The 144179-nt window shown below is 42.4% G+C and overlaps 1 protein-coding gene across 1 annotated transcript; it reads left to right on the top strand.

Annotated features, from left to right (window-relative positions):
- The first annotated feature begins 85938 nt into the window (after positions 1-85938).
- Positions 85939-129183, top strand: LOC142139907 (membrane-bound glycerophospholipid O-acyltransferase 1-like). The gene is made up of 10 exons (XM_075197770.1): positions 85939-86061; positions 91717-91862; positions 101201-101278; positions 106488-106677; positions 119358-119532; positions 120778-120881; positions 122318-122382; positions 123414-123546; positions 125083-125234; positions 125817-129183. Exons 1-10 carry the CDS (start codon positions 85984-85986, stop codon positions 125938-125940), a joined length of 1245 nt encoding a protein of 414 aa, XP_075053871.1. The 5' UTR covers positions 85939-85983; the 3' UTR covers positions 125941-129183.
- The last annotated feature ends 14996 nt before the right edge of the window (positions 129184-144179 follow it).

Genomic DNA, 144179 nt, shown 5'->3' with positions numbered 1-144179 from the left:
AGTTCTAACAATGTCCCGAGGAACACGCCAGGGATGTCCCCTTTCCCCTCTACTTTTTAACCTGGTCCTAGATCCTATGCTCAGAGTCTTGCAGAATTGAAGTCTCCTTGAAGGTATCAAGATGGTACTCAAGAGATAAAACTATCGGCCTTTGCTGATGATGTATTGGTCTACATTTCAAATCCCAAAAATTCTCTTCGCCCTCTGATGGCTCGCATTGCTGAGTTTGGTCGAGTCTCTGGTTTTAGGGTCAATTTCGAAAAATCATCAGCCATGTACCTATCTAAGGAAGTTTCCAAACCAAACTGGGCGCATGATATCCCTATTACTTTGATAAAATCCTCTATAACATATCTGGGCATATGTCTCCCGAAAAATATTCACCTACTCTATCGTTCAAATATCACTAAGACAATTTTGGAAACGGAACGAGAAATAAATGGATGGGGTAAATTAAATCTGTCTATGGGAGGCCGGATCAATCTGATAAAAATGATCACTTTTCCGAGACTGCTATATCCTTTACAAATACTCCCTTTACTCTTAACAAAATCAGATTCATCAAAAATCAACTGGATTTTTCGCAAATGTATTTGGAATTCGAAAAAAGCACGAATTAGGCTAATAAAATTGCAACAATCAAGAGAGAGGGGAGGCTTCAACCTGCCAAACGTGGCTCAATACAACCAAGCGGCTCTATTGAGACACTTAAGAGATTGGATTCATAATACATCCACGTATACACATACTACACTTGATCAAAGTTTTCTCCCAGGTATAGACCTCCGTGCATTTATTCATATGCATAAACAAGAACTACCAGACCTGGTTAGTGATAGTTCAAATCTTTTTACTACCTATAATCTATGGCATCAGCTTTGTAGACAGTTCAAATTAAACCCACATGCTTCATTATATCTCCCATTACTTCGTAACCCTGAATTTCAGGACTGCATGGCCTCTTATCCCTTCACAGTGTGGGAAAAAGTGGGAATCTCTACAATTCGCTCACTAACTGACAAAGCCCATGTCTTATGATCAAGCATCTTCTTCTTTCCCCCCTATTTGTACCCATAATTTGGCTTACTTTCAATGTCAACACTATATTAAAACTGTACTAAATAAGTTCTCTTCATTAGACTGGGATAACCCATTAGACCCAATTTTGTCTAAGCCGGTCCCGTTACATCAAGCTATTTCACAACATTATTCTATCCTACGTCAGAGGCTGGATTTCAGTAATTCTAAGACAGGCATCGCCAAATGGCAGAAACGATTCCCTACTATGACTCCAGATTTTCTATTGAAAGCCTTGTCAAAACAGATGCGTTTAATTCCAGCCATGACTTATTTAGAGATGTACATAAAAATCTTTCATAGAGCTTACCTCTCACCATTCAGGCGCTTTCAAATAGGTATGGCAGACAATAACAATTGCCCAAAATGTGGAGCACTCCAGGCAGATCTAACACATTGTTTGTGGGACTGCCCTCACATAAAACGTTTCTGAGTCCAGATCTGGAGATACTCACTTGCTCATTTAGTGAATTATGTCCCACTCTCCCCAGAGTGGGCAATATTCAGAATTTTGCCAACAGAAATTAAGGTGACAAAGGGGTGTAGAAAACTTTTGCTAGCAATATTGGCGGCAGCAAGGAAAAGTGTTCTACAGGTCTGGACGCAGAAAGAACCACCTACACTATCATTATTTCGACAAAAACTTTACCAATGTCTTCCGCATGGATTGGATTGAAACATCTTTACAAAAGGAAAGTAGAGTCAAATTTTTTTTTAATACCTGGGAAAGCCTGATAGGTCTTTTACCGCAAGCTATATGCACACAAGTTTGGAAAAGCTTCCACAACACAGAATGGTATGAGTTGCGTATGTGTGCCGGGGATCCGCCGATTGAACAATTGACCTCTGAATAGTTGGTTTTGATAGGGAGCAGAGGGTGCTGGCCTGCGTCCTTGGGTTCATTGTTATATTTACATGTTCCTCAAACATTTACAACCTATAAAAGTCTCTAATCCTAGTCATTGAAACATAAAGACGGTTGATTAATTATATCATTACATTTCTATGTTTATAAACACTTTGTATTTTTATTGTGTTCATTGTAACTAATGTGCTTATTGTCATTGTCAATCTCATAAATAAAAATGTTAAAAAAAAAAAAGCACTTGTCTTTGTATGGATACTTTTGGTACTCCACTGGTAACCTTTCTATCCTGTGAATGCACTCCATTTACTACAACTCTCTGTTTCCTATCTTGCAGCCAAGATATTATCTATTTAACCATCTTAGAATCCAATCCCAAACTTTAAAGTTTATTTAACAGTTTGCAATGTGGGACAGTGTCAAAAGCCTTACTAAAATCTAGATAAGCTACAACTACGGTCTCCCCTATTGCTTTAGTCACCCTGTCAAAAAAGTAAATAAGATTTGTTTGACATGATCTCCCCCAGTAAATCCATGCTGTTTGCAATCATGTACGTTACTGGATTTGAGATATTCTACAACTTTTTCTTTTAAGAGTGTTTCCATCAATTTCCCTATACTGATGTAAGGCTTACTGGTCTGTAGTTGCTTGCCTCTCTCATGCTTCCACTTTGTGCAGTCGGAATACATTTGCTCTTTTCCAGTCCTCTAGAATTACTCCTGTAGCTAGTGACTGGTTGAATAATTCTGTTAATGGTGTTACCAGCACCCCTTTAAGCTCTTTTAGAATTCTTAGATGTATCCCATCTGGCCCCATTGATTTATCCACTTTCAGTTTTGAGAGTTCTGTTAGGATCTACTTCTCTGTAAATGTACTTGTATCTACCTCATTTTTATGAATATACTTGCGACTGAGAGAACAGCCTCACGGCCTTTTAACTACACCTCACAGGCAGAGCCGGATTTACACCTCATGGGGCCCTAGGCAAGATATTGGTTTGGGCCCCCCCTCCAGCCCCACATATGCGCCCCCCAGCCCCGCACAAGCACCACCCAGTCCCGCACATGCCCCCCCCCCCGCCTCCCTGAAACAATCCATAACACTATATTTTTTTAACACAGCATATACTCCTATAGTTAAGTAGAAGGGTAAGCTATGTGCCGCTGCTCCTCCTGCATCACCATGCGGCCCCTCATTACTGTCAATTCCTTGCATGATGTCTTTAAGATATTATATATAAAAAGTTGTTAAGCAGTTAACATTCCTTGATGTGGAATTGTTTAACCAGCAATGGATGTGTGAAAATCAATCTTGAATTCACTTGCGGCTGACCAGCTGCAGTATGTCAGTCTCTAAGGCAGCAATTTTTTTAATTTGCCTTTGAGCCATGTTATTTCATGTGTGCTGCCATCGTTGGACTTGGACTGTCACTGACAGGGTCCTGTAAGCGGGCAGGAATCCAGTGGTTCAGTTTCTCTCCCTCAGATTGCCAGCACACTGTAGAAATAGTATTTTGAATATTTTATTTACTTTTTAAAAAATAAAAATATGAGTAAAATTTTGGAAAATAGAAAAAAGGTAGGAGAAAGGATTAGATGGGTGAGGGGAGGCAGTAATATACATGTTTCACCTTAGAAATTCAGTTTAGCGCACCAATAAGTTTATCTGTTCGGAAGAAGGAAAGGAATGTTAATGCAAAGAGGCTAGACATGAGTGTATTTACAGAGATAAATCCTCACTTCACATAAGTGGAGAAGAGGTTGTCAAGTTAAGACCAATGTGCCTGACATCACAAATGGGAAGATTGATGGAAACACTGCTGAAAGAGAGAATTGTAGAACATCTCAAATCCAACAACCTACAAGCTCCCAAGCAGCACTTTTTTAACTAGATGACGAAACTGTCCCACATTAAATACTTATAAACATGCTTGGTATTGTATTCAAAGGTGGTTGAGTGGATACAAACTTGATTGAAGAATTTACGACAAATATTGCATTTGAATGCATTCAGATTAGGGAGAAGTTACCGGTGGGGTGCTCTGTGGATCATTATCATGCTTGCTTACTCTCCTGTAATGTCCGGGAGACTCACAAATTTGGGGTAGTTCTCCCGGACCTTGCTGCATCATGGCTTCTTCCTAGTGAGGGGGTCTTGAGGATGCAATTTGCAGCAGATTGCATTATCATAACCTTGCCCCCTCTTGGGGTGGGAAAGTATGGTTAGTATTTGGACCAGCCATCTTTAATATCACTATTGTTGGTATTACTAATGGTATTGAAGGGAAAGTAGGCATTTTTTCCAGATGACACAAAGATATAGCAATACAAAAGTAGTTCGCCAGGCAAAACACAAACAACAGACAGCAGTTATTTCAAAAGCTTAAGAGAGTTAGTTTATTAAATAAAGGAACATCATGTACATCATGATGCATGTTTCTGGGGGGGGGGGGATCCGCCCCTCTTCTTCCGGAGTAGTAATTAAAAATAGTAACATATATGGGTCTATATACCCATCTAAACCAATTAACGTGATGGAGTGACCAGTGAGTATGTCTACATGTTTGCATGACCAGCTCCTTTGTCACATATCCTTTTTGCTCAGGAATATGAAGCTAAAAAATGCCCAAACACTCTATTCCATGAAGCTTCAAAAACATAGTGCTACTCGTTTAAAAGTTCTGAACCTAACCTACACAGAACTGAATCAATTGACAGATTCCTTGGGCACAACATCAGTGTGTACCGGCAATATTACCACCTCCAAGAAGGTATCCTCTAACTAGCCAAGATCAGCAAACTTTTAATTGCTCTCAAGAAGGGAAGACTCGGAATTCAAAGGCAAGAATTTTCTCTCTCAGGATGCCACCAAAACTATCATCCACGCACTCATCATCTCCTGCCTTGATTATTGTAACCTCCTCCTCACTGGCCTCCCCCACTCCCCCCTCCCCCCCTCCGCTCTATACTCAATGCGGCCGCAAGACTCATCTTCCTCTCATGCTGCTCCTCCTCTGCCTCCCCTCTCTGCTTTGCCTTACACTGGCTCCCCTTCCCCTACAGAATCCTTTTCAAACTCCTCACCACCACTTACAAGGCTCTCTCCAACTCTACTGCCCCTTATATCTCTAACCTCCTCTCCATTCACACTCCTGCCCGCTCCCTGCGCTCATCCAACGACCACCGCCTCTCCTCCACCCTTATCACCTCTTCCCACTCCAGAATCCAAGACTTTTCCCGTGAAGCCCCCCTTCTCTGGAACAACCTCCCTCGTTCCATCCGTCTCTCTCCTACTTTGTGCTCCTTCAAACGTGCAATTTAAAACTCACCTCTTCCTTAAAGCCTACCAACCATCTACTTAACCCCCATGTCCTCCCTTTGCTCGTCCTCCCTTCTCTCCTCTTGCCTCAACTGGCTCCTCTTGTGCCTGGTCTGTTTACCCTCCCTTAGGATGTAAGCTCGTATGAGCAGGGCCCCCTCCCCTCCTGTCTCCATACCTGTTCTTCCGCTCCGTCTTTACTGCATATGACTAGCCGGAGTTTCTGAAGTATTGGTACTTTTTGTTCATTGTTCTGTATGGTTTCACCCTGTATAGTCTGTATAGTCTGTATAGTACTGTGTGCGGTGCTGCGGATACCTTGTGGCGCCTAACAAATAAATGATAATAATAATAATAATAAAGAGATGAACATTGATCCAGACAGTAGGTTTGAAATCTCATATCTGATATGTGGATTAGATTTTTACCTTTTAAACCAATTGTTTATGTATACATTTTTCTTTAGAACTGACCCAGCTACAGAATGATGAACCACAGGATGAGCAATCTCCTGAACCAGAGACAAGTGGTCATACATTCCATCAACAAGGGTGACGATGTAAGGATCCAGCAACATGGGATCAGAGCACAACTAAGGTTGGTGTTCCAAAACTTGTGTTACTCAATGCATGTTGCTTTCTCTGTATTTTGCAGATTCATCTGTAATGGTTAATTCTGCTTTCTTTCAGGATGTAAAGAAGTGAGGAAAAACTGGGATGATAGTGTTAGGAACCCCTCCAGTCAGCACGACAAAACCCGGAGTCTGCTCCGAAGTCTGGTGTTCGCTGGAGCCCCTAGTGGTGGGGACAGAGTTGGCTGCAGACGAACGGAGGGTCATGAAATGTGCACTGACTGGGGAGAACCCAGGGGTAGCGTGAAGTAGTACACGGCAACGTGAGATCCAAGCAAAGGTCAAGGGCCGGCAGCAGACAGCGATACCAGATAACGAGCCGAGGTCAGGGGTCACAGGCAATACAACGAGGTCCAGAAACAAGCCAGGGATCATACACGGGAAATCCAAACTAGAATACAGCACAGGAGCAGGGAAACAGGAACAGGAGCCTAGCTACACAGGGAGCTATAACTGGCAATGAGGCCCTGTCCTCATTGCTTTAAATAGTAAGGAGAGCCAATGGGAGTGAGTGCCCCTCCCTACAGCACAATCTTCAGAGAACTAGGTAATACAAACAGAATGATGTTCCAAACAGCGCCAAGAAGAACTGCCTAGCAAAAGATTCTAACACATAGTCTTATATACAAAAAATGAAGCCAACATTACCTTTTTCTGCTCGCATGCGCCCGGGTGTCAGACCACTGGCCGGGCGCTGCGGCAGTGGAGTTACAGCGTCCCGGTTGTTGCCCAGGCAACCGGGACATAGGAGGCGGAAGTGACGTCCCGGTCGTCATGGAGACGGCCAGGACGCCTGGCACTAGCCGATGTGAATCGCGGCGGCCCTTCGGGGAGCCGCGGCTCATAACAGTACCCCCCCCTTGAGGAGGGGTCAAGGCACCTCTACTTCCAGGTTTCCCAGGATACTTTTTGAAGAAGTCCTTAATGAGTTGGTTAGCATGGAGATGCTTCTGTGGCACCCAAGACCGTTCCTCTGGGCCGTAGCCCTTCCAATGGACCAAAAAGTGGATTTGACTTTGCACCTTTTTGGAGTCTAGGATTCTTTCAATGACAAACTCTTGGTGCCCTTTGACTGATACAGGACAAGGTCTGTGCAATTGATGTGGCCTGAACTTATGTGACCATGTGACTGCTTTCAGCAAGGAACAATGGAAGGTATTAGGAATCTTGAGTGAAGGAGGAAGTTTTAACTTAAAAGCCACAGGGTTAATTTGTTTAATGATGGAAAAGGGTCCAATAAACCTGGGACCTAACTTCCTACAAGGTTGCTTGAGTTTAATGTTGCGGGTAGACAGCCACACCTTGTCCCCGACTTTGAAAGGACATGGTCCACGATGCCGATCAGCATAATGCTTAGACTTGAATGAAGCTTATTTGAGGGCAATGTAAACATTTCTCCATATCCGGCACAGATGAGAAATCGAAGAATGAGACTTGATTCAGAACTTCTAGTGAGTTTGACCGAGGATGGAATCCAAGGTTACAGAAAAATGGGGATACCAGAGTAGAAGAATGGCATGAGTTGTAGGCAAACTCTGCCCAGGGAAGCAGAGCAGCCCAGTCACTATGGCATTTGGTCACATATAAACGGAGAAATTGCTCAAGGGATTGGTTGACCCTTTCTGTTTGTCCGTTGGACTGTGGGTGATACCCTGATGACAGACAAAGTTTGATTCCCATTTGGGCGCAGAAAGCTCTCCAGAAGGTAGCTACAAATTGGGAGCCGCGGTCCGAGACAATGTTAACGGGAAGTCAATGGAGCTTGAAAATGTGCTGAATAAATAGAGATGCCATAGTTTTAGCACATGGCAATCCTACAAGAGGGATGAAGTGGGCCATCTTACTAAATCTGTCTACTATCACCCAGATGGTGTTAAAGCAGGATGAGCGGGGTAGTTCCACGATGAAATCCATAGATATGTGTGTTCAGGGTCTTACTGGAACGGACATCGGCATAATAGGACCTGCAGGAAGTCTGCGAGAAGACTTATTCCTGGCACAGGATTCACAGGATAAAACAAACTCTTTGGTATCCGCCGACAAGGAGGGCCACCAGACGGAACGAGACAGAAGTTCCAACGTCTTGGATACTCCAGGGTGACCCGAGGTTTTGTTATCATGGCATTCGGTGAAGACCGTCCTCCTCAGATAATCAGGTACGAATAGTTTACCCCTGGGGGTAGCCGACGATGCCAAATGTTGGAGACCACGGAGGGTCGTGCCAAGATCCTGAGTTAGGCCAAGGACTATTTTGGATGCCGGAATAATAGAGGTAGGTTCTGTGAGGGAAGGATGAGAGGCGATAAAACTGCGAGACAAGGCACCCGCCTTAGTGTTCTTGGATCCGGGGCGGAAGGTAATGGTGAAGTTAAAGCCGAAGAAGAAAAGGACCCACCGGGCTTGTCTGGAATTCACAATTTTGGCAGATTGGATATATTGTAAGTTTTTGTGGTCGGTATACACTGTGATCACATGGTTAGCCCCTTCTAGCCTGTGACGCCACTCTTCAAACGCTCACTTGATTGCTAGCAACTCCCGATTACCAACATCGTAATGGGTTTCTGCGGAGGAAAATTTCCTGGAGAAAAATGCACAGGGGTGCAGACAGTGATCATTGAGATCCTTCTGAGAAAGGATGGCCCCGGCTCCGACGTCAGAGGCGTCTACTTCAATAACAAAAGGTAGTTCCGGATTGGGATGTCAGAGGACAGGTGCGGAGATGAAGGCCTCTTTGAGGGCTTTAAAAGATGTCAAGGCAGTGGAAGACCAATTAACAGTATCGGCCCCTTTTCGGGTAAGGGCAGTAATAGGAGCCACTAATACTGAATATGACCGGATGAATCGCCTGTAATAATTAGCGAATCCTAAAAACCTCTGAATGGCTTTTAGATTGCTTGGCCGGATCCAATCGAGTACTGCCTGGACCTTATTGGGATCCATGGAGAAGCCACAAGGAGAGATTACATATCCGAGGAACATGACCTGGGTCACTTCAAACTCGCATTTCTCAAGTTTGGCAAAGAGGCAGTGCTGATGTAGTTTAAGGAGGACCTTTTTGACATGAACACGGTGCTGCTCCAGGGACTTGGAATAGATCAATATGTCGTTGAGGTATACCACAACAAACTTTCCCAGGAATTCTCGTAAGACATCGTTGATAAAATATTGGAACACTGCGGGGGCATTACATAGGCCGAAGGGCATGAACCGATATTCATATTGGCCTGAATGAGTGTTGAAGGCCGTCTTCCACTCATCCCCTTTCTTGATCCGGACCAAATTATATGCCCCTCTCAGATCAATCTTGGAGAAGATTGTGGCTTGTTTGAGCTGATCAAAGAGCACGGAGATGAACAGCAATGGGTAGGTATTCTTCACGGTAATCCCATTCAGACCCCGATGGTCAATGCACGGACGGAGGCTCCTATCTTTTTTTGACACAAAGAAAAAACCCGCTCCTACGGGTGATTTAGATGGTCGAATGAATCCCTTACGTAGGTTTTTTTCCACATAGTCATCCATAGCCTTAGTCTCAGGATTGGACAGGGCATATAACCTTCCCTTAGGAAGCTTGGCATCCGGAATCAGATCAATGGAGCAGTCGTAGCTATGATGTGGGGGCAGAGTGTCTGCTTCCTTCTTAGAGAACACGTCATGGAACTCATGGTAAGGTAAAGGAAGAGATTCAGGACAAGGCTGAACAACCTGAAGAGGTAGGACAAGACAGGTTGATGAACAAGCCTTACTCCACTGTAGGATCTCCCCCGTGCTCCAATCGATGTGAGGATTGTGGAGTTGGAGCCAAGGATGCCCCAGGATCAATGGTACGGAGGAACAGGGAATCAGGAAAAAAAAGAGTACTTCAGAATGGAGAGCTCCCATGGTAAGGTGCAAAGGAGGGGTTTGAGAGGAGATCCTTCCGTCAGTCAACGGTCTACCGTCCAGTCCACAGACCATGATTTCTTAGTCCAAGTCTACTGAAGGAATACCAAGTGTTTTGGCAAAGTTTACATCCAAAAAATTTCCAGCTGCACCACTGTCTAGAAAAGCAGAGAAGGAAACAGATCTATTACCATACATGATCCGAGCAGGGATTAGGACGGAATTCTTGGAAGAGACCATTTGGAGACCAAGGCGTACCTCTTCCTTTACTCCTAGGCCTGGTCTTTTCCCGCCTTGTTAGGGCAGTTATGCAGGAGATGGCCCTTATTGCCACAGTATAGACATAGCCCCTGTGACCGCCGCCTGGATCTTTCCTCAGGGGACAGACGATAAGCACCTAACTGCATGGGTTCTGGCAAGTCCTGAGGTACCAGATAGACAGCTGAAGAGGACCAGGATGGCAAGGCGGCCTCCCTCTCGGACCTCCTTTCCTTGATCCTGCGGTCAATTTTAATCACTAATTGCATCAAGGCCTCCAGGGAAGGTGATGAAGGATACTGGACTAAGCAGTCCTTTATCTGCTCCGAGAGCCCTAGCCGGAACCGACTCCGTAGTGCGGGGTCATTCCACTGGCTGCCGACCGACCAACATCGGAACTCGGCACAATACTCTTCCGCTGTCCGCCGCCCTTGTCTTAGTGCTCTTAGGTGTGACTCAGCAGAGGCCACCCTGTCTGGATCATCATATAAGACACCAAGGGAGTTGAAGTAGGCGTCTACGGACTGTAGAGCCGGATTAACAGGGGTCAGACTGAACGCCCAGGATTGGGGATCGCCCTGAAGTAAAGAGATGATAATACCGACCCTCTGTTGCTCCGATCCCGAGGAACGGGGCCTGAGGGGGAAATACAGCCGTGTCAGACCACCGGCCGGGCACTGCGGCAGTGGAGTTATAGCGTCCCGGTTGTTGCCGCCCAGGCAACCGGGACATGGGAGGCGGAAGTGACGTCCTGGTCGTCATGGAGCCGGCCGGGACGCCTGGCACTAGCGGATGTGAGTCGCGGCGACCCTTCGGGGAGCCGCGGCTCATAACAGATAGCAGGTCAAAGCTGTGGATAAGAGCATGATGAAGTTTACTCATGCATGCAGAGTGCCAAGAAACATCTGCACTGAAAGATTAAAACTGGTTAGCTGTAAAATTATGCATAAACAACCGGATAACAGCTATAAAGAGAAAAAGAAACAGTTGAATAGATACACAATGGTTGACCATGACTATAACCTGTTTGACTAGCCATGGCTAGGTGTCCCTTTATATGTGTTTATGGATTTCCTCAAATGGCCAGAATACATGAAACTGTCCCCACAAGGCAGTGAAATGTCAATATTTTTGTCTAGGTCAAAATGAAAAATTTCAAATGATAACTGTGGTGACAAACAGCCCATAAACCTATCCATTTGAGTATCCTGTTTATGGTGTGTTAGGAAAGGGTTGTCCCTATGAGGCATGTTCTAGACATGGGTCCTCACGATGTAGTAAAAACATGCATGTATGTGTGTGTGTGTGTGTGTTACATAATTTAGATTGTAAGCTTCAATTGAGGCGGATCCGGGGGAGGGAGGGGGGCGACTGGGGCGATCGACTCCACTAGCACACTGCCGCCGCCAGTGCTTTAACTAAAACTCTGAGCAAAGTTAAAAAAACGGACTAGAACAAACCGGATGTGAAATCATTCTGAAAGCCCTCTATACAACTAGTATTCAAGTTTTTCAGTTTGATATCACTTGTGGGAAGTGTATGACACCAACAGTGATACAGCATACGAGCTCTGTTTGAATTATTCTTATCCAACATACTAGCAAAACAATTTAATTGGCATACTGAAGAGAATCTATTGAGATTCTTTTTGTTACGAGCCGCGGCTATGCTTAGCCGTCGCTACTCTCTCATCTGCGTCCCGGCCATCGCTATGAAGACCGGGACGTCACATCCGGGTCTCGTCCCGACTGTTGCCTAGGCAACGGTCGGGGCGCTGTAGTAGGTGGTGCCACGTCCCAGCATTAGGTGCAGCCAGGCGCATGCGCAATTGTTTTAGGTGTAATCTATAAAGCAGACCCTGTGGCTGATTATATTTCTCCTTGTTCCTTCTCCCATTGGCCAGTATCTGTATATAAGGCAGGGAGTGCTTAGCCTCCCTGCCAATTATAGTTCTCAGTGCTGTGTACTTGCCTGCTCCTGTGCCTTATTGAATCTGTTTCTATTTGGATTTCCTGTGTATGACCCTTGGTTTTTTTTATTGGATTGATTGCTTGCCTATTGCTCTGACCTTTTGCTTCGGTACTGGATTCTCCTTGTCTTCTGCCAGCCCTGACATCTTGCCTGACCCCAACCACGTTAACTGCTTTGGACCCAGACCACGGCTTGTTTCCTGACCACGTTAGACGCTTTTATCCCGCTACTCTGCGCTACGGTGTGTTCATACACCTGTACTACCTTGAGTAGTATAGGTGTATCCTAGTACCTGTGAGCATAACGAGCTCTACGGGAAAGGCGGCTGCTAAAGGTGAAGACCTCTCCATCTGGTTCTACGGGTTTATGATTGGACAGTTGGCCATAACAATTTTGCACATTCTCTAAATCTCAGGACTTCTGTTTATAGTGCTCTGCCCCATGATTAAGAACTATATTAATACAATATATATACCGATTGCATCCTAGATGTATGCTAGACATGGATTCATATAACCCCACAATCCTCGTTAAAGAATTTAAAGGGCACCTACCAATCTAATGCAAACCAATTTATATGTAGAACACTGCACTGACAACTCAGCGAATACATTATTTTGGGTAACTATTTTGAATATTTAGAGGACATTTATTCATAACACCTAGCCCTCTGCTTTTCGTTTATAGTTGAAATATCATAATAGCAGACCTTATATTAAAATTACAAATTCACACTTTGAATATTGATAGTAGCCGCAAAGTAATGCAATTTATTTAGCATTTTTAATCACACAGCACATATGTTTTTATTTATTGTTTTTAATGATTTTGCTCCTTTTCCAACCATCTTTGTTTGATTATCTTATTTTTAATGTATATTTAATAAAATGTATGTTTATATATGGGTTATCCCCGAGTGCTCCTAAATATACACATTGTCTTTCTCTGGCTTTCTAAATTTAATTGTGTCCAGGGTGTATCCTTCTGGATTATATGAATTCTGAATAGACTAAATTTAGACGTATTGAGGGATATTACCTATAAATCACACCTGAGGGTAAATGTATCAAGATCCAATTTTGAAAATCCAGCGATTTTCTCGCGGGTGTTTCATCTCGCAGATGTATTAAAGTGAGATTTGCTGTTAAATAGCCAGAGATGTGTTTCTGTCAAAATCGCTATTTACAAAATCAATAGAGATCAAAGTCCCAACTGTTTGCCACTCTATCTATACAAGTCTCAAATGCATAAAGCTGCAATTAAGCCAACTCTCCTGAGTGTGCTTTAAAAATCACTAAATACAACACGCTGCATTCTAGCAGCGTGATTAATAAACACATCACTGTTACACAGCCCCTGCCTATAGAGCATCCAGCAGTTGTCAAAAGTGTAAAAGTTAGAGATGCTCATGCTCGGTTCCTCGAGAGCCGAACACACCCGAACTTAGGGGATCTGCGTACCGAGCCGAGCCTGCTCGGTATCGACGCACGCCCTCGGAATTGAAAACAAGGCAAAGCATCATTGTGACGTCGTCGGATCTCGGATCTCGCGAGTTTTGAATTCCTTTTAAAGATCCAACATCACGGAGGGTGAAAGGGAGGGTGGACCCCCATTTATCTTGTGTCCTAGATGTGCTAGGAAGTGCCCTGTGTTTGTGTCATTGCTCAGTCGCTTAGCATCCAGCCAGGTCGCTGCAGTCTTTGAAAGTGTATGAAAATAATATTGTGACCTGTGAGGTGGTCACAATTGACTGAAAATGACTTGAAATTAGTGTTATTGAGGTAAGTAATAATGTAGGAACAAAAAAAGAGCAAAATTATGTGATTTTTGCATATTTTAGTTTTTTTTTCTAAAAAATCCAAAACCAAAACCAAAACACACAAGGGTGGTTTTGCCAAAACCAAAACACGAACCTAATCCAGATCCAAAACAAAAACAAAAACCAGTTCACGGGGGTCAGTGAGCATCTCTAGTAAAAATAGATAAAAGTTTTCATTTAAAAAAAGCATGTGGTCCCCCCACCCGGCCACTATTAACCCTAGTGCTGCCAGCCTACTGCTGGTTACATGAAAATCAGGGAAAAATTTGCGTGGGGCTCCCCCGATTTTCATTTAACCAGCACTAGGCAAACCAGTCGGGTGGGTGGCACTATAGCAGGGGGACACGCGGCAGGGGTCCCCCTGCCATAATGACAACCAACCCCAGGCTATTCAGTGCTGGGCTGGAGTCCCTAGGAAGTGGGGTCTGGGTGTTCCTCTAGGGACACCCAGCCCAGTGCTGAAAGCACTAGGGCTCTTTCTACACCCCTGGGCGGTGGGTGTAGGGCAATAACGGCGAATTAGTAGTTAAAATAACAAACACAAAACATTTTGTTTTGTGGAGCTACAAGTCATATCCAACCTAGGCGCCATAAACAGTGTGGACATGCTGATGCTTGTATAACTACAAGCACCAGCATACCCTTGGCAGCCAGGGCATGCTGACACTTGGAGAACCACAAGTGCCAACATGCACTGACACCCACGGCTGGCTGAGACCTGTAGTTCCACAAAACAAAATGTTTACAAAACATTGTTAGGGGGAAAAGGGGGAAAGGGACTAGAAAGGGGGGGGGACTGTCTATATTCGGTGTGTGTCCCTATACATAGGACACTCTTATCCATGTAAAATGAAGAAGAGAGAAGCAGGGGGGAGAGGGGGTGAAAAGAGAGTAGGGAAAGATGAGAGTCTTCTTGACAGAAAGAGAAGAGGCTCACAACCAAATCGGAGACAAAAGGTACAGTCAAAAAAGGAAAAGAGAACATGGAAGGCTAACAGATAGCCTGGTACATTGCTATTGTTAAAACTATACCAAGGGCCCCACACTTTGTGAAAAGCGGGAACTGTATCGTGAAGGAAACTTGTCACATATTCCATAGAGGCAGTATGCCAGATTCTATTTATAACAGCCTCTCTAGAGGGCTGTAGAGCTATATTCCAGTCACTAGCTATCTGTCACTTAGCTGCATTATAAATGTGTTGAACAAATTTGTCCGATAACTTAGAGATCCCCTTATTAGGCTGGTGCAGGAGCGCAGATAACGGGTCCTTAGGCATATTAATAGAAGTAATCTGTTTAACCAATAACAATACATCATCCCAAAATCGTGATATTAGGGGGCAATCCCACCATATATGGAGGAAAGTACCCACTGAACCAAAATTACGCCAACATAAGTCGGAGGTGTGAGGTAGATAGATTGAATTCTCGCAGAAACCATGTGTCATCTAGTATAAATCTTGTAAGTATTTTCTCGAATGGCTGTATTAATGGAAGATCCTGAGATCCTTTGTCGTATGAGCGACCAACCCTCCTCGTCCAGAGTTACTCCAAGATCCTGTTCCCAAGCCTGCTCAAACAGTTCTGTGGAAGGGGATGAGGAAGACATGAGAGAACTGTACAGGATTGATATGTATCTATAAATGTAATAATGTTCAAAAGGCGTTGGTGGAAGGAGCCTAGATGATTGTGACTGAGCTTGTATGAAACCTTTTGTTTGCTTATAATGAAAATACAGATTGTTCGGAAGATCATATCTCTCATTTAAGTCCGTGAAGGAACGTGGTGCATGCTCAGCCACCAGGTGAAAAAAAGGGTCAAGACCCTCTTTCCTCCAAGGGTAAGGAAAAGACTTAATGCACCCCTGTGGGAATCAAGGGTGTCTCCACAGCGGAGTGAGTGGTGATGGATAAGGAGCCAGGGCGAATTGTTTGTTCAGTTTATCCCAAACCTCCAGCGTGAAGCGAATGGAGGGGATAGCAAAGGCTGAGGCTAGTCTGGTACCCTTAGGAATCCAGGGGAAAAAACACACTCTCATATCAGGGGACAACAATTCCTCGATGTCCACCCATTTTTTAAATCCTGCAGGCACGAGCCAAGAGATAAGATGAGTCAATTGTGTGGCTTGGTAATATTTATCAAATAAAGGAAGCCCCAGACCTCCATTACATTTGGATTTGGCTAAACAAAGTCTACTATGTCTGGATCTTTTACCCTGCCACACAAATTTGCCACAGATATATTGATTAGAGCTCAGGAAGGAATCTGGAACTTTGACAGGGAGAGTTTGAAATAGATATAACAGCCTAGGTAAAACATTCATTTTAATGGTGTTAATTCTCCCGAATCATGAGATATAAAAGGGAATTCCAGGTGAGTAAGTCTTGTTTAATTATATTCAGCAATTGGAAGTTGTGAGGGAGATGCCCAGGTAACAAATAGCACGAGAGCGCCACTGGAAATCAAAGTTAAGTTCCAATAACATCTTTGTGTGAGGTGGAAGGTGTAATGCGAGGGCCTCCGATTTAGAATTATTCACTTTATATCCGGAGAGAGAACAAATATTATGCAACTCCACAAATAGATTAGGGAGGGAGGTCTGAGGTGAGGATAGAGGGAGTAGGACGTCATCTGCAAACAGAAATCTTATATTGATTACCACTAACCTGGATTCCCTTCACATTTGGGTTCAGTAGAATCTGAGCAGCCAGTGGTTCAATACATAGTGCACTATTTTTACACTTTTAACAGCCGCTGGACCTCCGGCTGTATGGACAGGGGCAGTGTAACAGTGATGTGTTTACTAATCATGCAGCTAGATGAGGACAACACAGGAGAGTTAGCTAAACATGGGAGTGCTTGACAACGCAGCAAATCACCAGAGATAACCAGTGATTTTTAAGGTCAGAGTAAAAATCGCAGTTTAATACCATACATGCCAACCTTTTCAAGCTAGCTTCCGGGAGCTGGGGGGAAAGAGGTGGGCGTGTGATGCAATTAAGCCCTGCCCCGATATTCAATGCCGTTAATTTCGGCATTTTTTTAGGATCCGGGAGTTGTGCCTACTCTTCCGGGAGTCCCCGAAATTCGGGATCCTCCCGGACATCCCAGGAGAGTAGACAAGTATGTTTAATACATCTGACGACTTGGGGACTAAAACGCTGAAAAAAAATCGGACCTAGATACATTTACCGCCTGGTTTGTATTTCTTTCTCTTAGGCAACACTAACAGGGATGTTGTGATACTAGAAGCAGCAGGCACACAATACAGATGACATACTTTTGTTTAGTTTTATCACCACAAATAGCTTGTATTGCTGGCACATCTGACAATAACTTTGAATAGGTGCAAACATTTTGTATATGGGTAATTGGATTTTTTCCTTTAAGGAAAATTTCCCAGACAAAAATATTGGTATTCATTTTGATTAAAGACATCATAAGCATTTGTCCTGCTATTAGTGTAACGCCCCCTAGTGGCATTTTAGTAAACCCTGCACCCCAATGAACAAAAGAGGGGTCACCTATCGGGCGAGTTAGGTGTTTCTGAAAAGTGATACAAGCTGTTTGCTATGGCGATAACCCAGCCTAGTCTGTGAGAGACTGAGGGGCCTATTTATTATAATTCATTTACGTGTAAGTTCCCCGAAAACAAATTTAAGTATTTTGCTAATCTATCAACACTGCATCGCAGTAGATATCATTGATATCATTGATATCTGCTGCTTTGCATTTTTGTCAAAATACATAGCAGCCCCCATAGATGTTTATGGGGACTGCTATGTACCGCAATTCAAGAAAGTATGAAAAATACTTTTACACATGTGGTAAACCAGCTCAGGTTGGCGTACATGACCGTAATTGAAATTCCAAAGAGCAGAGCTGGATAGCGCATGTGTGGAGGGATCATGTGAATTCTGCCTGTCACATGACAACTGTTCGCTCTTCACACTGCGCAGTAGGGTTCTCTGTGCGCATGCCCAATTTTTCGATCGGCGCATGAGCACAGGGATTCAAAGCAGGAAACCAGATCGCAATCAAAATTCAAGAACTCAAGTGAAGAGCCAGTGTAAAGGTAACTGGTCACTTCACAGGAACAGCCATTTTTCGGAAAGGCTGTTCCTGTGGAAATTTTTTAATAAATAGGAGAAATAGTTCAATCCTTATCAATGCGAGGATGATTGAAAACTATTTTTCATTTGTTGCAGTGCTTGTTAAATATGCCCCTGTGTGAGAAGAAGGTGGGGCTGTCAGCAAGGGGGGAGAGAGACACCCAAGGGAGAGATAGAGCGATAGAGACAGAACCTGCAGAGCTTAGGTGAAAGCTGGGGACCTTGGACAGTGGAGGTGAGTGTTCCAACATCCCCAGGCATTGCCCAGGAGCAGGTGAGTGGGAGCTGCTGCCTAGAGACAATCACCACTGTCCGCTAAGCAAGACGTAGAGGTCCTTCCGGGGAAGGACCCCAAAAGAGAAATGGAGATAAGCTACACTGTGATTCTGGCTGAACTGTGAGTAGCTGTGAAACTACTGTGACCAGGAGAACCTGGTACTGTGATAAAACAGCAGTGTAGCTACATATATAGAGGGAGGAGTCCCTAATCCAAGAGAGGGGGAGAACCCCATATTACTAAAGAGAACCCCAAGAGACAGAGGGGAACATTTAGCATGGAAGAGACCCTGATAGAGAGGGTTGGTGTTACGAGCCTCGGCGGTGCCCAGCCGCCGCGACTCTCTCACAGGCATCCCGGCCGTCGCTATGATGACCGGGACGTCACTTTCGGGACGCTGAAAGAGAGAGCGCCGCGTCCCGGCAAAGGAGAACTGCTGGGCGCGTGCACAACTAGTAACTAGCCTGTGGGCTAATTTTGTATAATTTATCTATTAGGCATAGGCTGGGGGCAGTTTCAGAGCTAGGCTCTGGTTGGTCACTCTGTGTATTTAAGGCAGGGAGGGCTTAGCCTCATTGCCGGTTATAGCTTCCTGCTATCTGTTTGCTGACCTGCTCTGCCCTTTGTCCCTATTCTGTGATTCTCTGCCTGATTACCTGTGTATGACCCCTTGCCTGGATTTGGACCCTGCCTGTGTTTCTTGTGACGCCGACCTCTGGCGTGATTACCGACCTTCCTGTTTGCCCGTGACCCCTGACCTCGGCTTGGTTTATTGGTTTTGCTGTCTGCTGCCAGCCCTTGACCCGTGCCTGGACCTCACTCAACTTTCCTGGGTTCTCCCCAGCCGGTACGCACTTCACGACTCTCTGTCAGTCTGCGGCCAAGTCTGTCCCCACCACTAGGGACTCCAGTGAACACCTGACTGGCAGAGCAGACTACGGGTTGTATAGTATCGGCTAGGGGGGTTCCTAACATTATAACCGGCCTAAAAACTGATGTTCCAGAGACGAAGTTGGGATGGATGAAAGTGGAACCAAATCGTCTCCTTTTCAAGCCCTAGCGGTGTTGAAATATGTACAACAGACTATGGGTTTGTTTATGTGCATGTAGTTACCATGGAGGGTCAGCAGATGGCGCTGTATTCATACAGAGGTGTATTGTTTGTCTGCTGTATATGCATGTACTTGTTTGTATATTTCCTGTCTCAACTCTCTGTGTTCTAGAATATTCTCTCCAGGAAAGGAGATGAGCTGAGCAGCTCATGTTACTGATATGTTATGTTAAGAAGCTATTACTGAAAGCTGTTGTTATACTGATCCTGGTACTTATTACTATATAAAGAAGATATACATCTCAAGACTCGTTCTGTCTGAATATAAGGTAACTCCTGAGGTGATTCTTTATCTATGAGACCTCCTGCTGCACACCTATGGTATCATCCATCGCAGAATTCCAATAGGTTATGGGCCCAGACTGGAGTCTATACAAGATAAAGTTATCAGGAGTGCATCCTAAGCAGCATCCAGATCACGAGCTGCATTGCAAGTCCCAGCAGGCACAGACAGCAGACTGTGTAACGTACACAAGAAACACCCAGGAGAACCTTGGAGAGAAAACTGTGAGTAAAACAAGTTTAATACCACCGAAGAATAGAGAGATTCATACAAGGAAGGGTAATGGCCAATTACACAGATCTCAGAATAGCTGCTAGCAAGCTTTCTAATGAGAACTATCAGACATGGAAGTTTAAAGTAGAAATGCTATTAACCAGAGATGATTTATGGGAAGTCATAAGTGCAGACAGACCTAAAGGAGAGGATCAGCAGTGGATTAAGAAGGACAAACAGGCAAGAGCCACCATAAGTTTACTGGTGGAAGATGATCAGCTTATACACATAAGACAAGAGAGTACAGCTAAAGACATGTGGATTTGTCTTTCTGCCATATCATCTTGGATGTCCTCTCGTCAACTCAAACTTAATCTTTCTAAAACAGAGTTAATAATATTCCCACCCGCCAACAAGAGCATACCTGACATTTCTATCTCTGTTGATAACATGACCATAAATCCCACCCCACAAGCTCGCTGCCTAGGTGTAATCCTTGATTCACGCCTATCCTTTGTTCCCCACATTGACTCTATATCTAAATCATGTTACATACATCTAAAGAACATTTCCAGAATCCGCACATATCTCACACAAGACACTGCTAAAACCTTAATTCATGCACTAATCATCTCCCGCATTGACTATTGCAATTCCCTCCTTACTGGTCTTCCCAAAAACAAACTCAAACCCCTAAAATCTATTTTGCATGCTGCGGCAAGACTGATTTTCCTTGCAAATAGCTATTCCTCTGTTGAATCACTCTGTATGTCTCTACACTGGCTGCCTGTCTTCTACCGAATCCAATATAAAATACTTTTACTAACCTACAAGGCCATCAACAAAGCTGCACCAACATACATCTCCTCTCTTGTCTCAAAATATCTCCCAACTCGGCAACTCCGTTCTGCACAAGATCTCCGTCTCTCATCCACCCTCATTACATTCTCCCATTCCCGGTTACAGGACTTTTTTTCGGGCTGCACCCACTCTATGGAACTCTCTCCCTCGCACAATAAGACTCTCCTCTGGTCTACAAAATTTCAAGCGTTCTCTGAAAACCTACCTATTCAGACAAGCTTATAATATTCCTCAACCACCCTCTTAACCTCACTACCTTTAGCCTGTTACACAATTTCACACAAGACAACTACCCCCTGACCAACATTGTTGTGTGACAGGATCATTTAGCTTATGAGTCACCTTACCTTTGCAGTCTGGCTGGGCCAAGATGCAAAATGTATACTTAACCTCATGTGTCAATCTCCCATTGTCCCATAGATTGTAAGCTTGCGAGCAGGGCCTTCTCACCTCTTTGTCTGTTTTACCCAGTTTGTTTATTAGTTTACTGTGTTTGTCCCCAATTGTAAAGCGCTACGGAATATGTTGGCGCTATATAAATAAATGATGATGATGATGATGATGATGATTGCATTACAGAGGGTGCATGAAGGATCAAGTTTGAACAGCAAACTATTCCTATTAAGAAAGCTACAGCCAGAATAAGAGAACATTTATACTGTCTGGATATCGCAGAACAGCAGGCAAAGCTGAGCGCACAGAAACACGCTGACTGTATTCACAAGTGGCATAGAAGATTAGGACATAGACACCCAGATTGCATAAAGGAAATGCAGAGGAGAGACCTAGCCAGGGATCTCACAGTGTCAGACTGTTCGGAAATGATGAAATGCCAATGCTGCATAAAAGCAAAAGCAACAAAGATGACAATTCCTAAGAAAAGTGAAAACAGAGCTTCCAGACCACTAGACCTGGTACATAGTGATGTATGTGGAGCTATGAAAACGCGAACCGTAGGAGACAAAAGGTATATGCTGACATTCATTGACGACTATTCCAGGTTCACAGTCACTTATCTAATACAAAGTAAAGATGAAGTCTTAGAAAAGCTGCAAGACTATGTGACCATGACCGGAAACAGGCTCAAGAGGAATATGCTAACTCTTCGCAGTGACAATGGAGGCGAGTTCACAGGCCAGAAAATAGAACAGTACTTAAGAGGACTCGGTATTGAGCATCAGAAGACAGTACCATATACACCAGAGCAAAATGGTGTATCTGAGAGGAAAAACAGATCACTAACAGAAATGATAAGGTGCATGCTTACAGATTCAGGACTACCTGACAAGTGTTGGGGTGAAGCAGCAGCGATAGCCACCTATCTTCAAAATAGACTACTTTCCAAGGCAGTAAGGAAGACACCATACGAGCTGTGGCGTGGTAAGAAACCCAGCTTAAAGCACATTAGAGTTTTTGGATGCAGAGCCTTCGCCTACATTCCCGCTGAAAAACAAAGCAAGTTGCAGAACCGAGCAGTAGAGGGCGTTCTAGTTGGCTACAGTGAACATTCAAAAGGCTGCAGAATCTTAAATCCAAAAAACTGGAAAAGTAATTATAAGCAACAGTGTGACATTCATAGAAGAAACACGAAATGATGTCATAATTCCAGTAGACTCTACTGAAGAAGAAAGTACAGAATCCAAAGAAACAGATGAAGTAGAGATCACTCAAGAAGTTGAAGTACAACACAAGACAGATACCAGCGACACTCGGGAGAATACATCCGAGGGGGTGAGACGCTCTTCAAGAGAAAATAAGGGAAAACCACCTGCACGTTTATCTTACAAAGCAAAAGCTATTAACATACAAGAACCTACATCATGGGAAGTAATTGCCAATTTTTCAGAAAGAGAAGCACAGAAATGGTTAAGAGCCGCAAAGGAAGAAATGGAATCAATGGAAGACAACCAGACATGGACATTGACCAGACTACCAGTAGACAAAAAGGCCATAGGATATAAATGGACTTTTAAGGTCAAGTATGATTCTGAAGGAAAAATAGAAAGATACAAGGCAAGACTGGTCGCTAAAGGATATTCACAGAAATTTGGAGAAGATTATGATGAAACGTTTGCTCCAGTTGTGAAGCACACTACCATTAGAACCTTACTCCTAACAGCAGTCATAAAAGGTATGCAAGTGAAACATTTCGATGTAAAGACGGCTTTCCTACATGGTGAACTAAAAGAAGATATATACATGGAACAACCACCAGGCTTTGTGAATTCTCAAAACCCAGATCATGTATGTAAGCTTAACAAGAGTATATATGGTCTTAAACAAGCAGCAAGAGCATGGAATACAAAGATAAATGGAGTTCTGACAGAGAAGGGATTCGTCAGAAGTAAAGCAGAGCCATGTCTCTATACAAAGTTGGCAGAGGAAAGATGGTTCTATGTATTGATCTATGTGGACGATTTGCTAGTTTGTTTCGAACAAGAAGGGGACGAAATTGAATTGCTACAAGAACTAAACCGTCAGTTTGAAACAAAAGACCTCGGCCACATAACACATTACTTGGGAATGCAAATCTCAAGAGAAGATGGTGGAACATTCACACTAAGTCAGAAATACAAGATTCAGGAAACCATTGAGGAATTTGGTATACAGGAAGCAAAGACAGCAAGCACTCCTATGGAGACAAGTTATGTAAAGGAACCAAATGATCAGAGCAACCTGTTACAGGATAACCATCTATACAGAAAGGCCATAGAAAAATTGCTATATATTGCAACCGTCACTAGACCAGATATCTCCACAGCAGTCGGGATTTTAAGCAGAAAAGTTTCTAAACCAACCAAGATGGATTGGAATGCAGTTAAGAGAGTAATTCGTTACTTAAAGAGAACGATTAACAAGAAGCTTAAGCTTTCAGCAAGCACAAGTCACAAGTTAACAGGATATGTTGACGCAGATTGGGCTGGAGACACAAGTGACAGAAAATCCACAAGTGGATATCTATTCTCTATCGGAGAAGGATTAATCAGCTGTACAAGCAAGAAGCAGTCTTCCGTGACACTATCTTTTACAGAGGCTGAATATAATAATAATGCATACTACTATCAGACCTAGGAATGCCTCAAGAAGAACCTATCAAGATATATGAGGATAATCAAGGATGCCTTGCATTAGCGCAAACAGAAAGAGTGAACCCAAGAACCAAGCATATTGATGTCAAGCATCACTTCCTGAGGGATCTACAGGAACAAGGTCTTATAGAGTTGAACTATTGCCCAACAGAAGATATGACAGCTGATATCCTGACTAAGCCTCTTGTCAGAGAGAGACATTGGAGACTTACGTCAAAGATGGGTCTAACTGAAGAAACCCAGTCTGTTGAGAAGGGGTGTTGAAATATGTACAACAGACTATGGGTTTGTTTATATGCATGTAGTTACCATGGAGGGTCAGCAGATGGCGCTGTATTCATACAGAGGTGTATTGTTTGTCTGCTGTATATGCATGTACTTGTTTGTATATTTCCTGTCTCAACTCTCTGTGTTCTAGAAGATTCTCTCCAGGAAAGGAGATGAGCTGAGCAGCTCATGTTACTGATATGTTATGTTAAGAAGCTATTACTGAAAGCTGTTGTTATACTGATCCTGGTACTTAGTACTATATAAAGAAGATATACATCTCAAGACTCGTTCTGTCTGAATATAAGGTAACTCCTGAGGGGATTCTTTATCTATGAGACCTCCTGCTGCACACCTATGGTATCATCCATTGCAGAATTCCAATAAGCGGGTCACGTTGAGACCCTATACCAAAGGGTCCGGGGATTGTCCCAGAGTTTGTCCACTCAAGAGGAGGACTCCCGGACTACATTAGCGAATTCCGGTCCCGTTGATGAACCCAAGTTAACCTTGCCGGACTGGTTCTCCGGAAATAGAGCCCTGTTCCGGAACTTTAAAGAGAGCTGCAAACTCTATTTTCGGCTGAAACCTCGATCTTCTGATTCAGAACAGCAGAGAGTTGGAATTGTCATCTCCCTCCTGCAGGGTGACCCCCAGTGTTGGGCTTTCACCCTGCCGCAGTCTAGTCCTATTCTGCAATCTTTGGAAGCTTTATTTAACGCATTGGGTCTCCTCTACGATGACTCAGATAGAGTTGCCTCTGCTGAGACTCATCTACGGGCCTTGAAGCAAGGACGACATTCTGTAGAAGAATATGCTGCCGTATTCCGGCTCTGGTCCAGTTTCGTTTGGGCTTATCAGAGCAAATAAAGGATTCCCTGGTACAGTACCCTTCACCTACTTCCCTGGAGGGACTTATGAAGCTCGCAATCAAAATTGATAGACGCCTCAAGGAAAGAGAACTGAGAAGGAAGCATCCACTCCCAGTACGTTCCTTTCTGTGCCTCCTTCTAATATGGAAGCTGCGGATCCTATGCAGCTAGGCGCCTATCGCCTCTCCCAGGAAGAGAGAACTAGGACACGCTCCTTAGGCCTCTGCCTATATTGTGGAACCAAATGTCACCTTCTGCGCTCCTATTCCAACAAGTCGGGAAGGTCAGGTCTAGAGAAGGTGAAAGAGATTCATCTAGGTTTGCAGTTCATTTCTTCCAAAAATGCATTAATAGTTCCCGCTCATCTCTCCTGTGGATCACACTCCTCTGTTACTTCAGCATTTATTGATAGCGGTGCCGCAGGCAACTTTCTGGATACCAGTTTTGCCAAGTCCATTAGAATTCCGTTCATAAAAATGAATTCCGCTATCACTGTCTGCGGTCTGGATGGGGGTCCCTTACCTGGAGGCAGGATCTCCTTCACGACTCCGCCCTTACGTCTTACAGTTGGGTCTCTTCATTCCGATACCCTGTCTCTTCTCCTCATTGATTGCCCTTCCGTTCCGCTAATTCTGGGTCGTCTATGGCTTCACCTCCATAATCCTGTGATCGACTGGAGTCTTGGAGAAATTACTCGTTGGAGTACTCACTGCTCTAAAAATTGTTTGGCCATGTCTCTTCGGCTCCTGCAGCCGCTACTGGATCAACTGCCTTCTGCGTATAGTGAATTCCAGGACGTATTTTCCAAGAAGGCGGCTGATTCTCTACCTCCACATAGAGACTTTGATTGTGCCATTGATCTACTTCCAGGATCCAAGTTGCCCAAAGGAAGGTTATACTCCCTTTCTGTCCCTGAGACTAAGGCAATGCAAGATTATGTGGAGGAAAACTTGCAGAAAGTGTTCATTAGACCTTCAGAGTCTCCTGCAGGAGCAGGGTGTTTTTTCGTGTCCAAAAAGGATGGTAGTCTACGCCCATGCATCGACTATAGTGGCCTGAACAAGATCATCATCAAAAACACATATCCGCTTCCGCTCATCTCTGTCCTGTTTGACCAGTTGAGGGATGCTACCCTATACACTAAGATTGATCTCCGTGGCGCCTATAATCTCATACGCATCAGGGAGGGCGATGAGTGGAAGACGGCCTTCAACACTCAATCTGGCCATTATGAGTACTTGATCATGCCCTTCGGCCTGTGTAATGCGCCTGAAGTCTTCCAGGATCTCATTAACGAGGTTCTCCGCGAGTTCCTGGGTCGCTTTGTGGTGGTATATCTGGATAACATCCTGATTTATTCCCAGTCTCTCCCTCAACACTGGGATCATGTCAAACAGGTTCTGCTTAAACTCAGAAAACATCATCTCTTCGCCAAGCTTGAAAAGTGTGAATTTGATGTCAAGAAAGTGTCATTCCTTGGATATGTAATTTCTCCCGATGGATTCTTTATGGATCCTAGTAAAGTCCAAGCCATCCTGGACTGGGTACGTCCCACGAATTTAAAAGCGATCCAAAGATTCCTGGGCTTTGCAAACTACTATCGGAGATTCATTCTGGCTTTTTCTGACCTTGTGGCTCCCATCACTGCCCTTACCCGCAAAGGGACGGATCCCTGTAATTGGTCACCGGAGGCCATTGCATCTTTTGAAACTCTTAAGAAAGCATTCACTACTGCTCCAGTCCTCAAGCATCCTAATCCAAAGTTGCCATTCATCTTGGAGGTGGACACCTCGGAAGTAGGCGCTGGTGCTCTCCTATCTCAGAGGGTGATCATAAAGTGCATCCATGTGCATTCTTTTCACGTAAGTTTTCGGCTGCCGAAGTCAACTACGATGTGGGTAATCGGGAACTCCTGCCAATCAAGTGGGCGTTCGAGGAGTGGCGTCACTGGCTTGAGGGAGCAGTTCATACGATCTCAGTTCTCACTGATCATAAAAAACCTATTATACATTGAGTCTGCCAAATGGTTAAACTCCAGACAAGCTCGATGGGCCCTATTCTTTACCCGTTTCAATTTTGTCCTAACTTACAGACCTGGTTCTAAGAATACTAAGGCGGATGCTTTGTCCAGGAGCTTTCTACCTCATCAATTACCCACGGGTGAACCACCACCTATAATTCCGGCTTCTATCATTCACGCTGGGTTGACCCAGGATTTAGGAAACACCATACGTCAATTTCAGAAGATTGCCCCTGCTGAAACACCTGTGGGGCATCTTTTTGTGCCGGTGCATCTACGTAGAACTGTCCTCTCTGAGGTCCATGAGAACAATTGGCTGGGCACCGGGGTATCTCTAGAACCCTTGAGATCCTTACATGTTCTGTATGGTGGCCTTCACTGTCTCCGAAAGTTGAGAAGCCTGCGCAAGGAACAAAACCTCCAGAATCTCTCCTATAGGTCCGCTTATGCCTTTGTCTACACCTATGAAATCCTGGACACATCTGTCAATGGATTTTATTGTGGATCTGCCATACTCTTCAGGAAACAACACTATATGGGTAATAGTGGACCGTTTCAGTAAAATGTCCCATTTTGTTCCTCTGACCAAACTCCCTAGCGCTCAGGATCTGGCTGTGTTATTTGTACAGCATTTGTTTCGTCTTCATGGTCTACCCATTGACATCGTTTCGGAGCGGGGCTCCCAATTTGTTGCTCAGTTCTGGAGGTCCTTCTGTAGTATCCTTGGGATTAACCTTAGTCTCTCTTCAGCCTATCACCCTCAATCCAATGGACAGACGGAAAGAGTGAACCAATCGTTGGAGCAGTTTCTACGTTTCTACATTACTGAGTTCCAAGACAATTGGTCATCATTGCTTCCGTGGGCTGAGTTTGCATATAATAACGCCTCTCATTCTTCCACTCAAACCTCTCCTTTTTTCTGTAATTTTGGCTTCCATCCGAGATCAAATTCTTTGTCCTTGCTCAATTCTTCTGGCCTTCCGGAGATCCGTTCCACAGCTTCATACCTCAAGTCTGTTTGGAAAAAAGTGCATGATGCATTAGTACGGGCCTCTTTTCAGTCTAAAAAATTTGCAGACCGTCATCGGAAGGACTGCTCATTTAAGGTGGGGCAAAAAGTCTGGTTATCCACCCGCAATATTAAGCTCAACACAGCCCTGCAAAAAACTGGGTCCTAGAATTATTGGCCCATTCCTGATCACCAAATGAGTTAATTCTGTCGCCTTCAGGCTAAGGCTCCCTTACTCTCCTAGGATGCCGAATACTTTTCATTGTCCTCTCCTAAAGTCTGCTATCCCTGCACGTAAGTCTAGGCTCCGTTACTTACTGAAATGACAGACTGCCATTCTGGAAGGTCACAAGAAATTCTTGGTGGAGAAGATTCTGGACTCCAAAAAGGTCCAGGGGCAAATCCATTTCTTAGTTCAGTGGAAAGATTGTGGCCTGGAGGAAAGATCTTGGATTCCATGTAGACGCCTGCACGCCCGCAAACTCATTGAGGAATTCTTCAAGCAATTCCCTGGGAAGCCTGGATGTCGGGGTGCCTTGACCCCTCCTCAAGGGGGGGTACTGTTACGAGCCGCGGCGGTGCCCAGCCGCCGCGGGCACCGCCGCGACTCTCTCACAGGCATCCCAGCCGTCGCTATGACGACCGTGACGTCACTTTCGGGACGCTGAAAGAGAGAATGCCGTGTCCCGGGAAAGGAGAACTGCTAGGCGCGTGCGCAACTAGTAACTAGCCTGTGGGCTAATTTTGTATAATTTATCTATTAGGCATAGGCTGGGGGCAGTTTCAGAGCTAGGCTCTGGTTGGTCACTCTGTGTATTTAAGGCAGGGAGGGCTTAGCCTCCCTGCCGGTTATAGCTTCCTGCTATCTGTTTGCTGACTTGCTCTGCCCTTTGTCCCTATTCTGTGATTCTCTACCTGATTACCTGTGTATGACCCATTGCCTGGATTTGGACCCTGCCTGTGTTTCTTGTGACGCCGACCTCTGGCGTGATTACCGACCTTCCTGTTTGCCCGTGACCCCTGACCTCGGCTTGGTTTATTGGTTTTGCTGTCTGCTGCCAGCCCTTGACCCATGCCTGGACCTCACTCAACTTTCCTGGGTTCTCCCCAGCCGGTACGCACTTCATGACCCTCTGTCAGTCTGCGGCCAAGTCTGTCCCCACCACTAGGTACTCCAGTGAACACCTGACTGGCAGAGCAGACTCCGGGTTGTGTAGTATCGGCTAGGTGGGTTCCTAATAGTTGGTGTCACGGTAAAAATACAAGTGCAGCTCAGGAGCCAGGAATGAGGTGGAAACACATGAAGTTTATTGCTGAATACTAATATACAGGAATATGCAGGAATAAATACCGGGTAGATGGCTGATGAAGGTAAGTGGTAATATGGAGAGATCCAGGCAGCATAAAACCAAAAGCACAGCAGAGGAAAGGAACAACAGGATGGGACAACAATAACCAGCAATGAATGCTGGGAGAGACAAGTATAAGAGTAACACACCCAGGTGCAAGGAATAATTAGTGAACAGGAAGGTTAACTCTTAAAGCACAATAGGCAGGCACAGTTGCAGAACCTCTGGTGATCAGAGGTACTGCTGCTAACACATAAAATTAACACAAATAACAAAGTCTGATAGTCCAGGAGGCAGGAGCTGCCAGGCAAAGCAATATGCTGCAGGCAGATCGTGACAGTACCCCCTCCCTTAAGGGCGGATTCCAGACGCCCAATTACCAAAAATGTCTGAATTCATCAGAATCATAGTCCAGAATTGGGGGCCCGGCAGAAAAGTCCTCATCCATGGGCAGAGAGGCAAAGGAGACCATGCCAGATGGAAGCTGAAGCACTGCAGAACCTCCTTTCTTTTTACGTCCTCCCCTCTTACGGGACTTCCTTGGGATTGGGACCTGAGCCAACTGGGAGGAGCACAATGGTATCTCTTGGCTAGGAGAGATAGGTGATATTGCTGACAATGCAGAGGCCCCGCAAGATGGCATAGTAAGTCTGACAAGATGGGATGATCCGTCTCAATAAATGGGTTTGCCCATTCCAAAGCCTCTCCCCTAAAATGGGATATTAGGAATAGTACCTGTCTCTTAAGGCTACTAACAAGGCTTGGTACGGAGGGAATCTGTGAAGCAAAAAACCTCAGAAGGGCATTAAATTGGGAAGGATGCCCCTCAAAGAAAGGTGACGGTTCAGACTTGGCACCCTTGGTAACAGACGGTTTGGTCTTGGCAGACGACTTGGCAGCAGGCCCAGACTTGGTGGCAGACTTGGCAGCAGGCCCGGACCTGGCGGCAGACTTGGCAGCAGGCCCAGACTGGGCGGCAGACTTGGCAGCAGGCCCGGACTGGGTGGCAGACGACTTGGCAGCAGGCCCGGACTGGGCGGCAGACTTGGCAGCAGGCCCGGACTGGGCGGCAGACTTGGCAGCAGGCCCGGACTGGGCGGCAGACATGGCAGCAGGCCCGGACTGGGCGGCAGACTTGGCAGAAGGCCCGGACTGGGCGGCAGACTTGGAGGGGACAGCGCTATGAGAAGCCTCGGAGGGGACATCGCTGTGAGAAGCCTCGGAGGGGACAGCGCTGTGAGAAGCCACGGAGGGGACAGCGCAGTGAGAAGCCACGGAGCAGACAGCGCTGTGAGAAGCTCAGAGCAGACAGCACCAAGTGGTAACTCGGGCTGAACTGCATAGAGTGGCAACTCGGGCTGAACCGCATGGACAGGCAACTCGGGCTGAACTGCATGGACGGGCAACTCGGGCTGAACCGCATGGACGGGCAACTCGGGCTGAACCGCATGGACGGGCAACTCGGGCTGAACCGCATGGACGGGCAACTCGGGCTGAACCGCATAGACAGGCAACTCTTCTGGAGCAGGCTTTAAGGGCAGCACCCCCTCTGGAGCAGGCTGTAGCTCAGGAAGAGAGACAGCGGCTGAAGACTCGGAACTGGAGACAGCGGCTGAAGACTCGAAACTGGAGACAGCGGCTGAAGACTCGAAACTGGAGACAGCGGCTGAAGACTCGGAACTGGAGACATCGGCTGAAGACTCGGAACTGGACACCGTACAAGCAGACTCAGGACCGGACACAGTGGCAGCAGACTCAGGACCGGACACAGTGACAGCAGACTCAGGACCGGACACAGTGGCAGCAGACTCAGGACCGGACACAGTGGCAGCAGACTCAGGACCGGACACAGTGGCAGCAGACTCAGGACCGGACACAGTGGCAACAGACTCAGGACCGGACACAGTGGCAGCAGACTCCAAGCTAGAGGCAGATGATGACACCTCAGAGCTGGAGGCAGAGGCTGGGACCTCAGGGCTGGAGGCAGAGGCTGGGACCTCAGGGCTGGAAGCAGAGGCTGGGACCTCAGGGCTGGAAGCAGAGGCTGGGACCTCAGGGCTGGAGGCAGAGGCTGGGACCTCAGGACTGGAGGCAGAGGCTGGGACCTCAGGGCTGGAGGCAGAGGAACTGGAGACAGCGGCTGAAGACTCGGAACTGGAGACAGCGGCTGAAGACTCGGAACTGGAGACAGCGGCTGAAGACTCGGAACTGGAGACAGCGGCTGAAGACTCGGAACTGGAGACAGCGGCTGAAGACTCGGAGCAGGAGACAGAGGCTGGCACCTCGGAGCAGGAGACAGAGGCTGGCACCTCGGAACAGGAGACAGAGACTGGCACCTCGGAACAGGAGACAGAGGCTGGCACCTCGGAACAGGAGACAGAGGTTGTTGGTGCCTCAGGGCAGGCGGCTGGAGCTGGCGCCTCAGGGCAGGCAGCTGGAGCTGGCGCCTCAGGGCAGGCGGCTGGAGCTGGCGCCTCAGGGCAGGCGGCTGCATAGGATGTTGTGGTCTACGGATAGGACAGTCCTGTAAGAAGTGTGCATTGCTGGCACAGTAGAGACACAACTTGTTTGTTATTCTGCACCGTTGCTCCTCTTCGGTTAGATGGGGGCGTGGACCACCTGTGAACTGGGAATTAGTTACCCCATAGTTCTTACTAAACAGTAAATTTGTAGAAGCACAATTAGGAGGTGCTGTTTGCACAGGTTCAGCAGCAGTAAAGGTGGATTGAGGCAGACCAGCAGCTTCTGTATTAGAAGAGACATAATCAGACAGTCTCCCGAGAGGGTCCACAAGTAAAGCGGAAAATCTAGAAAGCTGAGAACATAGCAAAATAATGTCCATCTGTAAAGTTTGTAGCAGTGGCAATTCCAAGATTGGTGAAAAAGACATGTTGCAAAAACAAATGAAAAAAGAATTGCAGAAAAAGGTCCAGAAAATATCTTCTACACGACTCCTAAGCTGTTTTTTCTTTGGGCTGGTTATACTGTCACGGTTCAAATACAAGTGCAGCTCAGGAGCCAGGAATGAGGTGGAAACACATGAAGTTTATTGCTGAATACTAATATACAGGAATATGCAGGAATAAATACCGGGTAGATGGCTGATGAAGGTAAGTGGTACTATGGAGAGATCCAGGCAGCATAAAACCAAAAGCACAGCAGAGGAAAGGAATAACCAGCAATGAATGCTGGGAGAGACAAGTATAAGAGGAACACACCCAGGTGCAAGGAACAATTAGTGAACAGGAAGGTTAACTCTTAAAGCACAATAGGTAGGCACAGTTGCAGCACCTCTGGTGATCAGAGGTACTGCTGCTAACACATAAAATGAACACAAATAATAAAGTCTAATAGTCCAGGAGGCAGGAGCTGCCAGGCAAAGCAATATGCTGCAGGCAGATCGTGACAGTTGGTAGCTAAAGTGTCAGAGCCAGGGGCTGTGCGTACACAGAGAGAAGTGTCAGAGCCCAAAGGAGAAAGTATCCCTGCAGAGGAGGAGTGAGCTGTAGTTGAGAGTTACACAGCGTGTCAGAACTGCATTGAAGAGAAGCAGCCTGCCTGTTAGCATCCATGTGAGTGCCCCTGCAGAGAAGGGATGGACTACAGTGAAGTATGGAGTAATGGACTGTAGAAAACGTGTGAACTATGTTATATTACATCTAGATAACATTAAAAAACGTGCAAGAGAAGTAAGATATATTTGCAACCACATTCACATTGCTCAATAAGAACTGTGCTGGAGAGAGTAAGGAGCTGTATATATTGCCGTATTGCTGCAAACATTATGATTATCGTGCTGGAGGAAAAGGAGTGTAAATAAAGAGTGCAGTTTGTCATAAAGATGGTCTGGCGCCCAAATTATTCTGACTTTTATTGCACTGCACCACAAAATGACATCACCTGAGTCCCACTACTTACAAAGAAACACCTGTATGTGCAGAGACCCCCTGATCATTTACACCCATGACCATCAGCTAGCTAGGGCTTGAGAAGGAGGTTGAAAGCACATTATCAGTGCATTCAATGGGATCTGTCAGATCTTGGCTGCTTATCAACAGGGAGAGCATATAGACAGCTCTTGGATTTGACTTGCTTCAATTGCAATATTTAATAGCCAAATAGGCATCAATAATAGTTGTTTTTCATCTGTATATTATTAAAGAAAAGGCATTATTGGGTCCATCCACATGTGCTGCTAAGCCACTTAGAGCTCATTTATGGGTGGTTAAGGACTTGTAATGAAAATTGATGGATTATATCTGGATCATCATCATCTATTTATATAGTGCCACTAATTACGCAGCGCTGTACAGAGAATTCACTCATCAGTCCTTGCCCTATTGTAGCTTACAGTCTAAATTCCCTAACATATACACACACAGACAGAGAGAGAAAGACTATGGTCAAGTTCATAGCAGCCAATTAACCTACTAGTATGTTTTTGGAGTGTGGCAGGAAACAGCAGTGTGATGAAGATGGCGCAGTGTGATGAAGGTGTGATGAAAGGGACAGCAGTGTGATAAAGATGGCGCAGTGTGATGAAGGTGGGATGAAAGGGACAGTAGTGTGATGAAAGGGACAGCAGTGTGATGAAAGAAACAGCAGTGTGATGATGGGGCATACATATCTGTTATTTGTTGCTCTTATTGTTTTAATTTTATAGCTATATAGTGTTTAACTTAAAATAAAGCAAAGAACAAACCTGACCGATTTGTATCCTAAAATACATTAACTTGTGATACACACAGTGTTGTAGGGCACAAGGCCTACAGGAGACGGGACTGGTGAGGGGGAGGGGGGGCTTAACAGGGTGAGGAGTCGGGACTGGAGAGGGGACAGAGTCAGGACTGGAGAGGGGGAGTGGTCAGGATTAATCTATAAACCACACCCCCCCTAAAAGAAAAATCTAGATCCACCCCTCGCTCCAATAGGGCGGGATTGATGTGAATCACATATTCTCTGTACAGAGCTGCGTAATTTGATTGGTGCTATATACATAAAAGATAATCATTTATTTTGGGTATAGTAGACCTTAAGTTTACATGTTCATTACAAGTGTGTCACTCACCGGACTGTGAGTGCTACTTCTAAGGTAGCTAGGAACCGTGTCCGTCCATTATAATGAGGTACTGCGCATGTGCAGTCCCTTTTAACCTTCAGTTCTGTTCATTTAACTTAATTGGCTGATCAGGCAACACTCCCTATATTAAGCACCTGTGGTCAATACCACGTTGCCTGATCTTGGAGTCTCATTCCTCATGAGTCTCTGAAGGTGTTCCAGTGCCTGCTCGTGTGTTCAGCTGATGCTGATTCCTGTTTGCCGTTTGTGGTTTCCAGACCACTTCTATTCCTTGTGTTCCAAGTGTCTTCAGCAGCTGATTCCTATCCGCTGCCTCCGTATATCTACAGTTACAGATTACTGCAAACTCTCCTGTGTTTCATCGTGACTCCAGCAGCTGATTCCTATCCGCTGCCTCCGTGTATCTACAGTTACAGATTACTGCAAACTCTCCTGTGTTTCATCGTGACTCCAGCAGCTGATTCCTATCCGCTGTCTCCGTATATCTACAGTTACAGATTACTTCAAACTCTCCTGTGTTATATCGCTACTGTTCCAACTGATTCCTGTTAGCTACTTCAGCGTGTCTACAGAGTCCTGCTCGTCTCAGCGCTCCAGTCTGCATTCTACCTGCCGTCAGCTGACCCGCTGCCTACTGCTTCTACAGTGTGTCCATTTCTGTCAACTTGCCTGTTAGCATCGAGTCTACGCTCCTCGGCTTCCAGCTCTGCTACATCGCTTCAACTCTCCCGTGGTCTCCTGCTGTTCAATTCGATATACTACTGCTTCCTGAGTATTTGTCGTCCTTGCTGGCCTACCTTCAGTGCGCTGCACCTACCTGCCGCTTCCATTCTGCAAGGACTTCTCATCTCGTCTGTTCCCTGCCGCTCAGGTATCCCTGCAGCTATCTCTAACAGCCTGCTCATCTGAACCACGGTATGCATACTTCTCATTGACTGTGCTGGTGTATTGCATATCCATCTGGACTGAGTTGTTCTCCGGAGTTTCCATCCTCTCAGACTATTGCTATTATTGACTGTGTTTCCTTTTGCTGGACTATTCTAGTGACTTTGCTTATCTGTGCAGTGCTGTTCATTCATTATTATTATTGTGTGCAGTTCAACGTGGGATCAAGTTCAGTGTACCCGTGTAGACTCTGCATTGCATTTATCTCCTCTTGTCCTTCCTCACATATATATTCAGTGGTACAACTTGCTAGAGGCAAACCACTGATTCCTGTTTCCCTGTGTCACCAGTTGCATATATCCTCTCACATAAGCAGTGGTACAACTTGCTACACGCAAACCACTGACTTCCCCGTTACCTTCACCTGGATTCCATTCCTTCACTACAGACAGCGGTACAACTTGCTATATGCAGGCCGCTGACTTCCACCTCCTTATTACTTCTGGACATTCTTCTCACTATAGCAGTGGTACAACTTGCCGTGCGCAGACCACTGACTACCCTCACGTGTCCTTGTCCATCCAGATCCTCGTGTTCAGTTACCTATTGTTTACCAGTGCTGCTAGTCATAGACTTTCTGAGCATTCTCTAACCATCTGCTGTTTCCAGTTCCATTATCACCCTGCCATCAGAGTATCATATACCAACTCAACTGCTCTGATAAGACCATCAGCGGGTGATACTGGGTAAAGACTCCTAGTGCCCGTGACAGTAAGATCAGGCCATGACAGACCCAGATTCGGAACCCACAGCTAAAGAGATGCTGCAGCATCTGGTCACTCGTGTGGAACAACAGGATGTTCGTCAACAACTATTACTACAATGTTACCAGACGTTAGTCTCCCAAAGAACGTCTGGGCAGAATATTACAGTTTCTGTTGATGCTCCTGTGCTTTCCTCCGTTTCCCCAGTGCCATCCCAGGTGTCTACGGCTTCCACGCTTCACCTGCCAACTCCGTCAAAGTATGATGGAGATCCCAAAACATGTAGAGGTTTCCTCAACCAATGCTCAGTACATTTTGAGCTCCAACCTCAAAACTTTTCGACTCATCGTTCCAGAGTGGCCTATCTCATCTCATTATTCTCCGGACAAGCTCTCGCATGGGCTTCCCCTCTGTGGGAAAGAAATGATCCGTTGTTACAGGATAGTGCCAAATTTATTTCCATGTTTCGTAATGTATTCGATGAACCAGGTCGTGTTATTTCCGCTGCCTCCAGCATTCTTCGTTTACGACAGGGTTCTCGTACAGTAGGACAGTACGTCATTCAATTTAGGATCTTAGCCTCTGAGCTTCAGTGGAATATTGAAGCGTTAATTGCCGCCTTCTGGCAGGGGCTCTCGGACAAAATTAAAGATGCACTGACTACTCAAGTACTCCCTACGTCTTTAGAAGATTTGATTTCTCTTTGTCATCGTGTGGATCTCGGATTTCGTGAGAGGGACTCTGAGAGAACTACTTCAGCTAAAACATCTCTTCGGCCCACTTCTCAAATTCGTTCTGCTTCACCTCCGGTAATACCGATGGAGATTGGACGTTCCAAACTAACCTCCGCAGAGAGGAATCGAAGAATTAAGAATAGACTTTGTATCTATTGTGCTGATGCCACACATATGCTCCAGTCATGCCCCAAAAAAATCGGGAAATGCCAGGCCCTAACTAGTTCTGGAGAGGTGAAGTTAGGGTCCCTGGAGTCCTCTCCATCTTCTACGAAATCAAAAATCTGTGCATTTGACGTTACCATTTCATTTGCTACTAAGTCTTTTGAGTCCCAAGCTCTGATTGATTCAGGAGCTGCGGGAAATTTCATTTCTGAATCCCTTGTAAATCAATGGTCCCTACCAGTGATTACCCTGAAGACTCCTATTACGGTGACTGCTATCGATGGATCACGTATTATCAATGGTCTCATTACCCAAAGTACGTCTTCAGTGACCCTTCAGATTGGTGTCCTACACCAAGAAGAAATTTCGTTTTTAATCCTTCCTGTTACTACAAGTCCGATTGTCTTAGGCCTTCCATGGCTTCAATGTCATTCTCCCCAGATTGACTGACGCACTCCTCAAGTTACGTCTTGGGGACCTGAATGTCACCAACATTGTCTTTCTCGTGTTGTTCCTCGTAGAATACAGAAAACCTCCATTTCACCTTCCTCACCGGGACTTCCTCCTCAGTATGCTTCATTTGCCGACGTCTTTGATAAAGCTCAGTCTGAACATCTTCCCCCTCATCGTTCATGGGATTGTCCGATTGACCTGTTACCTGGCAAGACTCCACCTAGGGGTCGTGTTTATCCACTTTCATTACCTGAGATTCAGGCTACTGCTGAATACATCCAAGAGAATCTCCAGCGAGGATTTATTCGACCTTCTACTTCTCCCGCTGGAGCTGGGTTCTTTTTCGTGAAGAAGAAAGATGGATCATTACGCCCCTGCATAGATTTTCGTGGACTTAATGCTATCACTATCAAAAATCGGTATCCCATTCCTCTGATTACTGAGTTGTTTGATCGGATCAAGGGAGCCCGGATTTTTACTAAGTTGGATCTTCGTGGTGCCTATAACTTGATTAGAATCAGGTCCGGTGACGAATGGAAAACAGCTTTTAACACCAGAGATGGGCATTATGAATACTTAGTAATGCCCTTCGGGTTATGTAATGCCCCTGCTGTTTTCCAGGGCTTCAATAATGAGATCTTTCGGGACTTGTTATATGTATGTGTCGTAGTATATCTGGACGACATACTCATCTTTTCCCAAGACCTGCCTTCACATCACCAACAAGTGCCCGAAGTTCTTTCCAGACTCCGGAAAAATTCATTATTCTGTAAATTAGAAAAATGTTCATTTGAGTTGCCCCAGATTCCATTTTTGGGTTATATTGTTTCCGGAGTTGGTCTACAAATGGATCCAGAAAAGGTGAATGCTGTGTTACTTTGGCCTCAGCCAACTACTCTTCGTGCCATTCAGCGTTTTTTAGGCTTCGCCAACTACTATAGACGCTTCATTCAAGACTTCTCTTCAATTGCATCTCCCATTGTGGCTCTAACTCGCAAAGGGGCCAATACTAAGCAATGGTCATCTGAGGCTCTCCAAGCCTTTCAATTTCTTAAAGAGTCCTTCTCCTCTGCTCCCATCCTTCGACAGCCTGATGTGACGCTTCCCTTCTTCCTAGAAGTAGACGCCTCTAATGTTGGTTTAGGAGCCATTCTCTTTTAGAAATCGGAGCAACAAAAATTCCATCCTTGTGCCTTTTACTCTCGGGGTCTTCTGCCTGCGGAGAAGACTTACACCATCGGGGACAAGGAGTTGCTGGCTATTTAAGTAGCATTGGAGGAGTGGAGATATTTGTTAGAGGGAGCTCGTCATCCGGTGACAATTTTTACGGATCATAAAAATTTGTCATACCTACAGTCTGCTCAATGTTTAAATCCTCGTCAGGCAAGATGGTCTCTTTTCTTTTCCCGTTTTGATCTAGTCATAACCTTCAAACCAGCTGCAAAGAATAAAAAAGCAGACGCTCTATCTCGAGCCTTTGTGGCGTCCTCAGACGTTGAAGAGAGTCCTAACCACTTTATATTAGACCCCAAATGTGTTTCTCTGGCTGCTTCTTCCACTAAAGTGCTACCATTTGGGAAGACCCTCGTGCCTCCTGCTCTTAGAAATAAAATCCTTTCATGGTTTCACTTTTCTCGTTTCTCTGGACACGCTGGTGAACGCAAGACCTTTGAAATCCTCTCTCGAAGTTATTGGTGGCCTTCTATGAGGAGAGATGTCAAAGAGTTTATCGCGGCATGCGATTTATGCTCCCAGTTCAAGACCCCCCGCAAAACTCCAGCGGGGTTGCTTCAGCCACTACCCATTCCATCTAAGCCTTGGACCCATATTAGTATGGACTTTGTTACTGAGCTTCCTCCTAGTAAGAATTGCAACACCATTTGGGTAGTGGTGGATAGATTTTCGAAGATGGCGCATTTCGTTCCCTTGTCTGGTTTACCTTCTTCTTCTACCCTGGCTGAACATTTCATTAGAGAAATTTTCCGTATCCATGGATGTCCGTCCGAGATCGTGTCAGATAGAGGAGTACAATTCGTTTCCAGATTCTGGCGGGCCCTTTGCAAGACCTTGGGCATACGATTAGCACTCTCATCCTCCTACCATCCCCAATCGAACGGACAAACTGAAAGAGTCAACCAAGATCTTGAGACTTTCTTAAGGATGTTCTCGTCAGCCAATCAAGACAACTGGGTAGAATTACTTCCTTGGGCTGAATTCGCTCATAACAACATGTACCATGAGTCATCATCTAAAACTCCATTCTTTGTGGTTTACGGTCACCATCCGTCTTTCCCGGAATTTCCTGCCCTCCCGCCCACCCAAGTTACTGCTGTTGAGACTTTGTGTCAAACCTTCAAAAATATTTGGGCTCAGGTAAAAACCTGTTTAAAGAAGACATTTGCCAGATATAAGTCTTTTGCGGACAAAAAGAGACGGGCTATTCCACCATTGAAAGTCGGAGACCGGGTGTGGCTATCTACTAAGAATATTCGTTTGAAGGTTCCATCCATGAAATTTGCTCCCCGTTTTATTGGTCCATATAGGATCATTCAAGTTATAAATCCAGTTTGCTTCAAACTTTTACTTCCCAAGAGTCTTCGTATTTCCAACGCCTTCCATGTTTCCTTGCTCAAACCTCTCATCATCAACCGTTTCTCGGTCCCTCCTTCAGCACCTCGGCCACTTCAAGTTCATCAGGAGGAAGACTTTGAGATTACTCAGGTTTTGGATGCTAAAATTTCGTGAGAAGTTCTCCGTTTCCTCGTGCATTGGAAAGGCTTTGGTCCTGAGGAGCGTTCATGGATCAAAGCTGAAGATCTCAACGCTCCAGCCCTCTTGAAAAAGTTCTATACCAAATTTCCGGACAAACCCGGTTCCAGGTGTTCTGTGCCCACCTTTAAAAGGGGGGTACTGTCACTCACTGGACTGTGAGTGCTACTTCTAAGGTAGCTAGGAACCGTGTCCGTCCATTATAATGAGGTACTGCGCATGTGCAGTCCCTTTTAACCTTCAGTTCTGTTCCTTTAACTTAATTGGCTGATCAGGGAACACTCCCTATATTAAGCACCTGTGGTCAATACCACGTTGCCTGATCTTTGAGTCTCATTCCTCATGAGTCTCTGAAGGTGTTCCAGTGCCTGCTCGTGTGTTCAGCTGATGCTGATTCCTGTTTGCCGTTTGTGGTTTCCAGACCACTTCTATTCCTCGTGTTCCTAGTGTCTTCAGCAGCTGATTCCTATCCGCTGCCTCCGTATATCTACAGTTACAGATTACTGCAAACTCTCCTGTGTTTCATCGTGACTCCAGCAGCTGATTCCTATCCGCTGTCTCCGTATATCTACAGTTACAGATTACTTCAAACTCTCCTGTGTTACATCGCTACTGTTCCAGCTGATTCCTGTTAGCTACTTCAGCGTGTCTACAGAGTCCTGCTCGTCTCAGCGCTCCAGTCTGCATTCTACCTGCCGTCAGCTGACCCGCTGCCTACTGCTTCTAAAGTGTGTCCATTTGTGTCAACTTGCCTGTTAGCATCGAGTCTACGCTCCTCGGCTTCCAGCTCTGCTACATCGCTTCAACTCTCCCGTGGTCTCCTGCTGTTCAGAGACTATTGATATTATTGACTGTGTTTCCTTTTGCTGGACTATTCTAGTGACTTTGCTTATCTGTGCAGTGCTGTTCATTCATTATTATTATTGTGTGCAGTTCAACGTGGGATCAAGTTCAGTGTACCCGTGTAGACTCTGCATTGCATTTATCTCCTCGTGTCCTTCCTCACATATATATTCAGTGGTAAACCTTGCTAGAGGCAAACCACTGATTCCTGTTTCCCTGTGTCACCAGTTGCATATATCCTCTCACATAAGCAGTGGTACAACTTGCTACAAGCAAACCACTGACTTCCCCGTTACCTTCACCTGGATTCCATTCCTTCACTACAGACAGCGGTACAACTTGCTATACGCAGACCGCTGACTTCCACCTCCTTATTACTCCTGGACATTCTTCTCACTATAGCAGTGGTACAACTTGCCGTGCGCAGACCACTGACTACCCTCACGTGCCCTTGTCCATTCAGATCCTCGTGTTCAGTTACCTATTGTTTACCAGTGCTGCTAGTCATAGACTTTCTGAGCATTCTCTAACCATCTGCTGTTTCCAGTTCCATTATCACCCTGCCATCAGAGTATCATATACCAACTCAACTGCTCTGATAAGACCATCAGCGGGTGATACTGGGTAAAGACTCCTAGTGCCCGTGACAAAGTGTATACTCTATATTGACCACTGGGTGGCACCATAACATCATATATAAAATAATACAGTATATTGCATACTGTACTGTTTTTTACCTTTCAAACCTATGAACAAAGTTTATTGACACTGGTCATGAACATACTATGTGTGCATTAGGGGCTGCATCCCAGTTGTTGCCCCGACAGCTGTGACGTCACTTCTGGTTTCTCTTCCCAGCTGTCACCAGGGCAACAGCTGGGCCGCTCTCTGTTTCACTGCTGCGGCCTGGCTAATCTGAGAGCCGGGCATGTGCGTACTGCAATTAAACTAATTATCTGTCTCACAGGGCTAATTACCTCTTCTGTGCCTCTCCAATTATGATTGGTCTATCTAGGTATTTAAGGCAGGGAGGGCCTAGCCTCTATGCTGGTTATAGCATCCGTATACTGCACCATTGCTGACCAGCTCTGCTCCTGACCCAATTCCTGTTGTGACCTTTGGCTATGACTTTGACCCTGCTTGAACACTGATTTCCCCTGACCTCCGCCTGTTTACTGGATTACGCCTGTCTGCAACCTGCCCTGACCTCTGGCCTGTTCCTCAGCTTTCCTACTCGCCACTGACCCACGACCTCTGGGCTGTCCCCGCTACCTGTCTTTATTATTCTTGTTTCCTCCACCCTGCGCTACTGTTATACTGATAAGCTTTTACTACCCTAGAGCGTAAGTCCTGGGTTCATCTGGGTACCTCCGAACAAGATCAGTTCTACGGGAAAGGCACCTGCTAAAAGGGAAGACCTCTATTGGACTGGTTGTAAAAGCTTATCTGATAGCCGTAGTACGAACAATGTCAGATGATAATGCTAACTATCTACATATTTCAGTACGATATTATTTTCATTATTTTGTAATCTGACAAAAGGAATTTAGATTCATCTTTACATATTTTTGCAATTTTTCACATTAATAATGTTTAATACTGTACCGATCTCATGTCCTTTATGTTTGTGTATAAATCACCAGTCGCGATATGAATAGATCATATGGCCATCTGTAAAATATGCCTAGGAATTGTTTGTCAATATATATCGTGTCATCTTTTCTAGCAATAACATTAATAAATAATGTAATTTCTTGGGTGTACCAATATCAGCTTGGTATTGTGTCTTTGGTTGCCATAGAATGGCAACAGCTGAATATTTTTCAATTGGAGTGAGTGCATCAATCATACTCTCCGCTCTTCCCAGCACATAGGATTACACACATATCTGGTAGAAATCCAAACTTTGTGTTCTGATTTTAGTTGAGGAACATATCTATCAGTTGTTACTTTGGACAGATGTTAGGATATTGGGGTAATGTTTAACGCTTTTGCATTGCCAACTGACTGGGTTGCCCAAAAGCAGCATTATATATCAACCTGGCATACCAAGTATGCCTAGGTACAAAGTCACCTAGAAAATGATTGAGTTATGTACAGACTTTATTGTAAAATACAACACATTAGAAAAAACAGTTTTTCAGAGCGAGAACTAATGTGGCAATGCTTTCTTTTATGCCCACTCTGAGTCCCATGGTGGTGTGGCATCAACAGGTAATTCCTTACATAACACCCATGCCCTGGATTGGTGTCTGCTTAGCGGAGGGGCTGATCCTTATCCTCCCCGCAGTTCCTACTAGCGGAGGAAGTCTGATGCGAACATTCAAAAGTGAGATTAGTTATGTTGTCATCAGCTGCTGGCAAGGAAAAAGAGAACGGATACAGTGATTTTAGAAGAGTGCCATAAACCTTGAAGCCTGTTTTATTGCCAGTGGAACCATGGCTGTGATAATTATACATACAGGTAGATCAGAATTATACAGAATTTAAGACATGGACGCATAGCCCATCAGTAAGTAAATGAGACTTTGAGAATATCATCATCATCATTATCATTTATTTATATAGCGCCACAGCAGCGCTGTACAGAGAACTCATTCACATCAGTCCCTGCCCCATTGGAGCTTACAGTCTAAATTCCCTAATATAGACACACACTCACACACAGACACAGACAGACAGAGAGGGAGACAAACAGATAGAGAGGGAGAGACTAGGGTCAATTTTGATAGCAGCCAATTAATCTACCAGTATGTGTTTGGAGTAGAGATGGGCGGGCTCGGTTCCCCGAGATCCGAATCCACCAGAACTTTGCCTATCCGAGTACCAAGCCGAGCAGGTTCAGTACTCTCCCGCCCGTTTGGAATCGAAATCGAGGCAAAACGTCATAGTGACGTCGTCGGATCTCGGGGCTCAGTTATCGTGATATTTGAAATGTATAAATACCCACCTCCACAGCAATCCATCACCATTTGACAGATGGAGAGAGCAGGGTTAGGTCACAGGCTGTATTAGAGCAGGGACAGAGCAATAATTGTACACCTTATTCTTTCTATTATTGTTTCAATTCTATTCTATTCAATTCTATTATTATTACCAATTCTATTAGCAATTGTTAGAGCAGGAAGACAGGAGGATAGAGGAGGCATTTTTTTCAATATTTTGCACTACAAGTGCTTTGGGGTGTCCCATATTCCCCAGTGTGAAACTATAATTTTTCTGGCTGCCAAAAGTCATATTTAGCTGCAGTATCTATCTATACAATATTTTGCACTGCAAGTGCTTTGGGGTGTCCCCAGGGCTGCCAAGAGGAATTCAGGGCCCCGGTACAACAAATTCATGGAGCACCCCTTATAGTCGAGTATGCTAAAAAAAAATCATAGGTTTGGTCATGCATTTGGGGGCGTGGCAAATGCGCCATTGGGGCGTGGCTAATACATCAAAATCACTAGGCTCTCAATTCACCGTAGCGTCACATATGTCCAAGCACTCCTGACTTTTAGGACATCTAGCACCACAGTGTAGTATAGAAAGAATGCAGTGTGTACACAAAGAGTTCAGTCTTGGCCTGCACCTTACATTGGGCACAACACTCACCAAAAATTGCCATTGTCCCTACTAGAATCACAACATTTCACATACTGTCCTGCTCTCTCCTACCTGTTCTTCTCACTTTCACCACCTGTGGCTGCAGGTTTCTTTAGTTGCAGCTTGTCTGGATCCTGGAATGCTGGGGGCCCTATTTGGAAAAAAAATGACTACATTTAGATAATTCCAAACAACCCTGGCGTTAAATCAATACCACCCACGATTAATAATTAGGCCTTCCTCCAGCTCCAACATTACAATAATGTGCCCCTTCATCATCGCCATGCCTTATGATCACACTGCGCCCTCCATGCTGCTTTTGCCCCCTTCACCTGTCTCCCCTTCATCAAACTATACTATGCTGCTCCCCCCCTTTTTCAATCCCACTGTGCCATACCTCCCCCCTTTTTAACCCCACTGTGCCATGCTTCCTTCTGTTTTTAAACCCCACTGTGCCATGCTGCCCCATTTTTTAACCCCACTGTGCCATGCCCCCTGCCCCCCATTTTTTAACCCCTCTGTGACATGCTGCCCCCCTGTTTTTTAACCCCACTGTGCCATGCTGCCCCATTTTTTAACCCCACTGTCATGCTGCCCTCCCCCCGTCTTCTAACCCCTCTGTGCCATGCTGCCCCCATTTTTTAACCCCTCTGTGCCATACCCCCTGACTTTTTTAACCCCTCTGTGCCATGCCCCCCTAATTTTTAACCCCTCTGTGCCATGCCCCCCTCATTTTTAACCCCTCTGTGCCATGCCACCCTCGTTTTTAACCCCTCTGTGCCATGCCCCCCCCCATTTTTTAACCCCTCTGTGTCATGCTGCCCACCGTTCTTTAACCCCTCTGTGCCATGACCCCCCCTTGTTTTTTAACCCCTTTGTGCCATGCCTCCCCCCTGTTTTGTTACCCCCTCTGTGCCATGCCCACCCCCATTTTTTAACCCCTCTGTGCCATTCCCCCCTCGTTTTTTAACCCCTCTGTGCCACTCCCCCTCATTTTTTAACCCCTCTGTGCCACGCCTGCCCCTCATTTTTTAACCCCGTGTGCCACGACCCCCCCCTTTACTTACCTTTTTCTTTTCCTATTCAGTCTGAATGGAGCAGAGAGAAGGGACGCCGGCGCCGCGATCACGTGAGTATGTTTATTTTTTTTTAGCTACCCTGCTCCCCCCACCAACGACTGAGTCCCCCCCGCCGCAAAAAAAACCCAAAACACAACAAAAAAGATTTCGTTTTGAAAAAAAAAAAAAAAGAGTTAAAAAATAAAAATCGTCGGCGCAAGGCCCCTGGCATATCCCTTAGTACCTGCCCCCCCCTCGGCAACCATGGATGTCCCATAATCCCCAGTGTGAAACAATAATTTTTCTGGCTGCCAAAAGTCATATTTAGCAGTAGTATCTATCTATACAATATTTTGCACTACAAGTGGTTTGGGCTCATTAAAATGGATTCAAAGCAATCCACATATAAGCAGAATCAGCAAACAGGTGCTGGCACAAGTGGTGATGGTAGTGTTCCCAGTACGCCATCTGGTAAAGCCTATGTAAAAGTACATAGTCTTTTTAAATCAGGGAAAAAAACACACCCAAAAAAAAATAAGTATACTTATAAGTATAAGTATAACAATAAGTATAAGTATAAGTGTAGGGTGTAATCTACCCCCAAATAGGAAAGGGACTTGGGGCATTTCTTATATCACATACAGTCTTGAAAGGCTGCTGTTTTGGCAATTTCTCAATAAGGGTAGGGTGTCATACACAGACTGACCCCAAACTGGCTTTGTCCATTTCAATTTATATTGTACAGTCTATAACGGCTGAATTTTTTACTATTTTCTACAAGGGGAGGGGGGCCTATAGAGACTGACCCCAAACTGGCTTTGTCCATTTCAATTTATATTGTACAGTGTATAACGGCTGAATTTTTTACTATTTTCTACAAGTGGAGGGGGGCCTATAGAGACTGACCCCAAACTGGCTTTGTCCATTTCAATTTATATTGTACAGTCTATAACGGCTGAATTTTTTACTATTTTCTACAAGTGGAGGGGGGCCTATAGAGACAGAAACCAAACCGCCTTTGTCCATTTCTTTATATATTTAACTATAAGTGTAGGGTGTAATATACACCCAAAGACAATGGCTGCATTGCCAATAGGCATAGATGGCGAGGAAGACAATCTGGTTTGTGTGTAGAATTAATTACGGCCTACCAGGAATTAAACAGTTTTTTTCATAATTTATTAGCTTTTCAATTACCTTACTTATCCAAGAAACAGGTGGAGCACTAAATTCGGTTATTTTAGGCCCAAAAAAATTGATTTTTAAACAAAATTGCAAAAACAAAACCAAACAAAACCAAAAAACGCAAGGGTGGTTTTGCCAAAACCAAAACCAAAACCCGAAGGTAATCCAGATCCAAAACCAAAACCAAAACACGGGGGTCAGTGAGCAGCTCTAGTTTGGAGTGTGGGAGGAAACCGGAGCACCCGGAGGAAACCCACACAAACACGGGGAGAACATACAAACTCCACACAGGTAAGGCCATGGTCAGGAATCAAACTCATGACACCAGTGCTGTGAGGCAGAAGGGCCACTGTGCTGCCCATATATGTATTATGTATTTGTGTATGTGTTTACAATTCATGTTGTATATACTTGGATACAGAAACAAATAGATGACATGTAGAACATGTGAAGAACGTTTATTATTGATCCACTATGAAAAGATCACTGTATTTCCCGGTGCTTACGTTGTAAGTCTAGACAACAGAGCATGTAGGAGACAACGTCATAGATTTAAATATGCACGCATACAAATGTGTTGTTGTTGGAACTAATGACAGATTTGTTGGACAGACAGTCATCAGTACATACTCACTTTCGAATTTGCACAACATCGTTCCATCATTGATCATGATTAAGTTTATAAAACCAAAGCAAACTATATGATAAGCTTTGGTACGATAAAACATGATCGTGAGAGTCTACACACCAGTGCAATACCAGACCAAACGGACATTTATCGTGTGATCTGCACATTAATTGGACTAAATTACTGTAGTGCATACCCAGCTTTAGTGCTGAAAGTGCTAGTTGTCTAGACATCCTGCCAAAGTGAAGAGCATCATGGCCTATATGTGAGGGATGCACCTGTTTGAGCACCCTGTCAAAGGGAGGGACTGAATGTCTTGTTCTCCAAATCAGGTATCTGGTGCTTCCTGAAATCCATTTAGCTGCACTATTTTGTCAGCTGGGGTGCATGTATGCCTAGCACAATGGTAAACTGGGAACCCTTCAGTATGGGGAAATCCACATTGCTACTATTGTAGTGTATATGTGTTAATTAACAAATAGGAACTCTAGAGACTGTCCCCTCTTGACTGAAACAACAATGAAAATAATTATATATTAAACTGGTGACTTTTAGGTGTACAGAAACCTAGACATATCTCTGCTCTTCAGATGCTTTCCCTCCCACAACTTTCTTAGCTAACAAATTCTTCTTGGTTCTTCCCCGCCTTCCTTTTTTATATGTACTCAGTCAGTTTATAATGAAAGCCAGTCAAACCAGAAACTGCTTTGACCTGAATTGAAATACACCTGCATGGGGAGGTTAAGCTGACCTTGTGACTAAATGGAGATAACAGACGTTGCTTAGTTTTAAAGGAGAACAAAACATGTTTGAATAATATTATATGATTTAATTAAAAGTCACATCACTATCTATAAGTTGTATTTATTATAATCACTGTTTATATTTTTGCACATTACTGTTACTTTATCTATGCATTTCCAGGGACAAATGAGCTACAAGTTTCAAGGATTTGTCCTTGAATGTTTTTTTTCCCTTTAAATACTGACCAATCCACAGTACTATTTGTCTTGTTCTGTGTGCTAGTGGGTTGCACTTATAGAAACAAGAAGCTACTACCTCAAGCACAAATTGCAAAATAAACTATTTCATTATTACACATTTTCCTGTAGTCAATGTCTGGATTATTGTTTCTCTATTCGTTGAAGAGCTATCAGTGATTCAAATGACAATACTTGCTTTTCATACAATGAACAAATTCAGTACATACATAGTGGTAAGAGAGGTTGCACCATTTTACGTATTACTAATAGCAGAATGATTAGTATATGCAGTATATGCTGATATTGTGTACACATTAAGGGGCCTATTTATGTAAGAGCGCAATTTTGGTCCATAAAGTAGCATCTCTTGGTGCTATTGATTGCAGCGACAAGAGATGCATTTTCAGATCAATTTATGATCCTAATAATGCCAGGACAGCCCTTCCGATAAGAAGCTGTTCCAATAAAGACAAGTCCAATGAGAAAGCAAATTAGCTTCTGGGTTCTGTCCCCATCTTGCCTGAGTATGCTCGTCCCTAAGTCTGTGTATGAGCCAATAACTTGAGAGGGGGAGGGATCTGAATATATCCCTCTACCCATCGCACTGCAATACACTGCAGCAGATAATGCTATCAGAGCTTTCTTAATGCATGAATATGCTGGGCAGTTGCCCAGGGGCCCCACAAGCATAGGGGCTCCATAGGCTTGCCAACTTTTTAGTATATTATTCTGGGAGGTTTATTCTGAACCTTTAAACCTTCTTTATTAAAACATTCTTGCTGTTGCGATCTTGCTGTTGTGAATACAGATCTTGGCCACAAAAACAACATACACGTACTAAGTACATAAGCAAGATAAAATCAACACACATTTTTGTTAAGCAATTTAGGAAGCAATTCTCTGGAAAGAAATTTGACAAATGTTTGAGTTGAACCCTTGATTAATAATAAATAATTTATAGTAATTTCATACTGTGCCATCTCCGCCTGTATGATTTACCAATTGAGTACCATTTATATGTTGTACCTCTTGTTTTTTTAAGGCTCATGTTATATTGTCCAAACATGTGTATTAATCTTTGCTGTGCTGCATGTTTTTTTTAATGTTTAAACACTGATTTTGTTGGAGGTACCAATAAATATAATTTTAGCGATAATTTACTTTTTTATTCCTGTGCAGGTAGGAACCGAGTGAACTGCTTTGCCCGGGGGCCTAGAATGCTGTTAAGAGGGCCCTGAACGCCATCCTCAGAAAGCATTATCAACCGACTACATGGTAAACGGACTCCAGTACAAAATTGTGGGAAAGTCAGTATTGAGCGTTAGTTTTGTTAAAGCAGGAGATATCTTCAATAGCTCCTTTTTTAGCCTATTGATAAATAGCCCCTATATACTAATAATATTTACCTTACTGCCTCTAGAAGAAGTGTCACTTTCCGGAAGGATTTTGGCCATGCCTAAATAATGCAGGGTTATACTTCAGAGGTATCTTACAGGGATTTTTTTTTATCTTTAATTATTACATATTAATTTTCCTAAACATTGAAAATACATTTTTCATGCCTGACTGCTTCCAGGAGGAAATTTATATATTCTGCATTACCACAGTATAATATGGTAAATCTGCATTATCTACAAAAAATGGGCTTTAAAAGCATGCATATTTTTATATGGCCTTTCAATGACAAGACTATGCTACATCCAGTCATTCATAAACCCCCCATCACACATTTACATTTGGGTAGACAATTCCAAATATGGGGATTAAACACTTGAGCTAGTTCTTACATTGCATCAACTGCCCCATGACCTCCTTTACTTAGAGAATACTCTGGACAGAACATGAAAACATACCTCAATAACCCAGAGTGATTAGACATGCATGAGAAATGTATACTGGCAAACACAGAGTAATTGGTCCTGAGATAGCCACTGGGGACCTGACCAGACACTCCCAGTTTGGTTGCTGAGAAAAGACTACATATTCAATTAGAGGCTTTGCAAGTGGAACATGTGCCTTGGGCACTAGAGGGCTAGTGTAATAATTTAAATTGTGTTTTCCTCCTGTTACAATCAGAATAAACTTTGAATAACGAGTGTGTGCATGGGTGTGTGGGGGACTTAGCTGGCTGGGATTCATCCGAGGGGTCCCTCGCTAGCGCAGCTTCTCTGCGGCAACATCGGCAATAACCGGGACAGGTAACCAATCATGGCTCCCTGCTCAGTCTTTTGAATTTTTGAGGGTCGTCGCACAAAGTAGTTGTGATGTCATTAGACGTCAGCGTCTATTTAAGACATCACGGCTGGTGCCATTTGGTTAAGTCGATGGCAGAGCAGGAAGAGGAAGGACGTCGGAGAAGTTCGAGCACAAGTAAGAAAAGAGAAGACAATGCGAGCAACTGGATTAAGAAGAAGAAGAGGCACCGGGGAGAGAAGACAGAAGAAGACATACAAGACAGAAGATGGCAGACAGATAGCGGAAACAGAGAGCCCTGTCAGGGCTAAGAACTACTCTGTCTCCTGAAGATTCACCTGGGTCAAGCACAGAAGACGGCGGCCAAGCATTGAGGACAGCGGCAATTTAGGGGATCCTTTGAGAAGTCCCCTGAACATTTCAGAAGAAGGTAGAGCAATTGTGGGCACCCCCTTCGACTGGTCCCCTGCCTGCACCTTTGGCACATGTGGTTCTCTCTCTCATTCTCTCTCACTACTGGGCGTTAGACCTGAGCCGTATAACAGGCATAAGGCCTGATTAACAAATAGGGTGGCCCCAGTAGGTAATTGTTAACAGGGCACAAGGCCCTTTAGGTAGTCATTAATGGGGCACAAGGCCTCTATAGTTATTGGGCATAAGTCCCTTTAGGGAGTTATTAAAGGGGCAAAAGGCCCCTATAGTTATTGGGCATAAGACTCATTAGGTAGTTAACAGAGCACAAGGCCCTGCTTTAGTAAAAGGCCTGTAATCTCTTGTAGTTAGGAAGGAGAGTAGGTCCCAGTTGTTAATAGGGCTGTAGGCCCTTATAGTTGGCAGCATGCAATAGGCCTCAGTGTAGTAGGACATTAGGTCCTTGGTAGTGAAGGGGACGCTTGATCCCTGGATAGTTAACTATATAGGTTTCTGAGAGTGGCATATAAAACCCATCTTCTCGTCCGGAAGGGCACCTTAAGTACTGCACCCCCGGAAGGTGGGCCTAGCGGCCAGGGGGGTGGGCTACTGGCGGTGGCCTGTGGAGTGGCTGCGTTCCTGCGGAATCAGGAGGCCTAGGAAGTGCGAGCAGAAGGTAAGGTGTATCCATAGCTGTCCCTCAAGGTCAGGTGAGTACCTGGGGATCTGGGAAGGGGATTGTAGTCTGTGTGGCTTTGTCTCCCTTAGAATCCTGTAACAGGTGTATGCAGCCAATTAGGAGGCAGTTCAAAGTCATGCTGACCAATGTCAGAGGGGTCGTGCATAGGAGCATAAGTGGTGCATGGAGCCAAAGAAACCTGAATCCCTGAGCTGTTTTACACTGTTACAGAGTGGTTATGACCAGGGACAGAGGGTGATGCAGGGACTTTATCATTGAGGAGAAAAGGAATGAGAGGTAACAGTAGGGAAGAGGAAAAGAGTGAGAGAGACAATAAGCAAAATATATTTACCAATAATTCCTTTTCCTTATTCATTAAGGAAAGGAAAGCAGAAAAAATGAGTCAATTTGCTTCTGGACAAACCATGTTACAATGCAAGCGGTGAAAATTAATTTATTGTTTTGCATTTAAGGAAAATACTGGCTACTCTTTCATGTAGTACACAAAAACTTAATAGAAATTTAAAGTTAATCTAGGACATTCCCTACCCCAACTATAAACCTGTCCCCACATTTTAAATTTACCTCCCCATTGCAACATGGTTTTGCCAAGGTGCAAAGTTACTACTTTTTGTGCTTTACTTTCCTTAATGAATCAGGCCCAATGGCTTTACTGTCTTCTAACTTGAGTAGAGACAGCAAAATAATAAATACAACTGGATGGTATATAGTGTAGTGCCTCCCTCTTCCTATTGTGTTTTAAAATTTTCCAAAGCTGACCCTGAAAAATATAAATAGACAACATGGGAGGGAATATTAGACTGCTACTTGCTCTGCCTAACCTGTACCTGTAGTTAAACCTGTTGGTCCAGGTATCCAGTACTCCTGTCCCTCCGTTATCTGTGTATCCTGGGATCCTGTTTTCACTGTTTCTATGGACTTGAGTTTTTGTCTCATCACTTACTGCATTTCAGTTTTACCTGTATGACCGGAATTAAAAATAAACCATTTAGTTCTATTTCACATGACTCTGCGTGGTGATTCATACTAGCAATCCTGACAGTATGCCTATATGATGACCTCTCTATTCCATCTTGCAAGAGTCTATTTTGATGTGGAGTGTCCTTGGCAAGGTTCTGTTGAAATGACAAAGAGTTGGTCTGACCTCCTTTCTTGAAAGCATAATTTCTTGATTGATATGGAAGGTGGAAAATACTTCAGGTAGGAAAGCAGGGTTAGTTCTACATACTACCTTGTTCGCATAGATATTCAGGAAAGGTTTTTAGACCATAAGGCATATTATTTCCCAGTTCTATGAGCAGAAGTAATTGCCAGAAGAAAAACTACCTACTCAAGTAAAAGCTTTAAATTATCAGCCATTAAAATGTCTAGGAAAATATTAAGATCCTAAGGTGTCAAGAAAGATCTAGTATGAGGCTGGATCCTCTTCACTGCTTAAAAAATGTACAATAAGATCATCTGATGCTAGCCTGATGTCCAGAAAAACACTATGGGCCTGATTCATATTCAGACATCCATCCAATTGCATAGCGAATCTTATGCGATTTCATACTGCGCATGCCCAGAAATGGTCAATGCGCAAATGAGCACAATTGCAGACAATTTATATGCACACTCAAGTGACACTTACGACTCCCTTCGACTTAAGAAGCGGAACATGGGAGAGAAGAGCCGATGTAAATGACAGATAGTGATGACCAACATGGCATGTCTTTGAATTAATAATTACACATATGTGTGTCAGTAGCTATCACAGAACATCTGTTTGCAACTAAGATATATTAGCTAAAGCATTGTATATAATGTACGCTTTAAAGTGATCTTTATTTATGCAAGTAATGTAAAATACATTATTTTAAAAAATATATTTAAAATAATAATTTTGTAAAATTATTATACTGTTAAGTTATTTTAATTTATGATAAATAAAAGGATTTTTCTATACTTCTGATGTGAACTTTTATTGTACATATGCATGTGCATATACTGCAGCCTGTTATATCTGTCTATGTAAGTATAGTTTAGACAGAACGTATTTCCACCGATATTCAAATTGTAGCGTATCTTGAGATAAGCTTGGATTTGAATATGGATGGAACTGAAGACAAGTTGCATGTTCTTTAGCTGCTGATAAGGCACCAGATGACTCTTTGCCATAGTTATGATTCAGTAGTTTTCCTGCAAACATTATATTACCTGAGTTGTTGAGATGCAAATAATATGTTTTGACCTCCTTGTCACTAGGTTATGGTCCAGGTAAGGCCAGAGAGCAATTCCTTGATTCCTTAATTGTTGTTTGTTGAGTTGTAACAGGGATATGAAATTAAGCATCCCAAAGGCCTTTAAACATGAATATCTCTCCTTTGTCTATTACTTTAAGAATAGAGTTTCAAACTGCAACTTGTATGTATGAACTGATTGAGTCTTCTCAAATCCAGCATACTTTGAAAATCTCTTGACAATATCCTTACCAGTAAATAAAAACCTGTACCCTTCTGGACTGCTGGACAAGAGAGATCATCTAAGCCTTCTCTAACATTTGCAGACTGATGTGCAACACTTCCAACTCCTCTGGAAAGAATGAATTTGGGATTTGAAAATAAAGTTTCCTATAGGCACTTGATGAAATTCTAGATTTTATCCCATGTTGACAATATCTTGGACCCAATGATCTTGGATAGTGTGTGTCTAACTTTCTCCATAGTCTGCAAAGCTGCCACCCACAGGAATTAATGGGCTGTCGGGAAATAGTCACTAAGAAGCCTTTTGTCCTGGGTTTATACCTTTAGTCCTAAAAGCATTGTTTGGATGCATTGACATCACCTTGACTAGTGTATTGCCTGTCAGGCCCAAAATTCCTTGCTTCTTAAAAGTGCTGCTAATGTAGATGGAGATGAAGAGGAAGAGAAATATCTTGCCCGTTGGTCTTGTGACAAACAGTGAGATTTACCCCCAGTGATCTTTAGAATCATGGCATCAAGTTTATCGTAAAGAAATATAGAAACACCAAGGGGATACATTGCTAAATAATTCTTTTAGTGAGCATCTGCTACCCATGGATGCAGCCAGAGAGCTCTTCTAGCAACCACCACTAATGCCTTAATTCTAGCAGAAAAGACAATGGTATTCAGTGATGCCTCAAGGAGGAATTTTAAACCTTTTTACAAGGCTTCAATTTTTTTATACAGATACTGCCTAGTACCTTTCTCTTGGACATCTGCATGTAGGATATCAGCTCAGACTCCCAGACCATGGAAACTGAAGTTATTGCCACACCAGTATTCAAAACATTTCCAGAGAAAATATGGAGTTTCTTAAAATATTCTTCCATCTTCTTACCCATTGGATCTCTCAAAGGGCCACCATCTTCCAAGGGATGGTGGTCCTATCTGAAAGGCTGGCTATTGCTGCATCAACCTTAGGGACTGAACTCCATTTTGCAGCCTCATTATCTTGAAAAGTGATCAATTCACTTATGGTCAATCTAATATCTGTCCAATCGTTTCCATTCTTGATAAACTAAATTTTTTACCACTTGTTATACTGGAAAAATTCTACAGTCATGGCCAAAAGTTTTGAGAATAACACAAATATTATTTTTCACAAAGTCTGCTGTCTCAGTTTTTATGATGGCAATTTGCATATACTCCATAATGTTATCAAGAGTGATCAGATGAATTGCAATTCATTTCAAAGTCTCTCTTTGCAACGACAATGAACATTATCCCAAAAACAGCATTTCCACTGAATTTCAGCCCTGACACAAAAGGAAAAGCTGACATCAGGTCAAGTGATTCTCTCGTTAACACAGGTGGAAGTGTTGACGAGGAAAAGGCTGGAGATCACTCTGCCATGCTGACTGAGTTTGAATAACAGACTGTAATATTTAAAAACTTGAAATCATTGTTCTTCCTCTATAGCTAACTATGGTTATCTGCAAGGAAACGTGAAGTCATCATTTGTTTGCTCAAAAAGGGCTTCACCGGCAAGGAGATTGCTGCAGATAATATTTCACCTAATACATCCATTTATCGGATCATCAAGAACTTAAAGGAGAGAGGTTCAATAGTTGTGAAGAAGGCTTCAGGGTGCCCAAGAACATCCAGCAAGCGCCAGGACTGTCTCCTAAAGTTGATTCAGCTGCGGGATCAGGACACCACCAGTGCAGAGCTTGCTCAGGAATGGCAGCAGGCAGATGTGAGTGCATCTGCACGCACAGTGAGGCGAAGACTTTTAGAGGATGGCCTGGAGTCAAGAAGGCCAGCAAAGAAGTCATTTCTCTCCAGGAAAAACATCAGGGACAGACTGATGTTCTGAAAAAGGTACAGGGATTGGACTGCTGTGGACTGGGCTAAAGTCATTTTCTCTGATGAATCCCCTTTCAGATTGTTTGGGGCTTCTGGAAAAACGCTTGTCCTGGATAAGGAAAGGTGAATGCTACCAACAATCCTGTGTCATGCCAACAGTAAAGCATCCTGAGACCATTCATGTGTGGGGTTGCTTCTCACCCAAGGGAGTGGGCTCACTCACAATTTTGCCTAAGAATACAGCCATGAATAAAGAATGCTACCAAAACATCCTCCAAAAGCAACTTCTACCAACCATCCAAGAACAGTTTGGTGACGAACAATACCTTTTCCAGCACTTTTGCCTTAAGGCAAAAGTGATAACTAAATGGCTCAGGGATCAAAACATCGAAATTTTGGGTCCATGGCCAGGAAACTCCCCAGACTTTTATCCCATTGAGAATTTGTGTTCAATCCTGAAGACGCGGGTGGACAAGCAAAAACCCACAAATTCTGATAAACTCCAACAATTCATTAGGCAAGAATGGGTGGCCATCAGTCAGTTTGTGGCACAGAAGTTAATTTGCAGCATTCCAGGGCCTATTGCAGAGGTCTTCAGAAAGTATGGTTCAATACTGCAAATATTGACTGTTTGCATAAACTTAATGTAATTGTCAATAAAAGCCTTTGACACTTATGAAATGCTTGCAATTTTACTTCAGTATACCATAGTTACCTCTGACAAGAAGGTCTAAAACACTGAAGCAGCAAACTTTGTGAAAACCAATACTTGTGTCATTCTTAAAACTTTTGGCCATGACTATACATTTCTTATAACAATCATCAAAAAAGGAGTCTTGTAACATAGAGTGGACTGATGGCTCATCAAGGCCCATGGTTCTTTAAATGTGTTTCAGAAGAATATCCACACTATCAATGATAAATAACCTAGGATCCTCCTTAATCACCCCAGACTCACTTCTCGAGGACCAGTTTGGATCAGCAATGGACCCCACAGATGGACTGGCATTAACATCCTCCAGGTTCAAGCTTGTCTTTGACCTAGGTCTTTTTATACCCTATATAGCAAACACATCTTCCTTAGTTACAAAGTGCTCTTCATTGGCTTCATCGTCCAAGAAAATATTTCTTTAAGTTGCTCTGGGGGCTGTGTATTAGGTTTTAGTGTAAAGGCTTTTGACATGCTCCACAAAGAAGATGATGACTTTCGGTATTTTTCTTCCACACCACAGACTCTGAAAGAGTACTGAGAGGGTAAGAGTACTTAGTTTAATTAATACTAGGCAAAAACACATGTAGAAAACACCCATAACTAGGGGCTTACCTATGTAGAAACCACACAGTGAATGTTTATTTCAGGGTCCCAACATTTCGGGACTCTACCCAGTCACAGCCACAGGGGAGGCCTTTGTATGACATCTTCCCCTGCCAGGTACTAGTATATAAATGTATTATAGCATTCAGGATAGACGGAAGAGGTGCAAGGCCGGATTTGGCTAGGCCAGAGAGGACTTGGTTACAGTAATAAAGTGGACAGATTACAAGGGAGCGAATAAGAGTTTGGGTAGCTTCAATGCTGAAAAAAGTCTGGATCTTGGATATGTTCCGGAGGTGGAAGCGGCAGGATTTGGAGAGGGACTGAATGTGAGGAATCAAGAAGAAGGACGAATTGAGGATGACCTCTAGGTAGCAGACTTGAGGACAGAGGAGAAGTAGTGTTATCAACAGAAAGAGAGGTGGTGTCACGACTTGCATTCTGCAGATCCTGTCTGCAGGTACCTTGTTGGTCTTTTGCATATATTATGTCCTGCCTGTAGTACCACTGCCCACCAAAGGGGCCACTGTGATACTTGGACTGTTCTTTCCTGCTTCATTATTGCTGAGAGTTGTTACACCTGCTTCTGGCCTATATATGCCTTCCTGTTTCAAGCAGCCTTTGCAAGAACATCAGGTCACTCTATCTGATGGGAAGCAATCCTTGATTCCTGGTTATTCATCTCTGCTTACCTGTGCCACAATCCGTGGTAACTGCAACTCATCTCTGCTGTGTGTTCATCGCTGCTGTTTGCTGGATTTTCTTCATCTCTGCATACCTGTGCCACAATCCGTGGTAAACTGCTATTCGTCTCTGCTGTGTGTTCATCACTGTTGATTATTGGACTTCCTTCATTCCTGCATACCCGTGCCATAATCCGTGGTAAACTGCTATTAATTTCTGCTGTGTGTTCATTGCTGCTGTGTATTGGATTCCCGTCATCTCTGCATACTTGCTCCACTACTCGTGGTAAACGCTACACCTCTCATCCAATCAACCTGCATCACTGACTATGTCGCTTATTCCACTGTTATGAACTATAGTTACATTACTGTCTTAGCAGTTTTGCATATTGAACCAGTGTTATCAGTGTTTCTAATAACCCACTCCATTCACTTATCCTCTCTCTGTGGTCTTACTTTGGGAACCCTGACAGGGGAGGTTAAGGAGCCCTGGGGGAGATTAATATTTCTGTCTTAGAAATATTGAATTTCAGAAAATTCTGTGACATCCAAGATGAGTTGTCTGAGAAACTGTCATGAATTCCTTATCTATCCGCGGCAATCGCTCTAGGCTCCAATACTTCCAGGTAGCGCTGCTGTGGTCACATGATCTTGGAGGCGGGGAATTCAAATCTCACTGCTACTTCTGCCCCACTCTGACACTCTCCTGTGTCAGAGCAACAAGTTATCTTGGCGTCTGACTGTTCCTGGTCCCTGTGCTTCCCCAGTGAACCTCTCTCTGTGTATCCTGCTGATCTACTGTGTACCGACCCGGCTTTCTCATTTAACCAGCTGCTGAATCCCTGGCTTATCTGAATTGGCTGATCTACTGTGTACTGACCCGGCTACGGCTTCTGACTCTACTTGTGGTAGCCTCCTCGTGCTTCTGTCTTGGAGCAACAAGGTATATCTGGTCCTTCATCTCTGTGCAGACAGTCTCTGCTAATTACCCTGCCTGACGTGGCCTTAAACCCCGTTCACGGAACCATTCACCCTCAACTACCTTGCTATCACGTCGGTGGGCTAACCTAGCGGCCGCAACCTGCGGGCCTCCAGCAGCAAAAACCATTCCGCCTTGCGGCGGTTCTTGGAGAAGACCAGGGGTTCCGTTAGACTCAGCGCCTAGGGAAGGCCAGTGCTAATACCGACTTATAGTCATCTCCCATGAGACGTAACAGAAACAGGAGGAGAAACGAGGGAAAGGGAGAGGCCATGGGAGGACAGATAGATTTGGGTGTCATCAGCATACTGTTGGTACTGGAGGCCAAAGGAGCTGATGAGTTCACAAAGGGAAGAGGTGTAGAGGGAAAGAGCAGAGGCCAAGGAATGATCCTTGGAGAATGCTGATAGGTAAGGGAAGAGAGTCAGAGGGGGAGTTAGTGGGGAGACCAAAAAGGAACAGTTTGTGACGTATAAGAGGAAAACAACAAGAGGTCAATGTTACAGAGGTCTATAGATTGGAGAGTTTGCAAAAGGAGGATATGGCCAATAGTATTGTATAGGGATTTGCAAACTGGAAACAGTGTTGCTTGGCTTTCAATAATGACACAATAGAAGGAATAACAATAACATTGGTGATAATGGTAGAAAGATCAGCGCCATATTAAATGTCTCACTTTTAGCATATAACCACTCAAATTTGGGGCGCAGAAAGTAGTGGCCAATATCACTAAACAATTAAAATATGAAAACTATGTTAAAATGTTACATTGAAGCTCTTAACAGCAAATAAGAATTGTGTTGCTCCATTTTAAAGAAGATAAGGGAAGTAGTAGTCCTAACAATAGTAACAACTATTAATAAGAGGAAGAATATAATAATGTGGATAGTTGTCCCATCAACAATAAAGAGCTACTGAGTTGAGGCTTGCCCCCTGGGCTAAAATTTGCCAGCTCTCCCTTGATGTCATCTAATGTTACACTATGAAGTAGCCACCATGGCTTCACCACCAATAGACCACAGGATCAAGTAAACCAGGGAATGGACTGAAACCCCACAGTTCTGAAAACTAGAATCATCGCCATCACTCCTGAGATGTTGGCACATAGCCGGAGACCAGCAAACATGCAGCTATTCTCATTAGTCAGTAGAATACAGGAGAGCAATAGTACAATGTTGGTTGGGCGCAGTGATTAGAGTTTTGGGGCTTCTATTGAGGGCACTTGGGGTCCTACACTGCACAGTACTCTGCTGCATACTAGAGATAATAAAAGGATAGTGGGTTACTATGCAGCACACTAATGGTTATTTAGAAAATATAAAAATGTGGCTGAGGAAGCTCATATTTCGATGTCACACAAATGTGTCCATTTATATAGGAAGTGCATGGATATGTGCAAATGCGGGTGCCACAAATGTTTGCATCTTCTGATGGGAGAAGGAAAGTTGATTAAGGAATTCCTAGCTATATGCAAGCTAGTCATGTGGGTCCTATTGTTCTCAAAAGCAAAACTTTTTTGTTTTTGTGGGACAAGAAATTTAAATTGAGATTTAAGGGGTGCAGATGATGCATTTAAAGAGTGTTGCCTGCTTTTTTGCAAGGATGCTTAGAAGGTGCCAGAAGTCATCCTATACTTTTAATGGGAAGTCTTTTGCACCAACCAGGCATGTATCATGCAGGTAAGCATATTAATATACAAATATTCATGTAAAAGATACATTCAAAATAAATGTGACACATGTAACAAAGACAGTCCCATTACCTCCTTAGATTTATGATGAATATAACATTTAAATAATGCTTGAGCAAAAAAGAAAAAACAGGAATGAATAAAGATAGTGGATGTAAAGTGGGAGTAGGCTGGAATTTGAAGTGACCTTATTTACACCCTCCACTATGCATATTTTGACGCACTCCCAAAATCCTCCAAATGTATGAGGTTCCTATGGTGTATTTTTTTAATGCATTTTGGTACTCTCAGCTTTTTATAGTATCTTGTGTCCTTTGCAAATTTCTACACAAATGATTCCCAAAATACGTGCAGGTTTCTGAAATCTTAACTGTTGCTCCTAATACCATTATAACGTAGGCAGGTACGCAAATGTCCATGTATTTCATAATGAAACTTGGCTAAACAAAAGCAATTTAGTAACACTGTTACTTCTACATCACATGTAGTTTTGCTGGGGCAGGATATCTATGATCTCAAAAGGACTCTAACCCTATTATGTATTTTCCCTTTATATTTATTATATATATAAAGTGCAAATATATTGATCAGCACAGCACACTGAAGAAGTCATGAATAATATACACACATAAAATAAATGGCATGAAACACAAGGTACAGATAGCCCCATCCAAATGATTTTACAATCAAAGAGTTGTGGGGAACAATTAATATCTAAGGTAGCGAAATAACTGAGTCCATCATTTTCCTTTGACTCAGAAGTTGTGGGGCACCTGCTGTAACCAATGAGACCACAGAGATTACCAAAAGAAGAATATCGATGGCAATGACTGTTTGACTCACTGGGTTCAGAAGCTAAACTGAGAAGGTATTCCAGTAGATCTTTGAAACAGCCTTGCCCTTGGTGTGATGATAACTCCTCTACACCACATTGTAATTTACCTTCAATTTTTTTAAAAAAAATGTTTTACATTTGTGAGGAGAGACAGTGGAAGATGAAGAAGATGTTTGTGTGGGGAACACAGAGCTGTTCTAAAGTGTAGCCATCTCTAACTGATGGTAGCATTTGGCTAATGTAAATATAAAGCTGTGAATGTGTAAAACGTGTTTTATTGGACTTCACCTAATGAGGATGATTGTCTTGTTATGTACGTTTTGTCGCTATCCAATAACGATTGTTGAATCTCGATTTGTGTTTCCAACGCACAAATATTTATTCTCAAAAAGTAGCAGAATAATTCAAGCGAAATAATAATAAGTACAGCCGTTACTTATCGCAGGCGCTCTGGATCCAGTGAACAGTCATTCAGGTCTGAAGTCTGAGGTCAAAGATGACTGATCACTATATGCAGATAGAAATACAGTGAAACAATGCAGCTGACGTGGCTTGCTTCTATTGGTCCAGGTTTCAGGAGGGTCCAGGGTGTTGCAGATCATAGGCTAGTTCAAACCAAAATATCCAAAGGTGGGGGTCATCTCTCCAGGGGATGTGCTCCGACTTTCCCGCCAAGAATCCAGTCTCAACTAGTCTATTAGCATTTTATAGTCAGTATCATTTTAAAGGTTTATTCCCTAACATCAATAACTAGAGTATGCAATGTGCGATCTCTTTGCCGAATGAACCGGACAGCTACTGATGAATAGGGGAGTAAAATGACACCAGACATGACACATTTCCTTTAACCTGAACCATATGTTTTACTAATATGAGTATAACTTATAATATTAAACATGAATATTACTATATTTCGACATAAATAACTATGTGTTGTAACTGCAATTAATGTGTACTATTTACAAAGGTGTGCGTTTGTATGAATGTGTGTAAAAGTGTAAAAACTGTTATTGCCACGTGTTGCGGCTGGATATGCCCTTCCACGCCGTAGCGTGCTCTACACATAATTTCAGATAAAGACAACCAAGTTTGCTCGATATTAATTGAAATGACTTTATCCAATTTGCTGACTTCGACAGTCTGCTTGTAGATCTCACCATTAGTTGTATTTCTATTGTTTGCCAACTTTCCCTTGAATTCCTTTAACCCATTCCCGGAGGTAAATTTATCAAGCTGCGGGTGTGAAAAAGTGGAGATGTTGCCCAAAACAACCAATAAGATTCTAGTTATTTATTTAGTACATTCTACAAAATGAAAGCTAGAATCTGATTGGTTGCTATAGACAACATCTCCACTTTTTCAAACCCGCAGCTTGATAAATTTACTGCCTGAGCTTTACATGTGCAAAAGATTGTGAGGTAAAAACTGTCACCTAATAGCACAGTGCAAAATTGTAGATCCCATTAATTCTGACATATTAATATTAATAGAAATTATCACACACCAACCACCTCACCTCCCTCCCATCTCTTCAAAGACAACTCAATGAATGTGGTGCAATATCTAATTTTAAGATTAATGTGGACAAATCAGTAAATCTCACCCTTAATCTACCTCCCCACCTGTTAAATACACTGAAGCGTCAATCAAATTTCCAATGACAGCTAGACAAGCTCAAATACTTGGGGATCTATCTAACGTTTCACTATAACCAACTTTATGCCGCCAACTTTCCCCAACTCTTGGACGCACATAAACGCGACCTTCAGAAATGGGATAGACTTTATATTTCCTGGTTCGGTCGCATAACAGCGTTAAAAATAAATCTCTTACCACAAATCCTCTGTTTATTTCAGACCCTTCCTATCCGAGTACCCTCTCTTTTGCTTCAGACTTTTCAGAAGCAAAGTGCCAGGAACTCCTCACTGTCTCCCATCACCCCCTCTGCTATGCTCAGAGAGCAGACATGACCCCAACCCACACTGCCATGGAGGAAGCAAAGCAGGAAGGGTAAGCTTGTGTGTCTATATGTATGAGAGAGAATGTGTGTCAGTGTCTATGATAAATGTATTAGTGTGTATCTGTGTTTATGATAAATGTATAAGTATGTGTGTGTGTGTGTGTGTGTGTGTGTGTGTTTGTGTCTGTGTGTATGATAAATGTATTAGTGTGTGTGTGTGTGTGTGTGTGTCTGTGTGTCTGTGTGTCTGTGTGTATGAAAAATATGTCTATGAGAGAGGGGGGGGTGAGTCAGTGTGTATGATAAATGTATTAGTGTGTGTGTGTCTGTGTATATGATAAATGTATTAGTGTGTGTGTGTGTGTGTGCAGGGGCGGGCTGTACCCGGGCCGCTCAGAATTACAGTTGTTAGGGCCGGCCGGTGGGCCGGGCGGCCGCCCCTCCCCCCCGGAAGCAATATCGCCGGTGAAACCCGGCGATAAATGTGATGCATATGTGTGATGCGGCCGCAATGGGGGGGAGGGGAGGGGGGCTTGTGGTAATGTAATGTGGGTGTGAGCTAGGTGGTGGCTAATGTGTACAATTTTATTTGTAGGGTTATGGTGGGCCAATTTAATTTAATAGGGGAGCCTATTAATTTAACATGAGGTGGTGGGACATTTAATGCTGGGGTGGTTTGGGGCTATTAATTGAATATGGGGTTAAGTTTGGGCAGGAGGGCTATTTATTAAATGTGAATGTGAATTATTTAATGCCAGGGATGGTTGTGGAAAATGGTTATATTTATTAAACTGAAATGCCATTTATTGCTAGGCCTGTTTGGAGGTAGGGAAATAGGTTTATTTATTAAATGCGGATACTATTAATGTCGGGGCTGGTTGGAGGGAAATAGATCTATTTATCAAAAGTGAACACTATTATTTTAATCAAGCAACTTATTTTAATGTTGGGGCTGGAGGGAGGCCTAAATATTAAACGTGTGTACTATTGATTTAACACCGGGGCTGGTTGGAGTTTTCTAAATGTCATGTACCCATTTTTTTTTCACATAGGACTCCCAACATTGCAGGATCCAGACAAGCAGCAAATAAACTAAAGACACCAGCAACCACAGGTCAGGAAAGTGACAAGAAAAGGACACACATACTCAGGTACATACAGTAGGCACACACACATACTAGGCCCCAACTAACATTTATTTGGCCCATCTACATGATGCCACTGTCAGGCTTTTTTTCCAGGGCCACTTTAAGTTCCCAATCTGCCCCTATCTTTTCTATGTAGGTGGGGCCCACCAAAGTCCAAAATTTGTAAAGCGCAAGTCACCTGCACCTTTAAGAGTCGCACACATCATGAGGTTGCGATGCTGGCAGCGTACAGGAGCTGCCCAGCCGACCACAGAGAGGAAATGAAGCAGAGGTAAGTCACATTTAGTTTATTTTATTGTAAATTTTTTTGCTTTTTTTTCAAACTTGACAATGTTCCCTTTTTACCTGGGGTAGCCTGTTCTTGGCATAATATGAATTGGTGGCAGTACTCTGTGGCATAATATTGTTTGGGGCACTACTCTGTGGCATAATATGATTTGGAGACATTATTGTGTGGCATAATATGATTTTGGGGCATACATTGAACAGGGGCACTACTGGATGGCATAATATGTTTTGGGAGCATTACTGTGTGGCATAATTTGATTTGGGGGCATCACTGTGTGGCATAATAGGATTTGAGGGCATTACAGTGTGGCATAAATTGAACAATGTAGCATAAATTGAACTGGGGTACTACTTTGTGGCATAATATGAACGTTTATTTGTTGGTTTCATTATTATTAATAATATATATATAATATAAAAAAATCTCTAAATACACAATTGGCACACCTGGGTTGGAGATGGCACTGTATATTCTCACTAAGGGTAGTAATAGTATGCGGATACACAGGTTAATTGTAGCTATTCTGAGACAAGGTGCACCTCTGCTTGTATATGTGTTTTGTGTGTGTTTGTAATTTTTGTCTTCCTTTGAAACATTATTTTTTCATATTTGTCTGTTTCATTATAACATCTACATACCTTCCACTACGTATGTAGTGCTTTTAGGGCACTGTCCCACTGTCCTGAAACTCAGGACTTCTGTTCTGTCTTCCGGGAGATATGTCACACTTCTTTGAGCAAGCACTCTACACTTCTGTCGATGGTGTACGCAAAAATGTAAGTTTTTTGCTGTAGGGGAGTGGCCTAGTGGTTTTCACACTCGCACACACCCTTTAAATGTGAGAGCTATTGATTTAACATTGTGACTGGTTGAGGAAGGGGGCTAGACTGTGCCCTTATTGCTAGGCTTTCCATATTAAATGTACATATCCCTTTTTCAAAACAGTACCCCAACATTCCAGGGTCCAAACAACAACTGAGCTTAACACATCAGCAGTAGCAGGTAGTGAATGCTGCAAGAACAGTTAGGAGAGAGCAGGACAGTCTGCCAACTGTTCTGATTGTAGTGGGGCAAGACTTTGTCCCAATCTAAGGGGTGGAGCTTAGAAAATGCACTCTTTATGAACACTGCATTCCTTATATGCTACACTATGCCGCTTGCTATGCCCTTCATGGAATGACCACTCCCCCTCTAGTGTCTGGTCTTGCTTCTATGGTGACTGGCCACACCCCCTCTGGTGGGCCCCTACCGTTGCAGTCCCCCCTGTGGGCCCTTCATACCCCAGTCCGACACTGGTGGCAAACCTCAAGTGTGTGAGGTGTGAGCGCTGTTTGGGGGCGATTCAGTAGGTCTATAACCTGTGGGATAGGTAAAGAGAGACTGCAGGCTGGAATCGTGTGACCTCATACAGCAAATCACCCAAAAGTCACGGCAGCTGGGAGCGTGTTCGTGACAATATATGTACGCCATATTATAGCAATAGATTATATAATAAAGTTCTATTACAGTACTGATGCTGATTTATCAAGTTGCAAAAAGTCCTTTTGCTTTCAAACATTGATGTTTTTGCTTTGTCCAACATATTATTAGGATTATTATTTATTTTAGGGTAACCTAACACCAATAATATGAGCGGTAGTACTTGGAGGAGGAGCAGAACACTAAATGTAAGTGTAAGTGTCAATCTGGCCAAGAGCTGGATTAAGGCACACAGGGGGGGACATTTTTTTTTTTTATGTACCACGATTAGCATTTTAGACAAATACACAGGCAGTACTGTGTGCACTACAATTAGGTGCACACAGCTCTGTGTTCACAAGCAGTACAGTGTGAAGCAGGACATACCTCCCAACCAGTGTGGGACTGGGGCATGAGGGGCCTACAGGGGGAATACAATGATAGGGGCCCACCAGGGGGTTTGTGGCCAGTCATTAGACAGGCATAGCCAAACCGGGTGTGATAAGCCCATGAAGGACAGCTAGCACCATAGTATAGTATATAAAGAATACAGTCTTGACCTGCCCCTTTGATTGGGCAGAACAGCAATCGGTATTGTCCCACTAGAATCAGAACATATGACAGACTATCCTGCTCTCTCCTACCTGTTCTTGTCACTTTCACCACCTATGGCTGCTGGTTTCTTTAGATGCTGCTTGCCTGGATACTGGAATGTTGGAACCCTATTTGGAGAAAAAAAATGGGTACATTTAGAAAATTCCAACCAGCCCCGGCGTTAAATCAATAGGACCCACGATTAATACTTAGGCCTTCCTCCAGCCCCAACTTTAAAATAATAGTCAAATAGCACCCATTAATTAGCTACCACCTACCTCACACACACACACACACACACACACACACACTACATTGCTCCCTGTGCCATCACACACACATTACTGTGTCCCTTCATCACCATGCTGTGCCCCCTTATGATCACGCTGCACTCTCCATGCTGCTTTTGCTCCCCCTTGACCTGCCCCCCTTTATCACCCTGTGCCATGCTGCTTTTGCTCCCCTTTCTTATGGCCCCCCCTTTATCACCCTGTGACATGCTGTTTTTGCTCCCCCCTTCTTCACCCTGTGCCATGCTGCTTTTGCTCCCCCCCTTCATCACCCTGTGCCATCCTGTTCCTCTCTTCCTCACACTGTGGCCTCCTGCTCCCCCTTCACTCTGTGCCATGCTGCTCCCCCATTTCATCACTCTGTGCCACGCTGCTTCCCTCCCCTTTCATCACTCTGTGTCATGCTGCTTCCCCCCCCCTTTCATCACCCCGTGTCATGCTGCTCCCCACCCCTTTTCATCACTCTGTGCCATGCTGCTTCACCCCCCTTCATCACTATGTGCCATCCTGCCCCCCCCCTGCTTTCCTCCCCATGCCTCCATTCCTTTTCTTACCTTTTTATTGGCTTCTTTCTTCTCTACTCTTCTCTTTTCTTCTCTTCTTGTCTTCTGTCTTCTTTCTTGCTTGCTCCTCTCTGCGCCACTCCTCACAGAATGTCAAATTTGACGTGATGACGTCACAACAGACCTTCAGTGCAAATGGAGCAAAGGGAAGGGAGGAGGGGCACCGGCGCCGCGATCATGTGAGTATTATTATTTTTTATTAAAGTACCTGCTCCCCCCACCAACGAATAGGGGAGTCATCAGGCGTCTGGGCCCACTGGGGGATACCCCGGCTCCATGGCGGGCCAGTCCGACCCTGCTCCCAACTGTGCTTGCAGTCAGAGCAAATGCTGACTAACGAGACAGTCACCCAAATTTGAGACTGCCCTACCAGATTCAGGACAGTTGGCAGACTGCCCTGCTCACTCCTACCTGTTCTTGTCACTTTCATCCCCTTGTGGCTGCTGGTTTGTTTAGTTCAGTTGCTGCTTGTCTGGATCCTGAATAAAAATGAGTACATGAAATTTAGAAAACTCCAAATAGCCTCGACCATTTCCCACAGCCATCCCCAGTATTAAATCATTCAAATTCACATTGAATAAATAACCCTCCTCACCAAATTCAGCCTTATATTGATTTAATAGCCTCAAATGACCTCAGCATTAAATTAAAGGTCCTGTGACCTCACCATAAATTAATAGACCCACCATCACTCCACAAACAACAGTATAAACCCTCCAACCCTGGCAATAAATGAATAGCATTTACATTTAATAAATATAACTATTACCCGCAACCATTACTGCCATTAAATAATTCACATTTAATAAATAGACTTCTTTCTCCCCAAATAGCCCCATATTCAATTAATAGCACTCAAACCAACCCAGCATTAAATTAAAGGTCCTATCACCCTTTCTTAAATTGATAGGGCCCACTATTATATTAAATAGTTCAACCAATAAATGTAATTGTCTCACCAATCATTTAAATTGCGCCACCATCACCCCACAAATAAAATAGCACCCATTAAATACATCAGCCCTCACCTACATTCCATCATTAAATTAATAATCTACCTCACACACCCAGATTATATTAAGACCCCCCACTCACTTGCATTACAAACTATATTTAGATCCCCCTTCCTTCCCTCACACATTATATTAACTTATCCCCCCCCTCTTTCCTCCCTCACACCTGATTATTGGTATCTTGCAAAAAATGCAGATTGAAGCATTTACCCCTGGGAATCTTACGGGGATAGGAGGCTGCAAATAGAGGGAAGGGGGATCATAAGATCCACAACTAAATGAATGAAAGTGGCTGGTCCCAGAGGAGGGGCAAGCCACCAACTACCGACTGTACCTGCATCCGGAGCACAATGAAGTTTTCCTGTCTGGCCCAGCCGCCCCTGATTTTAGATGATTTGATAATAAATAGGGATGTTCACTGACCCCCGTGTTTTGGTTTTGGTTTTGGCAAAACTGCCCTCATATGTTTTGGTTTTGGATCTGTATTTAAAAAAAAAATTGCTAAAAGTGCTACATAATTTGGCTCTTTTTATTGTTCCTACATTATTATTAACTTCACTAACATTAATTTCCAGTTTTTGCCAGTCAATTTTTGTCAAGTGCACTGCTACCCTTCCTGTTTCTCTACGACCAATGGCACTGAGCAATGGCACTGGAGACTGGAGAGTGACAAGAACACTGTTACCCCTGTTTCTGTGTGAGCAACGGTGCTGGATCTCCTGGGGAGGGAGGTACTTATGGAATCCAAAACCCGCGAGATCCGACGACATAATGATGACATTTTACCTCGATTCAGATCCAAAGAAACGGGAAAGTACAGAGCAGGCTGCTATTAATGATTTATAAGGCTGCACAGTATTATATGATTTCCACTTCAACCACAGTAACATGGCAAATGATGTACTGAGCAGAGAGTCATTGGATTGCTGTCTGCTCTGTGTAAGGTAAAATCTTCCCCTTACTAATTCCCCTCTGCCTTCACATGATAAGCTGAGAGATGTGAGCCTGGGTAACTGGAAGTCATAATTTGTAACCTACAGATTTTGAAAAGGCGATAATAATTTGAAGGACAGTTAAGTAAAATAATTATCAGGTGCATAGCTAAAACTTACTTGTTATTTAAAAAAAAAAAAATAATGACAGCAGCTCCATCAAAAAAGTGACTTTATCTCGGTGAATCTTACCAGATTTACCTAGATTACATATGGTGGTCAACTATCATACTTATTTCATATGGATTGGATAGAAAACGCAATAATGCCAAAAAAGTGAAAGGATTTTTTTAATACCTAGGCACCATATATTAATATGTTGCCTACACACACAAAGGATCTTCTCAAAAAAGTTTTCAACTTCATGGTATAACTTTGAAATATTGGCTGGTAGAACCCTTTTTTATAAATATCTGTTCATGTTATTTAAAAATGGTATATTGTCATTGTTTGATAAGTGATTGTGTTAATTAGAGATGGTCACTGACCCCCGTGTTTTGGTTTTGGATTCAGTTTTGGATCTGGATTACCGTCGTGTTTTGGTTTTGGTTTTGGTTTTGGTTTTGCAAAACCGCCATTGCGTGTTTTGGTTTTGGTTTTGGTTTTGTTTGATTTTGTTTTGCTATTTTTTTGGAAAATCCATGTTTTTGGGCCTAAATTAACCCAATTTAGTGCTCCAACTGTTTTAGAGACAAGTAATCTAATTGTTGAGGTAATAAATCATCCAAAAAAACAGTTTAATTCTTCGTTGGTAGGCCTATTCTACACACAAAACAGATTGTCTTCCTCTCCATCTATGCATATTGGCAATGCAGCCATCGTCTTTGAATGTATATTACACCCTACACTTATAGTTAAATATGTAAAGAAATAGAAAAAAGCCAGTTTGGTTTCTGTCTCTCAAGGCCCCCCTCCACTTGTATAAAATACCAAAAAATTCAGCCATTATAGACTGTACAATATTAATTGACATGGAGAAAGCCAGTTTGGTTTCTGTCTCTCTAGGCCCCCCTCCACTTGTATAAAATACTAAAAAATTCAGCCATTATAGACTGTACAATATTAATTGACATGGAGAAAGACAGTTTGGGGTCACTCTGTCTCTCTAGGCCCCCCTCCACTTGTATAAAATACCAAAAAATTCAGCCATTATAGACTGTACAATATTAATTGACATGGAAAAAGCCAGTTTGGTTTCTGTCTCTCTAGGCCCCCCTCCACTTGTATAAAATACCCAAAAATTCAGCCATTATAGACTGTACAATATTATGAAAAATGGACAAAGCCAGTTTAGGGTCACTCTGTCTATGACACCCTACCCTTAAGGATAAATTGCCCTAACAGCAGCCTTTCAAGATGGTATGTGATATGGAAATGCCACAAGTCCCTTTCCTCTTTGGGGGTAGATTGCACCCTACACTTACATAGAAAGTTTTAAAAAGATGTTATCGGCATCATCTTCAGCTTAATCCTCACCCTCATCAGTGTGTACGTCATCATCACAGACTATCAATTCATCGCTGCTTGAATCCGCCATTAGAGAACAGTCAGTGCTTGGATGTCTTGGATGGTGAAGGCCTTCCTCGTGGAAGATGTAGTTCATTTTTATAAACATCATTTTCTCCACATTTTTGGGAAGTAACCTTCTACGGCGATCACTGACTAAGTTCCCTGCTGTGCTGAACACTCGTTCAGAGTACACACTGGAGGGTGGGCAGCTTAGGTATTGCAAAGCAAGTTTGTACATGGGTTTCCAAATAGCCTGCTTTTCTTCCCAGTAAGGAAAGGGACTGTCTGACATTTCCATATCAACTACCTCTTGAAAGTAATCCTCCACCATCCTTTGCATGTTTATACTCATATTGGATGGAGTTATGGGCAAAGTGACACATTTTTTTGAAAAATCCTTCAAACCAGCCCAGATGTTAAATTGTTCTGGTCTGCCCCCTGTGTCTTCCCTGCTTCTTTTTTGGAAATTTAATTTTTTACGAGCAACAGCTTGAGAAAGTGAAGGAGGACACGTCGTCAAGCCGAGGCCCAGTTCAGCGGCCAACTTGCTGAGCAATAGCTCCTTGCAAAAGTTCACATCTCGCTAATTTACAAGTAAAGACTCAATGTAGGTTTTAAACCTTGGATCAAGCACAGTGGCCAAAACGTACTGATCCGAGTTCAAGATCTTAATAACTCGAGGATCATTGTGAAGCGAATTAAGTACTTGATCGACAAGGCCAACATACTTTGCTGAATTGCTTGCTTTCAGCTCCTCCTTCATTTTCTCAAGCTGCTTTTCCAATAGTCTAATTAAAGGAATGACTTGGCTCAAACTAGCAGAGTCTGCACTGACCTCACATGTCACAACTTCAAATGGTTTCAGCACCTTGCACAGCACTGAAAGGATTCCCCACTGTGCAAGAGTGAAATACATCCCCCCTCCTTTCCCAATGTCATGACTTGTGCAATATGCTTGGATGGCTTTGCGCTGTTCCTCCATCCTCTGAAGCATGTACAGGGTGGAATTCCACCGAGTTACCACCTCTTGCTTAAGTTGGGGGAAGGGCAAGTTAAACTGCTCTTGGAGCTGCTGTAATCTCCTACATGCTGTGGCTGAATGCCTGAAATGGCCTGAAATTTTACGGGCCACCGAAAGCATCTCCTGCACCTCACGGTTATTTCGTAGGAAGCTCTGCACCACCAAGTTGATGGTGTGAGCAAAACAGGGAATATGTTGGAAATCACCCAGCTGTAATGCTCGCACTATATTGTTGGCGTTATCTGAAATGACATACCCTGGGGAGAGTCCGAGTGGTATAAGCCATGCATCAATCACATCTCTCAGTTTGCGTAACAAATTGTCAGCCGTATGCCTGTTAGTGAAGCCGGTGATACAAAGAGTGGCCTGCCTGTGACAAATGTTACGTAGTGGTGTACATGCTGCTGCTGTTCCTGCTGGTGAAGGTGAATAACCAACCCAGTGGGCTGTCACAGTCATATAGTCTTTGGTTTGGCCACTTCCACTTGTCCACATATCTGTGGTTAAGTGAACAGTGGGCAGAATGGCATTTTTCAGCGCAATCTCTACATTTTTACACACTTTTTGGTATAGTTGTGGAATAGCTTTACGGGAGAAATGGTGTCGCGATGGAATTCTGTAACGCGGACACAAAACCTCAATTAACTGTGAAAAACCAGCTGCGTTTATTGTGGAGATTGGACGCAGATCTAACACTAACATTGCAGCCATGGCGTCTGTGATTCGCTTGGCGACTGGGTGACTGCTGTCATATTTGCTTCCCCTCGCAAATGATTGTTTCACAGTTAATTGCTGAAATGTAGGACTGCTCATTTTATTAACCTGCCTCTGGGATGACGATTCACCCCCAGCAGCAGCAACAGCAGCAGCAGGACTAACGCTTTCTTCAGAGGAATCAATAATAGTGCCGGAGTCATCCAGCCTTAAGTGGGATGCCGGGCTAACTCCGAGCGCTACTGAGGATATTGATGAGGATGGTGTGGTGGGTGTATTTTGTAGCCGTCGGTATGTCGGTGAGCGGAGGGTCTTAGCTGATGAGGGAGTGCTTGTATTCTTTTGGGAAGAACTTTCAGCTTTTCCCAACACTTTGCCATGAACTCTCGTTAAATGGCTTAACATAGACGAGGTTCCAAGATGGTTAAGGTCCCTCCCTCGACTGACTGTGGCTTCACATACACTACAAATGGCTATACAATTGTTGTCTGGATTTGGGTAGAAATAATTCCACACATAAGAAGTGGATTTTTTTTGTTTTATGCCCAGGCATGACAATGGCCTTTTTCTTGTCACGTGCCAGAACTGCTGCCACTGGTGCAGGACTTACACAAACAACCTCATCCTCATCAACATCCTCATTAGCGCCCTCGTCGCCTACACAAATCTCCCCCTCATTCTCTTCTAATTCCAAAGTGGCATCCTCAATTTGGGTATCACCGGCTACACTTGGGCTATTAAGGCACACATCAGCAGAATGCTCACGATTAGACATCCCACTGTTGGATGGACTCTCCACAGGGATTGTTGTCATTTGTGAATCAGAGCAAATATTCTCCTGTAATGCCTCACTGTTATCTTGCAGCTCGGCTTTGACGCGTAACAGTAGTTGTGCACCAATTGTAGGCTGGGTAACTTTTTGGGATCTGCCACTAATAGCCAAAGGTGAAGGCCTCATTCTCTCTTTGCCACTGCGTGTGTAGAATGGCATGCTTGCAATTTTTTTTTTATCGTCACTTAACTTTTGCTCAGTTACACTTCTTTTTCGCTTCAATAGAGTAAATTTTTTTTTTGTTTTTGTTTTTTGCACTAATTTGAAAACACTCTGTTGTTTGACATCGCCTTGGCCAGATGACGTACTGGGAACACTAACATCAGAACTGGTGACAGAACCTGGTTGCTCATTCAGATCATATGTGGACTGCTTTGAATCCATTCTGAGCGCAAACCACTGGGGAGTGCTAAAAATTATTTAGTAGATACTGCTGACAGTTATGACTTTTGACAGCCAGAAATATTAATGCACAATTAGAGAGGACACCCCAAAAGCACTGAGGAGTGCTAAAAATTATTTAGTAGATACTGCTGACAGATATGACTTTTGACAGCCAGAAATATTAATGCACAATTAGGGAGGACACCCCAAAAGCACTGATGAGTGCTAAAAATTATTTAGTAGATACTGCTGACAGATATGACTTTTGACAGCCAGAAATATTAATGCACAATTAGGGAGGACACCCCAAAAGCACTGAGGAGTGCTAAAAATTATTTAGTAGATACTGCTGACAGATATGACTTTTGACAGCCAGAAATATTAATGCACAATTAGGGAGGACACCCCAAAAGCACTGAGGAGTGCTAAAAATTATTTAGTAGATACTGCTGACAGATATGACTTTTGACAGCCAGAAATATTAATGCACAATTAGGGAGGACACCCCAAAAGCACTGAGGAGTGCTAAAAATTATTTAGTAGATACTGCTGACAGATATGACTTTTGACAGCCAGAAATATTAATGCACAATTAGGGAGGACACCCCAAAAGCACTGAGGAGTGCTAAAAATTATTTAGTAGATACTGCTGACAGATATGACTTTTGACAACCAGAAATATTAATGCACAATTAGGGAGGACACCCCAAAAGCACTGAGGAGTGCTAAAAATTATTTAGTAGATACTGCTGACAGATATGACTTTTGACAGCCAGAAATATTAATGCACAATTAGGGAGGACACCCCAAAAGCACTGAGGAGTGCTAAAAATTATTTAGTAGATACTGCTGACAGATATGACTTTTGACAGCCAGAAATATTAATGCACAATTAGGGAGGACACCCCAAAAGCACTGAGGAGTGCTAAAAATTATTTAGTAGATACTGCTGACAGATATGACTTTTGACAGCCAGAAATATTAATGCACAATTAGGGAGGACACCCCAAAAGCACTGAGGAGTGCTAAAAATTATTTAGTAGATACTGCTGACAGATATGACTTTTGACAGCCAGAAATATTAATGCACAATTAGGGAGGACACCCCAAAAGCACTGAGGAGTGCTAAAAATTATTTAGTAGATACTGCTGACAGATATGACTTTTGACAGCCAAAAATATTAATGCACAATTAGGGAGGACACCCCAAAAGCACTGAGGAGTGCTAAAAATTATTTAGTAGATACTGCTGACAGATATGACTTTTGACAGCCAGAAATATTAATGCACAATTAGGGAGGACACCCCAAAAGCACTGAGGAGTGCTAAAAATTATTTAGTAGATACTGCTGACAGATATGACTTTTGACAGCCAGAAATATTAATGCACAATTAGGGAGGACACCCCAAAAGCACTGAGGAGTGCTAAAAATTATTTAGTAGATACTGCTGACAGATATGACTTTTGACAGCCAGAAATATTAATGCACAATTAGGGAGGACACCCCAAAAGCACTGAGGAGTGCTAAAAATTATTTAGTAGATACTGCTGACAGATATGACTTTTGACAGCCAGAAATATTTATGCACAATTATGGGGGACACCCCAAAAGCGCTGGGGAGTGCCAAATATGAAGAAAAAATAATAAACCTCTATCCTCCTCTCTGCACTAGCGATTTTGGTTACAGCAATTGCAAGAACAATATTGTATTCTCTGTCCCTGCTCTAATTAGCCTATGACTACACCCTGCTCTCTCCCTCTGTCAAATGGCAATGGATTGCTGTGGAGGCGTGTATTTATAAAGTTGAAGTATCGCGAGAACCGAGCCCCGAGATCCGACGACGTCACAATGACGTTCGGCCTCGAATTGGATTCGGAATGGGCGGGAGAGTACCGAGCTACTCAGCTCGGTACTCGGATACCCAAAGTTCGGGTGGGTTCGGTTCTCGGAGAACCGGACCCGCCCATCTCTAGTGTTAATAGTCTTAAAACAAAGCCAATTAGGAACAACAGCTTAAGCAGCTTTGGCAGGGTACACACTACAGAAATTTTCTCCCGATGCGACATCTTTAACGATTTTACCAATGACAGGAACAAAAAAAAGTCCCAGTCAGAATGCCGATTCACGTGAGGACACTATACACTTTTTACTAGATTTATCTTCATATTTGTGCTCTTCATCTGTCATAGCCATCAGCTGAAAAGATCGTGACTCTGAACGGTCCATAGAGATTTATGGACACTGCTGGTTCTGAGTGCATACACACTGCATAGTTGGAACAACATCGTTTCATCGTTGAACAACATTTTTAGTCCGTCTTAAAAATCAAATGAAACAATATGATGTGCTTTATAATGATTATTGTTCATCGTTTGACCGTAAACACTAATGCCATATCGGACCGAACGGTCGTTTATCGTTTCATTGGCCCGATAATTGGCTGAAAACACTGTAGTGTGTACCCAGACTTAGATAGAATTTTTTATTCATTCTAGACTGGCAAAGTAGGAATCATGCATGTCAGAGATAAGCCCCTCTAGCATCTTATCATATATTCACAGTGTCAGACAATATATCACCTCTATTTTGTCAGGAAAACCTTTACCAGGCACAAACCACACATTGCGCACTTGTGACTCGGAAGTGTTTACGGCATGGGGTTACACACGATCCCAGCACTCAATCTTCTTTTCACCTATTGCACAGACTAAAGATATACTGAATCGCCCCCAAACAGCGCTCACACAACCAAACCCACTTCGGTTTTGCCACCACCTATTGAATAAGTGCAGTGTTGGACTGGGGCATGAATGGCCCACCGGGGGACTGCAACACTAGGAGCCCACCAGAGGGGGTGTGGTCAGCCATCATAGAGGCGGGACCTGACACTAGAGGGGGAGTGGTCAGTCCACGAAAGACAGCTAGCACCTTAGTGTAGCATATAAAGCATACAGTGTGTGTATAAAGAATACAGTCTTGACCTGCCCCTAAGATTGGGCAGAACAGTCACCAAAAAGCAGAATTGTCCCACTAGACCAGGCTTGGCTAACCTGTGGTATTCCAGGTGTTGTGAAACTACAAGCCCCAGCATGCTTTGCCAATATATAGCAGATTATTGCTGTAAGGGTATGCTGGGACTTGTAGTTTAACAACACCTGGAGTACCACAAGTTAGCCAAGCCTGCACTAGAATCAGAACATTTGACAGACTGTCCTACCTGTTGTTGTCACTTTTACCACCTGTGGCTGCTGTCTTTTTTAGTTGCGGCTTGTCTGGATCCAGGAATGTTGAGGGCCCTATTGGGAAAAAAATAATGGGTACATTTAGAAATGCCAACCATCCCTGCTATTAAATCAACACCCACATACAATTATAAACCCAAAGCACATCAGCATTAAAGGTCCCATCACCCCCTCCCTATAGTGTTCTCTGTGCAGCCCCCCTCACTATAGTTTAGTATAGTCAGCCCCCCTATAGTTTAGTATAGATAGGCAGCCCCCCTATAACACATAGTATTGCCCCCAAAACAATGTTGTGCCACACAGTAATGCCCCAAAGTTATGCCACATATGCCCCCAATGTTATGCCACACAATAGTGCCCCAGAGTTATGCCATGCAGCAGTGCCCCAAATGTGATGCCACATAGTGCCCCCATTGTTATGCCACACAGTAGTGCCCTAATGTTATGCCACATATGCCCCTAATGTTATGCCACACAGTAGTGCCCCAATGTTATGCCACATATGCCCTCAATGTTATGCCACACAGTAGTGCCCCAGAGTTATGCCACACAGCAGTGCCCCAAATGTGATGCCACATAGTGCCCCCATTGTTATGCCACACAGTAGTGCCCCAATGTTATGCCACATATGCCCCCAAAGTTATGCCACACAGTAATGCCCCAAAGTTATGCCACATAGTGCCCCTAATGTTATGCCACCCAGTAGTGCCCCAAATGTTATGCCACGCAAGTGACCACAATACACACACACACACACACACACAATATAGCATAAATAAATGGTTAAAAAATATACTAAACTTACCTATATGTTGATATTGCTGCAGGGCAGGCTCTGCTCCTTCTCCCTTCTTCATATGGCGGGAAGATCAGCTGACAGGGGGAGGGGGCGTTTCACATGAGCGCAGTTGCGATCGCAATTGAGCAGCGGGGACACCGGGTCCTTGTGAGGGGCGTCCAGGCAAGCTCCGCCCACGGGTAAAAGGGGGTGTGGCCGTACAGTAGCCGGGCCTACCGGTGGTTTAACCGGTAGTCCGCTGGGCCAGTCCGACACTGAATAAGGGTAATAGAATTCCAATATCCTGTTCAACACAGGCACGCAATGAGCACTCCTTGTAACACACAGTTAGCAAGGCACACACCGGCAATCAAAGGGTTAACCCTCTATGACACAAATGTATATGCAGGCACACACTAGGCTTGGTATACAAATATATTTACAATTCACACCTCAGCAATAAAAGGTTTAGCATGGTCAAGTAATTTGTCTTTTCCACACAGGCAATGAATTCATTTAGAGCAATAAGGACATGAACTATTAAATTTTTAGATTTAGATTTACAAAATGTACAATGCTTACAGGTTATTAAAAACAACTAAGATGACATGACATACATAACAAGCAAAAGAGTTTAAAATAAAGGGATTAAATTCAGAGTATAAATTACAGATAAGTGGTATATTCTGGCCAAAGGAAAGTGGCGTGAAGATGGACAGCTTATTAATAATGATTGATTTCCCAAAAGACTGACAATTTGCCCCTTCACAACAGAGGTTTTTTTTAAGCAAAATAAAATCGGAAGGCCGTTACAGGGGCAGTGTTGATGCTAATAGGGGGACAGGAATGTCCCTTGGGTGTCACTATAGTTTGCTCACAAATATTCCAAAAGTTTTGATCTTTGGTAACTCTTCACAGATATATCCCAGGGACAGAACTCCCCCTTCAATAAACTGGTCATAATCTCCCGCACATTTAAATAAAAAACATGATGGAATTATAACAATGTGACATACCTTTCCCAAACACATGTGACTACAGCTGTTCCCTGATACCGCTAGTACCTGTAATTCACAACCCTGGTGTGATTTCTGCTCCTCAGTATGGAGAGGCACACGGATTTCTCAAATTATAAAATATGAAGACATTTTCTTTGAAGTTCATATTTCTATATACCTGTATAGGCAGCCTTCAAATGCTGCCTTTGTCTGCAAGAATGTCAAGCTTTGAGTGGCTCCAAAAAGTCTATTCACGTGTCCAAAAACAAATTTGTGTCAGGATATAGCTCACCGTAGGGACCTTTGAAGCTGCCACAGGTGACATTGCTATCTTCTAACACCGGGGTGTGCAGAGCCACCAAATAAACATACAACAGTCCTCCTGACTTCTCATTTTTCACCATAGTAGATCAATTTATCAATAGATTCAGTTGATATATCAATTATACACTGCAATTATGATTTTTTTTCCCACAATTATGTGAAAGGTTAACCCTTATAACTGTAAATTCTCTATGTTCATGACAATGCAGTTTTATTGTTATTTACAGGTTTTATGTCTATTATTAGACATGTTACTTGTTTTTCACAATGTTTACATGCTATTTTTGATACTTGCATATAAAGATGAAAACAAAAAAAAAAACAAAGGTTCAAACGAAATAAAATAAACCTATGTGGGAATATAATACATTATTGTTACAATTATACATTTTCAGAATATATAAAAAGGTTATTAAACACAAGAGGCGCAAGCATTTGGAGGAGGCTAATTTTATAACTGTGCCCCTGTTTGTACATAAATATGTGAGAGAAATGTTCTGTGTGGGAAAGATTAGCACTTTATGCATATAAAAAAGTTTAATTTTCTGTTTAATAGGTTGTGGAAAGTATAGGGTCAGGTGGCATATATGTACATACACCCTTATTATGTTATGTTATAGGAGCATCTTATCACTCCTGTGGACAAATGGTTATAAAATCATACATTCAGGATAACATTATATTTGGTGGAGAAACAGGGTTATCTATTGGCAACTAACACCCTGTTGATAATATCTGGTCATTTATGGTATGTTTACCCCATTATCAAAAGATTATCCAATTAATGCTTTTACAACAAAGTTTTTTGGTTTATGCAGTTAACAAATTGGTGCTGCAATGATTAATAGGGACACATGACAACGAAGGTTTTAGTTTGTTAAACAGGCCAACACCTAGTTCCACACCCCTCTCTGGACTGCTGAGTCACCTGCTTTAACCTTTCCGTGGTGTTGATTTCTTGCAAACCACGTTATACAATTTCTTATTATAGTTAAACGATACAGAGAAAGGCACCACATCCATGAATCTATTATACTGTGAAAAGCAAAAACGTGTATGTCTGATTTTGGGATCAAAATCTCAAATGGGTCACAGCTCCTGGATGGGAGGGGAGAAGTTATTGGCGTCTCAGCATTGAGAATACACTTCACATCATTGTCCAGCACATATTTGTTTAAAGCTTTGTTCAGTGTATTGCAAGAATTTGCTCACACCATCCAAATTACTCTGGATAATGCATGCCTCTCCTGTTCAGAGATTATCCTGCATTTGGGGCTGAATCACAGGTTAAACTGTTGTCTGAATAGCAGAGTTGTGCCGGAACCAGGAGCAATGATGTTTAGAGCAGTTTTCTGGCATCTGTGTAAATCCTTGCAATAAACATATCTGCATGAGCCATAAGTCTACAAACACATGAAGCTTTTTCTGGATATGTAAATGCATATCAAGTTTTTGTAAATGAATAAAAATGTGTAAATGCATGTTTGCATTTTTCCCAATGCAAGATATCAGCTATAGTACTAAAAGCAAATGAAAACAAGCAAAGAGACTAAAAATATTTTTTTATTTTTCTAGCATTGCATTCCAAAACCACAGTTACAATGTTTCAACCAGGGATGGATTTAGACCTTTCATTAAGAGAGGGGGGTTTACCAGAGTCACTCAACCTCAATATCTATATATATATTTATATATATCAATATCTATAGTACTCTGTTTGGTGGATAGTTCCAGACATTCACCAGAGTGTGGAGACCTCACACTACTCCGATTGGTGAATGGCCAGTGCCATGTATTTCAAGAGGTCACATCAACTGTCAATCACTATGTTATTTGGTCCTAGTAACCCTTCACCACATTAAGGGATTAATATCCTAGTTCATATAATTTTTTAAAGAGTTCAACATACAGTTTATATCTGTTTATTACTTTATCCTAATTGATACAAGTATTTAAGGTTTTCGTTTATAACAATAAATGAAACCCACAAGAATCACTGTATTTGTTGTTGACCTTCACTACCACAATCAAATCATTGGTATAATATTCATATGGTTCATTAAATTATGCTGTACGATTTTTCTTTCTATATATTGCATAACAAACAAGGAAACGTGATCTATAAATTCAAATAAAAATTATCATAAAAAGCAACAATACATATTGATGGCTATGGGGCTGGGATCATAAATAGACCCCATAATAACAAAACATAAAAGACACATGTAAATAGAATACATTTTAACTGCTAAAGGCTGTCACGATCTGCCTCTGCCTGCACTGTAGCATCTTTTCTGTGGATGCTACTTTACCTTCTCCAGATCCTGCCTGAAAGAGGTTAACATTTCTCTCTGCTGCTGGGCTCTCTGAGAAACCTTTGTCATCAGGTCCTGCTTGTTCCCTGATATCTGACTTCTGATTGTTTCATCTTCCTGCACCGTTTTTCTGTGACTCAGACCTCAGCTTTGTTTGACCATGCTTCTGTCTACTCACTGGCATTGTTATGGACCTTCCACCTGTCCGATTCTCCTGTGGATCAACCAGTATTTTCTGCTCCAGTGGCTAAACCTGGTAATCCAGTCTCCTTGTACCTGCAGTTCCTCTGTTATACCTGGACACCAGTATCTCCTGCCTATAGCTCGTGTAATCCTGATAATCCTGGCATCCCGTGCCTGCAGTCATCCTATTTGTGCCTGGTCTCCAGCTTCCCAGCTAACCTGGTAATACTGCTGTCCTGTATCTGTTACTCCTATGGACATTTGCCCATTGTTTAAATATTTTCTGAACCTATTTTCACCTGTGTAATCTCTGTTTACAATAAAGTCACTCTATTTTCAAGTACTTCTACTCTATGTGGAATTCATACTGGGAATCCTAACAAAGGCAATACAAAAAATAATGTCTATTTTTAAACATGGGATGCTGTAGAAGCTTGGACCATGAAGTAGTGGGAGTATGGGATAGCAGAGGATGGGTTGAAGAAAATGTAAACCCAGACCTGCTTCACATAAATTATAGCACAGTTTTGCAACAGTCTTTGAAAGAAGCTCTAGTAATTTACCTGTCCAAAGACAATCCTGATAATGTTCCATTTTTAGAAACTAGTACTAGTAATTTAACCAACCTAAATTACTGTAGAAAACCAATGTAAAGTGAATAACATTAATTATCTTGTAACAATGAAACCTGTCAAGGGGTGGGATATATTAGGCAACAAGTGAACAGACAATTCTTAAAGTTGATGTGTTGGAAACAGGAAAAATTGGCAAGCGTAAGGATCTGAGCAACTTTGACAATGGCCAAATTGTGATGGCTTGACGATTGGGTCAGAGCATCTCTAAAACAGCAGGTCTTGTGGGGTGTTCCCGGTATGCAGTGGTTAGTACCTACCAAAAATGGTTCAAAGAAGGACAAAATCGCTCCTATATACTAACATCCCCCCTCGCTTAGCAATGTCTCCTGTCAGAAAGAAAAACAATTTTACCTTATCAAAAATCATATTTTTCAATAAAGTCTGTTTTTCCTGTAACAAGAAAAAAAAGGGTTAATAAACAATGCAAATCATCAATTCTTGGAATTCTTTTGATTTTAGTCAAATATCTTTTCTCAAGATTGATTGTAGATTGACTCTTTCACATCATATGTGATGTCTGGTTGAGTCTCAATACTTGCAAACATTAAGCTTCCAACAGCATTTCTGTAAGGGATTAGACTCATTTTCTCTATCTCTTCACTGCTTGGTGGTGACATTGCCTTTGTCATTCTTAAGCTTTTATCCACATGTCTAATATAAAAAAACAACAGAGAATTGGTGTACCTGCGCGGAAAAATAGGAGCAGCCTTTTATTTGCCAGCACACAATCCACAGAAATGTGCTCAAACTGATCTATATGAAATATGCGGAAAATAGAGCTGGTGCTTACAACTATATAATATGAACAGATAAAATAACAATTTAATCAGTCCCAATGAGATAGTGTTCTTAAATACTTGAGATAGTGTTCTTCAAGCTTGATTTGTATCACCACGATTCAAAGAATTCAATGTGACCGAAGTTCATTTAAAATTCTGACAATCTCCTCCACAACTGTATGTACATAAAAATGAAACACAAATCACATCATAGCGTAACATGTACCACTAGCTTCAATAATTTCAAAGCTTTTTCTGTTGCGCATCACTTCTAACTTTTAGTCTGCATTCAGATGCCTTGCGCCTCATCTTATGACATATGAAGCATTTGTACTTGGGCTTGTTGGACTTTGCACTTTTTGTGAGTAGAACGGTACTCTCAGCATTTGCCTCGACAGAAATTGTCTGTTTGAACTGCAGCAGCTTAGCTCTCACGATTTATGTCGTTAACTTGTTATCGTTAGACTCCAAAGCTATTACTAGGAAATCATACTCTGCCATTGCGACTTCCTCGTCGTCTACCTCTGCTCCCACAGATGCCAATTGCTGGGATATCGACAGCATTTTGTCTACGTTTATTTTAACACTCGTTTCCTGGGCCCATAACCTGTTGGTTATACCTTTTGATGTTACTAAAGGTGTTCAGTGGTGTTAAAGTGGATGTTAGGCCACAACGCTTTTGTAACTTAAACAGGTTGCTATTTATTTAAGATGATAACGACAGATGAATACATGAAGCTACTCACAGTTGGTAACTTGTAGTAAAGCAGTAGTTCAACAGTAGTAACAGTTTCAACAATCAGGCAGAAACACTATCATGAAACAAACTATAAATAACTAGCCAGCACTAAACACAGGTACATTAAAAGTGATGTGTAGATAATGGAGGTGATAATCTCAGAAAGTATAGAATCAATCTTTAATGCTAACAATAAAGCAAATCGTATTGCAAACCAAATTGTAACGTGAACATAGCAATCAGTGAGCAATCAATATGCAAAAACTCCAGAGGTGTCAGTTACTATGAATGCAATACAGAGAAATAAAAAAATCAAAACACAATATGGCAATTGGTTAAAGTTCCTGTAAAGTCCAGATCTATTCAAAACAACTGTGTCCTGAAGATATATCTAACTGGGAAGTTCCAATAGATAATGCTTGAGCATGCCAAGTATCGTGACAGAGTCTTGGTTAAATATCTCTTTTAATATAAATGATGCAGAGATGAAATGGGCACACTGCCCCCCCACTATAGTTGCTGTTGGTTTGGGGGCTGAGGTCCTCTAAGTCCAATTCCCAATGGATAGGGTAAGTCTGGATCCGGGACTGTGTTTAGCGCTGGTTATTTATGTATAGTTTGTTTCATCCAAGGCAGGCTGGATCACCTTGCCTACACTTAACCTAGCTGCTTCACAGATCATACATCTGTGGTTAGTACCCAGTTCTTTCTATTGTTTTTTAGAAACAGTATTATGCAGGTTTATGAAGTACGCATTTGTACATACAGTATACAGATGCAGGCAGGTTGGTAATGCACTTTGTCTCTATACCTCTGCACATCCATGCAGCAATAACTAGTGGGCATACAGACTCCTCCCTTATGTATATACATAGTTGCCAACTCTCCCGGAATGTTCAGGAGACTCCTGAATTTCTGGGAGAGCAGAGCCACCTCCCGGCTCCTGGCCCGTACGATAAGTTTGCTGGTAGGGACAGGGCTTAATGAAGCGGTACACGTGTCATCGCGGCCCCGCCCAGCGCTATAATAGGCCAAGCTGACTGTGACACGTTAGGTGTCGGGCCAAGTGACATGTCCCGCTTGGTCACGCCCCCAAAAATAGCCAGCAAGATCTCCCCTCCCGGAAGGGAGATCTCAAAAGTTGGCATGTATGTGTATATACAAGCAGTGGGGAGTCTACAGTCACCTTCTATGTGCGTTTGGGGAACATTACAACTATTATTATTTATGATGATAGTTATGGCAATTTTGGCAATGAAAAATGCAATATGAAATTAATATGCTAATTTCTGCATGTAATTATGCCATTATTTGGCACCAATTGTAAGTATTTATATGTGTTTTATATTATTATGTCTTATGCCTATCAAAGGGAGCTACCTTATGAAAAGTCCCAATTGTTGTATATTGTTATATTTCATTCTCTCGCAAATTTATTCTCTGGGCTGAGTTCCTTTTCCTTTGGTTTCTCAACAGCCAACACCACTCCTTCTTGGTTATTTCATGCACCCTCCCTAAACTTCCTCCCTCTATTCAGTGTGTAAGGTGCCTGTCCTAACAACATACTTTCTGGTTACAGTTTATTCTGTGGGTGTGGTGTGTGGGCGGGTGTCATAGTAGGTAAAGTGTCACATATCTCAGAACGGGTGTGGATATTCAGTTGAATAACACACGGGCAGTAGAGAACATGCAGATAGCAGGAGTGTATGAGGGTGCACCCCTGCATGTTGTGAGGCACATGATCACAAATCTTCCAACAGAACAGGTGTGTACATAGAAATATCCATTTATCTATAAAATGTGAGAATGACAGTTTGTTCTGTGTGGCTGCCTTTAAAAAAATGAGTTTGATGTGTTGCTATTGTAACTAAACAGTTAATGATAAGTGCTGCTATAAACTCTCTCTATATATATTATGGATATACATTAGTTCACAATTATCACCACATTATCAGCAGATTTCCTCTGAGTGAATGAATGAAAGAATTGATGGAATTGTAGCTAAGAATGAAAGCATCATGTTCACATTCACCAGTTTGAGTCCATGAAGTGTATGAAAGTGAAACAGGTTCTATTTTGCTACAATTACTATATTGTTAACTGTGATATTAGAATAGGGATGATTCACTGTGCACTGACAATCATGTTGATAAAGGAATATAAAGAAATAAAAAAAGAATTCACAGAATTTGTGATGTATTGTGCATATGTCTGTATGATGAACAAATGTCTATTTGTTCGGAGCCAGTTGATGATGTCAATCGCTGTGAATACAGAGTAATGCCGTAAACATGTTATGCTTTAATAATTCATAATTAATGGTAATGGTAATAGATTGGTCCATAATAGTACTGATGTTGATAATATTTATGTTGATAGCTGGGCCACATTAATTGATTGGCACTAAGAATGTAGGAATGTAGTAAAGTATTTGTAAAAAAAAATATCAGGTTTCAGTGGGTTACTTGAAAAGTACTATACTTAGATAACATAGGGCCTGATTCATCAAGGCACGCATACTGAGGGCAACCTGCGCTTGGTTTTAAAAGCACGTATCTCGGCCTTGCGCATGCCCAAATTCATCAAGGCACAGATCTCAAGATACATGTGTTGTTGAATTCAGGTGTAAGTCTGGTGTGCTCTTCTACACAACACACTGCACTATACGTCCAATACTTATGTGGATTATTAATTCGCCAAAGAATGCACAGATTATATATTATATATATAAAATGCCATCTGCTGTTAATATGTCAGTAATAATAATGGCATTATAAAACAGAAAAAAAAGGTTGGGGTTTTTCTGTTTGTTCTTTTGTCATTAACTACATTTATTAGAATGCTGTTAATGTCTACTGAACATAAAACACATGTTACAGCATGCATACGAGACTGTCATCACTACTGATCAGAACTTAGACTAGCCCAGTAGTTGGAGCAAGAGATACGGAAGAAAAACAAGTAACTTCGACAACTTAATTCGGACGTGGTTGCGGGCGCTTGAATTTGGCATGCTCCAACTGTACATTGACTACGGCAAAATGCGCCTTCCCCGCCCCATCCACTCCCCAAAATCGTAGGCTGAATTAAGTGTCTATTGCGTTCAAAGATGGAGCAGAAAGGGCCGCGTTCATGGCCGTATCTCCCAGTTCTGGGCATTTTGCATACGAAATGCTCAAAAATGACAGATTCGTGCCTTGAGGAATCAGGCCCATTATGTTGTAACAGTATTTATAAGTTTATACAACACAGTACATACGTCTGCATAATATATATAATACAATTTTGCAATTTATGATGCAAAGAGCAAAACTGCTTGAAGCAAAAACACAACAGATATGTTTAGCAAGTCTCAGATGTCATTATATTACAGTCACCAAGCTATTTTTCTTAATGCATAAGACTATATCAGTAGCAAAAAATGAATGGTGGCTGCAGTAGATGAGCAGCCCCCTGTGACCTGATCATTCAGTCCAAAGCACAAATGAAGAGATCTGTTCAGTTTGACCCCACATGTGTGTGTTCAATTTGGCAACAGATCTGGACTTTAGGTAACTGGGCTAAAATAATGGAATTGCCCGTCTGTCACCAGCTTAATTTCCTCTACTCTCCCTATATGTCACTCACTAGTTTTTTCCCTTTTGTTTCTTTCAATTATTCTTTACTTAATATTTGAAGAATATTGAAGAGTCTCATTAGACTAGGGTTTGAAAAAGTGGAGATATTGTCTATAGCAACCAATCAGATTCTAGCTATAATTTATTTAGTACATTCTACAAAATGATAACAAAAATCTGATTGGTTGCTATAGGCAGCATCTCCACTTTTTCAAACCCTCAGTTTAGTAAATATATCCCTAGGTCTTCCCTATTGCCAGGTCCAATGTAAACTGTAAGTGCAACTGACAAGCCGTAGGCAAATATACTTACAAATATACATACTTATTTATCTAGCAAGGAAGACATGATTGGGGTGTCACTTGCTTTGCTCCTTTTAGGGTTTGTCCTGGAGACATCATTATGTAACAACAGAGGGCTGCCCTGTGATAATGTAAAAGTGTTGGGCATGTTTACAGTAAAGACTGTGGTTTCACTGGGCTAAGAACCAGTTAGCATGGCTCCTAAACCCGACAATGGACTCCAAGACAGTCAGAAGTGTGCCTATAATAAAACAGTTCTCAGGCAGAAAAATGAAGAGAATTAATTTAGAAAATGCAAACGTCTAAATTTATTACATTTACCTTGTTGATAGATCTAGTAGTTATTGAAAGTTATTTAGTTTGCATAAGGAATAAGGCCAGTGGTGGATCCAGGGGGGGCGATCGGGGCAGTCGCCCCCCCTAGCGGGGACTTGCTGCCGGCGGCTGCACACTATGTGCAGGTCCGTTCGGCAGTGACAGGTAGGGACAGTGTGCTGCCCGGCTGCTCTGATTGTGTTTAAAACACAATCAGAGTAGCCGGGCAGCACATTGTCCCGTCCTGTCACTGCTGAGCGGACCTGCACATAGTGTGCAGCCGCCGGCAGCCTCAGAAGTCAGAAAGGGGGCGGGGCCTAAGTCGCTCCCCCTAGATCGCCCGGGGTACAACCATTTTCTAGATCCGCCCCTGAATAAGGCTAGGTACACACTGGAGCTTTCTCGTCTAATCATCGTGTAAAACAGCCGACATACGACCGTTCGCTCAGATGTCAGCTTACTGTGTATAAATACACGATGGTCAAAAGTTGCCCTAAAGTGCCGATTGGCAGATCATTTGGTTTGTCGTACCGTTTAAAAATCTCGTTTCAATCACCTTACGATCATGTACCGTGTATACATTTCTGATCGATCCATGTCCAACTGGCGATAGTTCCTCAAGCTGCAATTCTTTTCGGGGCATGGGTATGTAAATTGCTGTTGCCTGTACATCTCCCAGGTGGTGCTGTGTCCTCAGGTCTGTCAATTGGTAATTAGGTGCTACTAATGGTAAAGCAATAGTTGCTGACTACTGCATTGATGTGTATAGCATGTCTGCTTGTTTAATTATACATCTGTGTCAGTACAGTCTACAAGAAAAGCGCATAACTTTGTTTTCTACAGTATGGACCTCATTTAGAGTCGGACGCAAAGTCCGTTTTAGGCACATCCAACAAAAAGACACTACAACCCATGTGCAGAAAGCTCCAAATCCACCTGCATCTTTGACGCAATTAACACTTGCGACAGTTTGCGACTCACTACGAGAGAATGGGAGGAACGCGAAATTGTGAAGGCGTGACCATGTAAATACATCCTAGTTGTAGTGAGGCGCAGACACAACACACGTCAAAACAGGGCTAAAGCTGTGCGGCAGGAATTAGGTGGCGCAAGCGTTAGCTAGCTGCAGGAACTGCTCGCAGCTCCATTGGGTATTAAGAGTGGGACGCAACTGGGGTTGCTTGCCACTCGTAATACCCTACCAAGCTGCGGCACACTCCCACTCCTACACTTCTTAAACAGACTTTGCGTCCGACTCTAAATGAGGTACTATATGTGTATTGCATATTTCTGCCTCCATATGTATGCCCGTGAGTCCCTGTAGTATAGAATAAACACATACATTTGAAATACAAAAGATGTGTATTAGATTTGTCTGTCTGCCTAATTATACAACTCTGTACATGTACTGTAAAAAAGTATGTGTTACAGAATGAATGAAAAAGATCTGTTCTTTTCCTTTTAAGAGTTTTTGGGTGGTTCTTAATGAATATGTTCAGCCCATTATTTACATTTCTTGGGGATATCCCTACAGGGATCACATATGTCATTTCAGTGTGTGCGAAAACCAAATCTTTTAACACGACAATATGTCTGTTAAAAGTCGCTGCCCGGTCCATCCATCTTAATTCGTTAGTTAATTGTTTAAAACGTGTCTAGAGTATATGCATAAATCGCTTTACAATTGGACCATCAGTTGGTAGTACAATTGTTGTAGATAATACATCGGTCAGGAAATTCTTCAGTGTGTACCTAGCCTAAGAGATACATCGCTTCAGTTACTGCCTCAGGTATCAGAAAGATTAGGCTGACTCACGGCCTTCACAACTAAACATAGCCACTCAGGGTATCAGACACAGGACCCGCAAGCCCCAATATGGTCCTCACAATTGCAATTACCATGCATTTGCATATTTTTCTTTACTTTAACCATTTAAACCAGGTCAGAATATTGAAATTGGAAAATATGTGAGACATTTTTGAACAGAACATTGCAGACTTCAAGTCACACTATCCCCTCCGCATGGCAAATGGTTTAGGGCTTGCGTGACATGATTATATGTTTAGCAGAGTTCATCACATGTTTAAACCTAAAGTCACTGTTGAATAAAACAAACCAAGTGCCTCACTGAGACACTTATAAACACTGTAATTGCACTTATTAATCTAAGGTCATTCAGTAGGTGTTACAACCTATAGCACTCTATCTGTCAGTCAATCACAATGTTAAATAAGTCGAAATTCCTCCCAGTGCAGTGTCTGTCTATCAAGCATCAGCAACTGCTCTTGCAATCGTTTGGACTCAAAACATGGAGCTAAGCACTCTGAGCTATGAATGTGGGGGTACATGAGGCTGTAGGAAGACATATGGCGCTATATAGAATCATTTTAGAAATTATAGTTCATATAAGGCTATATTATGTTATTAATTTGGCACACCTGCCATTGTGAAACATGAAATAGGTCATGTTGGACACTATGTGGTTTGGGGCAACTGTACAAAATCATAAACACTTTCACATATATATTTCAATATATGAGCTAGATGAACTTTGGATAATTAGAATATTAACTAAACAAATGGAAAAACGTATTATGTAGCTTACTATCAGGTAATTGGCAACTTTATTTAATAGAGCCTGATAAGAACAAACTACTTAAATGATTACCTTACCTTATCTGATTTTATTATCTTCCAGGTGTAATATTGCTATGCCTGCCATTTATAGCATGTGTAATCAATACAGATTAATGCTTGCATAGTAGCAGCATACCTTTAATTCATTGTAAAGTAAAACACATGTTTCATATCTGTCTGGTTCCCCTGCCAATCTAATTCGTTTTCACAGTGTGACAATGTTCTGTTTCTGATTTTCCCACTTATTTTCCCACGGTAATAACTAAACTTATTAGTTTCTTTCTGCTTATACCAATATATATGTATATACATACATAATTTTACAGGCCAATATACAAGTACTATTAATTTTTAAATAATTAAGGGTATATTTGTCAATAAATTCACCAGAATGAAAATGGACAACACAATACAAACTGAAGTCAAATTTCTTTCCGTTTTATCATAATTAAATAGGTAGTAGTTTACTGTCATGAATGACATAATTGTGTTACATAGACATCAAGTTATATTTCAGCTAAATACATTCCCTTTACCTTCTTTTCTAGCGTATATTCCTCATCGGGCAAGTCTCTGCACTGATCCTGGCCTTCCTGTTCCGATATTGTCTGCCACCCTCTCAATGTGGTCCAAAAATCAGACATGGCGTGGCCTCCTTGCTGGGAATTTGTTTGTCAATCTACTGCTTTGGATGGTGAGAGAAGAACTTTACACAATTCCCAGTCACATCTGTTACTCTACAGAACATTTAACCACATTTAATCAATAGATACAAAAGACCTAATTTAGAGTTGAACACAAGTGCATCTGTGTGGCGTGAAAAATTTGTCACAACTTGCACCAGTATTTTAAGGTGCATTTATTTAACACTTGCCTTCCCTTCTGCTATGAGAGATAGGTCACAGGAATTCAAAGCAAATGCAGTACAGAAAGGCATGACACAATTTAACCTAGCACCCTTGAGCTGTGCACGTATTTAGGGTTAGGTGTATTTTTGTGCTTATACTAAATAAGTGAATGTTCTGCGCTCTCCATACAAGTACAAGCAAGTACTTGCTTATCAGTTATGTCTGTATTTAGCGGTGAGATGTGCTCGAATGTAATGCAACTCTAAATATGGATGGACATAGTTAACTTGCATCCATGCATAATTGCGCAGGATCAAATGTGCAAAAAGGCATATACCTCTAAGTCACCCAAATGGCAGCAATCTTACATCACACTACTCACACAAAAATATTACTGCACCCACGTGTTCACCAGTGTTATGTCTGCTTAAGCATCCTTTACCTAACTTCATTTACAGATATTGTAGAACTTGACAAATCCTAGGGAGTCAATTTACAGGCAAAGGATATCAAGGAATTAAATCCCTGCAGTGGATTGTATTACCATTCTCCTTCTGATAATAAAGCACTCCTGCCTGGTCATTGAGGGTTTCCATCACCTGAGTGTGCCTCATTGGTGCAGATGCTCCAGGTGTTAGTTGTTCTGTCAAATAGAAATCTCAGATTTTGAGAACTTTTAGCAGTACAATATTAAATGGATGCAAGACTTTCTTGAACGCTTTTAAACTGTTACATAAATCTGTAGTGCACTGGGTGAAAGGGACAAACGCAGTATTTTTAAAGGGGGGTTTCCAAATAGTTGAATGAAAAATACCATTGATAACGCACATTAAAAAAATAAACAACAAAAACCATTGATACCGTAATACCAGTTTTGACTATATTACATACATATCTGCAATGTACCAAGTATGTTATAGGATCCTCCATTTTATTAATCATTATTAAATGAATAATCGAAGCCTGCTTCTTATATTAAAGCTTGGATTAGATTTTATATATATATATATATATATATATATATATATATATATATATATATATATATATATATATATCTCCTACATCTAATTAAAGCTTATAGGCAAGCTCCAGTAATTACTTTAATAATAGTTAATAAAATAGAGGATCCTATAATGTTTTTTGCAGCTTCAACTGAAAAAAACAAACTTTGGCTGGAAGTGATTAGATGAGTAACAACATGCCTTTGTACACTATAATTTATTTTTCACCCTGTGCCACCTATCTAACATTCAGTTTATAAGTGCTCAGTAACTGTAAAATAAAATTAAACTGTCAAATATAATATATTTAAATAAAGTTTTAATATATATCGTATATAATATATATAATTTGCTGAACGCCCAGTGTCACTGGGACTCACCGTTCAGCAGCAGGGAACATGCCTGGTACTAATCAATAACTATTGAATAAAGTGTGACACAAACATGAGAGTAAAATTTCCCCCTCTAATGAAATAATTCAGCTGTATTATGTACATACAAAGCAATAGGTCAACACATCTCTGTATACGAATGTCAGTCAATACATTTAGACTATAAACATAAAGCTTATAATAGTCAATTAACTATATAAAACAATTATCCCCTTCATTGATTTATAAATCACTATATGCAGGATTGTATTCAGTCAATGCTTTATTCCTAATCTAGAAGCAAAAATCGATACAACGTTACAATGGAAAAATTGTTTATTACCTGTCAGATACTGTGTGCATAGTTTAGTATGAACATCTCCTGTATTAACTGAATCTTGACTGTGGCTGTGCCTGGGTGGAGCTGCTGCGCTGCGCATGCGCAGCAGCTCCATTTCATTAATAGTAGATTAGACAGCAGCCGAGACGTCGTCAGAGAAGCATCCGCATGGTCCTAAATAAAGTAGAGATGAGCGCACTCGAATTTATGAAATCCGAGCCCACCCGAACGTTGCCGATCCGAGTCAGATCCGAGACAGATCCGGGGTATTGGCGCCAAATTCAAATCTGAAACTGAGGCTCTGACTCATAATCCCGTTGTCGGATCTCGCGATACTCGGATCCTATAAATTCCCCGCTAGTCGCCGCCATCTTCACTCAGGCATTGATCAGGGTAGAGGGAGGGTGTGTTAGGTGGTCCTCTGTCCTGCTATATCTCGTGCTGTTCAGTTCAGTGCTGTGCTGTGCTGTGCTGTGCTGTGCTGTGCTCAGTCCAGTGGTGCTGTGTCCTGTGCTCTGTCCTTCTGAGGTCAGTGGTGCTGCTGGGTCCTGTGCTGTGTCCTGTTCAGTCCAGTGGTGCTGTGTCCTGTGCTCTGTGCTTCTAAGGGCATAGTTATTTCCCCCAATATTCCCCTGTGTTTAAAAAAATAAAAAAAAGTTATTTAAAAAAATACCAAAAACTAATTTAATTTTTTTTTAATTACCACAAAATTTGCACAAAACTAATCCTGTAGTATAAGCCCATTGGTACTGCAATATTACCAAGTTCACACATTCAGCAGTAAAAGTCCAGTGGTACTGCAATATTACAAAGTTCACACATTCTGCAGTATCAGTCCAGTGGTGCTGTGTTCTGTGCTCTGTCCTGCTGAGTTCCGTAGTGCTGCTGGGTCCTGTGCTGTGTCCTGTTCAGTCCAGTGGTGCTGTGTCCTGTGCTCTGTGCTTCTAAGGGCATAGTTATTTCCCCATTATTCCCAAGTTTTTAAAAAATAAAAAAAAAGTTATAAAAAAGAATAAAATAAAAAATTTAAAAAAAAAAGTAATTATAACCAAATTTGCAAAACCAATCCAGCAGTATAAGTCCATTGGTACTGCAATATTATTAAGTTCACACATTCTGCAGTATCTTGTGCTACATATAATGGAGACCAAAAATTTGGAGGATAAAGTAGGGAAAGATCAAGACCCACTTCCTCCTAATGCTGAAGCTGCTGCCACTAGTCATGACATAGACGATGAAATGCCATCAACGTCGTCTTCCAAGCCTGATGCCCAATCTCGTAGTACCGGGCATGTAAAATCCAAAAAGCCCAAGTTAAGAAAAAGTAGCAAAAAGAGAAACTTAAAATCATCTGAGAAGAAACGTAAAGTTGCCAATATGCCATTTACGACACGGAGTGGCAAGGAACGGCTTAGGCCCTGGCCCGTGTTCATAACTAGTGGTTCAGCTTCACCCACGGATCTTATCCTTCCTCCTCCTCCCCCCCCCCTACAAAAAATTGAAGAGAGTTATGCTGTCAGCAACAAAACAGCAAACAACTCTGCCTTCTAAAGAGAAATTATCACAAATCCTCAAGGCGAGTCCAAGGGTGTTGGTGGTTGTCAAGCCTGACCTTCCCATCACTGTACGGGAAGAGGTGGTTCGGGAGGAGCCTATTGATGATGTAGCTGGCGCTGTGGAGGAACTTGATGATGAGGATGGTGATGGGGTTATTGTAAATGAGGCACCAGGGGGGGAAAACAGCTGATGTCCATGGGATGAAAAAGCCCATCGTCATGCCTGGTCAGAAGACCAAAAAATGCACCTCTTCGGTCTGGAGTTAATTTTATCCAAATCCAGACAACCAATGTATGGCCAATGTAGCTTATGTAAAGCTCAAATAAGCAGGGGTAAGGATCTTGCCCACCTAGGAACATCCTCCCTTATACGTCACCTGAATAACCTTCATAGTTCAGTGGTTAGTTCAGGAACTGGGGCTAGGACCGTCATCGGTACAGGGACACCTAAATCCCGTGGTCCAGTTGGATACACACCAGCAACACCCTCCTCGTCAACTTCCTCCACAATCTCCATCAGATTCAGTCCTGCAGCCCAAGTCAGCAGCCAGACTGAGTCCTCCTCAATACGGGATTCATCCGAGGAATCCTGCAGCGGTACGCCTACTACTGCCACTGCTGCTGTTGCTGCTGTTAGTCGGTCATCTTCCCAGAGGGGAAGTCGTAAGACCGCTAAGTCTTTCACAAAACAATTGACCGTCCAACAGTCGTTTGCCATGACCACAAAATACGATAGTAGTCACCCTATTGCAAAGCGTATAACTGCGGCTGTAACTGCAATGTTGGTGTTAGACATGCGCCCGGTGTCCGCCATCAGTGGAGTGGGATTTAGAGGGTTGATGGAGGTATTGTGTCTCCGGTACCAAATCCCGTCGAGATTCCACTTCACTAGGCAGTCGATACCAAAAATGTACAGAGAAGTACAATCAAGTGTCCTCAGTGCTCTAAAAAATGCGGTTGTACCCACTGTCCACTTAACCACGGACATGTGGACAAGTGGTTCTGGGCAAACAAAGGACTATATGACTGTGACAGCCCACTGGGTAGATGCATCCCCTTCCGCAGCAACAGCAACAGCTGCATCAGTAGCAGCATCTACAAAATGGCTGCTCGTGCAAAGGCAGGCAACATTGTGTATTACAGGCTTTAATAAGAGGCACAACGCTGACAACATATTAGAGAAACTGAGGGAAATTATCTCCCAGTGGCTTACCCCACTTAGACTCTCATGGGGATTTGTGGTGTCAGACAATGGCAGTAACATTGTGCGGGCATTAAATATGGGCAATTTCCAGCACATCCCATGTTTTGCCCACACCATTAATTTGGTGGTGCAGCATTACCTCAAGAGGGATAGGGGTGTGCAGGAGATGCTTGCGGTGGCGCGCAAAATTGCTGGACACTTTCGGCATTCAGCCAGTGCCTACCGCAGACTAGAGGCACATCAAAAAAGCATGAACCTGCCCTGCCATCACCTCAAACAAGAGGTTGTGACGCGCTGGAACTCCACCCTCTATATGCTGCAGAGGATGGAGGAGCAGCAAAAGGCCATTCAGGCCTACACAGCCACCTACGACATAGGCAAAGGAGTGGGGATGCGCCTCAGTCAAGCGCAGTGGAGACTGATTTCCGTGTTGTGCAAGGTTCTGCAGCCATTTGAACTTGCCACACGAGAAGTCAGTTCCGACACTGCCAGCTTGAGTCAGGTCATTCCCCTGATCAGGCTGTTGCAGAAACAGCTGGAGAAAGTGAGGGAGGAGCTGGTAAGCCATTGCGATTACACCAAGCATGTAGCTCTTGTGGATGTAGCCCTTCGTATGCTTTGCCAGGATCAGAGGGTGGTCACTCTTTTAAAGTCAGAGGAATACATTCTGGCCACCGTGCTCGATCCTCGGTTTAAAGCGTATGTTGTGTCTCTGTTTCCGGCGGACACAAGTCTACAGCGGTGCAATGACCTGCTGGTCAGGAGATTGTCCTCTGAAGAGGACCGTGACATGCCAACAGCTCCACCCTCATTTTCTTCCACATCTATGGCTGCGAGGAAAAAGCTCAGTTTTCCCAAAAGAGGCGCTGGCGGGGATGCTGATAACATCTGGTCCGGACTGAAGGACCTGCCAACCATTGCAGACATGTCTACTCTCGCTGCATTGGATGCTGTCACAATAGAAAAAATTGTGGATGATTACTTTGCTGACACCATCCAAGTAGACATGTCAGACAGTCCATATTTTTACTGGCAGGAAAAAAAGGCAGTTTGGAAGTCCCTGTACAAACTGGCTCTATTTTACCTGAGTTGTCCCCCCTCCAGTGTGTACTCGGAAAGAGTTTTTAGTGCAGCGGGGAACCTGGTCAGTGAGCGGCGAAGGAGGTTGCTTCCTCATAACGTTGAAAAAATTATGTTTATAAAAATGAATAATCAATTCCTCAATGAAGTACAGCACTGCTCTCCAGATAGTACAGAGGGACCTGTGGTTGTGGAGTCCAGTGGGGACGAATTGATAATGTGTGATGAGGAGGAAGTACACACTGTAGGGGGAGAGGAATCAGAGGTTGAGGATGAGGACGACATCTTGCCTCAGTAGAGCCTGTTTAGTCTGTACAGGGAGAGATGAATAGCTTTTTTGGTGTGGGGGCCCAAACAAACCAATCATTTCAGCCAAAGTTGTTTGGTAGGCCCTGTCGCTGAAATGATTGGTTTGGTAAAGTGTGCATGTCCTATTTCAACAACATAAGGGTGGGTGTGAGGGCCCAAGGACAATTCCATCTTGGAACTTTTTTTTTTGCATTATATGACCAATCAACAGTCGTTTGCCATGTTCAAAAAGTAAAACCAAATTTAAACAAATTCAAGAAATTAAACCAAAAGTAAAATGCCCTGTCATAATTTAAAACAAGAGGTATTGACGTGCTCTAAAACTACTGTATTGTTGTTTATATTTTATAAACACTACACTTGAAAGCTTGAGTCTTTCAATGAAAAAGTAACTGTCCATTACACGAATATTTGCAACAGGGACAATTTTAGGGTTAAGAAAGTCAACTAATAACACTTCGACGCTGTCTGTCTTTATAAACACTACACTTGGAAGTTGGAGGAGGTATTGTGGCCCCGGCACCAAATTTACTACCGGGGCCACTCCACTGTGCAGTCCATATTTAGGTGTATAAGATATTAAACAACGGTGACAGTTGATGCCCAATTTTTTAATTATATTGTTGGCGCTGTAAAAAATTGTGTTCCGTGCACACCACGCTACGCAGTCCATACCCTTTTTTGGTGGAATTCTGACCCGTGGAGGGTTTTTTAATTATATTGTGGCCTCGGTACCAAATTGTGTACCGGGGCCACCACACTACGCAGTCAAGATAGATAGATGCGTATCATAGATAAAGTACATTCAGTGGTGTGGGGCAAATTGAAAAATATTCAAAATGCACTGACATTATCAAAAACAAGAGTTTTTCACACGCTGAAACTCCAACATGTATATGATGGAGAGGATGGAGGAGCAGCCGTATGTGCAGTGTAATGCAGACCTGTTGAAGGTTTTTTTATATATTTTATTGTGGTGCCCAGTGCCCACTACTCTACGCAGTCCAGATACTATTTTTGGGTGTAATTCTGACCTGTTGAAGGTTTTCTATATATTATATTGTGGTGGCCAGTGGCCAGTCCTCTACGCAGTCCAGATACTATTTTTGGGTGTAATTCTGACCTGTTGAATGTTTTCTATATATTATATTGTGGTGGCCAGTGGCCAGTCCTCTATGCAGTCCAGATACTATTTTTGGGTGTAATTCAGACCTGTTTAAGGTTTTCTATATATTTTTTATTGTGGTGCCCAGTGCCCACTACTCTACGCAGTCCAGATGCTATTTTTGGGTGTAATTCTGACCTGTTGAAGGTTTTCTATATATTATATTGTGGTGGCCAGTGGCCAGTCCTCTAGGCAGTCCAGATACTATTTTTGGGTGTAATGCAGACCTGTTGAAGGTTTTCTATATATTTTTTATTGTGGTGCCCAGTGCCCACTACTCTACGCAGTCCAGATACTATTTTTGGGTGTAATTCAGACCTGTTGAAGGTTTTCTATATATTATATTGTGGTGGCCAGTGGCCAGTCCTCTACGCAGTCCAGATACTATTTTTGGGTGTAATTCAGACCAGTTGATGGGTTTTTAATTGTATTGTGGGGAACACTCCTCTACGCAGTCCAGAAAGATACCTCGTTGCAACGTTTTGTACTAAAAAAAAATAATTATTGTGAGGTGTTAGGTGTTCAGAATAGCCTTTAAATTAGTGGAAATTATTGTTATTGAATGTTATTGAGGTTAATAATAGCGTAGGATTGAAAATAAGCCCAAAAACTTGATTTTTACACTTTTTATTTTTTTTTTCAAAAAAAATCTGAATCCAAAACCTTAAATCCGAACCAAAACGTTTCGGCAGGTGTTTTGCAAAACATCGAGAAAATCCGGATCCAAAACACAAAACACGAGACCTCAAAAGTCGCCGGTGCACATCCCTAAAATAAAGGGCACCTGTTTAGCACGGTTATACATGCTTTTGCTGCCCGTTCATTCGTGGAGGGGAGGGGTATCCAGAGAACTGGAGACCCCCCCCCTGCGTGTGCGCCTGGCTGTGGAAAGGCTTTCAGGTCATAATGCACAAGCAGTCAAATGGTACACCAAAATTCATAGTGGATTCTTCTTGGTACCTAGCACTCACAGGTTACATTAAACAAAAACAGGTAGTCTGACAGGGACATAGCAGATTGAAGCTGCCAGGCTCAGGAGAGCATATAGCTTCCTCTAGAATCAAGCTCCTGATACAGTTATAGGGGCATATTTAATAAAGCACGATAGTGCTTTTAACCAGTCATTAAGGTCCCACAGTGTCCTCCGCAAATTTATTAAGGGGGCATCGCAGCAGATATCATGGATATCTGCTGCTTTGCATTCCTCTTCGTTTTTGGGAGCAGTCACCATTCAACAGAATGGTGACTGCTCCTGCCTGCAATCTAACAAGTCCCGAAAAAACATTTTTGTGTACATCATCCTAATTGAAGAAATCTCCGAAGAGCAGAGCTGGACAGCGCATGTGTGGAGGGATCACATGATCCCTCCCCGTCACTCAGCGCGCTCTCTCTGCAACTATCGTTGCAGAGACAGAGAGGGGATCTGTGTACTGGACATGCGCAATTGAAGAGTGAAGAGAAGACCCGAAGACAGCGCTTCCGAAGAGGGGGGTAAGTATGATTTTTTTTATCACTGAAACAGCAGTTTTTCGGAACTGCTGTTTCTGTGCAGGGCTCTACATAAATGTGAGAAGTAGTTCAATCCTTATCATTGCGATAAGGATTGAAAACTACTTTTCACTTTATGTGAATATTGATAAATGTGCCCCATAATCAGTCAGCTGGACCAACTTCACTTCTGACTTTAAAGCACAGGGTTTGACCTTTTGAGTACATGCCACACACAGTCTAAACATGCCAATCTGCCAGTGTGTCTTGCCAGGGCCACCAATACAAATTATATGTCCCCTGACAAACTTTGACTCTGGGCATACTGATCCTTGACAGATGAGCTTATTTACTGCCAAAACTTCAAACGTTCAAGGTTCAATAATATGTACTCTATGACTCTATGAGCTGCATGCAGCGTTATGGTTAATATCAAAGATTCAGAGTTTTCTTGGCTTTGTCCACCTGACTCTCATTGTAGGTGAAATGTGCATACCTAGGTTTTTTTCCCTCCCAGTTACGTTAAAATTTAAAATTACTGTCACTCATGAGCAGAACAATGGCAGTTTGTGCTCTTCTACTATTTAATCAATTTCTTCTTGACTGAAATATATGAAGCCCTCACTAGATGAATGTAACCATATTTAAATTTTTCTATACTTTTCAGGCTCACCGTATTTCTTATAGGAGAGGTCATCCTGTGCTATCTCATGCTTCTTATGGTTGACCCCAGAAGAATTCATATGTAAGTTTAAAGGGATTTATGGGGGCTGATTGTTTAACCTGTTGAGCACTTACTGCTATCATCAAAATTGTGTATAATTAATATTTATTGGGGAATTTTCAACTGCCGGCGATGTGGTATGCGAACATCGTGCCACGCATAATGCTGGCAATTGCGATAGAATTCTCCTTTTCCCAATACCTCTATGGGGTGCAAGGAAAATCGAGCGGAGATTTCTGTCAAATCTCCGCTCGTAGAAATGTCTCGCGGACATTTCTGAGACACTTCATGTCTAATTGAATTTACCCCAATGTGTCTTCACATTATAGTTTGCATCTTTTTTCTTTAGATTTTGCACAAAAGTCTCTATGTTGCCATTTTATGATTGCAGATGTTATTGTTTCAATGTTGTAAAAATACAAGTGCCTGTATTATCAAAATTACTATAGTTTAGGATATTGCTAGTCTTTTTAAATTGATTTCATTTCCAATATTTGATATGGGGGGAGGGTAGTTTGGTTACAGAGGGAGATGGCAGCATGAAAAATAAGCTCTGGGGAAACCCGTTCTCTCTGACAGTTATCATTATCACCAAGAAGCACCATACCTGAGATCAAGTGCCTGTATGAGAGGATTTAACACATTCCGCTCTTCAGGAAAATATTGAACCCTTGTACATTGCTGCCTACAGCTTGAGGCCACACTCAGGGGAGGGCTGGCAAATTTCAGCCCGAGGGGCAAGACTCACACTCAGCAGCCTATTTTAATGGAAAAAATTGCAGGTGGCCCAGTGACCCAGCCCAAGGTAGCCCATTATAGGACCAGTCCGGGGGGCAGTTGCCCCCCTGCCCATGGCTTCACCTCAGTCACATAACATATAAATATTACACACACACACACACACACACACACACACACACACTCTGTCTATCATGCCACACTTTCGAAACTTATTGTTTTTAGTTTAAAAAAAAATTCAAATACTTTTTATTGAAAGCATTGTAAGCGTTACAGACAAAGGTTACAGAAATACAGTAGTATTTACAGGCTAACAGCCAAAAAACACAAGACAGTCTGTAACAGAGAACAAAATGTATGAGCACAGACAGGAACTTGCGATGCAGATTTCATCAATATACAAGGTGGGGGGAGGGGGGGAGATGTATATGAAGGTAGATAGGAACGACAGCATCACCTGCACCTTCCCAACAGTGGTGGATCAGTGTTGATAGAGAATAAGTCGAATAAAGTGCCTGATACACTTGAAACCTTCTTACCAGAGCAGGAGCAAGTCTTCTACACAACTCTGCTAGATCATGTCCAAAATCCTCCCTTTTTACTCCAATCAACTAATTATTTCCGATGAATCTCTCAATCACAACACACCATTTGACCCTCACAAACTTTTTTCAAACAAAGTTGCGTACACTTTTTAAAAGATTCTCTTTTTTGTATTCAACTCCGCATGACCACCTTTAATCTACAAAAAACGCATAGTCTCTTGGTGTGCTAAGCATTTAATCATTGCACATATCTATGTAATGATCTTTGCACTTTATTGCTGTGTTTATGTTGTGGTAACCCTGTAATATCCCCAGCTTCCATCTAGTACTATGTAAAAGTGATACATTTCTAATAATGGTTATTTGTTACAAAAACAGTTCCTCTCAGCACTCTAATTCAAATGCCTTTGCCACATATGTCAGATATAATCAATGGTTAATGTACACAAAACCCTATTACAGCACCCAAGACGGATGATTAAGGTACTCCAAGTCCCATTGCAGCATCTGGAATGGAAGGCAAGAATTGTTAAATAGCTCAGACCTCCTTTCCAGCACCCAGAATGGATAACTAAGGTGCCCAGAGCCCTATTATCGCACCCGGATTTATTGGCTAAGGTACTCAGAGCCTTGTTGCCACAGCCAGAATGGATGATTAATGTACTCAGAGATCCATTCCAGTCCCCAGAATGGGTAGCTAAGCTACTCAGAGCTATTCCATAACCAGAATGAATGGTTAAGGTATTAGCAGACCTATGCAGACATGCAAAATGGTTGGTTAAGTAGTTCAGACTCTCGTTCCGGCATCTGGAATGGATGGCTAAGGTGATCAGAACCCCATTACGGCACCTGGAATCATTGCCTGAGGTACTCAGAGTTATCCCAATATTTATACTCTGCTTCAATAAACACCCTGTACCCCACATTTGCGTAAGCAAATTGAATCAGCTCTCATAGACTCACACCTTCTAATGTAGCAGTTCTCCTTGCTCTGGATGTTATGAGCCTAACATTTAGGGAAATGATATTAAGTGGCGTTTTAGGTGCCACTTTTACACCATATAACAAAGTTTCACCTATATGAAAAGGCACAGCTCCCACAAATTTCACCACTTCTTCTACGAAACATAAACCCATGAAGTTGCATTCCGAAAGGGTACACGGTGGGGCTCTCAGGACCTGAGATAGTATCCATCATTTCATCTCTATGAGCCGAGAAGATGTTCTCTACCACAACTGGCTCTGACACATCAAACATGTATTTTATTTTTGTTGCAGTGTTCTATCTCTTTAATGAAAGGGAGGGGACTGGTACAAAATCACTTCTTCTCCCGTTGTTCACTTTTCTTTCCATGCAATGTTGCAAGAGCCAGTCAAATCTCTGTGGCACTAGCAAGGCTTGCAGAGCTCACAAGTTCTGTGATAAATTGGCTTGTTGGAAGAAAATGTGCCTCAAGATGCAGGGGGCACAGCCAGGCTGATAACAATATATCCCCCATTACCATCCATCTGCGGCTGCTTCTCCACAGTTCCCCTTTCATTTATAACAAAATCCACATAAGTGTAGAGAAGTGAAGGAGTACTATGATACCATACAGAAAACAAGCAGGCTGCCTTCTACCTTAGCTGTTTTGTATAAGTCCAGCCACACAGCCGAAATCCCAGTAGATGTAAAGTCCTGGATACAAAAGATCTCTTCCTTTCTCACTCCAGTTCCTCCAAAATGTGTTTAACCATTAGGTGAGTCCATTTGGCCCCCTCTCTTCCTCTTCCATATGAAGTTATCACTTCAGCCTATCACTTACCTCCAGTACACATCCAGGCAAATATCCAGATAATGAAGACTTAAGTTTGCTAGCATAACCCCTCACTGTGTCCGTCTTGCCAGACTCCAGGCATATGTTTTTTTTTTTATCTGGCCCCAGTCCTCATCCTTCTTCTCTGGGGTCCTGGAGTAGAGGCCCCCAGGCACCCTCAGGGCTGGATCATGCTTCAGGTGCCGCTTCTCAGTTGGCTGGCTCATATGTCAGTTGCCGGCTGTCTCCATCTTCGGACCCATTCCAGCGGTGGCTCCACAATGTTTGTAGATACCAGCTCACACAATAGGTCTCCCAAGAAGAGCTTAATCACTGGGGTTGATGAGAATAATGAAGGCATTGTTTTAGAGTTAACTCTTTCATTTCTGGTCTGCAGATGATCGCCCTTCTGCTGACTGGTACTTCCAAAAGACTCTGGCCGCTCTTCTGACTGCATTGTCCCTCTACCTATAGTGGATGGAGCTGGTACTTAGTGCACCTATGGCGTAGGCTACGCTTGGTTCGATCTTGGCAGGATTGCTCTTTGCCAGGGTGGCTACGGCTCTTTTACAGACTTAGTACTGTGCTGCATGAGAACACATTTTAAACACACATTACTCAGTACATGAATGTACAGTTAACATTGGAGGCGATATTTGAAGGATAGTACCCACTTACCTTGAACCTGGAGATCTGGGGAAACAAAAGAAGTAAGAATTTATCCTGACCATAGTCCAAACTTTGTGACAAATGAGGCGCATCCATGATGGGTTAAAACTAACACCTCATTTTGTCATACTTCCATCATCCTGGAGACATGGAAACACAGAGCCACTGATTCCCCCCTCATTCTCCTAGGGGCATCACCAAAGGAATAACTCCCAAATGCCTCCTGACCAAGACAAAGCTGTGACATTAGATCTTATCCAAATGGCCAAGAGTAGTAGTAGCAGCAAGGCAAGATCACAGGTCCAAACTACAATATATAGGCAAGGGAAAAGGGAAGTTGCTGGGTCAAAATAGCTCAGTGGTTCCTCTGATTGGCTATTGATTAGGAACTGGTGAAGTACATTGAGAAATTAGAAATCTCTGCAAATAGTCTCTAAAGAACTGTAATTCAAAGAATAACTGTCTCAGTAGCAGATAAGCCAGGCAACGGACCAGAAACTATAAAATCAGGGTTCAGGGCCATAACCGGTTCAGTTCCTGAGGGGGGATGTTTTGATCAGGAATACCAACTGGACCCAAGTGAGGAAGTGAATGAAATTTTAGTTGATTCAAAAAGCTTACAATTTGAGTGGCCCTTTTGGTCAGAATGGATTTCCATTGGGAACACCTGTGTATATTAAAGTAACTCAGCTGGCTCATATTGTTTCTTTTATTTCCATTTTTCATAGTTGGGTGCCATTTATGTTAAATTTTGCAGTTCAGCAGTGTATTTTATGCACATATCATATTTGTACTCTTGTATGCTTCTGTTTATAAATGCACAACATTATGTATTTGCCCTTGTTATAAACCAAGTACATATTAAAAAAAGTTTTTTGATATACAACACTTATAGTAGAACTACAAACACCAGCATGCCCTGACTTCGAGGGTTTGCTGGGAGCTGTATTGTCGCATAAAAAATACTGTTAAAAAAAACACACACACTGTAAAAAAATATACGACTGAACCCCAGGTAAATAATTTTTTGAGACTGAGATTTACTAAGGATATAACACCCAAAATGGAATTTTTAGCATATTCTAGCCCCAGTGGATGTCCCTATTGTCACATGCACAGCTCATTGTAGATCTCTCACACCATCTTCAACAGCAGTTCCAGTACAACAGATAGCCCTGCCAGCTGCACAGCTTGGCTGAAGACATTAAAACACGTAACTGGCTGTGCCCAACTATACACAATTTTGTACAAGACCAACTCTTTACCTGACACACCAGTCCAGGATTGGTCCAGACCAAGTACACCCAGTTCCCTCTGGACAGGGGTTTGCATTCACCCTTATCCTGCACAAACATGTTTAATACTCTGGTTATGTCCTCAAAGGAGCGGTAAAAATAATACAACTGGGCTGAATATAGTTAACAGTATTTGCACAGTTAAGCCCAAACTGCATATTTTAAAGAAATCATATAAAAGTTGATTTATACTTATTATTATTATTATATCATTTATTTCACACACATATTCTTCCATTCTGTCTAGGTCTCCCCCTGGAATTCTTCCATATTTCAGTTACATGCTTGGATTTTTAGGACTTCTTGCTGGTCCACTCTGTTCCTTCAATGACTACCAAATATTTATACATGGAGAGGAGAAAAAAAGAAACCCAAATGTGAGTAGAACAGCGTGGGGACTGGTGGAAAGCAACATGAGCTTAATTTTCATTGTACAGTATGGAAAGGTCTGTGGTGGCTGCCTTCTGTGTCCTCTAACAGTGGAGACAGGAGTGATTTTCAGAGGGATCATAAAGGGTTGACATCCTGGTAATAATTTATACATAAACTAGTATGTTTCATATCAAAATTTCACAGTATGTAGAAAAACTGCTGTATATTTTATAGGTATATATTTCTGAAATTGCAAGTCCTATACCCGCATAATAAGAAACTGGTTCAAAGGCATTAAAGGAGGACCATACTGCCACTCGAAAAAAACTGTTTTAATTAAGTCCATGAATGACTTTGAAAATGGACCTTCTGGAAGTTCACGTCAATGTAAATCCTTAGGCCCTTGACCCTACTAAACATGTTCTACACTGTTCCTCTGAGTTTTGAGGATCTGGAAATAAATAAGGTTGGTAGATATCTTGACTGACATGGAAAGCTAAAAACTATTTTAGAGTGGAAAGAATCCTTATATGTCAGACATTCTCTCTCCTGATGGTAAGATAAGCAAAGCTCAGAAATGTGAGGAGGCTGGATCTTAGAAATTTTTCTTACAGAGGTTACAGTTAAAAGGAAAGTGATCCTCAGAGAAAATACCTCCAGATAGGGCTCAATAAGTTCCCGAAGAACATGGTGGGTCCCAAAGCCTCATACGCACTGTGGAGCGTCTGCTTTTTTTTTGTAAAGTCAATATTCAGCTAATACAAATTATGTTGATGGAGGTTGAATTTCTATAAAGGCATATTGGTCAGAATTAATTATGGAGGAGTTTACTCAACTCAATATAGTGGCTGATATAATTAGTAGAGGCTATTATCTTTCCCTGGCATTTGGGATTCACCTTGAGAAGCAGCTTCATTACAAATGTCAAATGGGACTGTAACTTTATATATTTGTGTTGAATCAAGGAAAATAAATGTGAAAATATGTTTTTTTGCCCTTCAGTGTTTGGATAAAGACCTTCCTGCAGGAGACAATGCATTTGTTTTAAAGATGAGCGGGCTCGGATTTCGCTAATCCGAGCCCACCCGAACAGTGCGGATCCAACGGGATCCGAGCACTGTTCGGGTACTTCCGGCCGCCCAAGGAATCCAAAACGAGGCTATGACATCCAAGTCTCGCGTCGGATCTCGCGAGACTCGGATGTTATAAATGCCCCGCTCACGACCGCCATCTTCATTCTCCCTGTGGGTAGTGTAGAGGGAGGTTGTTGAGAGATAGTGATACTGTGCTATGTCCTGCTGATTATTTTAGTAAAGTGTGCTCTGTCCTGCTGATTATTTTAGTAAAGTGTGCTCTGTCCTGCTGATTATTTTACTAAAGTGGTGCTTTGTCCTGCTGAGTCCAGTAGTACTTTGGCCAGTGCTTTGTCCTGCTGATTCCAGTGGTGCTTTGGCCAGTGTCTGTCCTGCTGAGTCCAGTGGTGCTTTTGTCCTGTATTTTTTTCTGCTAAGTCCATAGTAATTTGATAATTATCCCAAAATCTTAAAAAAAAAATTTTAAAAAAAATTATAAAAAATATTATAGAGCAATATATTATTGCAGTCCCAAAAAATAGGTACTGCAATCTACATTACTACGTTCACTGTTTCTGCAGTCCCAAAAAATAGGAACTCCAATCTGTATTACTACGTTCACTGTTTCTGCAGTCCCAAAAAATAGGAACTGCAATCTATATTACTACGTTCACTGTTTAAGCAGTCCAAAAAATACGAACTGCAATCTATATTACTACGTTCACTGTTTAAGCAGTCCAAAAAATACGAACTGCAATCTATATTACTACGTTCACTGTTTAAGCAGTCCAAAAAATACGAACTGCAATCTATATTACTACGTTCACTGTTTCTGCAGTCCAAAAAAATAGGAACTGCAATCAATATTACTACGTTCACTGTTTCTGCAGTCCCAAAGTGTGTGTGGTTTAGGGGTACGCTCTCTTGTGCTGCATATAATGGAGTACAAAAATTTGGAGGATAAAGTAGGGAAAGATCAAGACCCACTTCCTCCTAATGCTGAAGCTGCTGCCACTAGTCATGACATAGACGATGAAATGCCATCAACGTCGTCTGCCAAGGGCGATGCCCAATCTCCTAGTAGAGGGCATGTAAAATCCAAAAAGCCAAAGTTCACTACAATTAGTAAAAAAAGAAAATTCAAATCATCAGAGGAGAAACGTAAACTTGCCAATATGCCATTTACGACACGGAGTGCCAAGGAACGGCTTAGGCCCTGGCCCGTGTTCATGACTAGTGGTTCAGCTTCACCCAAGGATCTAAGCCCTCCTCCTCCCCACCCCTCTAAAAAATTTAAGAGACTTAAGCTGTCATCAACAACACAGCAGACAACTCTGCCTTCTAGAGAGATGTCATCACAAATCCCCAAGGCGAGTCCAAGGGTGTTGGTGATTGCGTGGAAGAGGTGGCTCCTTCCACCATTTGCAGCATGCCCTCTGCATATGCTGGAAGGATCACCCACAGTCCAGTTACAGATTTGGCTAATGAAGGTGTGAATGTTGTACACCGGGAGGAGGATATTGATGTAGCTGGCGCTGAGGAGGAACTTGACGAGTAGGATGCTGATGTGGTTATCATAAATGAGCCACCAGGGGGGGAAACAGTTGTTGTCCATGGGATGAAAAAGCCTATCGTCATGCCTGGTCAGAAGACCAAAAAATCCACCTCATCTGTCTGGAGTTATTTTTATCCCAATCCGGACAACAAATGTATGGCCATATGTAGCTTATGTAAAGCTCAAATAAGCAGGGGTAAGGATCTTGGCCACCTAGGGACATCCTCCCTTATACGTCACCTGAAGAACCTTCATAATTCAGTGTTTAGTTCAGGACCTGTGGGTAGGACCGTCAGCAGTCCAGGGACACCTAAATCCCTTGGTCCTGTTGGATACACACCACCAACACCCTCCTCGTCAAGTTCCTCCACGATCTCCATCAGATTTAGTCCTGCAGGCCATGTCACCAGCCAGACTAAGTCCTCTTCAATACGGGATTCATCCGAGGAATCCTGCAGCGGTACGCCTACTACTGCCGCTGCTGCTGTTGCTGCTGGTAGTCGGTCATCTTCCCAGAGAGGAAGTCGCAAGAACGCTACGTCTTTCACCAAACAATTGACCGTCCAACAGTCGTTTGCCATGACCACAAAGTACGACAGTAGTCACTCTATTGCAAAGCGGATAACTGCGGCTGTAACAGCTATGTTGGTGTTAGACGTGCGTCCGGTGTCCGCCATCAGTGGAGTGGGATTTAGACGGTTGATGGAGGTATTGTTTCCCCGGTACCAAATTGGGTACCGGGGCCACTCCACTACGCAGTCCAGAAATCTTAGTATCAGATATTAAACTACGTTCACTGTTCCTGCTACATCAAAAAAGCATGAACATGCCCTGCCATCAACAAAAACAAGAGGTAGTGAGGCGCTTGAACTCCACCCTCTATATGCTACAGAGGATGGAGGAGCAGAAAAAGGCCATTCAAGCCTACACAGCCACCTACGATGGGCCACGTGTTTGTGCCGCCGACTTGTGTCGCTTTGCTTAGACATCCAGCTACCTCGGTGCAACCTTTTGGACTAAAAACAATATTGTGAGGTGTGAGGTGTTCACAATAGACTGGAAATTAGTGGAAATTAATGTTATTGAGGTTAATAATAGTGTAGGAGTGAAAAAAAAAACCCGAAATATGGATTTTAGCACTTTTTCTGCTTTCTTAAAAAAAAATCAGAACCCAAAATCAGAACCAAAACCTTTTGTGGGGTGTTTTGGCAAAACAAATCAGAACCCATAACCTCAAGCTAATCAGAACCCAAAACCCAAAACCCAAAACACCAAAAGTGCCTGGTGCACACCCTTAATTTGTTTGCAAATTGCAGGCAATATTTAGTCCTCAGTGGTCCCTTCTGACCCCTTTCCTCTCTTATCCTAGATGTTCTACTGCCCTCTAAAGAAATGACTGATAATAACGTTAAGTACTTACCGGTAGTACAAGTTGGAAGGGGAATGGTGTAAATGGAGGTGGTTGCAGGATGTTTCTTAGCACACACACAGGAGAATATTTTATTGGAAAAGTAAAAAAAAAACAATGGTGATGCTTCCGATGGACTGTTTAACTGCATTTTGTAGTGTGAAATCTCACAGAATTAACAGAAAACCTTTCTTTACAAATATTTATATAAATGTATTTACTGATTTATGAGAATGCATTAAAAATGGGGTTGTTGTGCCTTTAACAACTTGAGGAATCATTTTTGGATATGCTTCTCCTACAATTCAAAGGTTAATGAATCTAATCCAGGAGCTTTTTTGTTCAAAAACTAGGTAATGGCAACATATTCAACAGTTAGTGAGGAGTCAAGGAACTTTGAGGCAAGTGCATCTCTGCCAGATATAGCTTGGTTTCCTGTTGTGTACAAGAGGTAGGGGGAAGTGTAGAGGAACCTGCAGTACTCAAACATCTCATTACTATAATTAGAGATTGTTCACTGACCCCTGTGTTCTGGTTTTAGTTTTGGATCTGGACCAGCTACGAGTTTTGGTTTTGGTTTTGGCAAAACCGCCCTTGCGTGTTTTGGTTTTGGTTTTGGATACCTATTTTTTCCTAAAATTCCTATTTCTTTTTGCTAAATTCACATAATTTTGCTTTTTTTTCCTCCTACATTATTATTAACATCAATAACACTATTTTTAAGTCATTTGCAGTCAATTTTGACAAGCTCACAGGTCACAATATTATTTTTATACACTTTCAGACAAAGACTGCAGCGACCTGGCTGGATACTAAGCGACAGAGCAATGACTCAAACACTTGGCAGTTCATAGCACATCTAGGAAACATTTGCACACAGCAGTTGCAGAAAGGAAAAGTGGTGCAAGATGGAATTGTCCCTATATCATGAAATCAGTTATGGTTCATTTGATCGCTCAACCCGTTCCTTGGATAGCTGTGATAATGCTACAGCTAATACATAGCGATGAGCGCTGACCCCCCGGGATGCCTGCTTTTATCAGACCCAGTCCAATCCAGGGTGCCAGACAATGCACTAAAAAGAGCCATTGTAATTCACAGTAAAAAAGCAAGTTCACCACTGAGCTTTGAATCAGCCCCAATTCCCAAACAATCATAATATAGTTATGTACCTTTGACGTAAAGTGCAGATTACAAACACTACAAATATCTATTTAGACATCCATGCTTACATTACTGTGGCTTTACAAACGCTACAAATGACTAGATAACTGTTGTCAGGATTTGGGTAAAAATAATTCCACACATAAGGGGTGGATTTTTTGGTGTTATGCCCAGACATGACAATGGCCTTCTTCTTATCACGTGCAAGAACTGCTTCCACTGGTGCAGGACTTACACAAGCAACATCATCCTCATCAACATCCTCATTAGCGCCCTTATCAGCTACACAAATATCCCCCTCATCCTGTTGCAATTCCAAAGTGGCATCCTCAATTTGTGTATCACCGGCTACACTTGGGCTGTTCATGTACACATCTGCAGAAATGCTGAAAGGGGCCTTCTTTATTGGTACACTATCAGACAGGTCATGATTACACATAGCACTCGTGGATAGACTCTCCTCAGGGATTTATGTCATTTCTGAATCAGAACATACATTTTCCTCTAATGCCTAACTGTTTTCTTCCAGCTCGGCTTTTACTCGTACAAGTATTTAGACACAACTTTTGGAGTCCGAATGACAAGGTCTTGCTTGGTCATGACTTACAAGAAGATGCCTCAGTGACAGTTGCAGAACTAGCACTCATAGACAAAGGCGAAGGCCTCATTCTTTCCTTGCCACTGTGTGTGTAGAATGGCATGTTGGCAATTTTATTTTTTTCTGCAGATAACTTTGCCTGGATTAGAGGTCTTTTTTTCTTGACCAAGGTAAAATGTGTTTTTTACATTTTTGTTTCCCTGACTTAAAAACACTATGCACTTTAACATAAGGCTTTAGCAGATGACATAGAGGGATTACTATCATCATGACTGGTGCCAGCAGCTGCTTGGTGCTCCTGGTCTTCTCCTGTACTGCTGTGAATCCATTTTGATGACACAGTACAATGTGACTGCAGATTAAGAACAACACTGCCAGCCCTATTATTTCTATTTCAGCAATGACAATTGAAAATGGAGCTCTCCTATTTGTGTTTGACCTATATAACACAGTTCAATGTGACTGTAGATTTAGAAGACCAAGCCTGCCAGCCCTATTATTTCTATTTCAGCAATGACAATTAGCAATGGAGCTCTCCTCTTTGTGTTTGACCTATATAACACAGTTCAATGTGACTGCAGATTTAAAAGACCAAGCCTGCCTGACCTATTATTTCTATTTCAGCAATGACAATTATCAATGGACTAATGGAGATATCCTCTTTGTATGTTACCTATATAACACAGTACAATGTGACTGCAGATTTAAAAGACCAAGCCTGCCTGACCTATTATTTATATTTCAGCAATGACAATTATCAATGGACTAATGGAGAGCTCCTCTTTGTATGTTACCTATATAACACAGTACAATGGAGCTCTCCTGAATGTCAATGGAGACTTTGAAGAACACTGCTACCCCTTCTCTTTCTTTTTTACCTATGACGCTACCCAACTGCACTAGGGACTGCCAAGAACTGTGCTACCCCTTCTGTGTCCCTCTGTGAAATGGCGCTGGATTGCCGTGGAGGGTGGTACTTATAGAATCCAAAACTCCCAGCTCGGCTCGTTATTCGGATCTGCTAAGTTTGGGTATGTTTGGTTCTTGGGGAACCGAGCCTGAGCATCTCTAACTATAATACTGTAATATTATGTGTATGTGTAGGCTCACCTCCCTCTTTGTCCTGTAGGAAAGCAGTAATAGAAGGATAGAGAACTCCTATTGCTAGGAAAAAAATGAACACCATCAATGGTATAGCATAATAGTATACACTATTTATAGAAAACCCATGCCCACCACATACATCTCCATACCCTGGGCAGCACAGTGGCCTAGTGGTTAGCACTTCTGCCTCACAGCACTGGGGTCATGATTCCCGACCATTCCCGACCATGGCCTTATCTGTGTGGAGTTTGTATGTTCTCCCTACGTTTGTATAGGTTTCCTCCAGGTTCTCTGGTTTCCTCCCACACTCCAAAAACATACTAGTAGGTTAATTGGCTGCTAACAAAATTGACCCTAGTCTCTCTTTGTATCTGTCTGTGTGTGTTAGGGAATTTAGACTGTAAGCTCCAATGGGGCAGGGACTGATGTGAATTAGTTCTCTGTACAGCGCTGCGGAATTAGTGGCACTATATAAATAAATGATGATGATAGTACCCAGCATAATAAGCGAATGACCACCACATACATCCCCATGCAACACATAACCAGCTACGAACATTGTATAACTGCCTCATATTCACTACAGTCCTCTGCCCATCATTACAGACCACCACATACAGTCCAGTGCTGCGCACTCCAGTGGCAATTAGTAAGTGTTTTGAGGGTATAGGGGTAAGAGGGTTTAGAAGTGTTAAGCATACCCTGGGGGTGTGGGTACATTCCCATGTTGATGGGGCCACGCCTCCTTTTATTGTCTGTTCCGATTTGAAAAGCTAAGTATGGTATTCTAACAATCTTTATTTTTTTATGCTAGTAGCATACCTTCCAACTGACCTTAATTTGCCGGGAGAGTCCTCAATTACAGTTCTAGAAAGGGATGGGGCTTACACAAAACAGGAATGGGCATTTTGGGAGGATCAGGGTGGGGTTTGGGCAGATCAGGATAGACTTATTTTGTCCCAATCCCACATGTTTTCCTATTGAGAGGTATGTAGTAGACATACATTAGAAAAACAAATGTGGCAAGATAATTAAACCAGGGGCAGCCTTTCACCCATGCAATTCTGCTGCTCCTGTTATTGTGTCTATGTAGTCTTTACAAGCATCTGTACTTGAGTACAAACCTGTCTATAACTGTCTGCCTGTTTAGTTACATAAGCATGTCCCTCCTTGTGTTGTTGTGCAAATACAGACGGCAGCTTATCTCTGCACTGAAAAACTATTTTTCTATCTGCATTACATTAGTGCTTCTTTGTCAGGCATATTATACAGCAACCAAATTAAGGTAGCCCTGGAGATTCAAATAACAATCTAGAATTTACAGGCTAGCGAAAGTATGGAGATACAGACCTGTTAACAACAAAATATAATGATAATGAGCTACATTCAAATATATGACATCCGCCCATTTGAAATAAAGCTTCTGTTATGTTTTGTGTTCTACTTTTAGAATACCTCCTAACTAATTTTTTTATTCTGCATGTCTAAATGTTGGGAGATGAGCTTTAAACCATATTTGCCTCCCCTCTGTAATATATGCCACCAGTTATTTATTAAAACCTATAGAACTGAAGGTCTGGTCTTCACCTATAGTAGCCCCTGTTTCCCATAGAGCTATATATTCCCACCCATACTCAGATGCCCCCAGGTCTTAGTGCAATAGTATAGGTTTATATTTATAAACTGATGCATGCAAAGGATATACTTTAGACTAGTACCCTGAATCAACACATACATTCTAAACCCTGTACAATCCAAAATAGTAGCATGTGGTAAACTGTGGTCAGGGCAGGCAGCAGACAAGGATAAGCAATAAGCAGGCTGAAGTCAGTGCAGGTGGCAGACAAATATGGTCAGTAAACAAAAAGGGTCATGTGACTGATAATTATAGAGATTTTAAACAGACTGTTATATCTAGGTTCTAACCTAGCAGAAGGTTGTGTCAACTTTATATTTCTGGTGGATAACTACACTTGATCCCTTATCCTGAACTTAAAAACCGAACTACTGTGCCTATTGGCAAATCTTTTGCACCGGGAAACAGATTGTTTCAGAAAACTTTGTGCCTTCCTTCAGATGGCTCTTAACCATGAGCCAGAGAAGTGACCCTCCTCTGGCACGAGCAGCGGCTGTACCAGAGAAAAGGAACAGGACTTTGGATGATTAAAAAAAAAAAAAAGAATGGGGAGTCTTTGGAAGAGGAATATGCCAGAATGTTCTGAGCAAACTCACCCCATGATAGATATTCAGACCAATCAGTAAATCAGAGATGAAACATCAGAGGTACTGCTCATTGGTTTAATTAGTCCAATGGTTTAGGAGTGATAGACCCACAAGAATGTGCTCAATACTTAATTTAAGGCAGAATGCCCTTCAGAACAAAATTCCCCAAATCTTGAGACATAACTTCTGTCAGACACGATATTTATAGGCAGGGCCCTCTTAAGAACATCTTGGGCCCCCGGGCACAGCAGTGCACTGAGGCCCCTATATATATATACAAAAAAAATAAAATGATTATATATATGGGCCCTGCAGCCCAGGGGGGCCCGTCGGAGGAAGCAAAAAAAAAAAAAAACCTGAAAAAAAAGAAGAAAATACTTACCGTGCTGTCAGCTGGCGATCCGGCTCCCTCCATGGTCTCCTCCTCCGTCGCGCTCCGCAATGGATGTCGGGTGGGCGTGATGACATCACGCCCGACATGCACTGCGAGCGCGACGGAGGAGGAGACCAGGGAGGGAGGCGGATCGCCAGCTGACAGTACGGTAAATATTTTCTTCTTTTTTTTCAGTTTTTTTTTTTTTTCTGCTTCCTCCGATGGGCCCCCCTGGGCTGCAGGGCATCCCCGGCACCTGCCCATTGTGCCCAATGGGAAAGACGGCCCTGTTTATAGGGATACCATGGAGTGTAACTACATTCTGAATAAAATGGATGCCAATGATAAACCCCTCAAAGGTACAAACTAACTCAATTCTACAATAGTCCATGGACAAATGCATCCAAGGTCTGTTGGGCACAGGCAAAGTCATAAGCTGTCCTGATGGGCTAAGAATAGTTTACAATTTTCTTTGAAGTTTATGAAAGTTGTTCTGTCCCCAGAAACTTGTGTGGATGGTTCAATATAGGTTCAGGGACCCCAGAAGCAGCAATCTGGGACCCTCTGGCTCTTTCCTCCTGTGCATTAACTTTAATAGATAAAAACTGGGTCAGGACCTGTAGCTTGTTGGCCAATATCTTGGAAAGGCTAGTCTCCATAGATTGGGTGTATTAAAGCAATTCTATAGTTTTCAAATAAGCATTGCATAAGCGATTGTGTTGTGTTTACAAAGCACAAAGTAATTTATTTTAGCAGATGCAAAATTTAATAATTCAATACATGATCATAATACAGTACAGCTTATACCAAAAAGATACATATATACGGCGCCCGCATGTGCTCGCTAAGCTCCCACTGGTACCAGCGTACAGTACTTCACTCCAGAATACTGTGGTCAGAGAATGACTGAAGCCAGTGCCAGCACAGCTATATTATATACACTCAGTGTTACAGAGAAAACAATACAGATGATGTGGCTTGCTTCTATAGGTCCAGGCTTCAGGTGGGTCCAGTATAAACAGGTCATAGGCTAGTTCAAACAACCCCCTCCAAGGGTGAGGGTCAACATTCCAGATGATTCTCCCGCCCAGAAACCAGTTTAAGCTAGTCTATTTACACATTACAGTCAGTTTCACTTTAAACATTTATTTCCCTAACATCACTAACTAGAGTATGCAATGTACGATCTCTTCAGCGAATGAACCGGACAACTGCTGATGAACAGGGGATTAAAATGATACTAAACATGACACAATTCCTGCAACCTGAACCTCAAATAACACTAAAGTGTACATATAATCATAATATATAAACTAATAATAAACTAAATACTATCTGCTCATAAACCACTGTGGAATGGAATCAATATAAATATGAAATATATAAATAACTAAATGTTATAGTGCGAGAGTGTGCGTGCGTATTATACCGTGTGATCACGCCATGCCACGTGTACGTGGCATACTGATCGCAATCGCACGGCAAAAATATATTAACCAATATATTTTCGTTCATCCAATTACACGACATCGACAGGTGTGTTATAATATATTGTATGCAGATACCAGATAATGCTGTCTGAAGATACTAGGCTACAATGTAGAAGAGTCTAATCACTGTAGGTGAGATTAACAAGTGTATTGTTTTTGAATTTAACTCCTGCATTGCTGGACTGCAGATTATTGCAGTAGTGTCTGACTAGTCTTTTGGATATGGTCCTGGCTAGCAATCAAGACACAAACCGACACTTACTGCACCTATGGGAGGAAGCTGTACTTGTCTTGATCTTTACAGGATCAGTCTTAGGCAGGGTGGCTATGGCTCTTTTATGGACTTAGGGGTCTGTTTATGACCTCAGCACTGTGGGCATCAATAAGTATTGATGCAAAATGTAGCAGTACATAAAGAAGCACCGCTGCAATTTAATATGATGGGGCTGCTCTGGGAGCCCTGGTGTTGAACCCCCTCCTACACAATTATATTTTTCTGCTCACCTGCTCATGAGCATAGTGCTGTCTCCTGGGAGGGATCCAGCAAAACCAAAGAGGCTTCAACTGGATCCCATTAAAAATGACCTTAACGCCATCCTGAGCAAAGATAAATTATCTAATGCTGCTGTCCCCACGGAGGTCTATGGGGAGATCAGTGAGTGCCGGTAATTATGTTAATGTCGGAGAAATCTATGATGTCCCAATGCTGGATACCGACCAGGGCCCAATCTATATGGACCTTGAATGTTCTTCCCTTGTTTGCGTGGGTTTCCTCTGGGTGCTCCAGTTTCCTCCAAGACTCCAAATACATATATGGCTAGTGAAATGGCTTCTGATTAAATTAACTCTAGTGTGTGTCCATTTGGTAGAATGTAAGCTCATAAGGTAGTGATGTGAGTGATTAATACTCTCTGTAAAGCGCTGCATAATATGTAGGTGCTAATAACATAAAGCTGCCAAGTATTTGTTTGCTACACACAAAAGCAGGAAATATTTTTACGCATGCAAAAAAAATGCGTTTGTACCCCTTGCATTGCAAATCATTTGACCAAATGCAAATTTGCTCGGCTTTTTTGGGTAGGGGGGGATTATTTGTGCAAAATTGTGACATGGAAATGTATAAATTGAAAATTTATTTTAAAGTTTAAGAGAATAGTTGTTCTTCAAAGTAAAAAGAACAGATGAAAGAAAATGTAATAAGGTTTTAATTTTGACATATTCCAGTGGTAAAGGCTGCAGACAATGGGTCATTCTTGGGCAGGCACTTGAGAATAGGCGAGGAGGAAAGACAAGGATGACGACAGGCGCAGGCTTGGCAGCCCCTTCCCCCTTCACCCTCAGTAGCACTCGTTTATGCCTTTGTTCTGCCATATAGTTCTGAATTTAATGAAAATTAAATAAGTGACAAAGATGTCTGTGACCCCTTTAGAAAGCCAAGTGGAACCAACTTTCAAATACACAGGAACATAAATATTGGTGAGTGGGAGGGGATGTTGAATAAAGCCAGATTTTAACTGAAGTTCATTTTTTACCTACCACTATTAGGCTGGCATGGAAGATGAAAGATGAGGGGGCTCTACCAGCATATTAGCCTAGGGTGACCTGAACCTTTAATCAGGCCCTGAGTGGCACAATCATTTCAAACATTGGTAAGATTATTTGGCTGTATTCTGATGTTGTAATGTTTTTGGCCCTAGGTGGTAGTATGCAAGAAGTTGTGCCTGTGCACTGTTCTACTGGCTGCTCATATTATGCTGTCAGATCGATTCTCTATATCTAGTGACCCACACCGCTCTCTGATTGGACATTTTTTGGACATCTACTTTACTGCAGCTTGCAGGAGGCCAAAGTACTATTTTGCCTGGACATTAGGTGAGATTTAAAGTTGTGTTGCAGATGGGACTGAAATGTTGATAAAAACAATGACATTAGTATGCAGTTGACAGGTGTATACAGTGTGTTACAATTGTCAGTATATGTATAACTACAGATGTGGGTAATATTAACATTATATCTAGATAAAGCTTGCAGATATGTCCTATGTTGATCGGGATTGTTACACAATGACCATAAACTGACAATGTGCATAGTCATCTTCCAATTGCACTAACTGGGTCCCATAGGATCTGCCAAGCACCAGACTAACAGCTCTGTCTGATTTGGCAACACACAACTGGATCTGCCCATGTATGGGTGCGGTGGACTTTTCTTATTGATTGATGTGGTTTTACAGCTCAAACAGGCCTAACACCTAAGCACTGTAGATCTGAACCAGCATTATAAAAGTGTTACTTCCCCTTTCAGAAAATAAATACTATCTATGTAAAGATTCCCTGTGCTGCTATGAATATATAGATATTCATGTATCTCTCATGCCTTATTTGACAAGTGATGTAAAGCACACATTTCAGTGAATTCTCATTTATTATAATGCAAGTAAAGTAGAATGAACATCAGTAATATTTCAAAGGGACAACATCATGAAAACAAAAATGTTAATATCTGTGCCCTGTCATCAATGTTACATAAATAAAATCATAGGTTCACAGAGTCATATTTTTAATCTGTCTTCCATTTTTTGGCATGTAAATGGCCAAGAAACATATCCATACATGGGTCTAACTGATCTTTATGGAGTGGATAACAGCATTTCCCCCCCCCAGTCTCAATGTGTTGTTGTTTTCTGCCAAGTTAGCATTGCGATGACAGTGTGAGTACTTATCTGGTTTAGTAGCACAGACAAATTTATTAACACTAAAAAATAATAAGAAACATACAGGAAATAATATAAATACTACAGACTTATCACTGTATTTTTCTATGTCCAGGAATATCACATTCTTCAGTTCAGTCTTTGTGCAGCTATCCCTTGCTATATCTGTTACTACACTGAAGGGAATAGTGACTTCTATTGGAGCTCAAAATGTATTTCAAGGGACATATGGGCCACAAATAAAGTAACTAATGTACGCTATTCACAGCATAATATCAACATATAAAGATTTCTATGACATTATACTGGATACAAATGTAGAATGTCTTTATTTTTGTCCTGATGGATTAAGTATTCTAGACCATGAAGCAATCTGTTGGAATGTTTTTTTCATTTGTGCTTAGCGGATGCCATAAATAATGCAGCTGGCTTTGGGTTTAACGGAATCTCTGAAGATGGCGAGGAGAAATGGGACCGGCTGTCCAACCTAAATATATTAAGAATTGAGGTGAGTGACACAACTGTAGCGAGACAGTCCCGATTTGAGGGTACTGTCCTGCTGCCCCAACTCTCAGGACCGTTGTCCCACTAAATGTTAGGAGGTATTGGTTTATGGTGCAATGCTAGGGTCTTTTTAGGATGGAGTTTGGGAACAACCTAGCACTTCAGAAGCCCTAAACACATGACACAAATAAGGTGCCCAGGCCCCCAAAGTGGTATGACCATGCGCCTTTATATGTACATGCCACACACACACATTGTGCTCTCTTTGGCACCAGGACAGTGTTGGGAAGTATGTGTAAAGGGCCGCCAAGAGCAAATTTGCGCCCTGCTACAGCGGCTTCTTGGAGTCGACCTTGGTTGCAAATGCAGCCTTGACAAAAGCCACCTCTGTGCACATCTCTAGGACAGACAGACTGGAGACATGAGCCCCTGTCAGTTGAACCATCTGTAATCTAATAATGTTCCAGAGAGAGCTGTGTTTCCAAGCAGGCTAGGGCAGAGTTGATTTGAATCTCCCCCTCCCCCACCCTTGGCATCTGTGCTCTCATATACTGTATAGTTGGAAGAACTTGAAATATGCTTTACTTTGTTTTGTTTTGTCTGTTAAATAAAGGAATCCTATAATATATTGCTACATGGCCAGTCAGATGTGAAATTACTGTTTGCAAATCCAAACATGTTACATGATGACTTATATGTTACCCTGGAAAATGACTACATAAATACCACTTCATTTATTTTTTTATTATTTCCAATGTTCCCTCCTTTACTCTATATTTTTATTAAATGACCTAAGTAGCTGTGGTCCTCATTTATACAGTACACGGGATGCACAGTGCAAAACACCAGTGTACCTAGCTGGTCCTCCAAGCACATATCAAGTTGCACGTCTACTTTCAGCTGTCAGGAGACACCTCTCCATCTAATTTCAGTACTCCCTCCACAACATTAAATTGTGTGTTTGTATTGCTCTGCAAAACTATGGACACCTATATACAGGGGAGGGCTGGCAAGTATTAGCCCGGGGGGGCAAGAATCGACTCAGCAGCTTATTTTAAAGGAAAGAAAATGCAAGTGGCCCAGTGACCCAGACCAAAGTAGTCCACTATTGTACTGGCCCAGGGGGCAGATGCCCCCCTGCCCCACAAGCCAGCCTGCCCCTGCCTATATATCTACTCTGTACATAGGAACTCTCACATTCGGCCCACCTTCATCCTCCTGTGGTGCAAATATTGGCTCCTCTACAAATGTAGGCAAACCTGTGCAAATCAAGGTGCGCACTTATATACAAGAGGATTTTCTGCTGCACTTTGGTTGTTTTCTGCTTCATAAATGACGCTCTTTGTCTCCAAACTTCCCATGCACGATTGCGTCATAGCATAGTATCTTGTCAATTGTCCTTCATCTTGCTCTTTTTTTCATTCAGTATGTTTCTTTTAGACAGCTACAAGCTTCAAGATGTTTATTGATAACTGGAACATACAGACAGCAGTTTGGTTAAAAGAGTTAAGTACCAATTTTACAGTAGAAGTCTAAGTATCTCTATAGTATACTCTATATAAGATTCCCTAAGTCACTTAATCTAAGTACAATTTATGTTTGTGATTTAACTGCGGGAAAAATGGCCCAGTTTTGCAGAAATAAATAGTCCATTTGATAACTTTACCACTAACTTTATAAGATATGAGATTGAAGAGTACCAAATTCCAAGATTAAAGCATGCATAGTATATTCTTTGGTACGTGCCCGGTTCATATCCAATTTTAGATCATGCAGTCTACAGGTCTCAGGCTGTTGAAAAGGGGTGTCTTCAGTGTTAGTGACCAGTGGCCCTGTCTTCTACTAATCAGACTCCTACACATGTCTGGAAGCCTCAGTACTTGGCACCATGCAGAAAGTTGTTGCTGAGAAAAAGTGGAAGGAGCATCCTAGCAATGGTTTGCACTGGTCACAAGGATAAGTCAAAACAGACCAGTCCACAAAATCAGCAGTGTGTGTGTGTGTGTGTGTGTGTGTGTGTGTGTGTGTGTGTGTGTGGCCTTGAAATGATTAGTATGCCCTAGACTGATATGATGCAATCAATTGGATTATTTTTTGTAATGCCTGAAATTCCATTCTGCAAATGACCACTTTTGGCCTGTGTGTGCAGTCATCTGCTGACCACACTATGTGTGATCTGGCCTCTCAGTGTGGCTGGAATTATCCAGTTTGGCCACAAACTCTGGTGTATGTCAGAGTTTTTCAACTCTCTTCTCTATTACCCCTTTGAAACCATATTTTTATTGCATCTCTGATTGTGCGCAAGTGAATTAGTCTAATTTAACTATCTAGTAACTATTCCACATTTGTTAACACAGAGAAATTAATAAAATATGGCATGTGGGTGACTGATTAAAGGGATGTGAAACTTTTCTGTAGGTGCCACTAGATTATTATTAAGCCAGTCGTGTATGTGATATGTTCTATGTATCTCTGTAGGCCATATTGGTTTATAATTGCTATACTGATACCAGACTTAGACTATTTTCTCATGCAGGGTTTGTTATGATCGAAGCCCATTTTACCCACTGCTTTCTACTTTCCTGCTGTCGGCAGCCTGGCATGGTGTAAATCCAGGGTATTACTTGACCTTTATCACCGCTGTGCCAATCACACTTGCAGCTCGCAGGGTAAGTCACCTAATTTGTAAGTAGTAGAAAGTTAATGTAGACAAGGCTGACACACAAAAGCATGATACAGTGTAAGAAGAGGCGATACATTTTAAACTACACAAATGGAAAATTGTAAGAAAGCTAAATGATGCATTATATAGCTAATGATACAGTATGCAATGTATGTTACCTCAGAAACACCTGCATGCTGCCCAAAAATGTATGCACACTATTCCACATATTATGTTCCAGGTACACAGTCAGACATACATACACATGCGCACTCACTCTGCCCCCATATACACACTCTACATTCATGGCTCCACTGGCTCACTGCAACTTCCATGGTTAGAGACAATTGATTCATCCCCACCGTCTATTCTCTACAGGGGAGGGGAGAGCACCTAGGAGGCAGTTGTCTGGGGCTTTGAAGATGCAAGGAGGCTGGCATCTAGGGAAGAGGAGGTGTGGTATCTTATGATCTTATCACATTATGTTAAGGTTTTTTTGGAAAGGAGGTATTGAGAAAAGGCCAATACACTATCAGTCCCTGCGACTATGCAATAAGGGGCCCAGTAATCCTATTTATATTTCACATACTTTAAGCTGTGAGAGAAATTATACATTAAATCAAAACAGTGGGGAACAATAAAAATTTAGTTTTTTTCTTGCTTGTTATATACGTCTAGTAGTCTATTCAATAATGATTGTCCACCTCCAGTTATGTGGTTCCAAAGCACAATGCGATTTAATAGCAAAAAGCAGCAGAGTAGCAATTCAAATAAAATAAGTACAGCGGTTACGTTCGCAGGCGCCCTGGATCCAGTATACAGTCATTCAGTCCTGAAGTCTGTGGTCAAAGAGACAGTCTGCTAGTCCCAGAAACCCTGCTTATATACAATCAGTGATACAGTGAAAACAATACAGATGATTTGGTATGTTTCCATAGGTTCATGCTTCAGGAAGGTGTAGTGTAATGCAGGTCATTGGCCAGTTCAAACGATGCCCTCAAAGGGTGGGGGGTCAGCTCTCCAGAAGATGCATTCTAATCTTTCCGCCGAAAATTAGTTCAAACTAGTCTATTTACATTACACACACAATACCATTCATGATCATTTATTCCCTATAATCCATATTTAGCATATGCAACGTACAATCCTTTAGGCGATTGAACCAGACGTCTGTGGATAAACAGGGGATTAGAATGATACCAGGCATGATATGTTTCCTGTGTCCTGAACCTTAGATCTCACTATAGTGTATATAACATTATAATATTTAACTATAAATTCTGCTACATTTCATTACAAATAACTATGTGTTGCAACTACTTTTAATATGAACTAATTAAAAGTGTATGTGTTCGTGTAAATGTGTGTGTAAGTGTTTGCGGTAAACTACGCTCCTCCACGCTGTAGCGTGCTATTCAAAGAGTTTTAGACATAGACAACCAGATCGATAGATATTAATTTGAAATGACCATATCCAATTTATTTGACTTCGACATGGTTTATCTTGCCTACAGTGCTAATTGTTTTCTATGCATTTAACCAGGTGAGGCAAACAGTACGCCCATGGTTCCAGAGTACATCATGGAGTACATCAGTGTATAGTGTAATCACTTGGGTTTGTACACAGATAGCAATGAGCTACACTGTGGCACCCTTCCTACTGCTAGAACTTGGACCATCGCTGCAACTATACAGGTAAAGGGTGGGCAGGTGTTGGAGGCTGATTATTGAAAAAAAATGTGGTAGTTAAGATGAGCAGGTGCTTAGGATAGAGAATGGGTAAATATGCCACGCAGAAATAAAATACATACTGCATGGCTGCATATCAAGTACTGCTGAAATATGTATCTCAGTATGTTTCAGATCCCCTGTTTTTCTAGTCTTTTTTACAGAGTGTTAGTTTCATTTTAGTACCTATGGTAATGAGATAGGTAAAGTATTTATATTGTATTGCTATATGTTAACACTTATTAATAGAGAAATGTTAGCTGTATAGTCATGGTACATGTGATTATGTACTTGGTGAATATAATGAAACCCAGACTATTCAAACACTGCCCCGAATATAACAATTGCCCTCCATGCCATTGGACGTCTTCACATATGACCCACTTGGAATACATGCATTTTAAATCACATGTTAGTTTAGGTGTACTTTAAAACGTTTAGAAATGAAATGGATAATTTTAGAAAAGATAAATGAGTGAAACATGTTTCATGTGATATAATCAGCACAATTTTGTTTTCGTATGTAATTATTATCTTACGTCTTTGCAGGTCTTTGGGCTTCTCCTTACACATTCTCCCTTTCTTGCTGCTTCTTGTTCTCCCTCAGCGAAATAGACTTCAAGCTGTAAAAGATTGTGACCGTAACTACAACTACCTAAAGAAGAAAATGTAAAGAGGATACCCATCTGTTTTTTGTTTTGTTCTGTTTTTTTTACAAATATGACTGTGAGCCTCAGATTAATAATTGTATTATTATTATTACATGTCAGTAGCCAGGTGCAGGCTGGGCTGGGGGTCAGTGGGGCATTTCCTCAGGCTGGTCCCAGAGTGTGCTACCTTGGGCTGGGCCACTGGCTACCTGCATATATTTTTTTCTTTAAAATGTTCCTAACAGGCTGCGGGGCTAATCTCAAACCCCCCTCCCCCCTCCCTTGCCAGTCTTTCAGTAACTTACTCATACTTGCCAAATTTGGCAAGTTTGCCTCCGGGAGATGCGGGGGGCGTGTGGGGGTGGAGCTCGAAGGATTGCATCATTTAGCCCCACCCCCAAAACACATAATTAGTTGTAGCCTATTCTGGCAAGTGTGGGGCCACAATGACTTGTGATTTGTGTTATAAGCCCTGCCCCCACCATTTAATTATTTGTGTCCAGGACCCGGGGGGTTGCACTGCCCTCCCGGGAGTCCCGGGAGGACTCCCAGAAATTTGTGAGTCTCCTGGACATACCGGGAGATTAGGCAACTATAAACTTACTTGAAAGAAGTGCCTTTATTTGTATGAGCTATGTACCTTACTTAGGCTGTCATTTACATTAGACAATGGTCAGCTTCCCACCCTTCCTGTCATTGGAATGTATTTCCAATAATGCACAGAGAAATCATTGCTTGTAATAGGTGCCAGTTAGTATAAGAGCACAATTCTTCATAGAAATTGCAGGTCATAGTTCTCCTAGCACTACATTCATCTCTCAAATCATCTATAAAAGTTTACTAATGTTAACCCCATATGTAGCTGTTAGATAGCTGTAACTCAAACAGACAATTGTAAAACGAGACCTCCAAAGTTGCAGATTCTCTCATTTGGACAAACAGCAGAATGACAAAATATTTGTCCCGTGTGGTCACAACATTTATGTCTCAATCTGAACAACAACTCCAGTCTGACCACTCCAGTTCTGAGCAGCAATGCAAACTGAGATTTCATTTTGCGGAGCATGATAATTGAAATAAATAAAAGGCTGGGTGTATTTTTTGGAGTGCTGCTTGTGGTGCAAAGGGGCGTACAGCCATTTGTACTGCGGAAAAACACTGTAAGCTGGTAGTCTCTGGATCTTGTCTTAGACTTTTATGTCTCCATGTTGCACATGGGTGGAGAAGAACATATTTAGGCTCCAAGGATAGCTTCACACACACAAAAGTCCAGATGACCCCTCACTCTCATAATTTATTTAAGCTAAATGAGGCTAAACTGAGTAGTATTTTGGAGAAGAACTGAAAAGTTTAATTTAATGAAAAAGGTAGTTCTACAGTGGTAGGTGGTTGGACTTTGATGTGACATTTCCGCGTATTAAGATTTTTCTGCATCTCTGCACACCTAGACGTGTTTCTAGTTTGCAAAGGTGTCACTGTGATGTGCGCTGTGCAGCCCATCTAAGTTCCTCGGTACAAACTCAAGTCATTTTGTAGTGTGCGTGAGTGCGTTTCATAAATGAGGCACAGTGTATTTCTGCTACGCTGTCAGTTGTTGCTGCCTGTTTGTTTAGTTACAGAACCACTTCCCTCATGATGCGGCAATCTGCTGCAGAGTAGTGAAGGGACCATAATGGACATTTTTAGTTAAAGTCTTTAATTTCTTCATGTATATTATTCAGCTCAGTACTACACAGCCTTTGATATATATATTACTGTAAAATTGTGGCTGTACTTGCTGTTTACTGTCTTCAACAGTTAAAATAATGAAGGAATTTATGACTAAATCTGTGTATTTCAGTAGAGTAGACAATAAATCTTTTACATGATAATATTATGAACCCAATGCTGCATAAGGTAACATATTGAGGGATATTCTCAAGTGTCAGTAATGATTTTGTTGCTGTAAAGCCTCCAAAAAATGATTTATTTTTTTTATGACACAATATTTTGAAACACATTGGCAAGCTTTATCTCATGTCTTACAGAATACAAATGTAAATAACATCAACTCAGACACAACTTTTGATACTGTTGGCTTAATATCCCCCCATGCACACACTAATTTAATGTTTTAAAATCATTTGTAAATAAACAAGTTTTTTATTGTTTAACGTTAAAAATGCATTCCTTTAACATTACTTCACTTTCAAAATATCCCTAATTGTGTTCCATTTTATATATCTATGTACTGTAACATAATTTATTAACTGGCACTGAAATTTTCTGTATGCACAAAATCTCTTACTCTTAAACTCAGACATTCCTTTTTATTATGCATAGGTAATGAATATTTAAATTATTGTATTATTATCACGGTTGTGTCCTTATGAGAGATATGGGGGCCTATTTATCAAAATGCAATCACTTATCGCCATAATTTGGCCATATAAAGAGGGTGATAACAGAACAAGTATTGTGGCAGTGCATGTACAGCCGCCATCCTTATTAACACCTGTTTCCACTAGCAATAGGGCTTTATATCCTATAATAAATATGCCTAATGATGCCTCTGACCCACTAAAATGAGAAATGCACCTCATACATATAAACAATGGTCTAGCATCAAAGTATTGTCTGAGATTACACTCAGATGTTGGCTAGGGAAATGAATGATGAATTCAAAAAACATGTATTCATATATAATACCTTATCCTTGTGCATAAGAGGTGTTGGCATCAGTGCACAAGGGTAAAGTTTTAGGCTCCATATAAAACTATGCAGTTTTCATGCTTTTTATTTGCATAGTAAACGCATAAAAGCTCAGTTAATAGGTATTGACTGTGTTTACTGCTTGAAACCGGTTCCAAGTGCATGTAAATCCTTTAAATAATTGCTTGTGTCTCAGTGCATTACAGAAAACCCGTCAAAACTCATTTCTAAATCCGGTGCAGAAATCATGCAGACTGGGTTTCTTTTAAACTGAGCTACATTATGTGAAGAAGAAAAGAAGATGGTACCTATATAGTGAGGTAGTAGTGTTGGTCGGTCTGCTCACTGCAAAGCAGATGCAAAAGACTGAGCTATATTTTAGTTGTGTTTGCATGTTGTTTTTTTCCAGTTTTGCAATAATTGCACCTAAGTAATCCCAGTGACATAAAAAGTGGCCATGGCTTAGACAGCACTTTATTTAAAATTTAATTGCGTTAAATTTTAGCAGAAACTTCAATTAAATTAACACCTATTTTCCAATTGTATATCATAATAAACAACATTTTTGAAACCAATGTGGCTTATGAACTGGGTGATCTTTAATATCAGGGAAATGTGTGCTAATTTATGTAACTTTTAAAAAAAACAATACATTATGCTTTATAAAATTACACAAACATGGAAATCAACACACAACACACAAGACAACTTAGCAAACACCTCTAGTGCTCTCTGCACCTTCCACCCTACCAAGTTAGCAGGTGGTGATTTTGCACAAATTTTCTGTTGGAAATTGTGGAAATTATCCATCAAAGTTCAGCAGTGCGCTGGTAAATCACACCCAATGTTAATGTCATTGGGATCACTCCGGCATGAAGGCCACAAAACTGGAAACAAACAGGCAAACAAGATATAATATTATGCTATTAAAAAAACCCACTATGTGATATTTCATTATTTTCTCTCTGCATTGGATTCATAAGTCACTTTTAGTGTGTTTATAAAAATGTTACGCTAATTTATATAAATTTCCCTTATATCGCAGAACGTGGTCATTTTCATCAGTTGTGCTGGTTTTATAAATGTTGCTCATTGGTGGGAATCAGGGGCGCATGCAGGATTGTCAGAAAGAGAGCGCATGCGCAGCAGCTCCGTTTCGGCAGCGCTGTCCTATACAGCAGCCGCGGCGCTGTCAAAAGAAGCGTCCGCATCGTGAACGGCAGCACCTGGCAAGAGCTCCGTCTTGACCCACTGGATATCGACCAAACAACCCCTTCACCTAACCACCTTACCTGCAAGAGGGGACTCCAGAACCCCCCTGGACAGCGGTGACCCGTTTGGAGCGCGGATCTGCCAACGGCGACGGCACCGCTGGCTTTATCATCCGCGGCCAGAGCTCTCTTACAGCCGCCCGCCGCACTGTAGTGTTCCTGGCCCTTGCCTGCTAAACGGCGTCTCAGCATACATCCCGGTCAGGGTCTCACCTGTCTGGCTGGCAGCAAACGGCCCAGAGCTGCCGGGTTGTCGGGCGGTGCCCCCCTCGTGGGGATAGATCAGCGGGCGCTACAGCCTGTCATCCTGCGTGCAGGCCTGTGCAGAGGAGAGGCTGTGAGTGGGGGAGGCGGCGCCGCCGGGAACTTCATCGTTAGTTAATGGTCTGGATCCCAAAAAGCTACACCAGCTCCTTCATGCAGGCACTCAACCACCCGCTGCAACAGAATACAGAACCCGCTGCTGATCCCACCCTGGTCCCGCTGACGTTTTGAGGTACCAAATAAGATATAAATTATATGTCTGTTTGAGATTCCTGGCTGAGAAAAGTTAATTCGCTACAATTAGAAGGGCTGTAATACAGAACTCTTACAGAAAGAAACAATTACCTGCTAAATAACAGGCCTCATCCAGTGGAGGCATTTCTCTTCAGTTTTTGTCTGCAACAGAGCTGGATTGAGTCTTCCTAGTTTAACAATACTGACATCTGGTGGCAGATCCTTGTTACTACAATACCCAATCTAAGTTTACAAAGCCCACAAAGATATAAATTCTATAAGTTGTACAAGGGAAGTTCTGGACACAATGTAATATTACTTAAAACAGACCACGAACCGCGTCCCGCGGGATGGCTGCCTAGACAAATCATGAGGAGAGATAGATAGCGGCAGTCTTATCTCAACATTATGTACTATCTGCAATGATTATTATATTTTGAACAACAGGTTGCTAAACATACTTGGGATCGTCTTGATGGGCAAAGACCGTAAAAACTCAGCTAAGAAAAATCAAAGAAAACCCCAAGAGACCCCTCAGCGTTCTGATCTTCGCTCATACTTAAAAACCCCTGTAGACACAGAACCAGAAATGGCATCCCCCCCCGTTGCCTCAGGATCCACATCACCAGGCCTACGCCAGGATGAAACACGACATCAGAAGGGAACTGTGATAACAGAGCAAACCGATTTATCACAAGTGCTACAAATGCTTAAGTCTCTCCCAACTAAGCAAGAGCTGCCTTCAAAAAAAGATTTTGAAGCGCTAGAAGCAAAATTACAAGAGATTGTCCATCAAGAAGTGGTCACACTGCAAGCAGATATCGCACACCTCGGACATCGATTGGTAGCCCTGGAGGAACACAAAGATAAAGGGGATGAACGTGTTACAGCACTAGAAAAGACAGTGGCGGAACAGGCGAAGGCCCTGCAGGGATTCCAGCAAAAGATGGATGATTTAGATAATCGGGGTCGCCGTAATAACCTACGGATACGGGGCTTGCCGGAAGATATCCCCTCACAGGGACTGATTGATGCTTTGACAAAAATCTTTAACGAGGTCCTAGAGTTACCGTCAGACAATATAATAGTATTTGACAGGGCACATAGAGCATTACGCCCTAGGGGGGCTCCAACGGAAAGACCTAGAGATGTTATATGCCGTCTCCACTATTACACACAGAAAGATGATATCGTCCGCAAGATAAGGGGTCTCCAAGGATTGGAATTCAACGGTCAGGAAATACACATATTCCAAGATCTATCCTGGCAGACCTTACAATTTCGGAGACTGCTTAAACCCCTTACAGAGGAACTCCGGAACAAAGCGATTAGGTACAGATGGGGCTTCCCGCTCCAGCTGCAAGTTACACATGAGGGGAAATCGGCAGTTCTCAGGATTCCACCAGACTTGCCAGACTTCTGTGCCACTTTGAACATTCCTCTAATCACTCTGGCGGAATGGCAGGAGTCACATCAACGTTTGTATCCGGTAATGGAGCCTCAACACGATGATAGGTTCCATCTTCCAAACAGATCTAAACGGTCACCCCAAAAGCGACTGAACCAGCAGACACAAGAGAACACTTGAAAGCGCACAACTGGGTGCGATCATTCACGCCTTAGAAGAGAACCTCTTATAAGACCCAATCAGGGATCTGCTTCTGTGAACAACTTCCCCTGGGCAAGAGTATTCCTTTCTTTCTTCGTTTGCTTCCTTCATTTCCTTCATCTCTGGTGTACTGTCCACAAACGCTAGTGTCCATTATGGACATGTTTAGCCCATCAATACTTTTCTAAAGTTTTCTAAAGCTTTCCAAGGTTACAGTTTATAATGTTTTCTAATAATATAATGTTAAATTATTTTTGACTAACCGTGCATTAATACATAGCTGTTTGTTGTTCTTTTTACAAAAGTTGAATATGTTAGTACATATACGTAACAGAGTTCCTACGCCTCTCTGGAAGATAGGGGCCTGGGCGGAGAATACCCGGGCCACTGCGGAAGGTGAGGTGTGGGACATATACATATACTTGTTTGACTGTCGCTGTTTATTGCCCTCCTCAGGGCCCCAAGACCGAGTGCTTTATTTCGGACCATATTTGGACCACGGTCCTATATGGTTTTCCGGAACGGTCTTCTAAACCTGCCAATGATTCATAGTTCGTTATTGACACAGATATTTCAGTTTAAGCATTTAAGGCTCCCTAACCCTCTCTCCCCCCCCTTCATCCCTACTTTCTTCAACCCTCCCCAACTACAATACACTTATGGGTTCATACACCTTTTCTCCCTGTGGCGGCACACATGTAAATACCTAGAATTACTTGGTAATGGTGGGTAGACTCAAATGCGTTACCCTTAATGTTAAGGGTCTAAATATCCCTGAAAAGCGGTCCCGTCTATTGCGCGACCTGTTGGCTGAGAAAATTGATGTAGCCCTACTACAGGAAACTCATTTCAAACAAGGCTTCGCTCCCAGACTGAACAGCCACCAATTCCCACATGTCTTTACGAGTAATAATACGGATAATAAGTCCTTGGGAGTGGCAATCCTTATGTCCAAACGCTTGCCGGTTAAGGATATAGACACACATATATTACAGGAAGGCAGAGGTTTGGCGGTGACATGCATGATATCCTCCCAAATGTATACCTTTGTTAATATTTATGGTCCGAACTCTAACCAACCTGTATTTCTAGAAAAGCTTCTGGACAAGGTGGAAACGATAAAGAAGGGCATCACCATAATAGGCGGAGATTTCAACTGGGTTCTACATCCCCTGATGGACTCTTCTTCGGGATCCGCTAGGTTGGCCGGTAAGCTATATCGAAGGGTGAGACGTACTATGCACGAACACCAGCTGGTTGACGCGTGGCGCCTTAAACACCCCACAGGACGTGACTACACATTTTTCTCACACCCACACAATACATATTCGAGACTGGACTATTTCTTTCTTACACATAACCATTTGCCCCTGATCTCAAAGGTAGCTATAGGACAGATCACATGGTCAGATCACGCACCGGTGTACATGACACTCTTAATTTCTAAGACAGTTACTAGACCTTTCACGTGGAGGCTAAACGAGCTTCTAATTCAAGAAGCATATAGCAAGACAGTGTTAGAAGAAGCCATCACGGACTATGTCCAGATCAACGACACCCCCAACATTTCGAAGATATCGCTATGGGAAGCCCATAAATGTGTTATACGGGGCAAGCTTATTCAAATGGGTGCGGTTAGAAAGCGAGAAAAAATAGCCCATAGGGACTCGCTCTTAGAAAAAATAAAGGCACTTGAAACACGGCATAAATCAGATCTGGATCCCTCTGTAATGATAGAATTAACAGAAACCAGGAAGGCTTTAAATCAACTAATGTCAGACAAAATTAAGTATGACCTCCGTAGATGTCAGAACCAGTTCTATCAGTGGGGAGACAAGCCAGGGAAACTTCTGGCTCGTGCTCTGCGCAAGCAGAGAGCACAACTTTATATCCCTCAAATTAAGACAGACGCAGGGTCCACACTAGTTCATACTTCTGATATAGCTGAGGCATTCCGGGACTACTATACCAAGCTTTATAATTTGTTTGACGCACCTAACACAGCTGACCACCAGACCAAACAGGCCCGCATAGCGGAATACCTTGAACGCATAGATTTTCCCACGTTAGATGAGGACTCTGTACAACTATTAGAAGAACCCTTCACGATTGAGGAATTGGAGGAGGCGATTAAGACGACGCCATCAGGGAAAAGTCCGGGGCCGGACGGTTTTACCGTGCTTTACTACAAAACCTTCAAAACACAGTTAGCTCCCCTCTTGTTACAGGCCTTTAACTCTGTCTCTGCCCAGAAACACTTTTCCCCCCAAACACTAGCTGCCCAGATTACTGTGTTGCCAAAAGAAGGGAAGGATCCAGCCTCATGTGCCAGTTATAGGCCCATCTCTCTACTTAATGGGGATATTAAATTGTACGCTAAACTGATTGCAAACAGATTAAAACCATATTTGACCCAAATTATACACTCCGATCAGGTGGGGTTTGTTCCGGGGAGGGAGGCGAGGGACAATACCACTAAGATAATCAATTTGGTACAATATGCACACACCGCCAATATCCCCACGGTTTTACTATCCACCGACGCCGAAAAGGCTTTTGATAGAGTGGACTGGGAGTTTATGAGGGGAGTACTAAGACATCTGGGTTTAGGCCCTCTGAGTATGGCCAGAATTGAGGCCTTATATACACAACCAACGGCAAGGGTCAGGGTTAACGGGGAATTATCAGAACCCATTGTGATATCCAACGGCACCAGACAGGGATGCCCCTTGTCTCCGTTGATTTTTATCCTATGCATGGAGGCATTGGCTCGATCCATTCGGGCAAACCCTGATATATCTGGTCTACAGTTGGAAGATAAAAGCTTTAAATTGGCACTTTTCGCGGATGACCTCCTGGCAATCCTCACTAACCCTGTAGTTTCAATTCCAAATCTAGTGTCAGAATTCCAGAAATTTGGCGAGTTGTCTGGCTTTAAAATTAACTACTCAAAATCGGTAGCACTCAACATATCTACGCCCGGGGCAGTAGTTGAAGGCCTGAAGCCAGCATTCTCATTCACATGGCATCCCTCACGACTTAAATATCTGGGGGTGTTTATTAACAAGGACAACACAAAGATTTTTGAAGACAACTTTATTCCCCTCACTAATACAATTAGTAGGGACCTGAAAAACTGGTGCCCAAAAGGCTTTTCCTTGATAGGCAGAGTCAACGTGGTCAAGATGAATGTATTACCACGGATCCTCTACTTGCTCCAGACACTCCCCATTCACCTCCCCACCTCTTGGTTTAAGACGCTTCATAAGGCAGTTAGGGATTTTGTATGGAATGGGAGACGGCCACGTTTCAAGCACGAAATCCTATATATGCGGAAACACGCGGGGGGGCTACAACTCCCCAACTTTGCATTATACTATGACGCGACCATACTAAATAGGGTGGTGGACTGGACAAGGCAGAGACTAGACAAGCAGTGGGTTTGGATAGAGAGTTACGTTGTAGGCCAGGCACTTAAGTTCTCAACATGGCTACATACATTCCCCAAAATCATTCACCCGACCGTTTCACCAACCCTGACTAGATGGGCCAAATTACGGGCGATCCCTCATATTTCATCACGACACTCGCCTTTGACTCCGATATTTAACAATCCAGAATTTCCCCCAGGACTTACAAGACAGACATTTAGATGTTGGATTGGGGCAGGACTCCGCAGGGCGAACCAGCTGGTGGACGTGTCTGGGGTCTTACCCTTTACCATTCTCCAAGCCAAATGGGAACTACCAAATACGGAGATTTGGCGATATATACAGCTCCGCCATTTCCTGGGATCTTCAGAGGTTAGGAAGTCGGTGGGGCGGCCACTTACCCAGTTTGAATCTTTATGTACGACTGCAGTATACCCTAGACACACTTTGTCTCTCATCTACAGTATCCTCATCGAACATGCTTATAATAAACAACCCACCTTCATCCGAGAATGGGAGAAGGAGCTGGCCTGTTCGATACCTGAACAAGATTGGAAAAATATCCTCTTACGTACCCAATCAAGCTCGGTCAGTGTGCGGGTGGTGGAGACACAATATAAGATTTTGTCTAGGTGGTATAGATGCCCCAACCTGCTGGCTAAGATGGTTCCTGGGGCGTCAAACATTTGTTGGCGTTGTATGTCAGCACCAGGTACCCCGTTGCATATATGGTGGGAATGCACAGCTCTCAGAACTTTCTGGGATGCAGTCCTTTCAATTTCTAAGGAAATAATGGGCTTTGATCCACCTAACTGCCCCAAATACTGGTTATTGAATCATAATAAATTGTCCATCTCTAAATATAAAAAATCTACAATCAAAAATCTTAGCAATGCGGCAAAGGCCGTGATCCCGGTACATTGGAGAACTCAGAATATACCCACCGTCAAAGAGTGGTTTGCACGTTTAGAGACATATAGAACGATGGATGACATACTCTATTCATCAAGGGACAAATATAGGGAGTACTACCATATATGGTTCAAGTGGCTTGAATTTAAGGACTCATCATTGTACTCTCAATGGAATAAGTGAACCCCCCTCCTCTCTCCCTCCCCTCCCTCTCCCCTCTCTGATCTACCCCCTCTCCCTTGTTTTATCCCCCTTGGACTTTCCCCCATCCTATATGATGTTTTAAGGTGTGCTAAATGGTATTTGGTTTTCTATAACGGTGCATTGGCACATCCGTTTCGCACATTTGTATCTTTGTATCTTTATATGCATCATTTATAAATGTCTTTAATGCATCGTTCAATGCAAAACAGATATGTTTGTTAAAGATGTTTAATTCTTTCTTCAATAAAAAAAACAGATTGTAAAAAAAAAAAAAGAAGCGTCCGCGGCGGTGCTGTATACAATACAGCACCACCGCGGACGCTTCTTTGACAGCGCCACGGCTGCTGTATAGGACAGTGCCACTATGGTGGGCACTAAGTTAGCGCAGGGGGGGTGGAAACCCCCCCCCCCTGCGTGCGCCACTGGGAATGGAACCTTCCACACTGCACCTCTTAGTTTCATAGGTGTGTGTCGGGTGTGCCAGCACACCCTAATGCGGAGCCTGACTAAGGTGGTGGGGGCACAGGTGGTCCATTTAAAAGCGCAGTACTGACTCAGAAGGGAAATGCTCTTTGAAGCTTCACTGTGCATGTGCCGTTCTTCCGTACTATCATGTTTATTCCAATCCCTGCTCTGTTACTTTTTGGAGCTGGCAGGATGTCCCGATAATAAGTAATTTCGCATGAACGGCACAGAACTCCTTAAATATTTCCAATGTATTGTGAAAAACCCGCTCTCTCTCTCAATATCTATCACATATTATTTCATGGAGCAGATTCAATTACCTGCGTTGTTCTTCAGAACAACACAGCCGCAGGATTTGACAGAACATCTCCGCCTATTTTTCTTGTGGCTCATAGAGCTGTGAGCAAAACTCAGCAGAGAATTTACCGTAGTAACGGTAATAATGCACAGCAGATCAACGTGGCTAACTGAATCTGCCTCCATATGTTATCTCCATGTATATAGGTAGGTGCTCCCCAAGAGAATAAATCATACTAAACATAAGAGGAAAAAAAGGTCTCTTGTAATATCTGCGAACTGTCTATATTTTACTATCTAGACACGGAAAGTGAATGGTAGTTACCTCCATAGATTGAATGGAACTTGGATTAAATAGAACACACAGCTCTCAAGAAGTAATTGATATATCTAGGAGGGCTAAAATATGATTTAGGTTTGAAATATATTTGCCAAGTGGTTTACTTAATATGAATCCATATTCACCAAATACTGTACACCAACTGGATCTTGTTGTAATTATGCAATATACACATTTTTTTATTTACTTTTTCAAATTCCTTTTTTTTTTTTCACAATTTCTTCTTATATTTTAATATTTTGCTTAAGGGATTTATGAGAACATGGGAAATAAAATATTTTCAAATTATTAAATAAGATATTGAGTTTTTAATGATTAGTAAGGGTGTCCCGATAAGCGTGGCACTCTCCTGCCACGCTTCCTGTGTTCTGCCGGCCCTGTGGTTTCCCTGGGTGCACACCCTAATGAAATACGCTGTGTATGCATATGAATAGTTTCACAAATGCACAACTGTTGCTTAAAAGCACGTTTACTTGGCACATCTTATGTGCGATAGTCACTTGATGGCCGTAGTGTGTATTTGGAGTACAGTCACCAAGCAGGGACAGACAAATATTTAGGACCAGGAAACAAATATCATTACTTGTCAGAATGGATAACTGTTAGTGGAGAAACTCCTTTAGACATTTTTTGGCATACTTGTTACTTGTCAGTTGCACGTAGGTGCTTTATAGGTACTGTAGGTATGGAGATTTGTTTTAGGCAGCTGTTAGTGTGCTGTGTTTCAGTGCAATGTCATAACACCCAAGCACAATGAATGTATTTCAATGTAAATATTCTTACAGTGATAAATATAATAACATACATTAAAAATGTATTGAAATTTGCAATTTAATCTAACATGACACACTATAGATACTTGAGTTTTAGACTAGTAACGCTGAATGGTTTCAAGTGTCACAAACATAGCCTTGTGTACAGATATACAACACAAACCAGAAAAGCCTGCCGGTGTTGTTTTAGACTTGTTATGCAGTATTTAATGTGTCGTGTTATATATGCGTTGCACTTATCATTCTTGTTTGTGCTCTATGTCATTAGCTAGGGCTGAGCAAAATAATGACCATAGTTTCTATTTAACATTTCTGCATTGTTTTCTTAGTAGGTTGAATAATTTGATAAAAAAAAAAAAAGTAACTCTTTATGCACTTAAATTAAGAAAGGGAAGAACAAAAACATATTTAGCAGTATGCAATATTAGAAATAATTGTACTTTATAATATGTAATTAGCAGTCTGGCTGTATTAAGCTGAAAATTTCCCAAAAACTTTATGAACCATAGACACTGTTTGTTGTGTCTGTGGTCAGGAAATTGTCATGGTGTACAGGTGTACTGAGATCCCGTTAACTATATAAATCAATTATCTATATTTTCACATTGTTCAGGCTGCACTGACCGCAGCGTGAACTGTCCATACCATGGGGCAGATTCATTTGGCCGCGATATTCCTCAGAAAATTGCGGCCGCGCATTTTCACCATTACTATGATTAAAAATAATGCTCAGTTTTGCTCACACCTCTATAGAGCACAAGCAAAAATCAGCGTTATTTCTGTATAAAAAATCCACGCAAAGTGTCTCCCGGACATTTCTGAGGCACAAAAAACACAGATTTATTTACAAGTGAATCCCCCCCCCCCCCATGTGTGCAAAGCATGAACTTGTGTGTATGTACTACTATGTAAAAATCCCTTATTTTACATTCTAGTCTAAACTACGTACAACTGCATATTAATCAATATGGCACTAAGCATATTTTAATATTTAACATGCAGATTTAGATTGTGAGCTTTTGCTCAAGTGTTCTATACCTGTTTTAATATTGCAGCTATTGATTTATATTTACAGATTTATTTTATACATTGATAAATGTCTTGATACATGATGCATATTCAATTATATTACTATACTAATCTTTGTTCTATGCTTGTTTTCATTTGTTTACTTTTTATTATCAATAACAAATAATATCAATAATAATAATAATTGTATGCTTTAGTTCTGAATGATGGTGAATGCTATGTAATATGTACTCTGCAGGAAGCACAAGATCTCATAAAAGTAATTCATTGGCAGTAAGCCATTAAAGATATATTGGTATGTTGTAGAGGAGGTGAACTGTGCTGTCTTACTTATTGAATGTGAGGACATTTCTGTTTGCTCTGAAAATAATTTGAAGTTGCAACAGACTACCTTATTCATATATCAGTAACCATATGATATTTGCTGTAAATTAAATGCCATTTATTTCATTAGAAAATAATGCATCATTTGATAAAATTTCTGACTTTCGCTATGATTTTATGGAAACGCAATACTTTATTCTAGCTAGCTGATGTCACTGTTACAGCGTAGGCAATGAAAAGCATTTGCCCAAAAGATACAGTAACTTTCTTCCAGACATGCCAGCATGACCCATTTCATGAAATAAACATTTGCCTGGTTTGGGATTTTCTAATTACATTTTGAGGGAAATAACCTGGGTACAACCAATTGGTGTAAAGACATGTGTGCCATCAAAGACATGCTAGTCAGAGGAACTCATATAAACTCACCACAACTTTTATTATTACTATTAATATTATAATTTATTTATAAGTGACTGCAAACTGTCCTCAGGAGAAGTAAAAACATGCATAAAAGCACAAAGGAAAAACAGCATACATAGTACAAACGTAGCCCACTGCATATGAACGTTACATAGTAGGGCAGAACAACTGCTAGCTACATTATGAAAAAAACTTGTCAAATAGTACAGAAAGGGGGGAGTACAGAGAAGGGTAGGTGACAAAACAGTGAGCATACCTGTGCCCAGAGCATAGGCATAACAAACAGGGCCAGAGACACTGAAACACTGAATATGGAGACTAAAAGAACATGTACAATGTGCTAGGCATGGTGCTCACGTGGATAAGATTGGATGGTGAAGGCAGGAAAACATAAGCAAAGAGCACCAAGCTCGTGACAGCTTCCAGCGTAGAGGTCCAAGGCAGATACAAGAAGGTGACACTGAGGGGGGGGTGAGTAGATATGTGTGTGTGTGTGTGTGAAGTGGGGGACAGTGGGCGATGAGTTCCGAGTACTGGTATAAGCTTTGATTAAGGGATGAGTTTTGTTAGGGCACATTTGAAGCTTTGCAGACTAGTGGTTAATCTGATTGGGTGTGGGAATGAGTTGCAAAGGTGGAGAGCAACATCGGAGTACAGAGTAGTTTTGGAGGCGGGAGTGAGAAGGAGTAATCAGTGGAGTGAGGTGGTGGTCATTGGCTGAGCAGAGAGTGGGGGAGTGTTGAGGAATGTGAGTTTAGAGACGTATAGGGGAGAGAAGTAGCTGAGAGTTTTATAGATAAGGGTGAGAAGTTTGAACTGGAATCTGTAAGGGATAGGGAACCACTGTAGGACTGGCAAAGAGAGAAGACAGATGCAGAGCGTCGAGAAAGGAAAGTAAGTCGAGCAACAGCATTGAGGATGGACTGAAGTGAGGAGAGGGGAAAGAAAGAGAAGGAGGTTGCAGTAGTGAAGGCGAGAGAAAGAGGGAGGAGAGAGTTTTGGCTGCATCCAAGGGGTTAATGTATCAATCTGCGGGTTCTTCAACACCCGCATGTTCAGCCTCTTCCGCGATTAAATTTCAAGAGGCGCTGCATTGTAAAGGGTTAACTTCCCTTTACAATGCAGCGCTGCTTGAAATTTAATCGCGGAAGAGGCTGAACACGCGGGTGTTGAAGAACCCGCAGATTGATACATTTACCCCCAAGGTGGGATAATGTCTGATGTTGGAGATGTTGAGTAGGTGGAAGTGGTATGATTGGGGGAGTGAGACTGAGGAACAGAGGAGAGAGTAGTGTTGTCAATGGATAGGAAGAGGAGGGGAATCTGGAAGGGGGAATTATTTTAGGTGTCTCACCTTTAGAGACTAAGCTGACCTAGAGACTGTGTAAGATTTGTAACATCTGGTAGCTGAATAAAACTCTTGGGTGAAGAATTAATTTATTCCACTCGTGTACTTCCTCTTTAGGTAAAAGAGTGTATCTTTCATTAAATGTTTTTCTCTTGGGGTTTAGTCTCTTTGTTAAAGAAATATGGTAACCTCTTCATCATTTATTCTCCTCACTATGAATTTTGCATATGTTTTTCTTATATTAATTTTATCTTATCTTAGATGTCCTACCTTTAAAAAAGTTGAGAAAATCATGGTGATTTCCACAAAAGAAACAACTCCAGATAATATAGGTAACCTCTTTAATTTTTTCTCAAACTGAAAGCTAAGGATTTTCCATCTAATCCAGTATGAAATGTTATTATGGAGAAAGAATGAAAGATCCCAGATACAAAGAAATGATTTGGGAAGAAGCTATTTACAACATTGACCCTAAAGATGGGAAATGGGGAAAAAACAAAAACAAAGGTATATTTGGCAGTTGCTAGGCTATTTAAGGGTTATATTTACCAAACTATGGGTTTGAAAAAGTGGAGATGTTGCCTATAGCAACCAATCAGATTCTAGCTGTCATTTTGTAGAACGCACTAGTTGGTCCTAGTTGACTGGCAGCCTGGTGGGTCCCGAGGCAACCTCCAGCCCCTTAGCCCCAATACTTCCCTTTTCCCCAGAGCCCAACCACCCAGGCTGTAAATAGCCTGGACCTAAACACCAAGGTCGCCGGTGCAGTTATGGTTCTGTGCCCCTCGCCAGCTGCTAGTGACAGGCTCTTATTAAACAACCAACAAGTAGATAACCTCCCAGTCTACACAAGTCCACCTCATCAATCGCTCTCTAGCCAGTCAGGCCTGTATACTACATCTTACACATCTGAAGCCCAGTAATTGTGTTGCGCAGCTTCAATCGTTTATGCCAACAGTCCTATGCCAGTTAGCCTATCCATCATCGTTACTCAGGTGCCCCCCCGCAGGTCCCTCTATTTACCTGACAGCAGATCCACAAACACTACTTTCTACTACAGACGCCCAGCCATCAGGTTAGCTACCTCTATCTACCTGTTCCCAGGATGGACATTGCTAGCAACTGAGTCCCACAGTGTGGGAATTGTGTCTGCATCATCATCCCTGGACTCCACATCACTGGGACTGTCAATTACAGCTCCAAAAAACTAAGCATTCTCAAAGGCCTCCACTATTGCCTTTATATTGTTAGGCTGTCTGGTCAGATAACGAACCTGCAGAACTGATAGGTGGAGTTCTTCACCTATAGCAGCCACCTTTCCCGTAGAGCTAGAGGCGCTCATAGGTACTTGGATGCCCCCAGGACTTAACTCCAATGTAGTGTAGGTTCGTTAAACTAAACCACAGCTGCAGGTCAGGAGACAGAGTAGATGGCAGCGGATGGTCAGACGAAAGCCGAGGTCAGGGGTCACTAGTAAGCATAATGGTCCAAAAACACGCCAAAGGTCAGGGTCACGAGCAATACAGCGAGGTCCAAAGTACAGGCAAGGGTCATACACAGTAATCAATCTGAAAGGTATATCACCAAGATAGCACAGGAGCAGGTTAGCTGACAGGGAAAACTGGACGTTATAACCGGCAGGGAGGCTAAGCCCTCCTTGCCTTATATACTGATACTGGTCAATCAGGTCTCAACCCTGCAATGATCATCAGGCCTTGTATAATTACTGATGCCCCAATTAATTAGCCCACAGGCATAGTATTAGCGCATGCGCCTGGCTCCAGCACTTGCCGGGGCGCATTGCTCAGTACACTCGGCGTCCGGCTGGGCCCGAGTAACAGGAAATGACGTCCCGGTCATCATGGAGATGGCCAGGACGTTTGTAGTGAGGGGAAGTGAGTCGCGGCGGTGCCCGTGGCCGCGGCGGCTCCTTATATATATATATAAAACTATATATATAGAAATTGTGCTATAAATTTTGGATTTATGATTAGTATCTTTACTGAAGATGAGTTCAATTAAAAAAATAAAGATCTACCACTTATTTAGAGATAAATACATATTTCGAATAGGCTGTACAAGTGTGGTTATGCCGAACAAAGGGAATTTAGACAGACATCTTTGAAGTCTAAATAACAAACTTGATTGTAGCTTTCTACATAATAGTGACATAAGGAATATAAAGTGAAATTCTTGAAAGTTCATTTAGGAGCACACCAGCTTATATTTGCTAAACCTAGTTTGCCGTGCCAGGCAGTGACAGTAGCATCTTGTATTGCAAATAATGTAGTGAACAATAAGAAACCTTTTCAAGATGGAGAATGTTGAAGCTTTCCTGGATGCTGGAAGTGTATTTTTTTAATTTTTATAAAGAATAAAGGTGGAATCATGCAAGCAATTAAAGACATGCCACATTATAACAGGTGGAGGGAATGGGTGATGAATTGCAGAACAAACATGACATTGTTAACTATTGTTATTTTTCCTTGCCGTTGGATTATTCCCCTGATGTAGCTGACATTTCTTAATTAATCATATTCATAAGAATTTGTATTTACTGATTTGAGTTACAAGGAGGAATATTTTACTATGATACTTATGAAAGTAAAAATTAGAGGTGAAGACATTTACCAACAGTTTGCTAGTT

This window comes from Mixophyes fleayi, chromosome 2, assembly GCF_038048845.1.
Source record: "Mixophyes fleayi isolate aMixFle1 chromosome 2, aMixFle1.hap1, whole genome shotgun sequence".
Classification (NCBI taxonomy): domain Eukaryota; kingdom Metazoa; phylum Chordata; class Amphibia; order Anura; family Limnodynastidae; genus Mixophyes; species Mixophyes fleayi.
Note: the sequence above shows the minus strand (reverse complement) of the source record. Positions and strands in the feature narration are given on the sequence as shown.

What these genes read in the sequence shown, in the direction of transcription:
- LOC142139907 (XM_075197770.1), top strand. Translation starts at nt 85,984, where the DNA reads ATGCAGATAGCAGGAGTGTATGAGGGTGCACCCCTGCATGTTGTGAGG. An exon ending in CAAATCTTCCAACAGAACAG is followed by an intron (nt 86,062 to 91,716) that starts GTGTGTACATAG and finishes CTTCTTTTCTAG; the next exon opens with CGTATATTCCTCATCGGGCA. An exon ending in AGAAAAAAAGAAACCCAAAT is followed by an intron (nt 106,678 to 119,357) that starts GTGAGTAGAACA and finishes TTTTGGCCCTAG; the next exon opens with GTGGTAGTATGCAAGAAGTT.